This window comes from Prunus mume, linkage group LG6 (genome assembly GCF_029339155.1).
Source record: "Prunus mume cultivar Tortuosa linkage group LG6, ASM2933915v1, whole genome shotgun sequence".
NCBI classification, from domain to species: domain Eukaryota; kingdom Viridiplantae; phylum Streptophyta; class Magnoliopsida; order Rosales; family Rosaceae; genus Prunus; species Prunus mume.
This window is the reverse complement of record NC_142703.1, coordinates 20,578,392-20,722,570: the sequence shown is the minus strand read 5'-3', so window position 1 is coordinate 20,722,570 and position 144,179 is coordinate 20,578,392. Positions and strand designations below refer to the sequence as shown.

At 36.8% G+C, this 144,179-nt stretch overlaps 8 protein-coding genes, 1 long non-coding RNA gene and 1 pseudogene across 12 annotated transcripts; 7 read left to right on the top strand and 3 right to left on the bottom strand.

Moving 5' to 3' along the window:
* Window positions 1-8,416: 8,416 nt before the first annotated feature.
* Window positions 8,417-9,511, top strand: LOC148916396 (uncharacterized). Its single transcript, XR_016127777.1, has 2 exons — window positions 8,417-8,673; window positions 9,101-9,511. It is a non-coding gene; the product is annotated as an uncharacterized LOC148916396 (long non-coding RNA).
* Window positions 9,512-38,892: 29,381 nt separating this feature from the next.
* On the top strand, window positions 38,893-40,734 carry LOC103335953 (loganic acid O-methyltransferase-like). The gene is made up of 3 exons (XM_008238984.3): window positions 38,893-39,226; window positions 39,477-40,145; window positions 40,216-40,734. Exons 1-3 carry the CDS (start codon window positions 39,020-39,022, stop codon window positions 40,543-40,545), a joined length of 1,206 nt encoding a protein of 401 aa, XP_008237206.2. The 5' UTR covers window positions 38,893-39,019; the 3' UTR covers window positions 40,546-40,734.
* A 5,635-nt stretch (window positions 40,735-46,369) lies between these two features.
* On the bottom strand, window positions 46,370-47,237 carry LOC103335969 (uncharacterized). The gene is given in 2 exon segments (XM_008239005.2): window positions 46,370-46,668; window positions 46,670-47,237. Coding segments are annotated over 2 exon segments (606 nt in total). The 5' UTR covers window positions 47,137-47,237; the 3' UTR covers window positions 46,370-46,529.
* Window positions 47,238-48,081: 844 nt separating this feature from the next.
* On the top strand, window positions 48,082-49,040 carry LOC103335968 (uncharacterized). Of its 2 annotated transcripts, none has more exons than XM_089053835.1 (2): window positions 48,082-48,356; window positions 48,404-49,040. In XM_089053835.1, exons 1-2 carry the CDS (start codon window positions 48,136-48,138, stop codon window positions 48,903-48,905), a joined length of 723 nt encoding a protein of 240 aa, XP_088909961.1. In that variant the 5' UTR covers window positions 48,082-48,135; the 3' UTR covers window positions 48,906-49,040. The 2 variants fall into 2 exon arrangements, with proteins under 2 accessions (XP_088909961.1, XP_088909960.1); XM_089053834.1 differs by having other exon boundaries at window positions 48,082-48,363; window positions 48,438-49,040.
* An 864-nt stretch (window positions 49,041-49,904) lies between these two features.
* BCA5 (beta carbonic anhydrase 5) lies at window positions 49,905-53,559 on the bottom strand. Of its 2 annotated transcripts, XM_089054897.1 has the most exons (10): window positions 53,165-53,559; window positions 53,014-53,081; window positions 52,446-52,501; window positions 52,175-52,340; window positions 52,040-52,088; window positions 51,757-51,870; window positions 51,584-51,637; window positions 51,089-51,171; window positions 50,852-50,957; window positions 49,905-50,302 (listed from the first exon to the last, which is right to left on the bottom strand). In XM_089054897.1, the coding sequence occupies exons 1-10, from the start codon at window positions 53,270-53,272 to the stop codon at window positions 50,099-50,101; spliced, it is 1,008 nt and encodes a 335-aa protein (XP_088911023.1). In that variant the 5' UTR covers window positions 53,273-53,559; the 3' UTR covers window positions 49,905-50,098. The 2 variants fall into 2 exon arrangements, with proteins under 2 accessions (XP_088911023.1, XP_008237225.2); XM_008239003.2 differs by lacking the exon at window positions 52,446-52,501 and having other exon boundaries at window positions 52,175-52,336; window positions 53,165-53,556.
* A 4,152-nt stretch (window positions 53,560-57,711) lies between these two features.
* Window positions 57,712-59,855, bottom strand: EIP9 (Chaperone DnaJ-domain superfamily protein). Its single transcript, XM_016795424.2, has one exon. It carries the CDS (start codon window positions 59,679-59,681, stop codon window positions 57,921-57,923), a length of 1,761 nt encoding a protein of 586 aa, XP_016650910.2. The 5' UTR covers window positions 59,682-59,855; the 3' UTR covers window positions 57,712-57,920.
* A 25,017-nt stretch (window positions 59,856-84,872) lies between these two features.
* LOC103335887 (uncharacterized) lies at window positions 84,873-86,672 on the top strand (annotated as a pseudogene). Its single transcript, XR_016127951.1, has 2 exons — window positions 84,873-85,826; window positions 85,912-86,672. The product of XR_016127951.1 is annotated as an uncharacterized LOC103335887 (transcript).
* Window positions 86,673-89,505: 2,833 nt separating this feature from the next.
* On the top strand, window positions 89,506-100,047 carry LOC103335886 (uncharacterized). The gene is given in 18 exon segments (XM_089054145.1): window positions 89,506-89,855; window positions 89,969-90,059; window positions 90,160-90,278; window positions 90,667-90,857; window positions 90,968-91,107; window positions 91,110-91,177; window positions 92,043-92,280; window positions 92,538-92,962; window positions 93,501-93,609; window positions 93,907-94,103; window positions 94,258-94,604; window positions 94,898-94,994; window positions 95,070-95,288; window positions 95,896-96,135; window positions 97,874-98,083; window positions 98,333-98,602; window positions 98,769-98,972; window positions 99,523-100,047. Coding segments are annotated over 18 exon segments (3,600 nt in total). The 5' UTR covers window positions 89,506-89,585; the 3' UTR covers window positions 99,688-100,047.
* Window positions 100,048-115,006: 14,959 nt separating this feature from the next.
* Window positions 115,007-120,809, top strand: LOC103335885 (MADS-box protein SVP-like). Its single transcript, NM_001326510.1, is given in 9 exon segments — window positions 115,007-115,188; window positions 116,257-116,335; window positions 119,159-119,198; window positions 119,200-119,239; window positions 119,329-119,428; window positions 119,523-119,564; window positions 120,155-120,193; window positions 120,336-120,460; window positions 120,785-120,809. Coding segments are annotated over 9 exon segments (672 nt in total).
* Window positions 120,810-123,796: 2,987 nt separating this feature from the next.
* LOC103335884 (guanosine nucleotide diphosphate dissociation inhibitor At5g09550) lies at window positions 123,797-128,945 on the top strand. Its single transcript, XM_008238918.3, has 13 exons — window positions 123,797-124,011; window positions 124,852-124,914; window positions 125,061-125,144; window positions 125,354-125,461; window positions 125,568-125,740; window positions 126,017-126,128; window positions 126,599-126,679; window positions 126,758-126,820; window positions 127,168-127,269; window positions 127,460-127,584; window positions 128,065-128,275; window positions 128,356-128,430; window positions 128,667-128,945. The coding sequence occupies exons 1-13, from the start codon at window positions 123,925-123,927 to the stop codon at window positions 128,718-128,720; spliced, it is 1,338 nt and encodes a 445-aa protein (XP_008237140.2). The 5' UTR covers window positions 123,797-123,924; the 3' UTR covers window positions 128,721-128,945.
* The last annotated feature ends 15,234 nt before the right edge of the window (window positions 128,946-144,179 follow it).

The following is a 144,179-nucleotide window of genomic DNA, read 5'->3' as shown; positions in this document are numbered from 1 at the left end:
TTGTGGTGGTATAATGAGCATCTCTCTCATACCCTCCATAATAATCCTAAGCACTAATGTTGTAAATTAGATAAATCCATACATACGCAAAACGAGCATAATAAGTAATAGTTGCTAGTAGGAATTATACCCCAACAATTCAACAAGAACGAACAAAGTAGTGATATTCTCACTCATAGCAATACTACAAATAATAGGACAAAACAATATTGGTAAACACACGAGTGGTCCATATAGTTCTCCAGAAATCCCTAAAATAGATCTTGCATCTAGGTATGCAACACCATATGAAAGGCTTATGTGTATATGAACCTTTATTTAACTACATATAGATATAGTAGTACCACAAATATTACTGTCTGGCCGGGAACGGAAACCGTCAATATGCCACTGATAATATGCCGATATAATTGTCGCCAACAAAACGTACTGACATGTTATCGATACATTTTCATCAATATCGATGCACATATTATTTCAACAACATCGATGCACAACCTTTATTTAATGGAGAACTGATGGCTTGCATAGAGAACTTCTGAGATATTCATCAGAGACATACGTATACACCATTTTTGTTAAGGTGTGGTGGTTATTGAATGTGGATAGAACGGAAATGTGGGAGTTAATGGGAAATTTGGAAATGAAGTAATAATAGGGGGAGGCAACCTATATTCTGGCCATAAAGGTGTGGGGGTCAGAGGAGGAAACTTGAGGTTAGGGATCTTGGGGATCTTGGGCAGCTTATAATGAGGAAAGGTAGGGGCTAAGAGTTTTCGAGGGGCGGCGAAAGCTGAATGTGTGCTTGAAAGTAATGAAGCGATGACAAAGATAGCTATGACAAACGATTTCCAAGTTGCCATCTTAGTGTGTGGAAATAAGCTTATGAAATTTGATGTGGAAGAGAGACCAGCCTATGGTTATAATTTATAACGTTGTTTCCAGAGGGAACGACCTCATTTATTTTTGGTTTAAATGCTGTAAAAGTCTGTTGAAAAATAAAAATACGTCAGATGCCGGTATGGGTCAAAATTTAGGTTAGTACAGTACTAATTTGTAGTTTTTCATTAGGCAAAACGTCACTTTTGGTCCCTGTGATTTACCACTTTTACCATTAAGGTCCCTGTAGTTTCAATTTGATTACTTTTGCTCCTGTAGTTTTAATTTGAAGCAATTAGAGGACAATCCTTAATTTATGTCAAATTCTTTTAACTTCTGTTACTTATATAGGGGCAATTTGGTCCAAATATTATTAAACGATTTCTTCCTTTTTTAAATAAACAATATAAATATAAATTTTTAGAGAAATTAGTTTTAAAATAACAATAATGGCGGTCTCTCTCCCAAAAACAAAAAAACAAAAACTCAAAACAATGGATTCAACTAGCTTCTGCCATCAACAATTGCCGTCGTCGGATTGGTACCTCGGCTTCTTCTTGTCCTCGCCGCCCTCCTCTGCCGCTGGCGAGGAGCTAAACGAGGCCGCGTTCTTCTGTACCGCCGACTTCACAGAGCCCAGCGACGGCAGAACCCCCAGCTCAGTTTGACTCGGAATTCTACCGGAAGCCCGCGCTCTCTTTGTCATCGTCGTCGAAGCCCATCCTTCGATTCCGAGATTTTCGGTCTCAATCCATGCCGCCTTTGAGAAAGTTCCAGACCTGAGGGCAGAGCATAGTCTCCTGGGCGCAGAACAAGGCAGACACCATTTTTTTACGGAGATTCTTTGGTGGCGATTGGTTGTTTGGGAGAAATCTTTTAATAATCTTTTAAAATTGATTTTCATTGCATAGCATTGTTGTCGCTAAAGAAGGTTTGAACTTAATCCTAAACGATTTCAAAGTTCCAGCAAGCATTGTTGGTTGATTTGAGCACAATTTGGTTATTTTGGTTTGGGGTGGGCTTGGGTGGTTGTGATGGTGGTTGGGTTACAGGAGGAGAAAGGGAGAGGTTATATATTTATTTTAAAATTGCAATTTTCTTTAATTTATATTAATATTGCTTCTTTTTAAGGAATAAATTTTGGACCGAAATACCCCTTAATAAGTAACCAAAGTTAGAAGAATTTGCCAAAAATTGAGAATTGTCTTTGAATTGCTTCAAATTAAAACCACATAAAAAGTGATCAAATTTAAACCAGATTTTAGAGATCTCAGGAGATGTCAATACTAAACATCAAATTTAAATTTGATAGATGATAATTTGACATTTAGACTTTTACACTTCACCCGATATATCAAATAAATAATTATCAGAATAACAAATCATTTAAGATAAAGAAGAAAATAATTAAAAAAAAAGAAAATAATAAATGAAAGTAATTTGTCTTTTAAAAATAATAAAATATTCATTTGACATCTTGCTTTTGGGATGTCAAAATAACATCTCAACTTTCAGCCTTCATTCCACATCATCTTTGACACATCAGTTAGAAAGATGTGAGATACTATTTTAATGTTAAACGTCTATGTGGACTTTTGACACATCAGTTAGAGATGCTCTTAGTAATAAAAGTGGTAAATCACATAAACCAAAAGTTGCATTTTGCCTTTCCATTAAAACTCTCGCTGTGGTAGTTACCTACCTGTTATTGTCTTGGTTTCTATTTTGCTTTGCCATGCCATTCCTCAGAACCAGATATTTAGAAACGAAAGAGGGGATGAGATGTAAAGTTATAGAATAATAAATGGGGTAATTTGGATGAGAAGGTGTGGCTGGAAGGGTGCCCATTTTTCTCGTTCATATACTTTGCCTGGAAAGAGATAATGAAATGATTGAAAAAGGCCATATGGCCCTTTGTTGTTTTCTTGCCGACAAGAAGAGTGCAAAGTGACCAAATTTATATATATATATATATATATATATATATATATATATATTATTGTTTGGGTGTGGTCTCTAATTTCAAATCAAGTCAAGTCAAATAGTCTTAATTCCAAATCAAGTCAAGTCGACTGGTCTCAATTCCAAGCCAAGTCAGGAGACCCAATTCCAAGCCAAGTCAAGTGGTCCTAATTTCAAACTAAGTCAAGTGAAACTTAACTTCACAAGGTCTAGCCTAAATAAAGAAATTATTATTTATAATGACAGTAAATAAATGAAAGACCAAGTGGTTTTGGTTGGGATTTCACTCAAAGGCTAACTAGTGGTCTACGGACTCTCTCTCTCTCTCTCTCTCTCTCTCTATATATATATTATATACTTTAATACGGAGGAGTAAGAAGTCACATGAACTTTGCCCAAGTTTCTTGAAAAGGCCAAATGGCCTAAAGATCTTTATACAAAAGGATATGATGAAAGTTGGAAGGCCAACTTTATGGCCTTATACTATCTATATATATATTTAAACTCAACATATGGGGTATAATATATATATATATATGTATGTATGATGCATATGGACTCATTAGAATTCTAAGTCACCTAACATCAGTGGATTATGTTTTATCAAAACTAGAAACTCTGGAAGCCATGATGTCTCACCATATGTCAAGCCAAGTCCTCGGAGGTCTAAGCCCAACCCGCAGAAATAGGACCAAAACTTCCGGATGTTTTCATGCAAGTGACGAGATCCATCCAAGGAAAGCAATCAAAGAAATTGATGTCAATCTGGAACATTCTTAAGAAGGAGAGAATCAATTGATCAGATTTGCAATATGATGACCTCATTCAAATCAATTCTACTGATTTTGGAAGCTACACAAGGAAAGATTTTTAACGAAGTTGACCTTTGGCCATTTGATGGCCAGTCCATGGGCTAACAAATGCCCCTATATATATACCTCTAGATGAAGAGCAAAGGAGACCGACATCAGACACAAAAACCTACATTTTATCTTTCTTTTTTCTTTTCTTAGACTAGGTTTTTATTTTCCAAGCAAGTAGACTAGATCAATTCTTCACTTTCATTAGTGTAAGTTTAATTTCTTTCATTTTCCATTATGTTGTTTTATGACTCAAGTTTATTGATTTACTTTTAATTGTTATCGAATTTTCTTTAAGTTTAATTTACTTTTAGACTAGTTTATTTTATCGCCTTTATCGTTCATATCGTTCTTGTTTCATTCTTACTTAAATTTATGTTTATTGTTGCTTCGATCTTATTTTTGCATTTATTTTCTTGTAATTTAGTTTAATCGTCTTTTAATTTAATTTGCATCATTATCATTAAAGCCCAAAAAATACTAAAATACCCATACGAAACCTAACTATCTTCGACCCCGAGGAAGTGAAAGAATCTAGGCTAATGGGAGGTTCCTTGCTTGGCCGATTAATCGGCTGGTTAGAAGTCATAAGCGCAAACACAACAATCTAATTTTTTCCATTCAACCCAATCAGTGGGTTAGTGGTGGCACGCTATGCAATCCAAGAGAAGAGTGACCAAAAGTTCCTTCCGTCGGTCACCTTGGCCGAAAATAGGAAAACGTAATTTGACACACCTAGTGGGACCACTAGGTTTTGTATGGTCATAAACACTAGGAGGAATCCTAAAAGAGATCAAGACTTTGAAGAGTCTAGACTTCGTTCGAAATCGAAGACAAGCATGGCTGGTTCAATTCCCATGAACACTCAACCACAAAATGTTCCAAATGGTTAACAAGGCCAAAATGGCTTTGGCAGAGCCACTACCGTCGACCTCAATGATGTGGTGGTCGAAGATGTAACGGCAATTTTTGAAGGACCAGTCTTGAGGCCGAACCCGGCCACTTTGTTGGAGATCCAACAACTCATCCGAGCAATGGAGACATCAAACCAACTCAACCACCAACAAATGCAAGAGATGGCTCAAACCATAGCTACCCAAAATGCTCTGATAAATGAGAGGTTTGATTGATTTCTAGGCCAAGAAAATGGCCAAAATGGGAATTAGGTGGCTCCGAATGGAGTGCTAGTGGCGGGGCCTCAAGTAGAGGTCCAACCAAACATCATAAGGGCGAATCTACCTCAACTGAATCCACCAGTTGGGGGCAACCAGCCCTAGCAGTCAATGTTTCGCTAATGGGTAATAATCCATATGTGGCGGCCAACCAATTCCAAAGATTCCTGCCATATAACCAATTTCGCCTACAAGATCACTAAGGGCATGAGTCAACTTCGCTGGACCTCATATCAACCAATTCACCGTAATTGGTGGATGGAATAATCTTAGTGGGAATGCGAACTTGAATAATTCACTACTAGGAAATCAAGCAATCGACTGAGGGGCGATCAAACAGCGGATCCAAGATATAGTGTCTCATGCTAGGAGGATTGGTAGACCAGTTTACCGGAGGCCCTATCCAAAACATTTTGATCAAGAGGAGTTTACATAAGGATTCAAAGGTTCTGGATTTTGCATTGTTTTCAGGAGACGAACTTCAATCGACCATGGAGCATGTTGGCATATTCACGGCTCAATGTGCGGAAATCAGACATTGTGAGGCATTGAAATTAAGGCTATTCCTGAGTACCTTCACATGGGGTTTTTCATGGTCCACAAACTTCCTCGTAACTCCGCTCCAAATTGGCAGATCATAAAGCAAACCTTCCATGAACAATTTTATCATTCCGGAGGCAGAGGTTTCGATGGCCGAACACTAAGGCAGGTTAATGGTATATGAGTAAAGGTTCAAAGCTTCCTCTGATACCTCTGAGCAAGACTCAAAGAAGAAGGGTTCAAATGCAATATGCTACCACGTGCAATGTTGAGTTTGAATGGGCAGATGAGAGGCAAACCCAACTTAACCGATTAGTCGAGCTTCGGCTGGAAGAGTTGGAGTTGGCCAAAGCGAAATGGCTTCATTGGAGGTAGCAGCAGCGGAAGAAATGAAAATGAACCTGCAATGAGTGAATGGCCGAGTCGTGGTAACGGCCTTAGATGAGCCAATCTTGGAGTTGGAGGCTCATTTGAGCGGAGCTTTTGAAGCAAACAATTACAAGGCCGAATCCCGTAGGCCAATGAAGGGGTTGGATGATGGGCAATCAAAAGTTGAGAAATCTAGAAAACTTCAGTTGAAGGCCAAGCCTTTGGTTCTTAAGAGTTGAGTAACGACTAAAGTGGTATTACCACCTAAGGTCGATGAGAAAAAAGAGAATGACCATGAAATGGTCGAGGATGTCAGGGATAAACCCCAAACGAGAGAAGACAAGCCAAAGGTGGAAGATGTGGAAGAGGACCAAGTTATGGTTGATGCTCAAATACTCGAGGTGAAAGAAAAGGCTGAGCAGTACGACCGATGTATAGGCCAAAGAAGCTTTAGAAAACCTGAAAAGTGCCTTGGCCAACGATGAAGAGCTTTATAGGGAAGATGAAGAGTGTGGTGTTGACGAGTATTTTCGAAGAACTTACAGAAGAAGTTTTAGAGCAACTAGTTAATGAACGTAAGGAAGAGAAGGCTGAGCTAGATAGTGAATTGAAGGTGGGATGAACTAAGGTGAAGTTTGGGGACTTTGATGAAGTCGAGGCCATGGTGGTCACATTTTTGCTATTTTCTGAAGCTCAGCTAGGTTAACCGAACTCCATAGATGAAGATGTTTTCGATAAAGTCGAATCCATGGTTCACATAGGAGAACCAAGGAAATCAGGGTGACTAGAGAACTCCCGAAGGCGGAGGTAGCTTAGCCTTAAATCATGATGCCAAGTTTAGATAAGAGAACGCCAGAGAAGGTGTGCCATAAAATGCCCAACAAGAGGATGGCTTCCCACCTTAAACCTCCATACATAAGCGCTCATTTTGATGGGGTACTGGTGAGCAAAGTTCTAGTTGACACAAGAGCCACGATGAACATCCTCCCAACCTCAGTGATAAAGAAATTGAAGAAAAGTTTAAATGAACTAATCCCGACCGAGACAACGGTCAATGGCTTTGTGGAAGATACCACAAGATTAAGGGGAATTATCTCGCACCAAGTTAGAGTTGGGAAAAAGATTAGTGTGACAGCCTTCTTCGTGGTGTAAACAACGACTCACTTTAGTGCATTGTTGGGTCGAGATTGGATCTACAGAAGTATGTGTGTCCCTTCCTCGCTTCATCATACTATAATTTTGGCCCTAGGATAGGAGCATGAAACTGGTTTAGGCCAACTCACAGCCTTTCATGGCTTCAGCCAACACAGTGGAGGCCAGATTTTACGAGGATGATCTTGGTCCTCTTTATTTTACGGGTCAGATAAGAACAGCAGACTTACGGGAGTCTCGGCTCAAAAATCGATATGCTTGGGGGCACATGATTTCCAAGCAGAAGGGGAGTGCCCCACAATGACTGATTTCTTTTCTCTCAATGAGTGATGCAACTATTGAGGAAGAGAAGAAAGCCACGGCGGAAGACACTTTGAGACGGCTATATGGTTTTTGGGCCGAGAAAGTGGTTGAGCATGGGTCCACCGCTCATTTGGTGGAATTCTTCCACGAAGATCCGGAAGATGATGCACTTGAAATAGCCCTAGTAACGATGATATAAGAACGTAGATAAGTAACTAGGTGACCTCTTCGAGCATCCGTAGAAAAATCGAAAGCAATCCTGAACATGGTGCTTGGGCAAAGAGAGGCTAACAATTAATTTTCCTATAAGCGAGTTACCTCGGAATGTTATGTTAGCTGGACCCAACTTTGGGAAGTAAACTTGGAGCCACAGCTAGAAAAGCCAAATCGGGCTTGAAGCATTGCATGACATAGGTTTGGGCAAAATAATCTCATGAAGGCATCTGTTAAAGTAGGCCAAAAATATGGGACCCAAGGCCATTGTTTGGAAATCTGCAAGAGCCTTAGCCAAAAGTTGAACTTATTTGGTGACTTGGCTAGACTTTGAGCAAGTCAAGAATTTGCACAGCCACATTTGAATGGTTTTTGGCCTATCAAATGATGAATCTAGGAAGCAAAAGTTTAGGTTTGGTGGGAGAGAATTTTATAAGAGCAATGGCAATGGAGTTTTGATTATGGAGAAACATTTGGAGGCAAATTGGTATTTATAATGCCTAGGTTTTCTAATAGTTATGAAGTTCAAAGGCCTCTCAAAAATTTATTAGGGTATCTCCCTAAACATCAATTTAATTCAAACACCATAAATTACTACAGTAAAGCATGAAGTGGAACCATCTAGAGAAAACTAAAAAGTCGTAAGAATTTTGATTCACTTACCTTTTCGCCAATCACAGGCCAAGGAATCAAGGGGTCAATGTTTGGGTGTGGTCTCCAATTCCAAGCCAAGTCAAGTGGTCTCAATTCCAAGCCAAGTCAAGGAGACCTAATTTCAAGCCAAGTCAAGTGGTCCTAATCTCAACTCAAGTCACCTGAGACTCAACTTCACAAGATCTGGCCAAAAAAAGAAATTGTTATTTATAATGGCAATAAATAAATGAAAGACTAAGTAGTTTTGGTTTGTAATAAATGCTTAGCCAATCAATGTAGGAAGTTTGTATTCTCTTACCACTCACTTGCGTGGTCCAAAAACAGCCGGGTCGAGTTCCATGTCAACCGGGTCAAGAAGCTCAAGCTCCTCGTCCCATATCTTCAAAGCTCAAGTTCTTCACTTGGGATGTAGCTGTTGAAGTGAGATTCGATACTTCGGGATCCTCGGTTGGGAATTGTCTTCATAGCTTAAGATGTTGCGGCTAGAAAGGATGAGAAGTTAAGCTCTCCTTTGCCAATCTGATGCTTTGACATTGCAAATGGCTATCGGATCTCAAGGAGAGAAAATGGTGGGGACAATTTTAAATAAAACGAATATTCAAAATGGACATGTTGCTGATCAGTTTGATCTTTTAAGCTTTGATTAATATTTATTATAATATATATATATATATATATATTTGTATTTTGAGAAGGAAAGGTTGGTTGGATATTTCTTGGTTTGTGTGATTTGACTAGATTTTTATTTTCCAAGCAAATAGACTAGATTGGTTCTTCGATTTCGTTAGTGTAAGTTTAATTTCTTGCATTTTCTATTACGTTGTTTTAAGATTCAAATTTATTGCTCTACTTTTAATTGTTATTGAATTTTCTTTCAGTTAAGCTTGCCTTATTTTATCGTCTTTATTGTTTATATCATTCTTGTTTCATTTTTAATTAAATTTACGTTTATTGTTGCTTTGATCTTATTTTTGCATTTATTTTCTTGTTATTTAGTGGCTTGGTGGCTTGGTGTGCCTCATACTATGTAGGAGTGCATGCACAATTCGATTTGAAGGGTGCAACAAATTCAAGTGCAAAAAGAAGACACCAACGGGCAGGGGTAGAGGTGGTTCATCTGCCGCAGCTGAGAAAAAGGGTGGCCGAGGTTCAGGAGCTGGTGGAAAGAGAGAGAGATGAAGGGAGATGAAAGAAGAGACGTTGCCTTTCCTTCTTCCTATATTTGACATGTTTTATAAGAAAATGTAAATAGATTTTTCCTCCACACATAAACACTTTTGGCAGGTCACTTGGTGAAGAATGGTAGGATCTTCGGTTGTAGTGTTGGTTTACAAGGTTACTGTTGATACAATTGAATTCAACTCCAAGATTTATCTTTTGCCTTTAGTAGCATTTTATTTTCATCAATGCATTAGATAATGGTTTTAGTAGATTAACTTGTGTTTGCGGTGGTTCATAAAATATGTTTGTCTTTTTCTAATCTCACCATGAGAAATATTAATTAATTTGCCCCAACAAAAGTAATGCAAAGTATTGGTTTGTATTAAGCTTGGTTACTTAATACTTCTTTTTAAAAAAAATTTGCTGCTAGTTAATCTCTGGTTAAGCATAATCTTTAGGGAGGGGTGTGTTTTCTCACACACAAATGCCGAAGTGCCATAGGGGTTTGAACAGGAGACTTAGTCTAGTCAAGGTCCTTTTCCACTAGTCTCCGAATCAAATCATGCTTAAAGAATTCTAATAGGGGATTTTTCTTTCATGCGTTTTATAGATGTCAAACTTTGTTCAGCTGATGAAAAGTAAAACATCAAAGCTCATCATGGTGATCGAAAACCAGAGGCATATATCCAAATTGCAAGGCATGCCTTTCTCTTTGTGGTAGTATAATGAGCATCCCTCTCATACCCTCCATAATAATCCTAAGCATTAATGTTGTAAATTAGATAAATCCATACATACATAAAACGAGCATAATAAGTAATAGTAGCTAGTAGGAATTATATCCCTACAATTCAACAAGAACGAACAAAGTAGTAATATTCTCACTCTCATAGCAATACTACAAATAATAGGACAAAACAATATTGGTAAACACACGAGTGGTCCATATAGTTCTCCAGAAATCCCTAAAATAGATCTTGCATCTAGGTGTGCAACACCATATGAAAGGCTTATGTGAATATGAACCTTTATTTAACTGCATATAGATATAGTAGTACCCCAAATATTACTGTCCGGCCGCGAAATGGAAACTGTCATTATGCCACTGATAATATGCAGATATAATTGTCGCCAACGAAACGTACTGACATATCGATACATTTTCAATAATATCGATGCACATATATTATTTCAACAATATCGATGCACAACCTTTATTTAATAAAGAAAAGATGGCTTGCATAGAGAACTTCTGAGATATTCATCAGAGACATATATGTATACACCATTTTTATTAAGGTGTGGTGGTTATTGAAGGTGGAGAGAACGGAAATGTGGGAGTTGATGGGAAATTTGGAAGTGAAGTAATAATAGGGGGAGGCAACCTATATTCTGGCCATGAAGGTGTGGGGGTCAGAGGAGGAAACTTGAGGTTAGGGATCTTGGGGATCTTGGGCAGCTTATAACGAGGAAACGTAGGGGCTAAGAGTTTTCGAGGGGCGGCGAAAGCTGAATGTGTGCTTGAAAGTAATGAAGCGATGACAAAGATAGCTATGACAAACGATTTCCAAGTTGCCATCTTAGTGTGTGGAAATAAAGCTTATGAAATTTGATGTGGAAGAGAGACCAGCCTATGGTTATAATTTATAACGTTGATTCCAGAGAGAACAACCTCATTTATTTTTGGTTTAAATGCTGTAAAAGTCTGTTGAAAAATAAAAATATGTCAGATGCCGGTATGGGTCAATTTGTAGTTTTCCATTAAAACTATCGCTGTGGTAGTTACCTACCTATTATTGTCTTGGTTTCTATTTTGCTTTGCCATGCCATTCTTTACAAACAGACATTTAAAAACCAAAGAGGGGATGAGATGTAAAGTTATAAGAGTTTGTAAATTTTTTGGTTAAAGTAGTGCTCGCCCCTTGCACCTGAGTTCGATCCCCTTTCTTCTACATTAGAATAGTTTAGAATATTGCTGTGTAAAAGAAAAAAAAAAAAGTGACAAGTCATATAGGTTCGAAGGCACATGATCAACAAGCACACGTGAACTTGATCGCCTTACATACACAGGCTTATGTAGTATGTATAACAATGCACCAAATATAACTTCATTGGAAAAATTAATTAAGCCACATGACTGATTGAAACCACACAATACATCTCACACAATGCATATGCGAAATAAAACTTCAATCGATGCATAAATTTCAAACCATATATACTGTTTAATGGGGTGGTAGAGGGGCTGCATGCCATGAGCATATTGTTTAAGGGGTAGTGGTTGCAGGTGGTGGAGAGAGAAACGGGATAGAGGGAATTGTAGTAGGGATATTGATTGGAAGTCCTGACGGAAAGTTTGGCAATGGAGGCAGTGCAATCTTAGGGATAGCTGGCACAGTAGGGAAACTGGGAAGTGGAGGCAGCTGCGTTGCGGGTTTAGGTAGAGATGGTTGGCTTGGCTGTTTGGCAAGTTTGGCAATGTGGGTTGTGGCAATGTTGGGAGAGGAGGCAAAGGTGGCTGTGCTGTTGCAGGTTTAGGGAAAGTTGGTGCAGTGTTCGTCTGCAAAAGATTGCGCCCCGCTACGGCCACACATGGATGCTTGAGAAGCTAGCACAAGAGAATGAAGACAGCTAAGAAGCAACACTTGCAAGAGGCCATTGATTCAAATTGTCTCAAAAAATTTGAAGTAGTATTTGAAAGGAGTATGAGTTTGATTTGGATAATCAGTTTGTTTTGTGTGGGTTTATATAGTAAGGGAAATATGTATGGTTGTGTTGTTATTGATTTACTAAGATGTAGTTAGGAAAAACTTAACGACCCATTTGAGGTCTAGGTGTTGTACTAGTTGTTAGTTCACCTTTTTGTCCATCCGCCAATGAAAAAGAGTCTTAAAGTTGTTGACTTCGGTGCGGTTGGTTAGCTATATTTATAAGTTAATGTGTTACGCGCTGCGGGGGAGGGTGTAACTAATGGCACACGTTGAATTTAGAAATATCTCTAAATGGTTGTAATGAATACAGGAATTAATTTAGAAACTTATTTGAAATTAAATATTAAATTCAACATTAACGTTTTGGTTCTATAGGTGATTAACTTTTTGGTTTATTTAATATAAAAAATTATGTTGTTTTCCTTTTATGAATTATACGACTACTAATCTATTTTATTATAGTTTTATGAATAACAGTGTACATTCTAATTATGTTAAAAATAATTTGATAATTTATTTATTGTTTGTTTTTTGAAAAACGTTTTTTGAAATGAACTATTTTTTCTCTAAATAATGTACCTATTTTTTTAAATCTAAATAATGTATCTTTTTTTCTCTAAATAAAGCTCTTATTACTTGTTTTATGAAAAATAATTTGATCATCTTCTTACTGTTTGTTTTTTTAAATGAACCTATTTTTTATCTCCAAATTATGTACCTATTTTTTTCTCTAATAATGTACCTAGTAAAACAATTTACCTAGTATAATGAACCTATTTTTCCGCTAAATTTTGTATCTATTTTTTTCCTAAATAATGTACCTATTACTTGTTTTATGAAAAATAATTTTTTAACCTATTTATTTTTTGTTTTATGAATATTTTAAAAAATGAACCTATTTTTTTCTTTAAATAATGTACCTATTTTTTTCTCTAATAATTTATACCTAGTAAAATAATTTACCTAGCATAATGAACTAAATTTTTTTTCTTATAAATAATGTACCTATTTTTTAATTTATAAAAAATGTGCACAAATTCAATTATACAATGTACCTATTTTCTATAAATTATTGTGTACCTATTTTTAATTTATAAAAAATGTACGGAAATTTCAATTACAAAGTAACTGACCTAGTTTTTTTAAATTCTTTTGGTAAATAATATACCTATATTTTTATACGTATATATTTATATTTATATTTTTCATATGTACATTATTGGATATGAAATTTACAAGAAAAAATTTGGTTTGCAATTTTAGGGGGCGATATGCTAGAGGGAATGGCAACCAAATGAAATGGGGTGATTGATATGCTATTAATAGGGAGTTTTAATTACAATTATGGTAGTTAATGAAATATTTGGAATAAATTATAAATAAAATATGAAGTCTGATGGCAATAATGTAAAAACATAGGAATACTATGAGCTCTTATATCCTAATGGTCATTTAAGTTTGAAAATGAGTTTTACACATAGATTTATAGAATGATGGGTATATGTCTAGGAAATAGAAATTGTATGGAGCTATATTGGACAAGCCCTTTTAAAATAGGTTTCTTATCACAAATATGGTTTCTGAGGTTCGCAAAACTATCACTTTTCATACTTAAGCTTTTTTGTGACATAATTGGTCCTTAAGGTTACATGTACATGGCTTTTTATCACAAAACGTCATTGAGGTTTGCGAAACTATCGGGTTGCGTCCTTTATATTTTTTTGTGTCATTTGTGGTCCTTAAGGTTAATACGTGTTCTCACAAATAGTCATTGATGTTATGTTCCGTCCAAAAATCTATTCAATTGATGATGTGACATACATGTGGGTCTCACATATCCAATGATATGACAGCAACCAACCCTAAACTCCACTCTCCCCCTCCCCTCCTCTCTTTATAAACCATGAAGGCCTTGACTCTACCAACAACTTCGAAGAAGGCAGCAACAAAATAGAATCGAGTACCAAAATTTTATCCCTAAAAATTCACAAACAAGCAAGAATTCATGTAATTTCACCCATTTTTGTATTATATAAATAATTACAACATACAATTTTGGTCTTTGGTGGTGGAGATTAGATGGGTAGTGGGTGAGGGGGAGTTCATAGCATATCAAGGTTTGGGTTGGCTGTTGTGGGTGTTGATTTGGAATAGTGGGTTGGAAGGAGGCTGGATGTAGGGGTTTGGAGCAATGGAGGAGGTGGTGAATTTTTTTTTAATGGTTTATAATTTGAAATTATTTTTTAAAATATAATTATTTTTATTTAATCCATGTGGCATCATATCATTGGATATGTGAGACCCACATGTGTGCTACATCATCGATTTAACAGATTTTTGGACGGAACGTAATGGCAAAGATTATTTGTGAGCACACGTATTAACCTTAAGGATCATAAATGACACCCAAAAAAAAACATAAATGATGCAATATGATAGTTTCACAAACCTTAGGGAAGTTTTGTGATAAAAAGCCTATGTACATCAATTTGGTCCATGTCGTCAACCTCTGTTAAATTGATGATGTGGCACATATGTGGAGCCCACGGATTATAAGTTGCCTTTGTATTATAAGTTGTCATTGGATTATAAGTTGCGATCATATTATAAGTTGCCCTTGGATTATAAGTTGCCTTAGAATAATAAGTAGTCTTCGAATTATAACTTGCCTACAGATTATAACTTGCCTTCAGATTATAAGTTGCCTTCGGATATAAGTTGCCTTCATATATAAATTGCCTTTGAATTATAAGTTGCCTTTGGATTAGAAGTTGCATTCAGATAATAAGGCCATCTCCAACCGAGTAGGCCAAACCCAAAAGATCCTAAATTTTAGCCCAATTCCTTTTTCAACCCAAGAAAAGTCAGGGGCTAAAATTTGGGAAAACTGAAAATTGGGGCGGAATACCAATCCAGCTATTGCCTAGATTGGAATTTTTGTGTGTGGAGCACACTGAGCCATGATGTTGCCCATGTGTGAGGAGGAAACAATGGGCCCTATCACTGTTGTGCTGCTGAAGCTATCACGCCCCGTGTCGAAAGCTGGTGATGTTGTAGTTGGAATCCAAAGGCACAATTTAAACATCTCCTTTTTTTAAAAAACAGTAACCTAAATCAACGCTCTAGATTAAATCCAAGCTATTTTAACGGTAAAAAACAAAAAGATTCAACGGCTGAAATTTAAATCAAATGATCAAAAATATTTTAAATTAATCTAAATTAGATCCAACTCGAAAACTTACTCCAAACTCCATAAATACCCATCCATTTCTCAAATAATCTACCAAAAATATTTTTCTATTTCTCAATTTATTTTTCCTTTGTCAATTTCATCAATCTCCTTTCATTCTTGTTGAAGAAAAGTTATCCATTTAAACAAAAATTAAACTTAAACGATTCTTAAACAACTTAATAAAGTCGCGGACTTAAAATTTGGATTTGAAAAGTTATAGAGGAAAAAACGGTTTGAGTCCAGGCAAAACTGAAATAGTTACATTTTGGAGGAGGGAAATTTGGGCTTAGGACCAAATAGGTTGGAGGAGGCCGAAGTTGCCTTCGGATTATAAGTTGCCTTTGGATAATAAGTTGCCTTCCGATAATAACTTGCATTCGGATTATAAGTTTCATGCTGATAATAAGTTGCCTTCGGATTATAAGTTTCATGCTGATAATAAGTTGCCTTCGATAATAATTTGCCATTGGATTAAAAGTTGCCTTTGGATATAAGTTGCCTCCAAATTATAAGTTGCCTTCGTATATAAATTGCCTTCGAATTATAAGTTGCTTTTGGATTATAAATTGCCTTCAGATATAAGTTGCCTTTGGATTATAAGTTGCATTTGAATATGGTGATATTACCATTTTGTTAAAGTGTACTAATTATTGTTGTTTTTATTTTTATTTATTTATTTTTTTCAACTTCATTGATATCTATGTTCTTTTTAATGAAACTTGGGCTGGGCTTCAGTTTGGGTTTTTGTTTTGAAAATGTGGTGTTAAAGTTGTAATTTAGTTTGGATATTTTAAGGGTTTAGGACTTCATTTGGTGGCAATGTTGTAATTTATAGGCTTGTTTAGTGCTGTTTTGTTTTTGAACATGGACTTTGGGTTTTTTAATTGACTTTCTATATGGGTGGGTTTTGTGCTATTTCGGGCCCCACTATTGGGCCTCAAAGTCCAGCTCCCAAATTTAAATTCACTTTACCAACCCAAGTTTAAGAGACATGAAAACTTTACCAACCCAGGCAGCGGTGCAAGCTAGGGGTGGGCACGGTATGGTGCACAGTATTGAATCTGGAAATTTGAATCAGTATAGTGCAGTGCGGTATTGTGGTTTGCCAAATTGGTACCGTCAAATCGGTATTGTACGGTATCGGTACCATTTCGGTACCAAAATGATACAACTAAAAAATGAACTAATTCAATATTCAACACCAAAATAAGTGATGCCTAAGTTACAAATTCAAAGATTCAACATATTCAATATCCATCAACATTTTCAATATTCAATATCCATTAACATATTTAATATTCAAATCCTAATCAACATATTCAATATCCAAATCAATATTTATCCATCAACATATTCATCAAATCAAAATGGTTAAAACTCATGCATTATGGCTTACAAACCAAAAGAGTTAAACTTATGCCTTATGGCTTACAAAAATACAAACACAATCCAAACATAAATGACAAAAGTGTTTGAGAAATTGAAAGGCAAGCGAGAGATAGAGAGCGAGAGAATGAAAAATATATATATATATTTCAGTAGAGTACTATTCGATGCATGCGGTATTGACCGTATCAAAATCTTGATCTGCTACCATACCATACTCGATTGGTGATGCAGTACGAATATCTATCGATACCAAATAAAAGCGGTATGAAATCGGTGCGGTGCAGTGCGGTTAGAGTACGGTTTCGGTATTTCGGTTTAAGATGCCCACCCCTAGTGCAAGCCAAACATATAGCACTTCACTTTATATAAGATAGGTTTAAGAGACATGAAAACTTGAAAAAAAAGAACAAACTCGGCTTATAGTATATTTGTAACAACACTTTTGAAATAAAACTTCATATATGGAATGAGTTTAATTAAGCAAATGACCTATGATCAAACCATAAAATACAAAATATTAAGACATACGTATACAATACCATACAAATAACAAACCATACTAATTAAGAAAAAAAGATCGAACAACTTGACAGCACGCGACCGGTACGTACTGCATGCGAACATATTTAAGGGCTAGTGGCTGAAGGTGGTGGGGAGAAAAATGGGATGGAGGGAATTGTAGTAGGGATCCCTGAGGGGAAGTTTGGCAATGGAGGCAATGTAACCTTAGGGAAAGTTGGCACAGTAGGGAAACTTGGCAGTGGAGGCAGCTGTGTTGTGGGTTTAGGTAGCGGTGGCTGGTTGATTGGCAAGTTTGGTAAAGTGGGTTGTGGCAGTGTTGGGAGAGGAGGTAAAGGTGGCAGTGTTGAAGCAGGTTTAGGCAACGTCGGTGCACCCGTCTGCAAAAGATTACGCCCTGCTACGGTGACATGGATGCTGGATGAGCACAAGATAACGAAGATAGCTAGGAAGCAGTACTTGCAAGAGGCCATTGGTTCAAGCTCTCTCAGAAAGATTTGGAAGTAATTGTAATGAGTATGGTTTGAATTTGGATAATTAGATTGTGTTGTTTGGCCTGTTTATATAGCCAGCCAAGTAAAAATGTTTATGGTTGCGTTGTAGTTGATTTTCTCAGATATCGATACGAAAAATTTGACGATCTATTTTAGATGTAGTTGTTGGTCTTGTTGTGGTTCACCTTCTGGTTGACTAGGGTTGGGGTTGGCTAGCTTGAGCTAAATGACTCACTACTTGTATCTTTAAAATATTGGCTTGCGTGATCAAACAACTCTTTCGGTTAGCAAACCTAGCTATTAGGTTATCTAATTTAGCTCATTGTGATATTGTGAACGCCACGGCATCTGTATGTGACAATCCAGACTTGGGCTTATATGCTGAATTAGTATTAGGCCACGTGATGTGGCTTTAATCTCATCCTTCAACAAAACTCGACATCTACTCCATCCCATATCCAATAGATTTTTTTTATTATCTCTGTTTTTTTTTCTCTCAAAGATTTCTCCTCCCTATATATTCTAGAATTATATACATATGGAGCAAAGTTTTTATATAGTAATTTTCCAATTGGTCATACTATAGTGGAAAAGTATATGTTTGGCCCAAGACCAGCAATGGTCTTAGGTTCGAAACTCCTAGGCATCAGAGAGAGAGAGAGAGAGAGAGAGAGAGAGAGAGAGAGAGAGGGTGGTGTTTGTTGGGTGGTTGAGCTAGGTTGTGGCAAGGGGTGGGGTGGGGTTGGGATCGGTGGGTGGAGGAGGAAGGGTGAGGCTAGATTTTGTTTAAAAAAATTTGTATAAAGTTATTTTATTTTTAATTACTTTTATTTTTCCATTTTATGTATTTAATTTTCATTTTACTCAAAATTACAAATTTACCATTATTATTAACGGAAAATTAGATACAGTGACTATTTTGATAAGTTCAAGTGATGAATTATCTGCACATGGGGTGGCACCACAGTACAAAAATGGACCAAACTCTCTCCCTCCCCCAAGTGCACCCAGGTTCGATTCACGTAGGAGACAATCTTGAGATAATCTAATAAAATACTCCCTCTTCCTCTCCGAATAACAAAACAAAAAAATGATAAATTGTCACTATGCAAAAAATCACCTTAGGCAAAGGAGGAGGAGTATTATAGTAGGCAATAAGCAATAAGCATCGTTTCTAAATTATCAATGTTAGGGGTGGTTGCGGTTCGGTAACCGCGAATTTTTACTCAAACCGCAAACCGACCGACTATTTGCGGTTTGATGATTTTTGAAACCGCAAACCGACAGCGTTTTGCGGTTTACGCATTGTAAACCGCAAAATGCGGTCGGTTATGAATTAGCGGTTTAAAACCGCGAGTTCTCAAGCATTCACAAAAATATAAATTCACAACCTAAATAAATAAATACACAACCTCAATTTCTTAAACATATATAAATTCACAATCTCTTCAACTTCTCAAGCATTCACAACCTAAGAAAATTAAAGTTACAATTCCAAGCATTCCAATTAAAGTTAAACTTCTCAAGCATTCCAATTCCAAATCCTTTAAAGTTATAAACAAAAAGGAAAATGCAAAGTAAAATGAATTAAAGTTACAACAAAAAAGAAAAATACAATTCAAAGTTAATTAAAGTTACAAAGTAAAAGAAAAATGCAATGTACCAATGTTACAAACTAAAGTTACAAACTCAAGTGTTTGTGGTGAGTGGATTGAAGAACCTCGTTGTGTTGTTTGAGCACCAATGTTATTTACAAATAAAACAATATAGTTTAGTACATTTTATTATAAGAAGAAGCATAAATAACATTAGCATAAATAAACTAATTACTTACAAGTTGTCATATGTTCCATTTCCTTGTAAAATTCAACTTCATCATCCGTGTGGCTATACTTTGCGGTTTGCGGTTACCGCAAGTTTTGAAAATCAAATACCGCAACCGCAACTGCAAATGCGGTTCGGTTCTTAATACCGCAAATGCGGTTCGGTTTACCACGATTGCGGTTTCATTGCGGTAAATTGTCGGTTGGTTTTTGCGGTTTTTCGGTTTTTCGGTTTAAAATGCCACCCCTAATCAATGTTGTCATTTCATGTATTGGAAAATACTTCCAAAAGCCCAAAAAGAACACTACCAAAAATCCAATATGAAGACTTCCAAAAAACTTCACTGATTTTTTAGTTCAAGAGGGTAAGTTCGACTAGGGTCATAGTTATGGGGAAAATAACACTTTACTTTTATTTTTCCTTGGGTCCTCCAATGTGGGACACTCTCAACACCCCCTTACATGTAGGCTATTTTGCATATAACATGTGGATAATTCTTATTGGGTGATGTGGAAGCATGTGAGATAAGACGCCCAAGATCATTTAATAAATTATTAGGCAAAGCTCTAACAATTTTTCAATGTGGGATTCACACTCTCATCACATGCACATACATATGAAATGACAGGACCCGCCCGAATTTCCCGAACCCGAGGCGGACCTGCGGAGACCCGGCATCACCCCACGCCGGGTTCACTCCTTAAATCTATGTCCTCGTTTACAAGAGAGGATTAAGGGCACGAGACTTCTGCGAAATTTGTGAGTCTCCCCTGTAAATTGAACATTTCCCAAAATTTCCACCTGCATAAAACACATTTTATAACCCAACCAGCATCACGCACAATATAATCTCATGCAATTTACATAAATGGCCTCCGACTTTCAAAAGATTCTCGCAGAACTGCCCACCATGTTTTTAAAATAACTTAATGCATCAAACATGCATATAACAAATTCAAAACGTATTTATGTCCACCTTCACTCACTCAGTCCATAGGACAAGCCTCAATTCAACCAAGATTCAGGACTAACAACAAGGTCCGAACCAATCTCAATAAGACCACCTAAGTGGGGTCCAATCTGTGGCTGCACCTAGTAACTTCAGGCTGCCTACGTACCCTATTAAGGGATTAAGCCACACGTAGCTCTTTCGTATCTATCCTGGCTCCTAATATCAAATAAACCATTACCGCCACACAAATACATACATTCTAGGATCTATCCATCACAACTCACCAAACACAATTACAATATCACCCCTCATACGACGGGACTCACCCGGCCTCGTATGGGACCTATCCGCACGCCGGATAAACCTACGACACGTGAGAACCCATCAACATATCACATAATCCCCTCATACGACGGGACGTACCCGGCCTCGTATGGGTGCAACACGCCGGCTAATCCAAAGACGCGTGCGACCTCAACACTTGTGCTGGCTACATTCTCACAGCCCTCACACGGTCATATCTCCCTCATACGTCGAGACACACCCGGCCACGTGGGAGTGCATCAACACGCCGGCTAATCCAAAGGCGCGTGCGACCTCAACTGGGCCCTGACTACATTCTCACCAGCCCTCACACAATCATATCTCCCCTCATACGTCGGGACGCACCCGCCACGTATGGGAGTGCATCACGCCGGCTAATCCAAAGGCGCGTGCGACCTCTGCACCGGGCCGCTGCATTCTCACCAGCCTCACACAATCATATCTCCTCATACGTCGGGACGCACCCGGCCACGTATGGGGTGTCAACTGCGCCGGCTAATCCAAAGCGCGTGCGACCTCCTGCCAGGCTGGCTACATTCTCACCAGCCCTCACACAATCATATCTCCCCTCATCGTCGGGACGCACCCGGCCACGTATGGGAGTGCATCAACACGCCGGCTAATCCAAAGACGCGCGTGCGACCACACTAGGCTCGCTACATTCTCACCAGCCATCATCATTCACTTGGGCACGGCTACATTCTCACCGACCTTCATATTCACTTGGCTGCACAGCTACATTCTCACCGATCCTTGCGGGTTTAAAGGCCTCAACATAATCGCAATATGGGGGGGTACGTGGGGTAGTGCGTATAGCATTGTAAACTAACATTCGATCCCTTTATTTACTTTTTATACAACCACACAAATAAATATATAATATAATTTCTAATCCTATATTAACCTCAATCAATAAAGCATTCCATAAACTCCCTCATTTAAATTCACCAATTTATATCCTAAACCCACAATATTCCTTTAAGTCAACAATGCTCAAGACTTGTCATAAGGTCATTCTAACCCTCCTGGGATGGTAGAACTACAAGGAAAGTCTCGCGGTCAACCCAGGGTCAAACTACCCAAACTTGGTCAAACAGGCCCGCGGGGCCCACGACCTCCAAATTATGATCCGAAAGTTCCTATAGGTTCTACAAGGTCTAGGACACACGTCCTACAAGTTTGGTCCAGATCGGACGGTCGGATCGCTCACGATCGCACGATCGGATGGTCACTAAAACCCTAACCCTAGGGTTGGCATTTCCGGAGTATCCGGGACTCCGTTTTATGATGTGGCGAATCCTACACGATTCTGGTAATACCTAGGTCAACATATTATAACTTCAGGACCATCCAACGGTCCAAACCTAGCAAACCCGGAAAATACGCGATATGCGAAATCCGTTCGGGAATCTAACGGTATCCAAATCGAAATCCGAGTATACCTACGCGCTCGTGACAATGAGAGGATCGCAGTGGGACAAAAATGACCCTCGAACACCGCCCACGCGCCACCACACGCGCGCCACACGCGCAAACGGTAGCGTGAGTGTCCAAAGCGATATCACATCACCGGAAAACTTCCAAATCGAGAGCCAAGACTCCTACCCTAGGTAATAAACCTAATTTGGAGTCACTTTTGTTCTTGGGCATACCCCAAAAACTGACCGGAAGTGGCCGGAAATTCAATTTGAAAATCGACCGAAACCTAATTCCAAAATCGAACTACAAACTCTCACAATTTCTGGAATCCTATCCAACAGGCAGCTAGATCATGAAAAATAGTCGAGAATCCATACCTCATTCGTCCGATTTGGTGGAGAAATGAGAGAGAACGAAGACTTGGAAAATCTGTCAAAATCTGTCCGGAAACAGCTCGGATTTCTTCAATTTCCGGCCAGTACCGGCGGTTCCAGCGGCTGAAATTGGTCGGGATGGGAAGAGGAAGGAAGCCCGGTCATTTTGGTACTGGCCCCGTCGAGTTTGGTGGCCGGACGAACGAACGGCCGGCCAAAACGTGGCTGGCTGCGCTGCTGTCGCGCGAAGAGAGAGAGACAGCATGCAAGAGAGAGAGAGAGAGAGACGGGGGCAGTTCCGTCTTTTAACCAAAAACCCATTTCAAAATATTTACGATTATGCCACTGAGCTTCATTTGATCATATCTCTCTCGTTACAACTCCGATTCGAGCCCACTACGTGTCCACGGACTCATCTCGCCGTGTTCTACGCAACGGTACAACCAGAATTCCCAAACTCCTTCCGGACTAGAAATGACCAAATTACCCCTATCCTAAGGGTAAATTCGTAATTCCACTTAAATAAATTAAAATATGCAATAAATTTGGAGTCGGGGTGTTACATGAAATAGTAGAATCACTATAAAAATAAGAATAAAATTATTTTACAACTTTTTTTTTATAGAAATTGTCTTATGTTAATAACAATAACAACAATATCACACTATGGACATCTGAAACAAGAAATTAAGGACTTTATCTTATACAGTTGAAATAGCTAAGCAACTTAAATGGATGGAGAAGCATCCACAGATTGTTGAAAATCCTTTAATAATTAAACTTTCACGACATACGAGAAAGATACTGTTTGGATTTAAATTCCACATGCCAGCCTAATTAACTATTAGCCCATGTCAAAAACAGTGAATTGGGCTTTGTGTTAACAAAATCAAAAGTCAGCCCATATAGGTTTAGAGGCCCATACCTTAATGTGCCAATTGCAAGGAATAAATTTACAAATTAAAGATTAATTGCCATTAATGGTCATTTAATCTGGACAAATTAATTTCTAATTAGTTAAAAATTAAGCCCAGCTTCTAATCTCTCCAAAGGCTCAAAATTTGATCATCACCTTAGATCACAATTTCAAAGATCAAGTTCGCAGATTCGTGGGGAAGATCTTTCTCTCTGAAAGCCCACGTGACTCTAAAGTCAAAATTTCAATAGGGCAAAGAACATGATGGGGAGTTGGTAAAAGGTTTAATCGGCAAAGCACTCCCCATAACTATTTAATGCCAGAAAATAAGGGCCAAGTTTCCTTCCTATGCTCGTGAGGGCTATGCATCATAGCAAGTTGGGTTTACAAGAGATAAACAAAGATAGGAGAGTTGGTTTGTTAGAAAGTCAAAACTGATCATCATGGAAGCTGACTATTGATAGGGTTTCTTGTCAAACTAATTACTCCCCTATTTTGCTTTGGAACATAAAATCCTCTCAACAAATCTGTCCTCTAGATATTAAGGAACAAACCCTCATTCAGATTCTCTATAAATATAAGAGGAGGTAAACAGGATTGGGGACAACCAAAAATTCAATCAAAACGAAAATTCTCAATCATACTGACAAACTCAAACAAGATTATACGATCTCAAAAGCCTTCAGACTTTGAAGCAATCAAGCTATTTGATTTACAAAAGACATCCAGTCTCGACAAAACAGCAGAACTTCGGGTTTACGGCTTTAGTTCAACTTAAAGAAGTAGCTCACTAAGAGGACGAGATTTCTCTCGTTACAAATTCGGTCTAGCATAGGTGAATCAAGCAGAACTCAAGTTTTTCATAATATTAAAACCTCAACAAATTTACAAAAATGCCTTGATCTCTCAAAATTGCCAAAATAGCTCTTGGATGATTCATAATCAAGCAAAACAAGTATTGAAGAATAGCTCCAGTTCAACAATCATCAGTCTAGCCACTTCCAGCCCTGTCCAGACTAAAGATATCTCAATTTTGCCCATCTAATAAGCCTCTTCATGACTAAAATAGATTAAAGTTCTGCCAATCTCAACATTGGTATCGATTTCCAACTGAACCTCATCAGTTGAAGGTGTTGACATTTGAATCGAACACAGATATATCCAGCCCAAAGAATCACAGGCAACAATCCAAGCGAAATCGAAGCCCAATGTTCTGATGTCCTTTCAGACGTGGGAGTTCCCTTTTATTTTAAATTGTGTAATAATCAGTTCTCTTTAAAACAATTTGATTTATTTTCAATATTCATTTTGGCCAGAACCACTAGTTTTTACTGTGAGAAATTATGAAGTCATCACCAGTCTGAGGCAAGAAAAGAACTTACTTGAGAGATATTCCTCACCTAAATTCACAATTACTTGTATTAAAGTCAGTAACTTGGGGCGCAAGTTATCTATTTTTCATAAGTCATTAGGGTCTTGACTGCTAACAGTGACATTCTCGCCACCAAAGAAAGTTGACTTGTTGACCACAAATGGTTTTCAAGCCAACAGAGAATTTTACCCTACCATCAAAGGAACTAAATCAAAATGGGTGAACAGACACAAAGGCCTTCCATTACCATAACCCTATTTGATTGAACTAAACAAAGCAAAGATTCAAATTGTGCAAAGTGAAGAACACCAAATGTGTATATATATACATATAAACAGAGAGCTTCTATTACGAATCTGTTTTCAACGATCCGAACCATCTATTTTTAAGTCTACATCCATAGATATCCTAGTAAAAAAAATTGGACAAATCGGAAACCGTTTAGACATCTAATTGTGTCCTACAAAATCAATGAATACGGTGCTTTAAGAAAGTACTAAAATTTCAATAACTCAATTGAGTGGGAAAATGATATCAGATTCAAGTGATTTTTTGTAGAGATGATCTTTGAATGATTATCTAAAAAATAGATGGTTTGGATTAGTGAAATACAATGTGGAGTGATCCCTACATGGGTGTCCTTCAAATAAGCTTATTTGAGGGATCCCTCAATGGAAGCTCTATTTGTATGTATATATAGATATATATTCTTAAGGGTGAGATGTTGAAGATGGTGTATTGGAGTGGGCTCTTTTCCAACCAGGTATAGTCGGCATTATGTGGCGGAAGGGAAGATTTGATAGCAATGCAGTTGGCAGAGGAGGTGGTGCAGAATTCACCTCTCGAACGACAACGTTTGGAGTGTTTATGGTAGTTAAAGATGGAAGTGAAGCTAAGTTGGTGTTGGAGGAGGTGGTAGACTGCAATGCTTGCTGAGGAGGAAATTTGATCCTGGCCGTGACATTGCCTATTAAAGTTGCAATAGGCTGGACAATTGATCCTAAAGCTGGCATACTTTGAATAAATGGCATATCTGATGGCTGAGTTTGTAGAAAAGGACGAGCTGTCAGGCTAACATTCAAATCGATGAGTAAAAACATACAAGCAAACATGTAGCATAAGAGGGAGCAATTGTAGAAGGCAATGTCGAAATGATATTTAGAGAACTACAGAGAAGTAGAAATGGACAATGAAGCACTTTCCTCTTTCAGGTTTGACTGTGGTAAATTATGGGTTCTCTTCAATATTTTTTTTTATATTGATGAAGATGCAAGGGTACATCATATACAATTGGTTGTTGATCCCCATCTAAGGTTGTGGGAAATTTTAAAATTCTGATTTTTTATTTGTTTAAATGTTCACTAATTCTATTTCTTACCCCTTATTATTTAATAGTTTATTAACTAGTTGAAACGACTGATGATGTTTCTTTTTGGTTGAAAAACAAAATCTTTAACCATAAGGTGTGGTGCGGTTGGCAAACTGCCACCTCCAGCTGACGAGCTACCTAGTGCCTCAATGGCAGAGGTTTGAAACCCATTGAAAACACTTTGTGGCCTACGGTAAACCGAACCCCAAGCAGGGATTAATCCCACTCTTCGGATGTGAGGACACCTCGTGGTATTTACCAAAAAAGAAAACAATATCTTTTTCCATAATGCTATACAACCTAATATCTTTTAACCGTTTGATCATTTTCTTCAACCTCAATTTTACTATACCAAGAGTTTTCTTGAAAGTTAATTACCGGTGGATAAAATGAGGTTCATATTTTGGTTTTAAGATACAACTTGGTTAGCTACCCTACATATAGATCTTGCAGTACTGTGTACATGGGTTGTAAGGATCTTAGAGAGTGATCTTGCAGTTGCTGTTGAACTTGTCAACTCCATCCTTTAACCCTATGTTGCATCCGGCCTTGGCAAGTTATCCTATCTTGATCCTTCATGTAAATTATTTGTCTTTCAACGTATGCTATTCTTTTGCCTCGAAAATTGTGAACTTTAAGATGTTTTTTGGAAACCTGTTAGGGTTGTGATTTAAAGTTTATTGAATTAACTATCAAACTGAATTGTAACCTTGTTCGTTGGTTTTAAATGAAAATGTTTTGACTTAATGTTTTGTTTTGAATTTTTCCATGGGATCCTCGAGACGTGCTGATGTCACAAGATCGGGCTTTTGAGGTCTCACCATGCGGAGGGGGATAAAACTTGAGTGCAAGAGGGCGCACACACTATTTTGGCTAATTAACTAGCCTAACCCACATTTACATGCGAGCCATTTTAGGTCTTGCAAAGTGATGCGTAAGGTCCTGTTTGGTTGACGAAAAAGATTTGATGGAAAATTATGTATATTCAAAAGATGCCTGAAATAATAGAGTTAAGATAAAATAAAAATAAAAACAAAATTATTTTACATTAATAAAAAGAACAAGAAGATACAACATAACACCATAAACACCTGAAACAGGAAATTAAAGACTTTATCTTAAACAGATAAATAGCTAACTTAAATGAATAGAAAATAATCCAGAAACTTTTTTAGTTCAAGAGGATAAGTTCGACTAGGGTCATAGTTATGGGGAAAATAACACTTTACTTTTATTTTTCCTTGGGTCCTCCAATGTGGGACACTCTCAACACCCCCTAACATGCAGGCTGTTTTGCATCTAACATGTGGATAATTCTTATTGGGTGATGTGGAAGCATTTGAGATAAACTTTGCCCATCCAATATGCCTCTCCATGACTAAAATAGATTAAAGCTCTGCCAATCTCAACATTGGTATCGATTTCCAACTGAACCTCATCAGTTGAAGGTGTTGACGGTTGAATCCAACACAGATATATCCAGCCCAGCAAGAATTACAAGCAACAATCCAAGCAGAAATCGAAGCCCAATGTTCTGATGTACTTTCAGACGTGACAGTTCCCTTTTGTTTTAAATTGTGTAATAAAAAGTTCTCTTTAAAACAATTTGATTTATTTTCAATATTCATTTTTGCTAGAACTACTAGTTTTTACTGCGAGAAATTATGAAGTCCTCACCAATCTGAGGCAAGAAAAAAACTTATTTGAAAGATATTCCTCACCTAAATTCACAATTACTTGTATTAAAGTCAGTAACTTGGGGGCGCAAGTTATCCATTTTTCATAAGTCTGTTAGGGTCTTGACTGCTAACAGTGACACTTTCGCATACCAAAGAAAGTTGACTTGTTGACCACAAATAGTTTTCAAGCCAACAGGGAATTTTACCCTACCATCACAGGAACTAAATCAAAATGGGTGAATAGATACAAAGGCCTTCCATTACCATAACCCTATTTGATTGAACTAAACAACGCAAAGATTCAAACTGTGCAAAGTGAACACCAAATGTGTATATATACATATAAACAGAGAGCTTCCATTACGAATTTGTTTTCAACGATCCAAACCATCTACTTTTAAGTCTACATTCATAGATTATCCTAGTAAAAAAAATTAGACAAATCGGAAACCGTTTCGACATCCAATTGTGTCCTACAAAATCAATGAATACGGTGCTTCAAGAAAGTACTAAAATTTCAATAACTCAATTGAGTGGGAAAATGATATCGGATTCAAGTGATTTTTTGTAGATATGATCTTTGAATGATTATCTAAAAATAGACAGTTTGGATTAGCGAAATACAATGTGGAGTAAGCCTTACAAGGGTGTCCTTCAAATAAGCTTATTTGAGGGATCCCTCAATGAAAGCTCTATTTGTATGTATATATAGATATATATTCTTATGGGTGAGATGTTGAAGATGGTGTATTGGAGTGGGCTCTTTTCCATCCAGGTATAGTCGGCATTATGTGGCGGAAGGGAAGATTTGATAGCAATGCAGTTGGCAGAGGAGGTGGTGCCGAATTCACCTCTCGAACGACAACGTTTGGAGTGTTTATGGTAGTTAAAGTTGGAAGTGAAGCTAAGTTGGTGTTGGATGAGGTGGTAGACTGCAATGCTTGCTGAGGAGGAAATTTGATCCTGGCCGTGACATTGCCTATTAAAGTTGCAATAGGCTGGACAATTGATCCTAAAGCTGGCATACTTGGAATAATGGCATATTTGATGGCTGAGTTTGTAGAAAAGGACGAGCTGTCAGGCTAACATTCAAATCGATGAGTAAAAATATACAAGCAAACATGTAGCCTAAGAGGAAGCAGTTGCAGAAGGCCATGTCGAAATGATATTTAGAGAACTACAGAGAAGTAGAAATGGACAATGAAGCACTTTCCTCTTTCAGGTTTGACTGTGGTAAATTATTGGTTCTCTTCAATTTTTTTTTTTTATATTGATGAAGATGCAAGGGTACATCATATACAACTGGTTGTTGATCCCCATCTAAGGTTGTGGGAAATTTTAAAATTCTGATTTTTTATTTGTTTAAATGTTAACTAATTCTATTTCTTACCCCTTATTATTTAATAGTTTATTAACTAGTTGAAATGAGTGATGATGTTTCTTTTTGGTTGAAAAACAATATCTTTAACCATAAGGTGTGGTGCGGTTGGCAAACTGCCACCTCCAGCTGGCGAGCTACCTAGTGCCTCAATGGCAGGGGTTCGAAACTCATTGAAAATACTTTGTGGCCAGGGGTAAACTGAACCCCAAGTAGGGATTAATCCCACTCTTCGGATGTGAGGACACCTCGTGGTATTTACCAAAAAAGAAAAACAATATCTTTTTCCATAATGCTATACAACCCAATATCTTTTAACCGTTTGATCATTTTCTTCAACCTCAATTTTACTATACCAAGAGTTTTCTTGAAAGTTAATTACCAGTGGATAAAATGAGGTTTATATTTTGGTTTTAAGATACAACTTGGTTAGCTACCCTACATATAGATCTTGCAGGTACTGTGTACATGGGTAGTGAGGATCTTAGAGAGTGATCTTGCAGTTGCCGTTGAACTTGTCAACTCCATCCTTTAACCCTATGTTGCATCCGGCCTTGGCAAGTTATCCTATTTTGATCCTTCATGTAAATTATTTGTCTTTCAACTTATGCTATTCTTTTGCCTCGAAAATTGTGAACTTTAAGATGTTTTTTGGAAACCTGTTAGGGTTGTGATTTAAATTTTATTGGATTAACTATCAAACTGAATTGTAACCTTGTTCGTTGGTTTTAAATGAAAATGTTTTGACTTAATGTTTTGTTTTGAATTTTCCATGGGATCCTCGAGACGTGCTGATGTCACAAGATCGGGCTTTTGAGGTCTCACCATGCGGAGGGGGATAAAACTCGAGTGCAAGAGGGCGCACACACTATCTTGGCTAATTAACTAGCCTAACCCACATTTACATGCGAGTCATTTTAGGTCTTGCAAAGTGATGCGTAAGGTCCTGTTTGGTTGACGAAAAAGATTTGATGGAAAATTATGTATATTCAAAAGATGCCTGAAATAATAGAGTTAAGATAAAATAAAAATAAAAACAAAATTATTTTACATTAATAAAAAGAACAAGAAGATACAACATAACACCATAAACACCTGAAACAGGAAATTAAAGACTTTATCCCCCCCTCCCCCTTACTTAAAGTAAATTTAGGTTTTAGCCTTAAAAAAAAATTCACTTTTGGAAAAAGCCAAAGCTTTTTCAAAAAAGACAGAAAAATCTCTCAACTTTCAAATCAAAGACATGCAAATATAAAGGATTCCTTAAGAAATTTAATAATAAATAAGGGCAATTTTATCCATTTTGACTTCTTTTACAAAATTTCTCTCTCCTTTGTGTTTTTCCAAAATCTCCCTTATCTTAAACAGATAAATAGCTAACTTAAATGGATAGAAAATAATCCAGAGACTGTTGAAAGCCTTTTGATGATTAAACTTTCACAACATATGAAAAAGATACAAAGGCTTTCATTATTATACATAGCCATATCTATTCGATTGCACCAAACAAAGCAAAGATTCAAACTGCAAAGTGAAGAACGCCATATGTGTGCATATGTGCACACAAGTATATATATCTATATGGTGAGATGTTGAAGATGGTGTATTGGGGTGGGCTCTTTTCCCTCTAGGTATAGTTGGTATTATGCAGTGGAAGGAAAATTTCATAACTATGCAGTTGGCAAAGAAGGCGGTGCCGAAGTCGCCTCTGGAACGACAACGTTTGGAGTGTTCATGGTAGTTAAGGTTGGAAGTGAAGCCAAGTTGGTGTTGGATGAGGTGGTAGAGTGCAGTGCTTGCTGAGGTGGATACTTGATCCTGGCCGTGGCATTACCTATTATTAGAGATCCAATAGGCTGAACAAGTGATCCTAAGGTGGCAAACCAGGAACATCTGGCAAAGTATCTAAGGCCGAGTTTGTAGGAGATGACAAGCTGCCAGGCTAACATCCAGATTGATGAGTAAAAATGTAAAAGAAAAAATGAAGCCTAAGAGGAAGCAGTTGTAGAGGGCCATGTCGAATGTGGTAAATTGTGGATTCTCTTCTGTTTTATTTACATTGAAGAAGATGCAAAGGGTACATCATGTACAATTGGCTGGTGATAACCATCTAAGGTTGAGGAAAACTTGGAAAATCTGCCTTCGTATTTATTTAACTGTTAACTAATTATTTTTCTTACCCCTTTTTTATTTAATATAGTCTATTAAATTGATTGACATGCCTGATGCTATTTATTTTTGGTTGAAAAACCAATATGGTTTTCAATAAATAACCCAATATTTTTCACTCATTTTCTTCAACCTCAATTTTACTAGAGATAGTTATCTCGAAATTAGTTACCCCTTGATGTGACCAAATATCACCAAGTAATGGTGACTATTGCCCTTTTTTTTTGTAGTACACATCTTTCTGTTTGCCCATTGTGATTATGCATTATTCCCAACAACTCTTTTCAAATGCTACAACCCACCATAGGCTGTGGTGGATAGGATTATTAAAGATTGTACAGCTCTCAGCTGGGAATTCAATCAACTAGTGATCAAGATGATGGATCTTATTTTTCATGTTCATCGTGAATTGGAATCATATGAATCAAGTGATAACTAATTTTGATTTAAATGGAATCGGATTGGATTGGATTTAAACCTCTAATCTTATGTATGATTGAATTGAAAAAATCACAATCCAATCCACATTAGATCAGATGCAGATTAGCTAAATTATATTAGTTTTGAACTGATATGCACATCCCTAGAGCTAACCTCCGTCAATGTTCATATATCATATCGAAACTTATTTTGTACACATCAGACATGGAGATTAATAATTCAGTGGTACTAACATTAGTATATATGTTCCCTGTATGTAAGGATTAAGTGACTATCATCACCATGATCAGTATTTCCATTAATGGAAATGAAAACTTAAAATAGTTTATCTAATCACACACACCAAGACTAATTCTGCACGTCTTTTGACCGGTGTTAAACGTAATGCATTTGTATCAGTTATTAAAGTAGAGTTGTGTCTCTTGAGAAGAGTTATGTTTAGGAAGAGTTGTATCTCTTTAGAAGTCATCAAGAGTTGTGTCTGTAACTCTTGGATCTAATCCAAGAGTTATGTGGCTAAGATGGCATAGTGTTGTAATCAATTTTTAGGAAATCAATAAAGCTTCAGTTTTTCTGTTTAAAACTCTCTTCCATATTCTCTCATATCCATCTTTCTCCAACAAATTTGGTATCAGAGCTAATCGATCCCTCCGCTGTGTTAATCATGGCATCAAGTTCAAATTCCTCAACCATTGGGAATATTCAAAATTTAATGCCTATTTTCGATGGAGAGAATTATGAGTATTGGAGCCTACAAATGAAGACCTTGTTCATCTCTCAAGATTTTTGGGATATTGTAGAAGATGGTTACGAGGAACCAAAAAAAAATTCGATGGGAAAAGCGACACCGGAATCGCAGCAAGCACTTAAAGAAAATAGAAAAAGAGATGCCAAGGCTTTATTCCTAATTCAACAGGGAGTAAGCAAAAATCTCCTTCCAAGATTACTTTCTGCAACTACATCAAAAAATGCTTGGGAAATACTCAAAATTGAGTTCCAAGGCTCACAGAAAGTGATCTCCATCAAACTCCAATCCTTGTGGCGAGAGTTTGATAATTTATTAATGAAGGAGAATGGGTCCATTCAGGTTTTATTCACAAAAGTTTCTGGAATTGTTAACCAAATTAGAAGTTATGGGGATACAATTCCTGACAAGAAAAGTGTACAGAAAACTCTATGCAGTCTAACGCCAAAGTTCGATCATGTTGTTGCAGCAATAGAGGAGTCAAAAGATCTCGCTGCACTTTCGCTCCATGAACTAATTGGTTCTTTGGAAGCACATGAAAAAAGGATTAATAGGTCTACAGACCAATCCTTGGAGTTTTCAATCCAAATTGGATTCGAAGGAGAAAGAAGACAAATAAAAAGGAGAATCTCAAAAGTCCCAAAATAGAAAAAGTAAAGGAGAATCTCATTGGCGGAAGAATTACAACAAAGGCAACTATAACAACAACAATCAGCAAGGATGTAGCCATCAAAACAACTAGAATGGTAACCTTGTCCCTGAATGTCGTGTTTGTAAGAAGACTGGGCACAAAAGTGCAGATTGCCGGTATAGGTGTACCCGATGCAAAATACCCAACCATTCTCAAGAGATTGCAGAAATCAGAAAAATAATGAAGCCACATAAAATAATGACTCTCAAGAGCAACTATTTTATACATGTCTCAGTGCTTGTCAAGAACCACAAGATATATGGTACGTGGATAGCGGATGCAGTAACCATATGACGGGAAACAGACAATGTTTTGTCAAATTTGAAGAAAATGTGAATTCACAAGTCAAGCTCGGAGATGGAAAGCTTCACAATGTGGAAGGCAAGGGTATTATCTTGTTCAAACTCGAGAAGGTACACCAAAACTAATCTATGATGTGCTATATGTTCCTAACTTGGCACAAAATTTAATAGTGGAGGACAACTCCTACAAAAAGGCTTCTCTGTTAAATTTGATGATGATCACTGTGTTATTTATGATAAAAAGAATAACACTGTAGTGGCTAAGATAAAAATGATGGCAAACAAAGTCTTTCCGTTGATCATGACATCAAAAGAAAACTATGTTTTGAAAGCTGAAAATGTAGAAGAATCACTGTTGCGGCATATGAGATATGGACATCTAAATCAAAGAAGTCTACAGCTCTTACATCATAAAGATATGGTGGTTGGCCTTCCTTCTGTTTAGTCTGAGAAAGAAATATGAGAAGGTTGTATTTTTGGAAAATTCCTCGCTTACCATTTTCACAATCAACATGGAAATCAAGAGCCCCTCTTGAGTTGGTACATGCAGATATATGTGGGCCGACTAGAACACCATCTTTTAATGGCAAGAAATACTTTCTTCTCTTTGTTGATGACTATAGCAGGATGATGTGGTTTATTTTCTAGAACAAAAGTCAGAGGCATTCTCTTTTTTCAAGCAATTTAAAGCCTATGGAGAGGAACAAAGTGGATACAATCTCAAGACATTGAGAATTGATTGTGGTGGAGAGTTCACATCAAATGAATTTTCAGAATTTTGCAAAAGCAATGGAATAAAAAGAGAATTGACAGCAAGCTACACTCCACAACAAAACGGTGTTGCGGAACGAAGAAATCGAACCATTGTGGAACGAAGAAATCGAACCATGTTAAAAGCGAAAGGTCTACCAAATGTGTTTTGGGCTGAAGCAATTCATACCTCAGTGTTTATTCTCAACAGGTCACCTACCAAGTCTATCAAGGATATGACTCCTTTTGAAGCATGGCATGGGTTTAAGCCAAAGGTTGATTTCTTTAATATCTTTGGTTGCATAGCCTATGCACATGTTCCTTCTCAAAAGAGAGAAAAGTTTGATGAAAAAGGTGAAAAATATATTTTTGTGGGTTATAGTGACAAGTCCAAGGCATACAGATTGATTGATCCAAGAACTAATAAGTTGGTAATTTCTAGAGATGTTATTTTTGATGAATTCAAGGTATGGAGATGGGAAAACAAACAAGGTGAAATACAGAGTTTTTTGCTGGAACCAGAAACATCAAATTTAGAAGAATCCCTACTGCCCCAAATTCCAATTTCAAGGGCAAGAACTCCAATTCCAAGTGCAAGAACATCTGATCCTAGTTCACCAGATTCAACTCCTAGACTAAATGCAAGAATGCGTTCATTGGCAGACATATATGAATCGTGTGATCTTGCTTTGAGTGCTTTGGAGCCTCAAAAATTTGAGGAAGCAGTGAAAGAAAAAATTTGGCAAGACGCAATGAAAGAAGAAATTAGAGTTATCAAGAAAAATTCTACGTGGGAGCTTGTTGATTGGCTTAAATCAAAGGACACCATTGGACTTAAGTGGATCTACAAGACAAAATACAATAAAGATGGCTCAATCCAAAAGCATAAGGCTCGGCTGGTTGCCAAAGGCTACTCCCAACAACCTGGAGTAGATTTCAATGAAACATTTGCCCCGGTTGTACGAATGGAAACTATACGAACTGTGTTGGCTTTGGCAGCACAATTGAAAACTCAAGTTTTTCAATTGGATGTCAAGTCCGCTTTTTTGAATGGAGAACTTGAAGAAGAAGTTTACGTGGAGCAGCCGCAAGGATATATTGAAAAGGGAAATGAAGACAAAGTTTGTCGACTTCGGAAAGCACTATACGGCTTAAAGCAAGCGCCAAGAGCTTGGAATAGCAAAATTGATCAACATTTCCGTCAAAGTGGATTTGTAAGAAGTCCAAGTGAGCCATCACTCTATCTCAAGAAAGAAGGTACACATGATTTTCTTATTGTGTGTCTTTATGTTGATGACTTGATTTATACAAGTACCAAACTAAGGATGGTAGAAGCATTCAAGAAGGACATGATGAAAGAATATGAGATGACTAATTTGGGTTCTATGAAGTATTTTCTAGGAATTCAAGTCCAACAATCGGAAAAAGGGATTTTTATGTATCAAGAAAAGTATGCAGAAAATCTCTTGAAAAGGTTCAATATGTTGAACTGCAAGCCAATGGAAACTCCAATGGCAATTAATTTAAAGCTTTCAAGTAATGATGGAGCACCAAGAGCTGATGCTTCTATGTATAGAAGTATTGTTGGCTCACTTATTTATTTATCTAATACAAGGCCAGACATAGTTCATGCAGTTAATGTTGTATCTCGATTCATGAATGATCCAAGTAATCATCATTTTGCTGCTGTTAAAAGAATACTAAGATATGTGCAAGGAACCAAAGGATATGGTGTCAAATAAACACAAGAGAAAGAAAGCATTTTAGTTGGGTTCACAGACAGTGATTGGGCTGGTGCAATTGATGATAGAAGAAGCACATTTGGGCATGTGTTTTTCTTGGGAAGAAAAGTTATATCATGGTCGTCGAAGAAGCAAAGTACAGTGGCATTATCAACAACCGAAGCAGAATATATTTCAGCCACAAGTGCAGCATGTGAAGCAGTTTGGATTAGAAGAATATTAGCAGATCTTTATCAAGAACAAAACACTCCAACAAATTTGTACTGTGATAACATGTCCACAATTGCCATGACAAAGAACCTAATCTTTCATAGCAGGTCAAAGCACATAGAACTTCGTCATCATTTTATCAGAAAATTGGTTGAAGATGGAGAGATTGAATTGAAATTTTGTGGTACTGATGAGCAGATTGCAGGTGTTTTTTCAAAAGCACTTCCAAGAGAGAAGTTCTACTATTTCAGAGAAAATCTAAATGTCGCAGGACAAATGCATTAAGAGGGAGTGTTAAACGTAATGCATTTGTATCAGTTATTAAAGTAGAGTTGTGTCTCTTGAGAAGAGTTATGTTTAGGAAGTGTTGTATCTCTTTAGAAGTCAAGAGTTGTGTCTGTAACTCTTGGATCTAATCCAAGAGTTATGTCTGTTATGAAAAGATCTAAATGTTATTATAAATAGCCAATAAGATGGCATAGTGTTGTAATCAATTTTTAGGAAATCAATAAAGCTTCAGTTTTTCTGTTTAAAACTCTCTTCCATATTCTCTCATATCCATCTTTCTCCAACACAGAGCTGGGTCTGGATCACCTACTACTACTCAAAGTGTATTGATTCTATAGGTTTACGAAATCGAATCATTCTTTGGTGGCCACGTTCCCTGGAGTGAGCTTTAGCTGATATGACGGGCATTTTTCATTCGTATGGTTGTAAAGATCAGTCTATTTTGTTATCATTTAAATAAATTCTGTGCTTTTAGAGTGATCAGAGTGTAAAGTAGTGGGCAACAAAATGTGTTTTTTATAGAGTGACTCCAATATAAGCCCATACAACTGATATCCCCTAGACACAAACCCATCTATCTATATAACTACGTTGAAAACCCAAATTCAAATTTAAATGACCAGTAGGATATAAGAGGTCGTAGTATTTATATGTTTTTACATCGTTGCCACTAAACTTCATATTTTATTTATAATTTATTTCAAGCATTTCATTAACTGCCATAATTGTAATTAATATACTCCTATTAATAGCATATCAATCACCCCATTTCTTTTAGTTGTCATTCACTCTCACATCTCGCCCCCTAAAATTGCCAAAAAAAAAAAATCTGTAAATTACATATCCAATAATGTACCTATGAAAAATATAATATAAATATATACCTATAAAATATAGGTATATTATTTACCCAAAAAAAAGTCAGTTACTTTGTAATTGCGTATATTTTTCATAATTAAAAATAGGTACACAATAATTTATATAAAATATAGGTACATTATTTGAAGAGGAAAGATAGGTACATTATTAGAGGAAAAAAATTGGTAAGTTATTTGGAGAGAGAAAATAGGTTCATTTAAAAAAATTACGTTTGATAAAACAAATAATAGGTACTTTATTCAGAGAAAAAAGGCTATATTATTTATAGTTCAAAATAGGTACATTATTTAGATAAATAATAGGTACTTTATTCGTAGTAGGTATATTATTCAAATGGTAGGTACATTGGATGACATATAATACCTAAATCCTAATTGTAAGTACATTAAAATTAATGTAGGTATATTGGAATAGATAATTATGTACACTTTTCATACTAGGTAAATTATATTTTTCATAAAACAAATAGGTACATTATTTTTTCAACATAATTAGTATGTACAGTTTTATTCATAAACAATTATAAAGTGGATTATTAGTCATGTATAATTCATAAAAAGAAAATAACATAAACATTTTATTAAACAAACCAATTACCCAAATTTGAATTTATTGTTAAATTTTTTTAAAATGTTCCAAAATTAATTCCTACATCTATTACAACCATTTGGAGATATTTCCAAATTCAACATCTGTCATTATATACAATCCAATTAAAAACTGTTTCCATATTGATTCCTACATTAATATACAAAATGCAATAATGGCTTAGTTGGGGGTATTTTTGGAATTTGAAAAGTACAATAAATCAGATTTTATGCTTAATTAGGTAACTTGCTGAGTTGGATCCTAGTCATGGGTTTTTACTTATACAAATTGGGTATTATTTATAGGAACAAAAAGTGAATGGTTTTAAGTATGGCAAATTGAATTTAAAGGGTGTAAGCCAAATTTACTATTTTTTATAGCATACTAATTGCTGCCCGCATCGTATCAGGAATGATTGTTGATTATTTGGGGTGGGCACCGCTCGGTTCTGTTCGGTTTCTGTAAAGTTGGACCATGAGGAGAACCATTTCCTTGGCACTTGTTGCTGGATCCACGCATCCCCACTCTTTCTTGCGGTTTTTGTTTTTGTTTTTGTTTTTTTTTTTTTTTGTCGTAATCAATTCAATTTCATTCAAAATTCAAAAATAGAAAGGAAACAAATGGAGAATACAAGAGCCGAAAATGCCAAATATAGGAGCAAAGCACCACAAACACCGGGAAAGTTAGACTTAAAACCAGCACAATTTAGTATAATAATCTTCTCCATCACAAAATCAAAACAAAATACAACATAGAGCTACCGTCACCACATAAGGGACGGAGACAGCACAATCATGGTTACAAAGGAGGGGATACACACCCACCGCATAAGTCAGCACCGCTGCGCACAGAGATCCACCGATCTTCCTCTAAAAAGAGAATTTCCCCAAAAAAACAGAAACACATCAACACCAGATTCCAAAGGGGGCTAGGGTTGGGAGTAAAAATCGCTCCTCTTAGGATTGCGTGGTTATGCGACTTTCTTGCTGCTTAAGTTATGCCTCCAAGCTTTGACCAAAAAAAAAAGGTTATGCCCCAAGTTCCCAATAGGCAATCAATAACCATTACCGCACAGATAATAGTTGACTTGAGTGGCTTTTTAGAGAGAGAGAGAGAGAGAGAGAGAGAGAGAGAAATGGCAGAAGAATTTCCTATGACGGGTGGAGATGGCCCAAACAGCTATGCCAAAAATTCTAATGCAGCGGTATCTTAATAGTTCATCTATAGCCTTTGAATTTTGAGAGCTGGAAATTTCTTCTTCTCAACAGCTACCTATATATTTCCAACTTTTATTAATCACTGCATTTTTTTAATTGCTGCTGAAATTTTCTTAATTTACAAATTAAATAAGGTTTTGGCAGATTATATCATGTAAATTATTTACGGTTATTACATATGCAAAACAATTTTCCATATGCATAATAAAATTAATGTTAATCATCAATTTCCTGTAGGCCAAGGCAGCAGATGGTGCAAAGGCAATGTTGGCTGCAGCAATATTCGAAAACCTTGACATTGAAACTCTGCAGTCTCGGCCTACAACATTCCGGATTGCTGATTTAGGTTGCTCTGTTGGACCTAACACATTCATTCAAGTGGACAACATAATTGATGCCGTATCTCAAAAATACCACAAGAAGAGCAAAGTCCAGTCTGCTGGTGAACTCCCAGAGTTTCAAGTATACTTTAGTGATCTTGTGTCAAATGATTTCAACTATCTCTTTGCCACTCTCCCTCGAGATAGGCAATATTTCACGGCAGGAGTTCCGGGCTCTTTCCATGGAAGACTCTTCCCTGAGGCCTCTCTTAATTTTGTTTACACGGCATATGCTCTGCACTGGCTCTCTAAGATACCAGACGAGCTACGTGACATCAACTCACCTGCATTTAACAAGGGCAGGATTTTGTATGGCAGTGCACCGTATGAAGTTGGCCAGGCATATTCAGCTCAGTATGCCAAAGACATTAAGTCTTTTTTTCATGCTAGAGGACAAGAGCTTGCTCCTGGAGGCCTCATGTTGCTTTTGATTCCAGGGCGTCCCCATGGCACGCTTCCAGCACAGAATTCTCTTGCTCCTTATTTTCAACCCTTGGAGTCTACTCTTGCTGATATGGTGAACGAGGCAAGTCGCACCTAAAGTCAAAGATGTAAAATTTTACTTGGTGAAAATATTAATGAATTGATATGTGCAGGGCTTACTAAGCGAAGATAAATTTGACTCTTTCAACTTGCCCGTCTACTGCCCATCTGTGGAGGAGTTGAGGGACCTAATAGAAGAAAATGGGTGCTTTGATACATTGACATTGGAGAGCATAGGTCAGATGCCTTTTAGCTTGCCTAGTGCACAAGGATGCAGAGCTGGGACAGAGAGCATTCTCAGAAAACACCTAGGGGATGAAATTATAGAACCGCTTTTCGATCGATACTCGAAGAATAAAAATATTGCAGGAAGTGCTTCCCTTGTTCATGACGACAGCATGGCTGTTGGATTCTTTGTTCTTGTCAAGCGCAAATTGCTCTGATTAACATTCGAACGAATAAAACCTACTTTACAAGTAATTGAGTAGGATGAAAAAACCTGTAAGTGATTCTTTAGCCTACGGATCATTTGTTACTGGCGCAGGTTGTTTCTTTATTTTTCTGTCTTTTACTTTTTGCATGACTAAGAAATAGAAAAATAAAAAAATGTCTTCCATGTTATGGAGATCAGATTATCAAAAATTGTTGTGGAGTACTGCGGAATCTCCAATTCTCCACTGTTAATGACCTTCTTCAACTAATAATAGTCTTCAAACTGGTTTTTCCACGTCCAACTGCAATGGTGGTGGGTGTATGATGTTGACCTTGTTTGGACCATTTTTGGGGCCCAATTAAGTTAATGACGTGGAAAAGATTCTTGGGCCTTTACAAGTTTTAGAAACCCAGAATTTGTTCCATCATGGGCAATTTTGCTAAAAAGTGGAATTTGGACCAAGTAGATACTGAAAAGCCAACTCGGCATACATTGCAAAACTTGGGCCAAGGGCAAACGTTTTGTCCAAAATCAATCCCATGAGAAACCCTATGGCCATGTTTGGTATGCCTCACTGAATTGGATTGTGTTAAATAACACTTGAAATCCTTGTTTGGCAAAAAGGGGATTAACTTAAATGAGACTCTATAGTCCAACAGTTAAACAAAATCCGGACTTGCATGTTTAATATAGAGAGCCCGAAATTAGGTTCACAAAATAGCGAGTGTGTTATTTTAAACAGGCGAGTCCGGCTAGATTTCCTTATAGCTTGAATCAAAACCCCACCACCACGGACCCATTCGACGGATTGTGGCAAAACCCAATGCCCAACACTCCCTCCAGATTTCTTCTCCCCCATGACCACTACCCTCAAGCCACGCACAAACCCACCACCGAGAATCCCAATTATCCATTGTTAGGAACATTTCTGTTTCCAACTTCATTTTAGATGGGAAGGAAGTTGCTTCTCGACTATGGATGGATTTTAGTAGAGTTGGCTTTTTTCTCTTTTATGCTTTTTCTTTTTGCTGAGTTGTTTTTTGTTTTTCTCTTGTAAGTGGATGGATCTCTTATCCACTCTTTGTGTGGTTACTTTCTCTAAAAAAAATTTTATCTTTTCAAAAAATAAATAAATAAAAAAGCTAGACCAAAAAAAAAAAATCAGAATTTTATATATTTTATTTATTTATTTTTACGTTTAAATTTCTAAATAAATTTAAATTTTAAAATAATTATTTTTTAGTCCGACACAACACCAAACATAGGCCTTCACTATTTTTACAATTCAGCTTCTTAGTCCAACGCAGCACTAAACATAGGTCGATCTTAATCCAACTTAGGTCAATCCGAACTAATCCAAAAATGCCATACCAAACGAGTGACAGAGGTGCCCATTACTGAGCAAGGTCTAAAATGTTGATGGTTTTGGAAATACTGGTTGTCCAAAATCACGGAAATTTTGATGGAAATATCAAGATATTATTGATATCGATACAAATTGAATAAAAACCACAGAACTTGTAAGAAAAACTTGGAATTTTTTCTTGAAACTCTAGAGGATGTTCATTTAGTCAATTATCTATTACTTTATCACCCAAAAAAAAGGGGGGAGAAGGAAATGCATTGCATGATAGGTTTAACTTATTTAAGTTGATTATATAACAAGCTGACAAACACTGCAAGTGTAGAAAATATGTAATAATTAATTAAAGAAGATTTAACACACCATAATCATTTATTTATAATGATTTACTATAATATTTTACACTTTATACATCGCATGGTAAGATACATGAGTGACTTAATACTCCATAGAGTTCCTATAAGGTTCAAATTTGAGTTATTTACACTAACACCTCTTGAGGTTTTGGCTTTTTCACAAAACTCTTTGAGGTTTTAGAAATTCCAAGAACACCCCCTAAGGTTTTAAATTGTTTTCACAAAACTCATTTTCATTGATTTTTCATCCAAAGATTGATGATTTTATAAAATAAAATAAAAATTCTCCAAATGACAAAGTTGGCCTTTGAGATTAGATTGCATATACTTTATCAATTTTTGGATACATAATCAACGAAATAGAGTTTTATAAAAACAAACTGAAACCAAAAGGGGTGTTCGTGTAATTTTTTAGACATGAGGAGATTTTGTGAAAGTACAAGAAACCTCAAGGGGTGTTAGTGTAAATAACTCTTCAAATTTTTCGTTGTCTTTATCATCTCAATATTATCGATATTATAGCGATATTAGGCGATATTTTGGTCGAATATTGCTGAAGTGTGAGAGAAATTATTAACGTTAAATTTTTTTGATATTATCATCGATACTATCAATATTTATACGATATGTGTATGAATACATTCCAAAATATCCTTGACACGAAAAAACGATAATATCCCCGATATTTCGTCAAGATTATCAATGTTTTAGACTATGGTACTATATATATCAATGACGTTAGAGCTAATCACCATCAAACTACTTTTTGGCCACTCCAAGAAAAGCTTAAATGACTTGAAACCCGTCGAATCAGAGAAGTGAACTCGTAATAGAAGGAAGATACCTAGGCTTTCGTGATCGAGGTCGAAAAATATGGTTGAGGATTGTTGACATGTAATATCGATGAGCCGATAATATGAGTGGGCTATATAAAGGATACTCCAATACACCGACCAGATCCCGCGCTACGTAAATCACCGTGACTCAATAGGCTAACTAGTCGACCCAATCAACATATGGACGGACCTAATGATGCAGCTCCTATCTACCAAAGCGACTTTGCTCAGGAATACCAGTCCACGCTTGCAACCATCCAAGTTGCACACTACTTAGAGATAGTTTTTCGCAGACTCCCTAAATTGAATCAAGGATTAGCAAATTAAGGGTGACTGACAACTCGCTACAAATCGCCTCTCTAAACAAGCACTAGACTACACAGGTGTCTGTGTGTGACTAGAGAAGGCTCTTAATACACTTCTAATCTATTCTAGGTGTCGTCCAATGATTGGTCCCCTTTTAATCAGCATAATAACAAATGCCTATAGCCACCCTCTCACACTAGTAAGGAGGGTGGCTAAAGATCTTCCTAAGCTAGATTTGAGGAGATGTGCTTCTCCTTCATCTCCTCTAAATACCCTTCACATACATTGAGATGAAGATAATAACTCTTCCATGCCCAAAAACTCTACTCATTTACTCCCTCAAATACCATTTATATTATCTCTCGTACTTAAGTATCGGAGAGGATTTGGTTGGTACCACATTAATACCTTGTTTAGCGACTTATTGTTCACCCGTTTCGATTTAGTCATGCGATGGTAGGGTAAAGTTCCTCATTGGCTTGAGAACCATTTGTGGTCAACAAGTCAACTTTCTTTGGTGTGTGAGTGTGCTACTGTTAGCAGTTAAAAACCCTTAATAGACTTATGAAAAATAGATAACTTGCGCCCCAAGTTATTGACTTTAAACAATTGATTGTGAATTTGGATAAGGAATTTCTCCCAAGTAAGTATTATTTCATGCCTCAGATTGGTGAGGACTTCACAATTTCTCATAGTAAACTAGTAGTTCTTGTAAAAAATGAATGAATCAAGTTATTTTAAGGAAAACTATCTATTACACAACTTTAATACAAAAGAGAACTACCATGTCTGAAAGGACAATAGAACATTGGGCATCGAATTCTGCATGGATTGTTGCCTATGACTCATTTGGATGGATGTATTTATCTTTGGATTCAAACGTCAGCCCCTTCAACTGATGAGTTTCAACTGGAAATCGATACCAATGTAGAGATTGGCAAAGCTTTAATCTATTCTAGCCATGGGGAGGACTCGCTGGATGGGTAGAATTGAGATTTCTTGATCTGAACGAGGCTAGAAGTGGCTGGATTGATGATTGCTGACCTGGAGCTGCACTATAGTACTGTTTTGCGTGATTATGAATTATCCAAAAGATATTCTGGCAATTCTGAGAGACCAAGGCATCTCTGTAAATTTGTTGAGGTTTTCATATTATGAAAAACCCGAATTCTGCTTGATTTAGCTTATGTTGAACCAAATTTGTAACCAAAGAAATCTCGTTTCCTTTGTAAATTGCTTCTTTAAATTGAATTGAAGTAAAAAACTTGAGTTCTAGTTGATCTATCTTTTATAAATCAAAGAATTTGTTGCTTCAGAGTCTGAAGAGTTTTGAGATCGACTGATCTTGTTTTGAAATTGTTAGTATGACTTTGAGAGTTTTTGTTTTGATTGAATTTTTGGCTATCTTTAACCTTGTTCACCTCCTCTCATATTTATAGAGAATCTAATTGAGGGTTTAATTTTTAATATCTGGACTGTAGATCTTTTGAAAGGATTTTTCTTTTTCCAACGAAGAAACATGAGGAGTTATTTTCTGGCACAAAGAACCATCAGTAGTCAGTTTCTATGAGGGTCTATTTTCTTTTTTTGGCAAACAACTCTCATGTCTCCTATTTATTTCTTGAAAACACATCTGCTCTGATGCAGAGCCCTCATGAGCATAGAAAGGAAACTTGGCCGCCCTTCTTTTTTGGCTTTTTTAAATGTTTATGGAGAGTGTTCTCCTGATTAACCTGTTTTCATTAACTCCCCATCACTTCCTTTGCTCAGATGAAAACTTTGACTTTCAGAGTCACATGGGTTTTTCGAGAGAAAAAGATCTTTCCAAAAAAAATTGCTGATTTGGACTCTGGAATTGAAATCAACTGTGATGACCAATTTGTGTTTTTTTGGAGAGGTTAGAAGCTGGGCCTAATCCTGAAATCAATTTAGAAAACTAGTTTGTCTTTAATCTGTGAATTTAATCCTTGCTAATTGTTTTACAAAGGTCTGGGCTTCTATAACCATCTAGGTTCATTTCTGACTTTAAACAAAGCCCAAACTCCTGCTTTTTTATATGAGCCAATAATCGATTGGGATGGCGCATGGAATTTAGGCCCAAACACTTATCTTTTAAGTTGTTCAAGGTCGCGTGTACAAATCCAAGAGACTCATCTGCACAGATTTTAATATAACCACATAGATGCATTTATGTTTCTTGACTAAAACCATCGAGAGTTCTAAACCAAAAATTGACACCGAACAAAAGAAAGTTACATAACTAAAACCTAATCGCCTCAAGTAACTTATCAGTGGAGGTATGACCACTTTTGTTCTTGTTTTTATTATTATTCTTATTATTATTATTATTTATAATGTTTAACTAAAAGACAAGACATATTTATACATATTTTGTTCAAATTTCAGAATCTTAGTTAATAGAAAATATTTCATACTACATCTCATGCCAAAAAAAAGTAAATGTAAATTAATACAAAAGAAATTAAATTTCAAACTAATTTTACAATCTAAATTAATACAAATTTAAAATTAAAGGGTGATGGAGGAAAATCATTTGAGAGTTCTTGCAGTGTTAATATTGGGATGGATGATTGTTATTGAAGTTGTAGCGGGAAAACAATTTTAAATAGATTTCAGTTTTTAGTTTTTGTTTTCATTTTTGTTACTTCTCCCTCTCATCCTTCCCTACAAATATTCCCTCTCGATCCTATCTCCACTCTCATTCTCACTTTCATTCTCCCTCCTTTTCCTTTCTTAGCACAAAAAATGAAAACTAAAAAGTAAAATTGAAATGGTTATCAAACAGGCCCTAAATTAATCAACTTTGAATCTTCATTGATTTGAGAGCTATTATTAGGGCTGACTTGAAGCTTAAAAACACAAAAAATGGAAATACTAAGATAATTTTAGTTCATTCCTTCTTATACGGATACACAAGTGTAAGAATGAATATTAAGAGTAATAACCCAACAGTAGTAAGAATAAGAACCCTTATGCATTAATACTCACATGTAGCAAATACATGATCAGAAATAAACACAGGACATGACATACAAAGATATGTGTATGCCATAAACCCTGACATAGATATAAATAGTGAAACAAATTAATTAAAACAAATATTTAAGAATATTCAAGGATGGGTGGTTTTGTGGGGTGGAATGAGAGAAGGGAGGGGGGTGTCCTTGGGGAGGGTTGGGATGGAGGGCAATGTGGGCTTAGGTAGGTCAGCTGGGAGATGGGGAAGAGGTAGAATTTCAGGCAACTTTGGTCAACTCAGGCTTTGGTAAAGTTGGGAAATTAGGAAGTGGTGGCAATTGCCTTGGAAGCTCAGGGACATGGGGCTCTTCTGCCAACTTGAGACCTTCAGGCTTTGGCAAAGTTGGCAAATTCGGGTTCGGAACATGGGATGTTACTGGTGGCACGTTGGCAGCTCGGGCTTCGGGTTCGGACTTCGGCAATGTTGGCAGCTCGGGCTTCGGCAATGTTGGCAGCTCTGGCTTTGGCAACGTTGGCAGCTCGGGCTTCGGCAACTGTTGGCAGCTCAAGGCTTTCGGCAACTGTGGAAGCTCAGGTTTATGGAGTGGTGGCAGCTCAGGCTTTGGAAGCTCGGGCACTTGAGGCAAGGAAGTCTCAAGAAGAAAGCGAGCCCCGGCAACCATTGTTTTGGAGCTCATATGTGAGAAGGTAAAGAGCAGAAATAGTGGTATGACAGAAGCCGGGAGGCGAAGATAGGCCATATTTTGGACGAGGTATGAAATTCTGAAAGCTTTAGTTCTTGATAAGGTTATGAGTTGTGATTTTGCTTGAGCATCTAAACCAGTATTTATAGAAAGAGAAACGTAAAGAGCTAGACTTGAAAAACATGGAGTGAAGGGTATTGGTGTTGTTAGTTCAACTTCTGAACTGCATTAATAAATATCTACTTCCTTTCTCTACTTGGACAAGTAATCAATATTCCTTTTGTTTTTCTACCATATTTTCAATTTTTCTTCTATTACTTTTTAGAGTGATTATAGGTCACGTTTTATAATATAAGTGAATATTTATTGATATTATTCTCTAAAACGGGAGAAAATAATAAACTGTGTCATCCACTCATATTATAACACGTGTATACGATGTACCATGCGGAATTAAACTTTTTAACTAGCGCCGTGGTGAGAACTATTGTCAACGATCCCAAATAAACACAACCAAAACATAATTATCAACATATAATTCAAACTTGAGAGAGATCTAAATTCAAGAAAGTATATCTTCAAAATCACCCAAAATTTCATGAATGACTGAAAAGCAAAAGGGAGCCAGCATCAGTTGATCTGTTGGGGTTCCTGCCAACCACCAACCTAAGTGAGTCCGTTTATCTACATTAAGCCCTTAATTTAATTACTTAGATCTAATTAGCCACAGAATAAAGCTATCAATATTATTCTTTTGTAGGTCCTACATTGCCAAGATCAATATTACAACAGATATACAAAAGCTTATATGGGAAACAATTATCATATATATGGTTGTCAACTTGTCAAGATATACTTGTGGAAATTAAGTAAAGAAACAAAGAAGATCAACATATATGCAGAAGTTGAGCTAACAATACCAAAACCCTTTGACCTTGATGTTTTTCAAGTCTAGCTCTTTACATTTCTCTATCTATAAATACTGGTTTAGATGCAGAAGCAAAATCACAACTCATAACCTGTTTCATCATCCTTTGTCATTAGCTAGCTCCAAAAATGGCCTATCTTCGCCTCCCGGCTTTTGTCCTGCCACTACTACTGCTCTTTGCCTTCTCACTTATGAGCTCCAAAACAATGGTTGCAGGGGCTCGCTTTCTTCTCGAGACTTCCTTGCCTCAAGTGCCCCAGCTTCCAAAGCCTGAGCTGCCACAATTGCCTAAGCCTGAGCTTCCACAGTTGCCAAAGCCTGAGCTTCCACAGTTGCCAAAGCCTGAGCTGCCACAAGTGCCTAAAGCCTGAGCTGCCACAACTTCCTAAGCCTGAGCTGCCACAAACTTCCTAAGCCTGAGCTTCCACAGTTGCCAAAGCCTGAGCTGCCACAAGTGCCTAAGCCTGAGCTGCCACAACTTCCTAAGCCTGAGCTTCCACAGTTGCCAAAGCCAGAGCTGCCACCGCTTCCAAAGCCTGAGCTGCCACCATTGGCTAAACCCGAAATACCATCAGCACCTCATGTCCCAACCTTGCCAAAGGAAGGCCATAAGTTGGCTGAAATACCACATGCCCCAACCTTGCATGAGTTACCTCAACTTCCAAAGCCTGAATTGCCACCACTTCCCGCTTTCCCAACTTTGCCGAAGCCCGAGCTGCCAGCGGTGCCAAATGTCCCTACTTTACCAAAGCCTGAAGTGCCAAAGTTGCCTGAAATTCCACCTCTGCCACATCTCCCAGCTGAGCTACCTAAGCCCACATTGCCCTCCATCCCAACCCTCCCCAAGGCCACACCCCTCCCTTCACTCATCCCACCTCACAAAACCACCCTTCCTTGATTCTCTTAAAATATTTCGAATTAATTTGTTTCCCTATTTATATATATCTTTGTAATCATCATGTCTTTTCCAGTGTTTCTTTCTTATCATGTACTGCTACATTTGAGTATTAATGTATAAGAGTGCTTATAGTTACCTCTGTTGGATTATTATTCTTAATTTATTCTTATACTTTAAATTTCGTCTTATATTATCTTTACTCGCTCATTTGGAAAATTGATATGGAAAAAACTGAACTCTATATTTCATTTAACATAAATATTAAACTTGAAAGTGAAAACAATTTCGAATAGATTTCAGTTTATAGTTTTTGTTTTCACTTTTGTTACTCCTTCTTCCCTCCTCCCCTCTCATCTTCTCTCCACTCTCATTCTCACTTCGATTCTCCCTTATTTCCTTCTATACTCTAGCACAAAAAATGAAAACTAAAAACTAAAATTGAAATTGTTATCAAACGGACCCTAAATTGTTACAACTCACACTATTAATTTTAATTGTTGGCAAAAACAGAGTACTTAAGACAACTAATCAGTAAGTGTTTGAGCCCCTGCAAGGTCCCCCTGTTCATATTGATTAGATACATATCGTTATGCAGATAGGAGTTTGAATTGAACATATACTCACTGAAATAGATGGATCATCACATCAGGCAGTGGTGAACTTAGTAAACAGTAATTTCTTTGAATTTCGTATTGGTAACCCTAAGGACTCGTTTGCTTATCGTTACCAAAGGACTCGTTTGCTTATCTAAAAACAACATGGATTGGATTATGCTTAATCTTATTAGACCAAAAGGTTTGACACTATGTTGGATTGGATTATGTCTCATCATACCAACCTATGTAAAAGCATGTTTCAATTAATCCAGTCCTTTAATCATGTACACATCATTGGATTAGTGTTATCCTCTCCAATCCAATGTAATCCAATGCGATCTAATTCCCAAATCACTAAACATTAGGTGATAGCATAGCAATGAAATGAAGAACAGTGAAGATCAAATCCTGAATTGGTGCCCGCATCGCCATTTCCACGAATTGTGAACTTTAACATTAAATACAACTATGTCAAGTGCAAAACACACCACACTTTACACTATTTTTTCAGTTCTCTTAAATTAATGCCCCTATAATACAAACAACTTTTTAAATAACTTATCTGAGGAATAAGATACAACAAGGCCACACATGAAATCAAGACCAAAACAAATGATTTTTTACAGAAATTCTGCCGTGTTTCTCCTTCAAGTTGTCTTCTTTATAATCCAGTGTCCATTTTTCAAATGTACAGTCAACAAAGTCATAATAACCACCATGCACAGAAAGAATACCATTCTTCACTTTCTCTTCTATCCAAGGGTACGTGAGCAGGTTCAACAACGAACGGTTGATTGACTCCTGCAAAAGGATACAATTCAATACGAGAAATATTTTATGAACCAGGTGATTCATTTTATGATATAAAACAGCCTCTATTAGTTGCAACACAAATTTATGCCACAACAGGAGAACTTTATCGTGGACTTCGAAAGAATTGGGTTTAATTCCCAGATAGGTACGAGGTCAATGATGACTAAAATAAATGACCTTTCAAACAATATCTAAGGGATGTCATCAGATGCAATTCTGATTTGTTTTGTTTCAACCTTTAAAAACTACCCCCCTCACCCCAAACATAATTTTTCCAAACCGTCAATCAGGAGATTTACTATACAAATAAAACAGAATGCTGATACGAGTTTCTAAATATACGGACTCAAAGGATTCATCACTTGAAGCAGTGTTGAACTTAGTAATAAGAGTAATTACTTCAAAGTTCATTTGGCTTATGCCAATGAAATGAAGAAAAATACAAATGGTGAACAATTATGTTACGGCAAGCAATTCCAAACACAGAAGTTAAAAGGACAAAAGAAATATTAAATAATTAGAAAAGATTAATGTTACCTTCTCACAGTGTTTGCACTGCTGGTCAAAACTGAGCTTGGAGGCAGCAGCCTTTGTCCACAACCTTGCATCCCTCCCAACAACAACCCAATTTTGGATAAAGCTACTGCATAAAAGAGTTTTTAGCAAAGTGAGAAACATTGCTTGACTGTTTCTTGGACAAACAAATTTAAAGTCAAACATAGGCAATGACCACACGCACTACTTGAAAAGTACAGAACAAGAAATTTACTCAACCTTTTCTCTACTTCATCATCCATACTCATAAGAGCACGAATGCCTCCACAGCAGCTGTGACCAACGACCAATATGTTCTCAACCTACAAAATAATTATTGCTTAGAATCGATTTCCAACCGGCTTATCTTCTTCCCACTCTTCTATTAAGAAGCACGCTAAACCTCAGAGATTCACCTTTTCCTGATACAGCAAAGACTGGCCACCTTTTTATGCCCAAGGTTGATTGAAAATGAATGGCTATGCCATATGAAGATTTGTTAATGCTGTTCTTTCCCCACAACCCCATTCATAATTTCATTTCTTACACTTTAAGAACCTATGCTAAAATACTTGGAAGACCATTCCTTATCAGCAATGTGGGTCTCTAGTTCCTACACATTTCCTACCTCCCTATTGTCACTCAATAAGCAGGGATGTGTAACCAAAAGGTTCAAGGGAGCTAGCAAGGAAATAATTGGCATTTTATTTTAGATTTTATTCACAGAATACTTACTTCCAGGGCATTCACAGAAAATTCTAATGCAGCATTTGTTTCTGAGGGTCCTCTCTGCAAAAACGGAAAAAAATAAATTGAATAATATTATCTCATTTGATTGGCGAGTGTTCGCTTGTTGTGGCATTAATGTCTAGCCTTCCGTGAAGCATTCAAATGTATTTATAATATACCTCGAAGGAGGGCACCAAATTCGCAATGTTGCGCACTATAAATGCTTCTCCCGGTTGGAATCCCAAAATGGTTGAAGGGCATACCCTAGAATCTGCACAGGAAATCACCATGAACTGTTCTAGAAACATCAGTACACATACATATTCTCCCTGACACTCGATACCAGATTGAGGCAAACATCAAATGTTCATAGATCGTTCAATACATATGGACATACACAGTTGATGACTAAATTTGGGAAGTTGGGGCGAAGAAAGGAAAAGTACACATTTATAATACAACCTTTGGCGCTTGACCCTTTGCAAGATTTTGATAATGTTCCAAGTTTTCCCTATTCAAAATGAAAGTCAAATTAGGGAACAGGAGTACTTTACTTTAAGCTGAAGAACCTCAAGACCTGAGTCCTTGGACACTTACATATATTTATGCTTTTTGAAGCTTAGAAACCGACGTTTCATATCTTCAAATAAACAGCTCCCATCATCAGTTTCTACTACGCTCTCTAGTTTGTTGTTTTTAAGTTCTTCAGTGAGCCCTAACGGCTTTCTTGAAGCCTTTGCAGTTAAATCTGAACAATTGCTGCAAATATCAAAAGGAAAACATTTCAGCACCAACCAGTACCTATGAAATTTCGAGTTCTACAGGTTACTTAGATGATGATTTAAACAAAAATAGAGACATTCTTATCTCTTAGGACCAATCCGAAGGTTGCATGTAGTCGTAATCTTATATTGTAAACATCTCCTATATACAAACCATCAAACAAAGATAATTAGTGTCTTTGTGATGCCACCCAACAGATCTAAGTAAACCCATCATATTGATCTCACCAATAAAGGAGCAGCCTTGAATTTCAGCGAGGTGTGAAAACCAAAACGAAAATCCCTCATTGTACCAGTAAATTTAGCCTTGATTCTGGATTTCTTTTTCTCACAGCAATTTCAAATTTCAAAATTCTCATGGGTAAACGACAGAAATTTAACGTTGTTTGTGCCTTAACAGCACTATGATCACAAAAATAGAACATTCAAACTAAATCCTACGTCGTCTCACTAACATTTCCTTTCTCAAATCAATTAAGTTTAGTAAATTTGGAGCTCAAATGGCCACAATTGGAAAGAACATAAAAGGCAAGGCAGAAGATTGGAAATTACAAAGTAAATCAAGAAACCTGAAACATATATATAGATATCAATGCAAATTAAGCGAACTTAACAATATGTTCAGCAGCATAGGTGAGAAATGCAGCAACTTACTTGGAAGCAGTCAATAGTCTCAATTGGGTCTGCTCAATCTTCCCTGATTTCAGCTTAGAACCAAAGATCTGCAGCAAAAGATTCAAGAAATCAACATAACCAACGAAATGAAATGCTTGAGAGAGAAAGAGGAAAACAAAAGAGAATTTACTCTTGGTGGGTTCAATGAGATTCTCTGGAGATCCAAGGAGGAGGAATTGGAGGAGGTGCGGAGGGACAAGGGGTCTTTTGAAACAGAGGTTGGCGCAAGAATAGCCATGGAAAGAGAGAGAGAGAGAGAGAGAGAGAGAGAGAGAGAGAAGAGAGAGAGAGCTCAAAAGGGAAATGGGGTTTCAGAGACAAAGCATAGAGAGTGCAGAAGAAGAAGGTGTTTAATAGACGTTGGGTTTGGTTGAGTTGGTCGGTCAGATCAAGAAACATTTCAGTCTCCCAGAAAGACGGAGAAAACGAAGATAAAATAGAAGACAATGCCAATGGACACCAACATCTATCTCTATGCAACAGGAGAAGCTATTAAAGTTTGATGCTGAACTGTCTTCCGAAAATGTAATGTTGGAGGACAGAAAGACAGTTGGGAGTTAAACAAGACCACCATCTGCCACTTCACTGTATTTTGTATTTATTTTATTTTATTTAATTTAATTCTCTAACCCTCTTTTTCCTTTTTTTTAAATTTGGAAATAATTTAACAATACTACCTCAACTTTTACTCGGATTTAAAAAGGGAAACGGAGTATTCTCACACATACGGTGTCATGAAAGATTGAATCGCAGACCACTAGCACGTTGGATACCAACAACTCTACCACTTTCACCCAAATTTCACCAGCTCAACTTTTTTTCATGACCCGCACATGGTTACTATTTTGTTTCCTTTTCCACTAAATAAACTGTATTTGGGAAAATTAAATAAAAATTCCTTCGTTTAGTTTTTATCAAAATAATCTTGAAATTTTGAAAGAGCATCCTTCCAAGTTCCAAAAACTTATTTTAGTTTCAATTCTCAAGGTCATTTCATTTAATCGAGTGATCAGGCATCAAATAATTAGGGCTTTGAATTTTGAAAACTTGAAGAAGTCTTGGACAATACTTGGACTTGATTTTCTGTCCTAGCCCAATATCAAATTGGATCTATGTCTTTGTGGTTCAACTATATTAAATTGAATATAAATATGGAAAATCGATTAAATTTGATGAAGTTTCTGTTTGATTTGGAATTTGATGGATCATGGCAAAGATTTTTTAAAAAAAAATTTCTGTGAAAAGATACTTCATGAACAGCCAAAAGGCAAGGAAAGGCGCAAAAAGCCAAAACAACAAACACGGTCAGAAGGCACCAGCTACCCAAAAGACATAGAGGGCAGCCAAACAAACAAAAAAAGATTAAAGATACAAGTTAAATGTTTGTTTTTACTTTTTGCTACACTTTTGAAGGCACTAGAGACTATCAAAGGTCAAAAACGGTCTGCTTTGATTGCTGAGGCACTAGTGACTGTGAATGGCTGTGTGGAAAACAGGGCATGAACCTTATTTCTTCTGATCAATGAGATTAGAAGATTGGCGGCAGGTTTTCAGCAAGTTGAGTGCTGCTGGAGTCCAAGACATGTTGAGTGCTGCTGGATTCCAAGACATGAATCGTACTGCCCATGAGGCAGCAAGGGCGGCAAGGATTGGGCTGAGAGCGGTGAACTGCAAATTTACGCCACTTCCGTCTCTGGTTCAAGTGTTGATTTCTGATTGTCTCCCAAACCCACCAGGGTAATTTGTTGTTAGAATGAGGAAGATCTTCTTTGCTAGGCTTTGGTTGTAGATTTGTTGTTAGATTGAGGAAGATCTTCTTTGCTACGCTTTGGTTGTAGTTCGGCTAGTTCTTTCTCTCGTTTTGTTTTTGTGCCCTTTTGGGTTTGCCTGTGTTGTTTCTTTGTTCCCACAAGTTATGAAGGTTTCAAGGAAAATTTGATTCCGACCGAATGAGCCGGAGACGAACATAATCAACATCACTCAAACTTAACGGAAACTCATTTTTCAAATCAATACAAGTTCCCACTTTCCCTTTATTTCATCTTAAGATCATCATTCTCATTTTGGTTAACAAGAACCACAGAATGCCTATTCCCTACTTCATGAGCTTCACAAGACGGGTTTTTGCTCTAAAGAGTACGTCTCCACAACAAATCCACCGGCCTTGTAGTATCTAAGAACATGAAGAATTGCAATCATACAAAAATATTACATCAAATCCAACACCCTACAAGGCTACAAATCGAATCGAAAACAAAACAATTCAGTTCAAACTTTTCCTCCATGAGTCTTGTTGGGACCTTTCTTTCAGTCAATAACTTCACAACTTACAATTAACTACTTAACCCAACTGAATCATTGCATGTCACCCCATGTGAAAGACAGGCAATGATACCGTAGTTAGGTCTAAGGGAAATGCAGCTACTACAAACATCGATAATGCTGCAGCCATATCCATCCACAAAGCATGAATAGTCCTTAAGTCAACAATATGAGGAACAATTTCACTGAAATCAATACCTATTTACCTATTTTTCTGCATAACATTGTACCACTAGGTGCTTTGTATCTCTGAATATTGCCACAAAAATCTGTATCCAGTTCTAATTTTACCACTGTGCATCCATTATGAAAAGACAAAATGACAAGGATGAATATATCACACACAACATAACAGAAATATGCTAGCACCACGACTCAGTTTATAAAATCACCACACTACTTTTTTTATTTGACAAGGAAATCTTACCAAAATAAATAAATAAAACAAGAAAACAAACTAACAACTAACCAACTTATTAAAGTACAAATTCTACAATATGCACCAAATCAAGCTGGAAATTTAATGAGAAATTCTGATAAAAGTTTAATTGCTGCTGAAGTATGGATTAATGGAAATTTCTAAACACTAATGATCTAGAAAACTTTATACCTCATTGCTAACACCAAAATTCAATTCGAATCCTCAATCTAGTATCAACAATTTGACTATTATGTCGACTTCCATTAACTGACACCAGAATGATCACGAGGACAATGAAAATGATGAAATGCTCACAAACATCATTTAATTTTTTGTTCGTTTAATAAAACGTTCAGATGCCCTTCAAATAAGCTAAATGTTGCCAGAGTTCATTCCTCGCTTGCTATGTATTATACACCTATTGTACATGACAACTGGAGAGGAAAGCGGGAAAAAAATCAAAACTCAACTTCAAATGTCACAATGATGAAAAAAGAAGAAACAATAGTGAAGACAACATTATATATAAGACATAAGGTACAACAGTAGCCATCAAACTCACAATACTAGGCTCAAGCAAAGAGAAGACCATGCTGCAAGTGCAACACAGTAAATAAGTTTTCCATGTTTCCTAGAACAACAGACACACAAATTCTGAATCAAATTGCTGCTAAGCATCCAAGATTATCCTTGTAGAAAAAGATAACAAGTAGCCAGTATTTTATTTTAGCAAAGATAGTTACATATCTTTCCACAGAGAAGCACTAAACACAATTGAATGGTTAATCAATTATAGGTGAAAATTCAGAATAACGTAAAAGGGAGATCATGTTTTTTCCCCATTCAAATTAGAGCTTGGGAAACTACAGTTAATCCTACTTACTCTTTGACGACTAGAGAGGGTGTATAATAAGAATCTTGGAAACTATAATAAATAATGATTTAAAAATAAAAAATAAAATAAATATTAAAAAGAGGTCAGCGAAGCAACTTCTCTCTCCCCCCCCCCCAAAAAAAATAAAAATTACAAAGCACTGTAGCAGGAAGAGAGGACATCAAGTTCAGCCCTCTGCCGCACATATATGTATATATGTACGTAGAAGAAATGTGTTTTATTAAAAAAAGCTTCCTAAAAGTATATTAATATACATATATATATATATATATATATATATATATAAAAACCTATCCATAAGATAAAAGCAAAAACAAAAACTTCAGCAAACAAATTAAGAAACTAACCTGCAGCTGTTTTCCAAACTAGGATAATAGTGGAAAGACAAAGACCCCTAAATAGAAAGCAATGCCATAGGAATCTCATCGTCTCTCAAAGATTCTCCACCCCTCAAACCCTCCTCTTTATAATTGTGAAAATTCCTCTAATTCATATCCGTCTGAATCACCAGTTTATTGCTGAACTCAAGAGCAGCGTCACCGAAGACTTTTCTGTGTCCGAAGTTGCTTTCCCAATACACACAGATATCCTTGAGCTTGCTCCTTGTGTTGCTTTCTTCCATTAGCTATTGCTACCTTTTATGCTACAATATTATAGTTGATCCTGAGCCATTTGTGAAATATAGGATATGGGTTTTTAAAATACAACTGGGTTGAGCCTAAATTGGTATATAAAGCAATCCAAATCGAGAACTTGATGGATTTCATCTATCAAGTGAGTGAAACAATCAAAGCCCACATGTTACATTCCCATTCTAATCCCAGAGAATATAAAATAATTATAACATACTAACATCAAGAAATGTAATGGTCTCCAAACAAACCCTAAAACCAAGCTTCAACCATGATTCACGAAGAAACCTCTACATTATAGTATACCAAAATTTCTTAACTTCAACAGAGGGGAAAAATGAGATTATCACCAGAACTGATTCCCCATGTTAGTCCAAATTTTAGCCATTAATGCTAACACCGTAAGATAATCTACAGAAATCAGACTAACATTTTTAAAAGCTACAAGCTGAATTAAGTTTACATTGCTGCAGATTATGTAACAGATCCAAAGCGTGAGAGCCATGAAACAAAATGCCTAGAAGCTCTACATCATTCAATACAACATGCATCCATAGAGCAAGTACAACAGCTGAAGCAGCAAAAACCAAAAGGAAAGAGTCTTACCCTTACTTCACTAATTAGCCTTAACCTTGTCATCACCCACAACATTAAGTATGGGCAGACTACTCAAAAACTCATCAAGACCCTCAAAAAACCCAATCCCTTCAATGTTATCCTCCTCCCCGTTTGCAGTCCCATTCCCTTCACTCATTGTCTGAGCTGCAGGCTCTTCCACTTCATTATTACTGAACTCCACATTCAAATCCAACTTCCCCAAAGCAGCTGCACCTCTCTTTCTTGCACTAGAACTCGACTTCTTACTCGACTCCGGCTTCGACAGAGACCCACCACCCAAACTCCCACCACTTCCTACCTTCCCCTGCCCACCCACATTTTGATTACCCTTCCTTATTCTATCCGAAGCCCTCACTGGAGTTTTAGCCACTGAAGCTTTACCTTTTGCTTTCACTGCCCTCTTTTTCCTCCTATCCGTCTGCCACTCATCGTCAGATTCCTCACTAGAATCCGAAATATCAAGCAACGCCTCATCATCGTCAATATAGACCCTCGGCCCTGAATTAGCTTTCTTAGTTCGTCCAGCATTCTTCTTCTTCCCTTGTATTGGACAAGCAAACATGGTCGAAAACGGCGTCCACTCAGCTGACCCGCCTGTATCTTTACCATTCTCGGCAAACCCCAACGGGAAATACCCCCAACAGCAGAAGTTGACCTCACCGTCACTCCCCGTCACAGGCGGTGCCTCTATCACCACCGCATTGAACGCCCTCTTGCAATTTTGACACCGAAGCATGCAATCCTCGTAAACGCTCGGATACTCAAAGAGATTATAACAGTAGGGACATGCAGTCCAGAAACTCTCCGTTCGGGGCTCCGATTCCGGTCGAGTCGACTCAGAAGGGGGAGATGCCTCAACAGGGCGAGTTGACTCTGAGGGAGGAGCAGTCGACTCGGTCACATTGTTAAGACTCGGCCTTTCCTCCTCCATCGCCACTCTTCCATCCTTACTCCTAGGGCTTTTCCTCATCGGTTGCTGCTGCTGCGGCTCCGGCTGCTGTGGTGGCTGTTGCTGGTGCTGCTGCTGGTGCTGCTGCTGTGGTGGTTGTTGAAGCTGTTGTTGCTGTTGTTGCTGCTGCTGCTGCTGCTGCTGCTGCTGCTGCTGCTGCTGCTGCTGCTGCTCTTGTCTTAATTGATGTAGATGAAATTGATGTTGTGCTCTCTGTACTTCTTGTGATGGTGGTGGTGGAGGCTGGAAATGTAGTGTTTGTGGTTGCGGTGGTGGCGGTGGTGGCGGTTGCGGCGGCTGCGGTGGCTGCTGTTGCACATTATGCATTTGCAAGAATTGCCTCTCGAACAACTGAGTCGACCCGGAGGGGGCCGAGTCGAACCGGTTGAACATGCTCAACTCGTGGTCATAGAGGGCCTTCTTGGAAGGGTTAGAGAGGACGTTCCAGGCCTCGGAGACGAGCCGGAAGGCGTGATCGGCATACGGGAAGCGGTTCCGGTGCGGGTTGAGCAGGAGAGCGAGTCGGCGGTACTGAGTCGCAACGAGTTCGAGGTTCTGAGTGTAGTGGGTGAGTTGCAGGATCGCGTACCAGTCGGGCTGCTGGCTGTGGCCGCTGATCCGGGAGTCGCCGGCGAGAAGCGTGTCGGCAACGGCGATTATTTGCTCGGTGGCCTCCAATCTCGGGTCGGACTCTCGGGCTCGGATCGCGAAGCTCTTGGTCCCGTGCAGGTCACGTGTCGTCAGTAGCTTGACCGCCGTGCTCAGCCACCGCTCCGCTTCCGCTCTGCTTGTGTTGAAATGGAACTCCATTTCACTCTCTATCTCTCTCTCTCCACTCTATCTCTCTCTCTCTCTCTCTCTTCTCTTTCCTTTTCAGCTCTCTTTGGTTTGGGTGGAGTTAGGACAGAGTTGAAGGGTGGGTTTTTTTCGGGTTGACGAAATAGGACCTGAGGTTTGACTGAAATGACGGGGACTGTTCGGTGGATAGGGTGGGAGTATGGGAACTGCAGTGTGGGTATTTTGGAGAGTTTGAAAAACTCTGATCTGATAAATCTGCGATGGACTTTATCTTATTGGGATTTTTGCGCAGTGAGAGTGACACGTTGTTAATGGTTCTGGGCACTTGTAAAAGGGAAATTTACTATCCAACTGCTACGGTCTTGACTTTCATAAATGTGAAATGGGTCGGGTCATTCACCGCCAGCAGGACCCGTTTCGCAGCTTTAGGGACAAAATTTCACTGTTCATGAAACAGGCTGGCATCTCTTAGCAATGGATATTGAAATTATTTCAATTCATAGTTTTACTATGCTTACAAACAATAGGTATTGAAAATATTTCAATTCCTAAGTGTTCTTGTGTATACTAACATATAAGAAATAAAAAAATTTGTGGATTTTACTTTAAAATCTGTAATTAATTACTCTCAAAGTCAGGAATGTGATCAACAATTCTAACTCCTTCATTCCCCTATTATTAAGTTTTTTTATTCATGGTTTCCCTTATTTCTGGTAAGGTCATATCTAACCCAATGACCTAAACCCAAAATATCCCCCAAAACTTCTCTCAACCCAAGAAAATGAAGGACCCAAAATGTGGAGAAACCCAAATTTGGACTCAAATACTAGTTCACTTATTGCCTATATCCAAAACTATTTAGTGGATCCCACGCTGAGGTGGCAGAGCCCATGTGCATGAGAAAAACATTGGGATCCGCAATAGGACCAGCTCTGATGGGTTTGTCTATTGCCCATGCCACATGTCAGCACTAGGTGAGAGAGCCGTTGCAATTTGGTTGTCTCCTTATATATATATATATATATATATATTTCTCAATTTATTTTTCCTTTGTCAATCTCATCAATCTCTTTTCATTCTTGTTGAAGATGTCCACAAAATCTCAAAGAGGTGTGAATTGGAGGCCCGAAGAAGATGAGGCATTGTGCAAAGGGTGGGTTTCTGTCAGTGAAGATGGGGCTATTGGCACCAATCAAGCAAGCGACACAACGTTCTTCTGGAGCTAGTGCAAGTATGGTGAATTTGGATAACGATGCAGACGAAATCACCATGCCTAGTCCAAGGCCTGAGGGGCGAGATAAACAAAAGGTTGCAAAAAAAAAAGGGAAGATGGTCTCTCAACAAAAAAGGGATAAGTACTTGGAAACATTGGTGGAGCAAGGTATTGCTTTCGAGGATGATAGGAGACGAAAGCTCAACATATTAGATAAGTTTGTCCAAGATCAAGTTGATGCTTATGCGTATTAGAAGCAACAAGATAAGGAAGCCCAAGAACAAAAAATAATGTCCATGGACTTGTCCAAATTTACTCCAAGAAATAAGAAGTATTTGGGGGATAAACAATATGAAATTATGCAAGAACATGCAGGTGGTCAACAGTCTACCATTAATCCTGAAGATAACTCATGGGACTATTATCCAAGCCCCCATGATGGTGGTTATTAGTTTATTCCTATTGGCATTCATGTATGGTGAATTTGAAGTATTGTGTGTTTTCTTTTAGAATTATGATGTGTGTTTTCTTTTGAAATAAAATTATATTTGTGGAATTTTAATTTTTTTAGGTCAAATTGTTCAAAAAATTAATTATGAAGTTATTTAAAAAGATTGAATGAAGAAAAGTTATCCATAAAAAAAAAAATTAGATTTAAACCATTCTTAAACAATTTAATAAAGTTGCGGACTTAAAATTTGAGTTCGGAGGGTTGGGAGAAAAAACAATTTGAGTCCGGGCAAAACCCAAATAGTCACTTTTTGGAGGGGGAGATTTGGGTTTAGCCTTTCATGGGTTGGAGAAGGCCTAAGTAAGTAAACACGCTTTGGAATGAGAAAAATATTAATTGGGATGTTTGGGATATTGGAAAAAATGAATTAGAATTGGATTAAGCATGCTCTAATATGATCAGATTTATAAGTAAGCATCTCTTGTAAAATATGAGCAACACCAAATCCCTATAGAGCCCAAACTTCCATTTCTCCTACCCGTTGTCCCCCTTTATTGGCCCTTCCTCTAAGGGGTTGTTGTGTAACAAGTGCATAATGCCCACTGAACGTCCTTGTATTTTATCATCAACTTGATGAATTAATTTCAAGATATAAGACTTTCCTATTATAACAAGTTGTTCAAAAGGATATCCCGTTCTTCCATCAAATATTCTGCTTTTTCCGGATACTCGTGTTCAAATACCCATGGATTAGCTGTTTGCTTATCGGCTTCATATAATTCAGAAAACACTAGTTTTCTCAAGCCTCTTGTTCATATCTCTCATCAAAAGGTGCTATTCGATAATGTCTATCTAGCAGACCCCCGCTAACCCGAGGGAGCATTCAAATATATGTCTTACATTCATTCATGAGAGCACTCCTAATGGGTTGAAGACCATATCAACAGGTCTTCGATCTTGCAAATAAGGCATATCTTGTCTAGGTAAATTTTTTGAAACAATACCTTTATTTCCATGTCTTCCAGCTACTTTATCACCTACTTTGATTTCATGTTTTTGTGAAATATATACACGAATAGTTTCTGGATTATAACTAGAACCTCCTTTTTTCTGGATCCATCTCACATCAATAACTCAACCTCTACCACCTATAGGTAATTTTAGACAAGTTTCTTTTGAAGTGGATACCGAATGCCAAGTATGGCTCGTAATAATCTATCTTCCAGAGCATACAAAGATTCTTTCGCCATCATCCGAGGTGTTAATTTACCTACTAAAATATCGCTCACTTTACCAAGCCCCCACCTCACAATTCCATTTTTGTCTAATTATGGAGTAAATGGGCTCTAGATGCGGTCTTTCGTTAGTGATACTTTCAGGACGTTGCTTATCACATGAGTTTGAATTTCATATTTCCGTATATGAAAAGAAGTATAAATATCTCCATATACCAGACACTCACTAATGAGTACCGCATCTTCTAATTGTTACCCTCCCAAAGCGAGTTCACCAACCGTAGCAGCACCATCCGCTAAGATTTGTCCTTTTTAATACATTTACCTCGCCAAACACAGGGTTTTGGTGCATACAAGTATTTTTGTTAGAACGTTGATATATAACTAATGGAATGTTTAGAGTATCTCCATTTCCCGATAAAACGATCTTGTCAAGATAGGTATAAATGACCTTTCCCTCATGTTCGGCTATAGAAGGAACCGGAATCTAAAGCCACTTGGCGTTCCAACCTTGATTCCAACAATGCACTTTTCGATCGAGGAAGCGGAATCGCTTGACGTTGCATATTAGAACTCATTAAAGCCCGATTCGCATCATTATGCTCGATAAAAGGAATTAGGAAGCTCAATAGAAAAATATTGGAAGGAAAAATACTTGAAGATGAACTTGCTCCTATTCAACGATCAGAATTCTTGACGGTATTGAGTGGAACAACTGTTCTTCCCGAATACCTCGATTCAATGCCAAAGAATTTCCTTGGTACCATATCGAAACGACCGACCCAAATTCCACTTTGAAATTCGGGCGAATCGCTTTAAATTGACACTGTAATCGTGGATCGTAAAGACGAAAATACCTCAAAACAATAACATAAACCCCGAGCCCTAACTCGTGGCTGCGCCTAATAATCGAGGTCGCCTCGTACCCTTCTTGAGGATCAAGCCACACGTAATTCTTTTCTCGTTCTCGACTGTGAATCGAATCAGTAAATCGCTTCTAGGGCTGACCATTCGAGTATCCGGACTCCGCTTTACGATCCACAAATACTATACGATCCTGGGAAAGTCTAGATTAACATACTTGGAATTAACTACGATCCAACGGTTCAAACGTATTGAACCTAGAAATCGCATAGTAGGCGAGATATGTTCGGGATTCAAACGATATCCGAATTAAGATCCGCAAAATCCTACGCGCTCGTGAGGACTAGGAGATCATTCTAAGACTAACTGTGGTCCCCATCTTACGCTTCACGCTGGCGTGGTGCCTGGCGATAACGCATCGCCGGAAAAGCTCAACATCTAGGCTCAAGACTCCTATCCTAGGTATAACACCCCATTTGGAGCCACTTTTGTTCTTGGACCTACCCCAAAAAGTGGCCGTAAATGGCCGAAATAGTAGCCCAAAAATCTATCAAAACCTAGGTTTCAAAATCGTTCTCCTACACGTGAAATCAACCAATTCCTATCCAACAGGCAGCTAGAGCTTAAGAAATAGGTGAGAAACCATACCTCACTCATCGCCGAAATGGTGGCGGATGACGGAGAACGAGCGCTGAAAGTTTCTCCCAAACCAATCGGTTTCGCAAAATTCGGCGGATTCCGTGGTTTCACGGCTAGGCTTGGCCGAAGGGAAGAGGAACGCTTCTCGGTTCGTTTGATCCGGTCCCAAGGCCGAGGTGGTGTGGCGGCGGTGGCTTGGAGAAGCCACCGGCTGCAGAAAAATATCTGGGGTCGAGAGAGAGAGAGAGAGAGAGAGAGAGAGAAACTAAGGGTTTTAAAAATCTAATTTTCCGAAATTACCTTTTTGCCCTTGAGTGTATTTTGACCGTACTTTCTTCAAGAATTCCGATTCGAGTCCACTATGTGTCTACGGACTCGTTTCGTCGCGCTCTACGCAACGGTATAATTGAAATCTCCAATTTCCTTCTTGGTCAAAAAGTCAACCTTTGACCTAATAAAAATTCTAAGGGCATTTTAGTTTTTTCTTCTAATAAATTAATAATTAAATATTAATTTTAGGTTTGGGTTATTACACATATAGTATTCATCTTTACTTGGTGATAAATAAAGCATGCTTACCTTTTTTTATCTCTCAGAAATTTCATAAAACGGACTTTCTAGAGATCCCCAATAACCAATCTTCGCATGAATTGCTAAGGATCCAATAAGTCCAACGTTGATTCCTTCAGACGTGTCAATGAGGCAAATGCACCCGTAGTGACTAGGGTGGATATCTCGTATCCGAAAACTAGCAGCCGCTCTGTCAATCCTCCGAGGCCCGTAGATAACTCGATTTTCTCCCATGAACTATTTGTGTCAATGGATTTGTTCAATCCAAAACTTGAGATAATGGGTGTAATCCGAAAAAGATTCATAAGTGGTTGTTAATGGAGTTGAAGTTACCAAATTCGAGGAGTCGGTATCAATATGCTTAATTGCTCGCATATAGTCCCTCTAACCATATTTTCTAAACGAACCAGAGCCAATCCTAATTGATCTTGTAAGAGATCCACTACAGAATGAATACGTTTATTTTTTAAATGATTCATATCATCAAGTGTACCCATTCCAAATTTCATTCCAATCAAATGATCCGCACTGCCAATATATAACAAAAATGTATTGTTCTGAGGTATATCAAGATTTAGTCTTCGGTTCATATTTCGTCGACCAACGCTTCCTAATTCACATATTTGTTGAAAGAATTTCTTCTGTGATTCCTTACATAAGGATTCAGAAACTACCAGATCCCCACCTACACAAGCAAATTGTTGATAAAACTCCAAAATGGCATTTTCTTTTGACCCAATTTTTTTTTCCCCATAATCAATCTAATTCCTCTTTTTTTAGGTGTTATATTACGAACTATGATGTGTAACCCACATAATGTTTTATTCATGCGTGTTAGTAAATGAAGGTAAAGTCCATAATTAGAATAATTTCAATACACAAGGCTAATTTGGTGTTCATAGGGTTGATTTGGCATGACTTCTCCATCAAAAACTTTCTAAAAAATGTAGGAATGTAGAAATGAGAGCAACTTGACGCTTGTCTTTGAGATAAAGGAGTAGGAGCAGATTACAATGATTTGGTAAAAACATCAACAATCTCACTTTGAAAAAATACATATTTGAACTACAGCGCTTGGTTAGAGGCTAGCTCCCAAAAAAGTAATATTCCAATGTAATTTTCTTAGTCCTTCCATAGAAAATTGGATTAGAAGCTAAAGACAAAGCATTAATATTGTCACATCATCGAGTAGGAGATTAAAGCATAAAAAAATGCAAATCGTCAAGCAATTGACATATTCAACCAATTTCACTAGTGTTAGGTTTACAATTTCATATATTTTCATGTTAATGAACTTAACTTATAATTTAATACGCAAAGGACCCACTAGTGTAGTGACTTGGATTATTTACTCCCTCAGACAAGGTCCTGGGTTCGAGTCCTAGCATCCGTATAGTGTGTGTGAAATTAGTATAATATCGTCCCTCTCAATAGAAAAGGTCCTATAAAAAATAAACTTATAGTTTAATTATATGCTATGTGTTTTCTTCCGTTGATTGATCATCTTAGATTGTATGCATCTAGTTATAGTTGAGAAGTTGTGTAAGATAACTAAGAACATAATTTCTAATTGATAACAAGCAGTATGAAATCATAGTTATCATAATTTCTAAGTAATATGGATTCATGAGGTAGACACAATGTTTTATATATTTATCTGTTCTCACAAAGCTTAATGGAATCTATGCTTGCTAACTTCGAGGATAACCAAGATTAAGTTGCAAGCGTAGGTAGTTGGCTAGTAGCCCTAACAAGGTATAATTCTCATTGACTGAGGTTAAGATAAACTTCATTAACTATTTCAGTGGCTACATGCTTATATCCATGATTGATTAGCTGGTACATTAGTGGTGGATTCTAGGCCATAGTTCTCATCATCATTGTATTCATAATAATTCAATTCTTTGTTAGTCGTTACCAGTACTTGTTTACTTTCCTCGCTGAAGTTTTGTTTCTGGTTCAATATCTAATCAAAATTCATTTTCGCGTATGTGTGTTGGTGTATTTTCTAGCCAGTTCTTGCATATTAGGGCAATACATTACATTAGTTACAACTGTCTCTGTGGAATTGTTGTGAAATTATTGCAAGCACACAATCCACACAAGTAATATAGATTTTCGATTATGATTTATGCAAAAGTTTATTTGAACAATTGATTAAGAAGATTGATTGATTTAACTAAACTAAAATAGTTATGAAAAATAGCAATTTAATTAGGGTGGTGATTTTCCCACTTCCCTTTTGTCTACTTACACTCCCTTTTATTTTTTAATAGTTTTTACTATAGCAAAAAAGGGAGTGTAAGTGGATAAAAGATGAGTGGGAAAATCAGTTCTCTTTAATTAATGATGGAAAATTAAGTTGGTGAGACACTAGAGCATCCAATTTCACCATAACCAATTCCACTTAATTCTTATAGCCAATTACCCTTAATTACTACTCATGTTGACAGTTGGTTTCTACTAATTCATTCAATATCCCCTCTTGAGTTTAACCAAAAGTATTCTTAATTAACAATCTATTCTCTCTTGAGTAACGTATTTAGAAAATCAAGAACCCATTAAATTCTATGAGAACCTGCAAGAAAACTGCATGAATCATGTTAGTCCTTCTCGGGCACTCATTCAAGGCATGGTATTTGTTACAAGAAGCAAACACCAAACAGATCTCGGTGTTCGTTTGGATCATCAATTAAATATTAGCTAGATATTTAAGGCATTAAGAACAGTAACAAATACTCAACATGGAATAGTAATAAAAAATTAATATAACTATAAAAATTAAGTATTCATGGCTAGGCTACATCGTAGCCCTAGCAAGAGAAATTAGTTCATGATAAAGGTAAAGATAAACAAAAGAATTGTTGTCATAAAGCTGATTTGGCAGATGGATTTGATCTCTAGATTCTCCACATCAACACTTCCGTAAGCATCGCGATAGCAACTCTTGGCTCTCTCTCTCTGATATATTTGTGAGTATGTTAAAGTTGTATATGGGAAGATGATGGCTCTAGCTCTTAGGTTAAAGCTTTATATTTATAGGCCAATGAAATTCTCTAAAAATAAGGAATATATATTTTAGAGAGTATTTAGGAAATATAGGAATAATAGGAATAATGGGAAAGTCCCAATTGCAAAAGGAGAAAAGGAGTGGCTGAGGCTCTTTTAATTCTTTTACAAGTCTAAGGCTGCACTTCTCCTATTAGTTGAGAGAAAAAGTGATATGGCAAAGAAAGCTCATGTAACAACCCGGTCCTTAATTAATATTTAATTATTAATTTATTCTGGTAAAAGACCACTATACCCTTAGAATATTTTAATAATATAAAAGTTGACTTTTTGACCAGGAAGGAATTTGGAGATTTCAGTTGTACCTTTGCGTAGAGTGCGACGAAACGAGTTCGTAGACACGTAGTAAACTCGAATCAGAGTTGTAACAAAGGAGTTACGATCAAAAGAAGTTCAGTGGCATAACCGTAAATATCTCGAACTTTAGTTTTTATAAACCCAGATTTTTTCTGTAGTTAAACAAGTCGACCAAAGCCGACTTGAGGAGAGGATTTCTCTCAGCCCGAGCACCAATTCGGGAATACCGGTCCAAACGAACAACCTTACTCCCTCTTTCGCCTCACCCATTCCAGCCTGATCCCGCTATAGTCGCTGAAATACGAAACAGCGGTCTTTGGTTAGTTTTTGACAGAACTTCCAAGCGTTCATTCTCCATCGTCCGGCCACCAAATCGGACAAGTGAGGTATGAATTTCTAGCTATTTTTTATGCTCTAGTTGCTGGTTGGGTAGGATTTCAGAGATTTCAAGCGTAGATCATTCGATTTTTTAAGTTAGGTTTCAGCAGACTTTCGAGTCACTGTTTCGGCCACTTCCGGTCAGTTTTTGGGGTAGGTCCAAGAACAAAAGTGATCCCAAATAGGGTGTTTTACCTAGGTTAGGGGTCTTGAGCTGAGATGTTGAGTTTTTCCGGCGGGGCATTATCGCTTTAGGCACCACGCGGCCACGTGTGGAGGCGCGTGTGCAGCAAGGTGGGGACCACAGTCAGTCCTAGAATGATCTCCTAGTCCTCACGAGCGTGTAGGATTTTGCGGATCTTAATTTGGATATCGTTTGAACCCCGAACAGATCTTGACTATGTGCAATTTTCGGGTTCAATATGTTTGAACCGTTAGATCGTAGTTAATTCCAAGTATGTTAATCTAGACTTTCCCAGGATTGTATAATATTTGACGGATCGTGAAACGGAGTCCCGGATATTCCGAATGGTAAGCCCCGGAGCAGTTTTATTGTAAATTCATGTGTCGTGACAGAGGAAAGAACTACGTGTGTCTTGATCCTCAAGAAGAGTATGTAGGCAGCCTACGAGCTTATCGGCGCAGCCACGAGTTAGGGATCATGGTTTATGTTACTGTTTTGGTATTTTGGTCATTTACGACTCACGGTTGTGTGTCAGCTTAAACAGACTCAGCCCGGATTTCAAAGTGGAATTTGGGTCGGGTCGTTTCAGCTCAGCCATGTAATATTGAATCTCATGATTAATAAAGCCCAACCATGTAATATTGAATCTCATGATTAATAAAGCCTAGTCGTTGCTTGCCAACACTTCATTCTATGACAACTCCTCCTCTGGTTCCTCAACTTGCATCACAAACACTTCAACATAGATATGCCTAGCCACATTTGGCTTGGAACCTCCACCTAGTCTTTCACATGCTCACAATAACACCTTAGCCCTTTATCAAATGGGATGGCAAAAGCTGAAGTCTTGCTAAAGCATCCGCCAACACACTTACACAATTAAACACAGCCCAACCAACACGCCTTCTTCAGCTCCACCAATTAAATACACATGGGTTTTCTCCAATTTCAATAGTTGCAAACGATTTTAGTTTCAAAATTGATGGTAAACTTCTAAACTTCTTTAACTCTATCTTTCTGGCGCTAGTCACCAATTGTGGGTATTGCACAGATGCATTCCAGGTGTTTGATGAAATGATCGAGTGAGTTTTTGAGAGTTCGTTAAGTTGATAATTCCACCCATTTTGCTCCCTTAAGCTTCCAAAATTATTGTTTTTGCTCCATAGCCTTGCTAGGACCGATTGCCTACAAAATCCTCACAACTAACCAATTTCACACAAAAATAATGCAATTAGAGATAGATTATATATGCAAAATATGAATATATCAAACTACCTCAAACCTATCTTTGCTAGTCCTTGAGCAAAATTAGAAACAAAAACAAAAACAAAACAAAAAGCTAACTAAACCACTTTTGAAGGGAATCTCGATGGCACTTAGCATGTGTCAAGCCGTTAAACCTTTAAGTGTCCCTAGTAGGAGGAGTTGTGTCTCCTATTACCAGTTATGATACCCACAAATATTTTACTACATAATAAAGTCGTTAAAGACACCACTTTAAACAAGCTAATAAAAACCAATGCATGCAAATAACATTTGCATCACTAAAGTTATGCCACTTTGAGTAAATTGCATCATGGTGTAACATGTAATACCAAACCCATAACATCAAAGCTTAAAAACAACTACACTCGAACTCCATGGAATTATTTCGCCTTGACTCTAATCCTCACTGGATATCCCTCTATGATTTTCTCTCGGAATCCTAAGCTTACACTCAAATGTCACATATGTGTATAAAGTGATGTAATGTGCATCAAATATTAACACATATGCTTAGCTTGAAGAATGGAAATTTCTGAAAATAATGTCTCATAAAAAGAATTGAATACTAAGAACTAGAATACATACATCACCACCAAGCAAGATTTCTCAAAAGATTAGTTAGGTCTTTTACTTCGGTTGTAATGAAAGGCTAGGCTCAGGATAAGAAAGAAAGGAACGCTGCGAACATACCAAAGCATTATTCACAATCACATACATGGCCAACACTTTTTGAACTTTTTGTAATACTCAACGTCCAGGAATTGTGCAACTTTCCTACTCCATTTGGAGTGATTTAACTTTTATTCTTTTGAATTGCAAATTTATTTATTTATTTTATTAATTTGTTTTTATTTGCAATTTTGCACAAACACCTTTGTACACGCCAATTCTTTGGTATAGAGCTCAACCTTCTTACTTTCATCACTTTCGCACATCCTAAGCTATAAGGTATGGCTTAGAAATAGGTTGTATAGGTTATAGATAATAAGGGTGGTGAAAAAAAGGCTAAGTGTTTGGTCACAAAGGGGTTAATGACACTCACAAAAGGGTAGGATGAAAGGTCTTTTAGTGGGTGAAACATGCGTAGCCTAACATCATCTCTCATGGTCCATCCAACTTGGAAGTGACGTACCTACAAAAATAAGAAAATTATTTAGTATCCAATACAAACCTAAAGAGAGAAATCTAATTAAGAACAAAATCAAAAAGTGTTTAAGAGTAGAAACAATAAAACCCCTCCCAAAGAATGGATTTTGGCTCAATATCTCACAAGGGGAGTCTCCACTAATATTCCAAAGTCATTCGAATTCGAGCATAGCAACTTTGTCCACCAAAATATTACGAGTACGGTATTGTGAAGTGCAAAAATTATAATGCTATAACCCTTCATGGAAACATGCTAGTAAAGCATTCATGATCAAAACATGGCATGTACATCTCTATTAGCAAGAAAAAGTGATAGTTTTAATTAGAATTCACATTTCGGTAAAACTGCTTCCTTTCAATAATGACCTAAGATCAGTTTTCAGTGACTATCTCACAAAATACTGCATGAAATTTGGCAAGCCTTATATGCTCAAAAAATAGACAAAAATGTGCAGAACTTTTATTTAGAAAATATTCTGGAAAACAGAATGGAACTGCATGAAAATTAACATTGAAAACAGATAACAATGCAAATCACATAAAAACTTCAATTCTAGACCCCTGTTTAGAAGAAGAAGAAAAAAGCTGTAACTTCCAAATGAAAATTCAACAGTTTCAATAAAACATAAACACCAATGTTTTGCATGACTCAAAAAAGACTACAAATGAAATTTTTTTAAAAATAAAATGAATGTTACCCACCTCAAACCTAAACCAAACGTTGTCCTCAATGTTTAAAAAGAAAATTAAAGCAAGGACAAGGAATAGTAAAAGGAATGAACACGAGAAATACACAAACGAAAATTAAAAAGATAAGGAATGAAAGTATACAAGCGCTTAGTTTAGAGTCAATAGCCCGACTTTTGGATGCATTTACTTGATCATCGAGAAAGACGGTGGTCTCCTCCTCAAGAAATGAAGCTGCCTCATATGGTTTTAGTAGATGACCATTAACTTTGAAAGTTGTACTGTCACGATCATTCTTGATTTCAATTGTCCCATAAGGATACACTATTAACACTGTGAATGGCCCGGACCAACGAGAGTGAAGTTTCCCAATAAAGAGTTTCAGCCGTGAGTTGTAAAGGAGAATGTTCTGACCCACATAAAATTCTTTCTTCAAGATGTGCTTGTTATGCCAGTTCTTTGTACGATCATTGTATGTAACACCCCGACCCCAAATTTATCCCATTTTTTAATTTATTTAAGTGGAATTGAGAAATTACCCGTGGGATAGGGGTATTTTAGTCATTTTCTTATCCGGAAGGACTTTGGGAATTCTAGTTGTACCGTTGCGTAGAGCACGGTGAGATGAGTCCGTAGACACGTAGTGGGCTCGAATCGGAGTTGTAACGAGAGAGATATGATCAAATGAAGCTCAGTGGCATAATCGTAAATATTTGGAAAATGGATTTTTGGTTAAAAGACGGAATTGCCCCCTCTCTCTCTCTCTCTCTCTCTCTCTCTCTCTCTCTCTCTCTCTCTCTCTCTCTCTCTCTCTCTCTCTCGCTGACGCCACCGCATGCCACATTTTGCCGCTTGTTTATCCGCCACCACTCGGCCGGGACCGGTCCCAAATGACCGCCTGACTCGCCCTACCCCACCGTTCTCCGACGCCACCGGCAGCGATACTGAAATTGCGAAAACGGCCGGTTTTACCTAGATTTTCCGGAGCTCGCTCCGGCGATTCCGGCCACCAAATCTTGCGATCAAGGTATGATTTCTCATCTATTTTCCGAGCTCTAACTATGTTGGGTAGGAATTGATCAATTTGTAGCGTAGGCAACCCGATTTACGAATTGGGTTTCGCCGATTTCGAGGGGAGATTCCGGCCACTTCCGGTCAATTTTTGGGGTATGTCCAAGAACAAAAGTGACTCCAAATTAGGTGTATTACTAGGGTAGGAGTCTTGGCTCACGATTTGGCAGTTTTCCGCGATGCGATATCGCTTTAGACACCACGAGCTGCCGGCAGGCACCTGAAATGAGGGGCATTTTTGTCTCATTACGATCCTCTCGATGTCACGAGCGCGTAGGTGTGCTCGGATCTCATTTTGGATACCGTTAGAGTTCGAACGGATATCGCATATTGTGTATTTTTCGGGTTCGCTAGGTTTGGACCGTTGGATGGTCCTAAAGTTATAATATGTTGATCTGGGTATTACCAGGATCATGTAGGATTTGACGGATCGTAAAATGGAGTCCCGGATACTCCGAAATGCCAACCCTAGGGTTAGGGTTTTAGTAACCGTCCGATCGTGCGATCGTGAGCGATCCGACCGTCCGATCTGGACCAAACTTGCAGGACGTGTGTCCTAGACCTTGTAGAACCTATAGGAACTGTCAGATCAGAATTTGGAGGTTGTGGGCCCCGCAGGCCCGTTTGACCTTAGGTTGACCGTGAGACTTCCGAGATAGTCTTACATTTCTTTGAGGGTTAGAATGACCTTAGTGATAGGCCTTGAGCGTTGTCGAGCTAAATGGATATTGTGGGTTTAGGATATAATTGATGAATTTAAATGGGGGAGTTTATGGAATGCTTTATTGGTTGAGGTTTATACAAGATTAGAAATTAGAATTATATATTTAAATTGTGTGGATGTATAAAAGTAAATAAAACGATTGAATGTTAGCTTACAGTGCTATACGCACTACCCCACGTACCCCCTCCTTATTGTGATCATGTTGAGGCCTTTAAACCTGTGAGGGCTGGTGAGAATGTAGCCGTGTCCAGCAGGTGAGGTCGACGCGTCTTTGGATTAACTGGCAGAAGGATGCACTCTACACGTGGCGGGTGCGCCCCGACGATGAGGGGAGATATGATTGTGTGTGGGTGGTGAGAATGTAGCTGTGCCTGGGCAGAGGTCGCACGCGCCTTTGGATTAGCCGGCGTGTTGATGACCCATACGTGGCGGGTGCGCCCGGACGATGAGGAGATATGATTGTGTGTGGGCCGGTGAGAATGTAGCCTGTGCCCAGCAGAGGTCGCACGCGCCTTTGGATTAGCCGGCAGTTGACTCTACACGTGGCGGGGCCCCGACGATGAGGGGAGATATGATTGTGTGTGGGCCTGGTGAGAATGTAGCTGTGCCTGCAGAGGTCGCACGCCGCCTTTGGATTAGCCGCGCAGTTGATGCACCCACACGTGGCCGGGCAAGGCCCCGACGATGAGGGAGATATGATTGTGTGTGGGCTGGTGAGAATGTAGTCAGCCCAGGTGAGGTCGCACTCGCCTTTGGATTAGCCGCTGTTGATGCACTACACGTGGGCAAGGCCCCGACGTATGAGGAGATATTGTGATTGTGTTTGGTGTGTTGTGATGGATAAATCCTAGAATGTATGAATTTGTATGGCTGTAATGGTTTATTTGATATTAGGAGCCAGGATAGATAGATACGAAAAAGCTACGTGTGGCTTGATCCCTTAGTAGGGTACGTAGGCAGCCTGGTTACTAGGTGTAGCCACAGATTAGACCCCACTTAGGTGGTCTTATTGAGATTGGTTCGGACGTTGTTGTTGGTCCCGAAACTTGGTTGAATTGAGATTGGTCCTGAGGACTAAGTGGGTGAAGGTGTGCGTAAATAGATTTTGAATTTGTTATATGCATGTTTGATGCATTAAGTTATTTTAAAAACATTGTGGGTAGTTCTGCAAGAATCTTTTGAAGGCCGGAGGCCATTTATGTAAATTGCATGAAATTATATTGTGTGTGCTGCCGATTGGGTTATAAAATGTGTTTTATGCAGGTGGAAATTTTGGGGAAATGTTCAATTTATGGGAGACTCACGAAATTTGCAGAAAGTCTCGTGCCCTTAATCCTCTCGTAAACGAGGACGATTTAAGGAGTGAACCCGCATGGGTGTGATGCCGGTCTCCGCAGGTTCGCCTCGGGTTCCGGAAATTCGGGACGGGTCCTGTCATTGTAAATTTTCACATTTTCATACAATTCATTTTGAAGTCCCTCTAACTCATTCAATTGCAACTTCCTCTTCTAACCCACCGAACTCATGTCAAAATTGAGCATTTTAATAGCCCAAAATGTTTTTTGCTCCAATTTCACAAGAAGGAGGCATGCTTTCCTAAAAACAAGTCTATATGGTAACATCCCAATTGGCATCTTGAACGCCGTCCTATAAGCCCATAGTGCATCATCCAATTTCAATGACCAATCTTTCCTAGATGCATTCACCGTCTTTTCCAAGATTTTCTTCAATTCCCTATTTGAAACTTCAACTTGCCCACTAGTTTGCAGATGGTAGGGAGTGGAAACTTTGTGGGTAATGCCATATTTTGCAAGAACATACTTGAAATTGACGATTGCAAAAGTGAGTACCATTGCACGCGGGACATCAAACCTTGTGAAAATATTTTTTTAGTACAAATTTAACCACAACCTTGGTGTCATTAGTGGGTAAGGCAGTCGTTTCAACCCATTTGGATACATAATCCATTGCAACAAAAATATACAAATTCCCACAAAATGCTGGAAAAGGACCTATGAAGTAAATATACCCAAATATCAACAATTCTACCTCCAGAATATTATTCAAGGGCATTTGGTTTCTACCAAAGATATTTTTCCCTTAAGTTGGCAAGGATCACACCTCGCAACAAAGTCTTGAGCATATTTAAACAAAGTAGGTCAGAAAAACCCAAATTGTAGAACCTTGGCCACAGTGTTGGAAGCACCATAATGGCCTCCACAAGCCAAAGTGTGACAATGCAATAATATGTCAACCATCTCTGTCTGAGGTACAAATCTTCGTATAACTTGGTAAGGACCGTCCTTCCACAAATATGGGTGCTCCCAATAGTAATGTTTAACCAAAGATAGGAATTTCTTTTCTGATAAAAGGACATATTAGGGGGAAGAATATCACAAGCTAGATAATTGATGAAGTCTGCATATCATCAGTGACGATTTAATTCTTTCTCAGAATTGATGGAAAATAGTTGCTCGTCAGGGAATGTCTCTAGGATGGGTGCAACATCTTTTATAGCTTCATCCTCATGGAGTAGCCAAGATAGGTGATCAACCACAGCTAGAGGTGGGCACGGTCCAGTTCAGACCTCAAAGGTGAGAGTGGGAGGGGTTCTCCCTACCCCGCATTTTATGTTGAAAAACATCTCGGTGGTAGTGGAGTAGGGGTTGCCGGAAATAGAGTCTAATAAGACTAAGTTTAGATAGCTCTATTCGGGCAATTTGATAAAGATCTCTCCTCTCTCTCTCTCTCTCACTGGTGTGAGCGTTGGGCATCTCAAGTTACACATATGCTATTTATGAAGTAGCTAGTATAATAATATATATATATATATATTATTTATGAGCTTAGTTTCCCAAAAAGCTTTGCACATGTGTGAGTAAAAAAGAAAAAGAAAACTGGTTTGTATAGAAAATTGGTATGTCCTTCAATTGTATTTAGCAAATGAATGTTGCGTTATTGTCGCGCCATCAATCCAGCCATAACTAAAGGATAACTATTAGTGATTAATCACATAAGTACAATTGAAGAAATGTTACGTTATTACCGCACCAATTTGTTTCCGTCACCACCAATTTTATTATGAAAAATATTTATTCGGTGGTAATGAAGTTGTATACACTACATTTGTTAGGTGCACACATTTCACATCATCTTGTCCATTTAGGCATTTTGAAACCCACAAACCCAACGCCAATAGTCTTTTAAGTGTTGCCTCCATACCACGAACTAGAAAGATAAATCATGAGTGCAACATCTTATAGAAGGAGATAAGAGAGGGATGTGATTTAGGACGTCAATGTCGAGTATTGTTAATTTGCCAGTGTCACCCATGAAATCACCCATGCAAGAAAAAAAAGCTTTCCAAACAAGCAAAATAAAAGAACTAACTATGTCGACCACGTCGAATAGGAAATTGTTAAAATTAATGCACACTTCATTTGCGATTAACTATTTCTTTTCACCACTGCGCCCACTGTGCTTTCCACCACTCTCACTAGGGGCACCACGAGATGTACTTACTCTGCTAGATAAAATAAAATAAAAGTGAAAATTAAAATAAATACATCTTATAAATAAATAAATAAAGGGTGCATGGTAGTTGGCGAACCTATTATTGTTTATTTTTTCCCCCAAAAAGAAACATTCATTCAACCAGCAAAAGTCCAAAAGCACAAAACACACAAGATAACCGTAACCAACTACACTGTCAATGGAACCACATAAAGAAAGAAAAAACAAGTCAAACACCAAATAAAATAGCAAAACCAACACAAGCACAGAAATAAGCAGACCCAACACCTCCCCCCAACAAGTTTTTATAAATAATAGTCAAAATTTAACCAATTACTCAAATCAGAAAAGAAAAGAACTTAGACTGCAATTTACAAGAGAGAGAAGAGAGTTGCTAATCAAGAAAAATGCAGCCAAATCAAAACTAAATTGATAAAAACTCCCTCCCAACCCAGAACTTAGAGATACAGAGGGAAACTCAGAGACACGAACCTATTGTTGTCAAACCTTTCGATTGCGTCCGCCTTACACCCCTTCTATCATATCCACCACCACTACGTCCATCACCAGTTATGCTATGTCTTGCACTGTAATAAAATAAGATAAAGGAATATTTAAAAAACTACATAATAAAAATAGTAAAATAAATTATAAAAAATTGCATACATGCCCTGTTGGCCCTTTTTGTTGGCTCACTTGTATTCATCGATAGGATCAAATCATGTTTTTTCTGCCTCCTCTATAATCTTGAACCTTTTGGGACTGTTTGAATTAAATGTCATGTTCTTGCCGTTCCACTTAGTTTGAGCCTTGACTTGTTTGGTAGTATTTATTGTCGTTTTATCTATCCAAGAGAGGGGCTCTTTGCCCTTGAAATCTTTTTCAATGGCTTTGATGTCACATCGAAGCTTCGAAACTTGCTTGGGGTTGTTTCCAAACTTCCCCTACTCATGCACCTTTTTTCTGATTTGAAGAGCCTTAGCAGCTAACTCAACCACTGATTTAAGTACCTTTCTCAATGGGGCCATTGTGGAATTCAACTGGCAGAGAGAGGGAGAAAAATGCAATGAGCAGAAGTTTATCTCTCTCAAAGGTGGGAGTGGGATTGGGAGGGGTTCTCCCCACCCCTTTTTTTATGTTGGAAAACATCTCGATGGTAGTGAAGTGATTGGTTGTCGAAAATAGGGTCTAATAAGAGTAAGTTTAGATAGCTCTATTCGGACAATTTGATAGAGATCTATTCTCTCTCTCTTTGTGGCACGAGCGTTAGGCTTGTCAGGTTACACGTATGCTATTTATGAAGTAGCTAATCTAATAATATATATATTATTTATGAGCTTGGGTTCCCAAAAAGCTTTGCACATGTGTGAGTGAAAAAGAAAAAAGAAAATGGCGTGTACAGGAAATTGATGTGTCCTTCAATTGTATTTAGCAAATGAATGTCACGTTATTGTCGCACCATCAATCTAACCAGAACTAAAATATAACCATTATTGGTTAATCACATAAGTACAATTGCATAAATGTTACGTTATTGCCACGCCAATTCGTTTATGCCACTCTCATTTTATTTTGAAAAATATTTACTCGGTGATAATGGAGTTGTATACACTACTCTTGTCAAGTTCACATATTTCGTACCATCTTACCCATTTGGGGCTTTTGAAACTCATAAATCAAGGACCAATGTCTTTTAAGTGTTGCCTCCACAGATTATGTTGTGTCTATACCACAAACTGGAAAGATAAATTGATGGTGCAACATCTTATAGGGGAGATAAGAGAGGTGTGAGCCAGGACGTCAATGTCGAGTGTTGTTAGTGTGTCAGTGTCATCCATGATCGTGAATCACACATGCAAGAAAAAGTGACTTCTCAAACAATCAAAACGAAAGAGCTAACCATGCCGACCAGTCATCACCGTCATGAGCAACATGTGGAGGGTGAATAATCACTTGGATGCTCACAAATTAGGGAATGAACACCATCATAAAACTTCGACGACTATATTCATATTTGAAGTACGAATAAAGATATTGTTCATATTTAGTTGTTTTTTGTCTTACCCTTACATCCTCATCCACTATCACCACCATCACCAATAATTTCATCTTACATCAATTGTCTATATTTCTTCGATTATCTGCTCAAATTCTTCGAGTTTCCTTTACAAATTTCGGGTGAAATTTCAGCACAATATCGCTCAAATGGAGAAACTTAACCATTTCCAGTTATTTCTTTAAGGTTATGTAGTTGAAATTATTATGATTTTTTTTTTTTTTTTGTATTTTCAAAATTTTTATTTTAATTCTTAATGGGTGAAATGAGTTATGGTGTTATTTGTTATTTTAACAGGTTGTGTTCGTATTTGGTAATTTTCACCCATTAAGTTAATAGGTCGTGTCGTGTCAGTTAAGAAAAACGAGTGGACGCGAACATGACAAAGTGTCAAGATATGGGGATGGGTTATTTTAAAAATATATGGAAAGTTTTGTGGTCGTTTTGAAACTATAGAACATTTGAGGGTCAAGTGTAAGTTTTAAAACCTTAATTTGTAAACGACCCAGCCTCTTCTTCTTCACTCCACAAAGGGTACGTTTCTTCACTTGAAACTATAGAACATTTGAGGGTCAAGTGTAAGTTTTAAAACCTTAATTTGTAAACGACCCAGCCTCTTCTTCTTCACTCCACAAAGGGTACGTTTCTTCACACTAATTGGTTTCGTGGCGAAAGAAGAAGAAGAACCCAACCTCTTTTCATCAAGGCCTAAGATTTCACAGACCATGTCTAGCTGCTTCTTCTTCGCTGCATCCGCTCTCCACGAGGTATTCTTCTTCTTCCTCTTCATAGCTGCGTGGTTGGTCTGTTAATTAGATACATTGTGAAATTAGTGTGTGGTTTTAGGTGTATAAGGGAGTATTATTTGTAACATTAGTATGTTGATTTTTTTTTTTTTTGCTTCCTTTTTTTAGAGTTATTAGGGGTTTCTTTTTTAATTGCTATTAACCGCCACAACATAGTAAGCCATTAACGGTTTCAGATTCAAAAACCGAGTAGGCAAAACTTACATACTACACTCGACGGTATGAGTGAATTTCATTAATAAACATAAAAAGATACACCTAGTTGAGGGAACATGATGAGCCTTACTCTCAAATGCATCTTTATTCATAAATAAAAGTTCAACAAATACAAAATCTAAAACTAAAACCAAAATAAATGCAGTGCAATTCAAAACAACACAATTCAAATCTAAAATTTCACCCTGCGTGGCTTGAAACTCTTAAATTCCTCAATTATCGATGCATTATCGATATTATTAGCAAACTCTTTTTCAATGTGGAGGATTATACAGTCAACAAGAAATTCATCAGCTAAGGTGCTTCGAAGTTGATTCTTAATAAATCTCATACATGAGAAAGCTCGTTCAGGAAAAGTCACTTTACCAAGAGCTCTCCTCCTCCTCCTTCTCCTCCTCCTCCTCATCTATTTTAAGAGTCCCTGGCTTCTCCCCACCCTAAATGGGTGTTTTTCCCTTAGCTTTGTCTTAGATTTGGGGCTCCTTGCCTCCACTTCTGTTTTATTTAGCTTTTTTTCGTTTTTCCCTAATCTAAACCCACCCTGTAAGACCCTATATCTTCCATCTCTCACTCTCCTTTCTTCCCCCAACAACCTTCACTTTTCACTTTCCACTTCTTACATCTACACTCTCCTTATCTCTCATTTGTTGTGATGCCGCCCACCCATGGCCAGTGATTCCGTTAGGTCACCGTTCCTAACCACCACCCTTTGTTCCTCGATTCCACTTCCATCGCTCCCGTTGTTTTTCCTAAGTGGTCTATGGTGGTTCGAGGATGCGATTACAGTGCATACTACACTTGAATCTTGGATTATAGGAGTGCTTCTGCACAGGTGGGTTGCTCACCCTTGTCTTCCGTTAGCATTTTTGATACCCCTTGTATCGCTTGCTCCTCTTTGGTGGTGGTGGATCTGTTCTGGTGGTGTTGTTGGCTTGCTATGTAGTGCGGCTACTCTTATGTTCTAGATCTAGGGTTTTTTATTATTATTATAATGTTTTATGGGCTTTTGTTGTTTATTTGGTTTTGTATCGTTGAGCCTGCTTTATTTGTTGGTGTTAGGCTACATTAAGATTGAGCTTTCCTCATTTTGTTAATGAATAGAGTTACTTTGACAAAAAAAAAAAGCCTGCTCATGTTGTAGAAAAAGGAAGACTCAACACAAGCCGAATCAACTAGTCAAGAAAAATGTAATTTTTTTTTTTCAAAGTTGTTTCCACCAATTATTGAGTTTTAGTATAAAATTGCTTTGATTGCTTATCTACCACTTTTTCAATATAAAGAGATGAGTTTTTTTTAGGCCAATCCACTTTTGTATAGCAAGATGATTTAATGAATTTAGCTTGCCTACATGATGTTGAAATGCACATTGATTCCCACCACTCTTCCATTTTTTATACCCATCAACAATAAAGGTTGGGTTTGATAGATTCATGTCAACAATGAAGCAAGGAAACAAAATACCTTATTCTTAGCAACTGAATATTCAAGCCAAGTGAATTGGCCATTTTTTTATTAAATCGACGAAAGTCCCACCCTTCTAAGTGACTTAGATAATCTTCTAACTCAGGTTGACATGATCCAAAAAGAATATATGCTCTTCACACATTATCTTGTTCGTTCACAGGATATTTGCATATTAAACAATGTAATCCTGGATCATGCTCAAGATAATTGATATTAAAATTATGATCATTATCGACTCTTTGATATTCAACTCTTTCAATTGGAGGCTCAACAATGGGAGACTCAGGAAGATTTTGCTCATCACATATTGGAGTAGATAAAAAAGTGTTAGAAGCCAATGTACTAGATGATGACCCATAATTCTTTTTCTTAAAAAAAGACAACAAATTTTTTGTTCTCTTGGGATTTCGATTGTGATTCAACATAATAAAAGATATCCTAAGAATAATATATATAAAAAATTTAATCAAACACACCAACAAAAAATAAAACAAATTCCCATAATAGCATCTCAACAATATCAAACAAAAAATTATAATTCATCCATAATTAAACCCTAAAATACTCAATTTTAATAAAATCTCAAATTAAAGCCTTATAATAATTCATCCCTAATCAAAGCTCTAAATAATTTAAGGGTAAACTGCCAAATACCCCCTGAACTATATCGACTGTCGAAATGTCTACCATGAATTATTTTTTCAGCCAATTTAGCCATCGAATTATTTTAAATGGTCAATTTAGCCCCTACCGTTAGTTTTCATCTAATTTTCTATCTAAATGTCACATGTTAGGCACGTGACTCACTGTTGAATTTAAATTTAATTTTTTTTAAGTTTAAAATAATTAAATTGTTAAAACTACAAAATTGGAAAGAAAAAAAAAGGAAAAGGAAGGAGCAGAGCTTGACGACATTGGGGCTTTTATCGCTAAGAATTTGACGATTACGAATGGATGGGGCTAGAAGGAGCTTGGTGGATAAGACTTTTCCCAAGATTTGTATATGGGAATCTGATGGGGAAGCTGAGGATATTTACTTGTGACATTATCGATGATGTGGAGGCTTCGATGTTCTACAGTGGCACAGGTTTCTGGCGAGCCTAAGATGCTTGGCCATACCATATTAAAAGGGCATTAGAACTGCTATTTGATGCTCAATCTTCAATTGGGTATTAGGTACTTTTTCTGATTTTTCAATTTTACAAGTCGTGGAGTGATTTTTTGCTTACGGGTTTTCTTTATCAATGGAGGTTGGTGTTTGATGTTGTGGTGTTTTTGGTTTTTAGATACTGTATTGGGAAGCATACTTCGATAGTGAGAGATCTTAAACCCAGTAATTTCAATCCCAAAAAGAAGTTATGGACCAGGTTTCCATAGGAAGGATAGAAGAAAGAAGAGAGAGAGAGAGAGAGAGAGAGGAAGAAGAAGGAAAAGGAAAAAGAATTTTTATTTTTATTTTTAAAGAAAGAGTGTTTTTTGGTATTGTTCTTGTAAAATGACAAACTTACCCTTATAATTAACAGAAAATTGGATGGAAGTCTAAAAAGTTGACGACAAGGGCTAAATTGACCATTTAAAATAATTCGATGGCTAAATTGGCTGAAAAAATAATTCGGGTGACATTTCGATAAATGATATAGTTCAGGGTATTCGGCAGTTTACCATTAATTTAAACAAAATCTCAAAATTATAATTCATCACTAATTAAACACTAGAATACTCAATTTTAAATAAAAACTATAATTAAAGATATATAGCAAATGAGATAATGAGAATAATACCTTGTTGGTGACAAAATAAGAGGAGAAGATGTTGTTGCTAAGTTGCCCACCCATGATAATAGAAGATGTAGCCAATAAAGGGAGAATTTGACCCAAAAAAAAAAATGAGAAACTTGCTACTGTCTGGTAGCAAAGAGAGAGAAAGAGAGAGAGAGATAAGAAGTTTGAGACCATCTCCAACTCACCCTGGCAAAACCCAAAATTTGGGTTTTTTAGCCGAAAGCCTCTCCAACCCTTGTATAGGAGTAGGCTAAAATTTCCACAAACTGATTTTTGGGGCCAAATAGCAGCCTGTGTTTCTGTCGGATTGATAATTTAGTGGAGTTGACACCAATATATGATGCAGCCCATGTGAAGCACCTACAACAAGGGGCTCGCATTGTCAGGACACATGGCGTGCTGAGATGAAGGGTTGTAGGAATCCAATGGGTTCCTTCAAACTACTGTTTCTTTTTCCTTTCCAATTTAATTTCAGAGGTTATATAATATCTAACGGCTAAGATTTAATATGAGCAAATCCAACTATAAAAAACAATCTTCAGAAAATTATATTATGTTTTGGATTTTTTAGATTAAAATATTCAGAAAATTAATTTATCAAAGTTGAAACAAAAATAATGCTGAGAAAAATTGACTAGAAAAAAAAATTAAGGATTAACCTTTTTAAACAATTTAATAAAGTTGCGAACTCAAATTATGAGTCTGCATGGTTGGAGAAAAAAACTTTTTGAGTCCGGTCAATACATGAATAATTGTATTTTGAAGGGGAGAAATTTGAATTGCCCCATTTGGGTTAGAGATGGCCTAATAGCCAAAGAGAAGGAGAGAAAAGAATCATAGGACCTATGTTGCACGGACACTTCAATCTGCTGGAGTGTCGGACACGCCGACACGCCGACACGCCTCCGACACGGTCAACGGCTGGGACACGGTCAAGACACGGTTGGGACACGGTTAAGACACGGCTCCGACACTGCTAAGACACAGCAGGGACTAGTTTGAAATTTGAAAAATAAAATCAGGGGTCTAAACATGATTTGTAAAACTTTGGTGGATTGATTGAAAAGATTTTTAAAAAATGGGGTTAAAAGTGAGAAACAAAATTTTGTAAACCTAAATGCTAAATCACACCTTTCAGCACAGCACAGCGTGCACTCTCATTTTGTTTCCTACTCTCAGCAAATGACATCTCCTCTCCCAAATCTGAACCTTGACCTCTTTGCCATTGATATCCATGCTCTGTGTCTGAAACTCCACCCCAATTGTGGCCTTGGAGTGTGCATTGAACTCTGCAGCATAGTGAGACAGAAGTTCGATTTCCTTCTTTGGTTTTGCATAGCACAAGGTATACCGTATTCTCTTTGTAAGTTTTTTTCTTTCTTTTGTCTATTTTCAAATGCATTTATTTATGTTAACCATTTTATTTTCTTATCTCCCTCCACAACAATAGAAGGACGATTCTTTCTTCTGTTTTTTAAAGAGACACACGACAGAAATTGTGGAAGGAAGATTATTTCTTGCAATTGCAAACTCAGGTTAGACTTTACAATTTTTTTATTAATTGGGTATTAGATATAATGAATGTGAACCATGTTTTATTTTGTTTCTATGTTTCTCTGTTTTTTTTATGGGTATCTTTGTATGATTGTATTGTATATGTGTTTGTGTTTTTATTTTTGAATTTGTATGATTGTATTGTATCTATGTTTGTTTTTTTATTTTTGAATTTGTATGATCGTATTGTATCTTTGTACGATTGTATAGTTGAGTATGTTTGAATTTGGTCCTCAAAATGTGGTTCAAGTAATTACCGACAATGCAAGTGCTTGCAAAGCGGCGGGGCAAATTATTGAGGCCAAATATAGTCACATTTTTTGGACTCCATGTGTTGTGCACACACTAAACCTTGTGCACACACTAAACCTTACTTTGAAGAACATTTGCATACTAAAGACAAGTCCTAATAATGATGTGTGGAGTCAATGCATTTGGATTAGTGATGTTGCGGATGAGTGTTGTGCTGTGAAAAACTATATCATGAACCACCAAATGAGATTGGCTATGTTTAATCATCATTCAAAGTTGAAGTTTCTTTCAATTGCCGATACTCGCTTTGCTTCCATAATTGTGATGATAAGGAGATATAGGGAAATAAAGCTTGAGTTACAAAGAATGATGGTTAGTGAGGAATGAGATGCATATCAAGAAGATAATGTTGAAAAAGCAAAATCTATCAAAGAGAAAATATTAGATGATGACTTTGGTCTAAAATTGATTACATACTTAGTTTTACATCTCCAATTTATGACATGCTTAGAAAGTGTGACACGGATATGCCTTGTCTTCACTTGGTTTGTGAATGATGGGATTCTATGATAAGAGATGTGAAGGTGGCTATTTATAAAAAAGAAGGCAAGCAACTTTATGAAGATTCGGAATTTTTTAATGCGGTGCATAAGGTTTTATTGCAAAGATGGACCAAAAGCAACACTCCACTCCATTGCCTTGCACATTCTTTAAATCCAAGGTAACTTTTTTTAAAGTTTTTAGTAAATTCATTTTGTTAGTTTAGTCATATAATGTTTTAATTTATATTATTTCATCACTTTTAGGTATTATACTACCGAATGGTTTGTTTCAAATCGTGTTGCTCCGCATCAAGATCAAGACATTACATTACAAAGGCAAAAATGCTTTGAGCGACTCTTTCCTAATGATTTGGATAGAATGCATGCTAGAGAAGAGTATGCCGCTTTTTCAGGTGGAATTGACCATTTTTCAAATGCGGATTCTTTAATTGACAGAGGTCGTATGCAACCGGTGAAATGGTGGATTGTTTATGGAGCTTTTTCTCAAATCATTCAAAGTTTGGCTTTGCGGTTACTTGGTCAACATTGTTCCTCCTCTTGTTATGAAAGAAATTGGAGTACATATAATTTTGTACATTCTTTTAGGAGGAACAAGATAGCACCACAAAGAGCCGAAGATTTGGTGTTCGTGCATAATAATCTCCGTCTTCTATCAAGGAAGATGTCTAATTACACCGAAGGTGAGAGTAAGATGTGGGATGTTGGTGGGGATGGATTTGATACTATGAACTTGGAAAATGCGGGTGTACTTGAAATTGCAAACCTTTCACTTGATGAACCGGAATTAGAGGGCGTGTTGTTTTCAAATAACAACAATGAATACATAGATGCTTGAAGAAGATTGAGAATTAGATCATTTATGTTTTATTTTGTGATGTATTAATTATTATGTATGGATGATGAACATGAGTTATTTATTTTGTGATGTATTAATTATTATATATGGATGATGAAGAACATGAGTTATTTATTTTGTTTTATGGAATTATGTGACATTTTTAGTATTGAGAATTAATTATTATTTTAATTGCTGTGTCTTAGCCGTGTCCGTGTTCTAATTTTTTGAGATTTTCTGTAACACCCCGACCCCATTTATTTTTCTAATTTAATTTAATTAAGGGAAAATATTAATTTACTCTTGGGTTAAGGGTGATTTTGGTCACTTTCATATCCGGGAAGATTTTGGGACCGTGAGTGGTGTGGCTGTGTAGGTGGTCCTAAGACGAAACCAGACAAAGTGTAGGCCTGATCGAGATTTAACGGTTTTCGATCAAAACTTGTTCGTGGCGTAACTGAATTATTTCAAGTAAGTTTGGGGTAAAATCAGATTTTTCACAATTTCACCTCACTTTCTCTCTCTCTCTGCCTTCCCCTTCTCGCGATCTCCTCCCGAGTCATCTGCTCATTAGAACAGAAACCACCACACACCGCCACCTCCACCACCCCGTCCGACGAGATCTGGGTCCTGCTCAACTGGGCAGCCTCTCCTCTCTCTTCCCTGCCAAAGACTTAAACCTTCTGGACTGAAATTGCGTAAACGTACGAATTGATCGAACTTCCACCGCCGATCTCTCTCCTCAAACCACCATTTCGACTGTAAGGCAGGTTTCTCATCCATTTTCGTGTTCTAGCCTGTGGGATAGGTTTTGATAGATTTGCGGGTTAAATTCGTGAATTTGAAACTTAGGTTTTGGCGGTTTTCAATTTGAAATTCCGCCATTTGCCGTCCGAATTGGACGTTGCCGTAGTTGAAAAAGTTGCTCTATTCTTCGAGTAGTATCTAGGATTGAAGGGTGAACGTTGGTTTGGAGATTTTCCGTCAAATCTCTACACACCGAAGCGCTTCCGGCGCTGTGGCGGCGCGTGGGGAAGGTGGGTGAAGTTGTTTTTCGTCCTGTTGAGATCTTTAGGTTGTCACGAGTGCGTAGGATTTCGCGGATCTCAATTTGATATCGCTTGACTATCGAACGGATTTTATATTGTGCTTTATCCGGTTCGATAAGTTCGACCGCTGGATCGCTTCCAAACCAAGTATGTTAATCTAGGTACTCTTAGAAACCTGTAGGAGTTCGCGGATCATGAATTGGAGCCCCGGATGTTCCGATTCAATAATTTGAAGTTTGGGGAAACGCGATCACCGTGCGATCGGAAGCGAATTCCAAATCAGAATCGACCTTAGGATGTTCCTTTGGACGACACGCACCGGAACTTGGGGATTTAAGTATTTTTTCGTGAATTTTCGTTTTGGAAGTACGTGATGTTAATCAAGGAATTGTATCTTGAAATAGGTACTTTTGATCACTGCAAGAAAGTGACTTCACTGGCCGCACTTGGGATTATCTGTGAGTGGACTTTGTTTTCAGCATATGCATGGTTTTTATTGATGAAAGTTTTGTGCATATAATTTAAATGGTGATTTTGTTTAATAAGCATTTGATTGATGAATTTGAATATGCTTATATATCTTGGCTATATATTTTGAGGATAGACATATATATTTGAGTATGATGAATACGTTGATATGGATTTTGGGATGGCTATCTATATTGTCTATGTATAGAGTATGAGAGGTTGTTGTGGTGAGATTGTGGAAAGATGTGAAATTGAGGGATGGTTGTGAGATGTATGAGTATGGTAGGAGAGTACCATTCCCTAGTTACTAGGCTTCCGACACACGCCTGCTGGCAGGCTGGGGTGGGAAGGCTATGAGATTGCGGGTCTCACATGTCGCTGGCGGTGCGGTGTGTGAGACACTTTCCATAATGTCGCTGGGCGTGCTTGCAGATGAGAAGAGTATGTATGTTGCTTGAGTATCATCACACACGCTGCTGGCGGCGTGGGGTGATGATACTGCCATGCACGAGGACTTGATATGAGATTTGTGAGCTACACGTGTCGCTGGCGCGGCGCGTGAACTATGGAGTTCCATCCCCTGCTGACTACTCATCCGGACGCCGGTTAGTGTTCGGAATCCCGCGCATCAGCTAACAATCCCTCGGTTGGATTGTCTCCTCGGTACATTAGTATGGAGAGAAGTATATATTATATTAAAGTCTTAGCTATATATATATATATATATATTTATATATGGGTATTTACGGGTTGGTGAGAGTTGCATATCATTGGGAAATGAGTGGTGGATTTGAGTTGTGGAGTTGTTTTGGATTTTGGGGATCTTTGTGTTTTGAGTTTTTGGTTTCTGAATTGTGAAACTGCATGCTAGAGCATTATTTTTACATGGTGGGGTTACTATGTTGATTTAAAGTGAAACTTTATTTCCACTCACATATTTCGCTTTGCGCCTGCATGAGTTGCTTTGCGCTCGAGCAAGTCACGAGCCCAACTTGTCACGCTTGTTAGGTCAGATAAATTCTTTCTACTCTATTGTAAACAAATTCGTAGACGCTCTATCGCCATGTTAGGCTACTACTTGAGGGAGGCCATTTTATGTTGGATTGTTGTATGTTAAAAGCATGCTGGCAGTTGGAATGTATTATGATGTAAATTATGCAGTTGAATATTGGTTTGAACATTTAAAGGGAGACTCGCCAAAATTTTGGTAGGATGTCTTGATTTTTAGTAAGTGGGCCCGGCATCATTGTGATGTCGGCACCAAGACGGATCCGCCTCGAAATTCTGCGGCCCCGCCATTTTCCGTGTCGCCGTGTCGCCGTGTCTCCGCACCCGTGTCCGTGCAACATAGCATAGGACCACATGGATGGGCAATATATGGGTAGGTTTGTTTTTAATTTTTTTTAATTTTTGGGCTGGGCTTATAACCCATGTAGGTTTTTTTTTTTTTTTTTTGTTGAAATTTTTTGGGCTGGGCAAGCACCCAGCCTGCCCTGTGCACAGCCCTGACATTCGCAGCTCAAAGCATACAAGCAGTGCTGCTAGGGTTTCTCAGTTAGGCTACCATGGCGATAGATAGCGGAACCAAGGAGCAGTCGCACAAGGAACATCGGTCCAGGCAGTCGGGGGCCAAGGCTGACAAGAAGAAGCGTGACACTTCCCAAAATGGGAAGAAGCAAAACCCTAAAGCATTTGCTTTTAGCTCAACTGTGAAAGCCAAGCGTCTTCAATCTCGCTCGGTCGAGAAAGAGCAGCGCAGGCTTCATGTCCCAACCATTGATCGTTCCTATGGCGAACAACCTCCATATGTTGTTCTGGTGCATGGGCCTCCCAAGGTATATATAGTATATCTAATCAGTGCAATTGCTTACCTGCTACTCACTCAAACTGTTGTTAATTTGTTCACACTAATATTTTTTTTGTTCAATTCCTTATTGTTGATTTCTAGGTTGGCAAGTCTTTGTTAATTAAGTCGCTTGTAAAGCATTATACCAAACATAATTTACCAGAGGTTCGAGGCCCGATTACCATTGTTTCAGGTGCCATGCTTCATGTTTTTCTGATATTGCAATAATTTGATTTAATTTAATATTAGGTTGAGCACTGTTCGTTAAATGCTTGATTGATTGCTTGTGTTAGGGAAGCAAAGGCGGGTACAGTTTGTGGAGTGCCCAAATGATATCAATGGTATGATTGATGCTGCAAAGTTTGCTGATTTAGCATTGCTTCTCATAGATGGAAGCTACGGTTTTGAAATGGTGAGACTTGAGACAATTAAATTTGTTATTTTTTCTTCTACTGTTTCCACGTGGATGGCTTAAACTTCAATGGAAATCCTGACGCTAACAAAATGTTGTACCCGTTTGTTTGTTAAAAATGTCTATGAATTTAACTCCTGTCATACATATCAAACAAACACACATGCTCGTGTGCAGGCACAACACCCACGCTCATAGATTTCATTATTATGTATCAGGAGATGACTCTGCTCGAATATTTATTTGGTGGATGTTCCAGATTTCTTGATACATTCTTTATTGGTCTGATTTCTTTTTCAAGGATTTATTGGTCTGATCCCATTTTTCATCAATATGATGTCAAGAAATTTATATTATAATATTGTATTGCCTTAATTTCCTTTTACAGGAGACATTTGAATTCCTGAATATATTGCAAGTTCATGGGTTCCCAAAGGTTATGGGAGTTCTTACTCACCTTGATAAGTTTAAAGATGTAAAGAAATTGAAGAAAACAAAGCAACACCTCAAACATCGTTTCTGGACTGAAATATATGATGGAGCTAAATTGTTTTATTTATCTGGTCTCATTCATGGAAAGTAAGTAGCCACTTTCTGCACTGGATGATGCAGTCCCTTGTGAAAGTTGACAACTATTATGAGTTGAAATTTTATTTTATTAACTATATTCCCCCTGGTTTGATGAACAGGTATGTCAAACGTGAAATTCACAATCTGGCACGTTTCATATCTGTTATGAAGTTTCATCCTTTATCTTGGCGAACTGCTCATCCATATGTTTTAGTAGATCGTTTTGAAGATGTGACTCCTCCTGAAAAAGTGCGTTTGAATAAAAATGTGATAGAAATGTCACACTGTATGGTTATTTGCGGGGCTGTAACATGAAAAAAGGAACAAAGGTACTTGTTTGACTTATAAAGTTCTTGTCTTATTGCCTTTAGAAATCTATGTATTACAAATGAGTTTAATTGGAAGAAAATACCATAACTCAGGTCTATGTACGGAGAGTTCCTTCAATGCTCCCCATGAATTCCAAATGCAGGGATGAAGCCAGAAAATTCTTTTAGTGGGCAACTCCAAACAATAAAATTAGATTAAAAAAATGTACGACAAAAGAGTTAAAAACTTAAGGGTAATTGATTCATAGTAATTTTCATGCAGTACACGTACAGTTGTCCCCAATATATATGTCTTCTTGTTATCAAAGCATCCTAAGAAAATTTTCAGTTGAATATATTTCGGAGAACATATAAATAAATAAACAAGTTTGAATAAAAAAATGTGAAATTGTGACATCAATAATGGGTTAATTATATATAATTGTAATAGCAAATTAAAGATGTAAAGAACAATCCATGAAGGATGAAAAAAGGAAACCATTTTAGAATGGGACCATCCAACCTAGAACCAATTGGCAATGGGTCTAGAGGCCCAAAATAATTTAAACTATTAAGTCAATGCTTACATTTCCTGTGGGATAATACTCTCAGCATGTGGAAAGAGAGGAAAGCTTTGACATCCTTCTAACAAATTAGGCTTTGTCGTGACTTTTAGAAGCCAATCTTTAAGTGAAAAGCTCCTTCAAATTTAGCAGTTAAGATGACTCACATTTTCGGGTTGGTAACTTGGTGCTGCTTCTGTAATAGTCCCCTCTCTGCTAAAATAAAGAAGAAATAATACATTGGATTATATGATTCATAGATGCATTATCTTGATGTTTATTATTAAATGATATATTGTTGCCTGATTTACGTTGTGTATCAGATTCATATTGCAGGTGTTGGGGATTACAGTTTAGCTGGTATGACAGGCTTAGCTGATCCTTGCCCTTTACCCTCAGCTGCCAAAAAGAAGGGACTGCGTGATAAGGAAAAACTGTTTTACGCACCCATGTCTGGACTTGGGGATCTCCTGTATGATAAAGATGCTGTCTACATAAACATAAATGACCACTTTGTCCAGTTTTCCAACGTTGATGAAAAGGGCGAAGCAACAAATGAAGGTCCAATTTATTATTATTTATTTTTAATTTTATAATTTTAAAAATTTGTTTTCTTATTCATACTTGTATGTGTGGGTGAGCATTTGAAAGTATACATTCATTTAGTTTAATTCCATGTTGTTTATCTGTTACAAATAATTTTTTTTTGAAGCAGATCAATCTCTTAGACATCTTTGAGTTTTCCTTATGTAGGAAAAGTTTCTATTTTGCAACTGCCACCAATTTCAAAACTTGATACTCATGTTCCCATGTAACAGGAAAGCACCAAGATGTGGGTGTGGCTTTGGTAAAATCTCTTCAGAACACAAAATATTCAGTTGATGAAAAGTTAGAGGAGAGCTTCATTAATCTATTTAGTCGGAAGCCTAATTTATTGTCAAATGCTCAAAGTGATGGAAAAGATACCTATGAATCTAGAGAAGAGATCCGTATGATAGAGCCTTTAGAGGAATATCAGTCTGGGGAAGCAATCAAAGGTGATGGTTCTGCTAAAGAAAGCAATGCGGAGGATTCTGACGGTTCAGAATCAGAATCTTCAGATAAGAATGAAGCAGCTCATAAAGATGTGTCTGATCAAGATGCTAATCTTAAAGATCACTTGAAGGAACATGTGGAGTTTCATGGTGGAAGGTCAAGGAGAAAAGTTATCTTTGGAAATGACCTTGATCATAACGATATGGAGGTGAACAAAGCTAAACTCATTATCTCTGTTGAATAGAACCATGATTTGGAGAAGAAAAAATATTTTGTTTGTGTTTGTGTGTGTGTGATGTTACAGGCAGATACTGAAGTTCACTTGTGGAGGCTCATGCACATTAAACAGCTTTGATGTGTTCGTTATTTTGGTGTTTGCATGTTCATGTTATTACTCACATGGCTTAATAGAGATATAAGATAACTTCAGTGACTATTAAATATAAATAATCTAATGTGCTTTTATATTTCTTGTTTTTTCATGTCTGATCCTCGTGGGTTACTTGCTCATGATTCACTGATGCTAAACACTAAATTTTTGTTTTTGTGGACTGTACCATCATGTGGATTCTTCGTTAAATGCATAATAGATGTTATGACTTTTACTACTTCTACTAGTTGTCATATCCTCTTCACCTTTCAGGTTATGAACAGTGTAAGTAGTGGAAACCAGAAATGTGTATACATTGAGCGTCCATGATCTTCTTTAATATTACTCAGGTTCTATGCATATTCTTCCATTATAGGATTCAGATTTAGAGGCTGAAGATGATGGTGATGACAACAATGATGATGATATGCAGGCATCTTCTGGTTCAGATTCAGAGGAAGATGAAGATGTTCATGAAACAGATGGTAAATTTACTCCCAATTTGCAAATTTTTTGTAGGTTGTAATATTCTTATTTTCTGAGCAAGAATTACTCTGCTTATCTTTTGTATTAGATGCAACCTTCTCTGGTGAACGGTCTGTAATGCCAAAACCCAATATTATGTATGTTGATAAAAATTAAGTATGCATAAGAAAATGGTATATAACTGTAAATGTTATCCATCAATTGCTTACATATTTTAAATGTCTCAATTTATAGATTTTCCAGTGACTTCCCATTATCTAATTTTATCTCCCCCTTTTCTTGTGGCCTCATACTAGATGAGATAGGGAACATTGCAAAGTGGAAAGAATCTTTGGTAGAAAGGACTTCCTCAAGACAAACTATTAACCTTATGCAACTTGTATATGGGAAATCTACATCAAGGCCAACAACATCTATCAATGAACATGATAGTAGTGCAGATGATGAAAGCGATGGAGATGATTTTTTTAAGCCAAAAGGAGAAGTAAACAAGGTTTGTTTGGACACTACTTGTTCATATCTCGCCGTAAGAGGCACATTTTTTTTAACGTTAGAGGGATTTCTGTTTCTTTCCAATCTGAAATAAATTATTGGGGTAACGTCAGAATGAGCGCTGTCATTTTATCATTTTTGTTTGTTTATTGCAGAAACATGGAGGAATAGAAGGTGGAAATTGGAATATCGAGGACTGTTCCAAATTCACAAATTATTCAAATCTCAAAGACTGGAAAGAGGAAAAGCTTAGGGAGAGTATTCGTGATCGTTTTGTTACTGGTGATTGGTCGAAAGCTTCTCAAAGAAATCAAGCCGCAGAGGCTAAAGTTGAAGATGATGATGCTGTCTATGGCGACTTTGAAGATTTAGAAACTGGTGAAAAGCATGATGCGGATCATACAGATGACGCAAGCAATGATGCAAACCACAAGGAAGATGATTTGGCTAAAGAGGAGCGGAGGCTGAAAAAGCTTGCTCTTCGTGCAAAGTTTGATGCTCAATATCCTTTTCACTTGAATATTTTATTTATGTACTTTTTCAAAGAATTACATATTGCTCTTCTACCATAACCAAGGAAGAATTTGTTAATTGTTTTTTCTTGAGTTTGGAATTGGATGAAGCCGGGACATGATCTTCATTTAAGGTTCTGGGTTGTATATTGCATCTGTCCATATATGACATTCTAATAGTAGTTCTGTGTGTGAACATCTTTATTTTTGGTTTGGTCATATCTACTCTTTTGTATTTGTAGAGAAATTCTGAAATTACTTTTGTGCCCTTAATTTGATCTACGTTTGATGGAGCTGAGTCATCTGAAGAGGAGCTTGAGAGTAAACATGAAGGCAAGTCTGGTCGAGATCAATCCAAAGAAAGTGGCTATTTTGACAAGGTAAACTTTCTCGCATATATTTAAGATTGTTTTGCACCATACAAGGTTGTGAGAGCTCATGCCTAGTTCTTCCAGCTGAAGGATGAGATTGAACTTCGGAAGCAAATGAATATAACTGAACTCAATGACCTGGATGACGCCACCCGATTAGAGATAGAGGGTTTCCGGACAGGGACTTACCTACGGTTGGAGGTTCATGATGTCCCTTATGAGATGGTTGAATATTTTGACCCCTGTCATCCTATTTTGGTTGGAGGAATTGGTCTTGGTGAAGAAAATGTCGGACACATGCAGGTTAGTGTACATTATAAATATTCAATATTTAATTTTTTTGTTTTATACTAGCCTGCCTGTTGCACGTGTAAGATAGCTACCATATTTTATGATATTGATTAGTCAGTGGGTGGTTGTATTTTAGTCAGGCCATTATGTTATTCATAAGGTGGTTTTAGTAACTTAGACACCAAATAAAGTTATTGGGTGAAATTGAGTGACACCCTATCAGGCGTTCACTTATATAATAGATAGATGGATAGCAATGATGTGCTATTATGTTATTAACCACTGGTGTTGCTAGCATTTATGTCATGAATGTAAAATTGCATTAAATAGACTAGGGTTTAGAATATATTTACAAATTTAATAGACTTCTTTGCCATTAGAAATATACTTCAAGTTAGCACTAATGATCTTATCAGCTGGCTGGCTCCATAAATGTGGCAATTTTGTTTTGTTACATTAATTTTCCACGGGTCCCAATTAATATATTTACAATATGATAAAGCTTGAAGTGCATGAAGGCTGCTTCTCTGATAGATGCTCGTGGTCCCTTATGGGCTCAATGTTCTCATATATTTGAAGAATTTTCATCTCATCTGATGTTGTGTTCCGTCTATTTCAGGCCAGGTTAAAGCGGCATAGGTGGCACAAGAAAGTACTTAAGACTAGTGATCCTATTATTGTTTCTATTGGGTGGAGGCGGTACCAAACAATACCTGTTTATGCTATTGAAGATCGCAATGGAAGACATCGCATGCTTAAGTACACTCCCGAACACATGCATTGCCTTGCAATGTTTTGGGGCCCTCTTGCCCCTCCTAATACTGGTGTGGTTGCTTTCCAGAATTTATCAAACAATCAGGTTTGACAAGTTTCCTTTCCTTTTATTTTTTTCTTCTCTCTTTATGTTTCTTACATCTCTTCGAAATTTTTAGGATTAGCAAAGGGAAAGTTTTGAATTTTTTCCATTCAAGATTTATCTAATGAGGACTAAGTTGAGGATTAAACTTTAGGATCACATATGAGGCCCACCTTTCAATGTGGTGCCATGATTTGAACCATGCATTTTATGGGTTCTCTTCCAAAAATATTCCCTACAAAAAATATCTAAATCAAAAGATTGTTTAGTTATTTAATTGTGTGATCTAATATACAGAAAAACACAATGTGTCTGATCATGCAATGATAAATGATATTCAAATAGATTAATCATTTATGATATGGCTGATTTTTTTTTTCCAGATATGAGATTGAAAATGAACGGTTTGAAACATGGAATATTTCTGTAAATATTCAGAATTCTAAAATCTTTATTGTCTAACTTGTGTTAGATCTGACTAACTCAGATCAATAGATTCTTACTGTATATTGGGACATAATGGCATGAAAATGACATGCCCTCTATTTTTTAAATTTTTTCATGAATAGGGCTGCATCAGGCATTAGCTTCTGAAGGATGAGAAATGAGAGCTTTGAACAGCTCACTAGGAGCTTAAATTCATTTTTGTCAGTGGCGTTGAGCTCCTGATGCTTATTTAAGAATTAAACATTAGCACCTTTCTCCTGTGTGCATAAATTGCTAATGTGTAAAGAATTATTTTTAAATATTGGACCTTTGTACATCTGATGGCCATTAAATAGCATAAGCATCCTATGCGCATTACCTTTATTCATGTGCTGAGGAGAACGATGCAAGGTCAGTCTTTAGGAAATATGGAGCCCTGTGCAAAAATACAAAATGCGGCTCTTTTAAACCTCCACACAAAAATTACCACAATTTTTGTTGACATGTTTTGGTATCATACTTTAACAAAACAATGAACAAGATAATTTAATGTAAAGGCAAAGGGTTAAATTAAGGAATCAAAGTTCAACTTAAAATTCACGCGCACACACACAAAATGACCCAAAAAATGGCTAGCACGCCACAATCGCTGAGCACCTTGGCTTTCTTCTGTTTTGTATGTCTCTTTATAAGGAATTTAATCCAGTTTTCTGCTCTTCATTGAGCTACAGTACATTTAGGTACATGATTTATTTATTTTTGTTTTGAAAGCGATAATCAGTAGAAAAAAAGATACGAAAAGAAGTCAGGAAGAGACGTGCATAATTTATCCTCGGTGTTTAGCTGAAGTGCTGGTTATGCTAGTGACTTTCTTGTAAAATACAATTTTTAGTTAACCAGCCTAGACTTTGAAGTTGGAATGCATTGGTGTGTACAAACTGCTTACCAACATCAGGTGGCTTTGAATGTTTAGTTTGGATTTGATCCTTGTGATAACAATGTATTTCATGTAAGTGGATTTTGTGGAGACCACTTTGTAGATCGATAATGTGTTTCCTTTTATTGCTTAAATTATATATTGTGTGTGTGTTTTATTTATTTATTTATATTTTGCTTAGTGGGTCTACTAAGCCTTTGGTAAATTAGTCTATTTTAAGTGTTCATGCCCCTCTCATTCTGCCATCTCAAAGAAAAAAGACTAGTCATTTAAAAAAAGACCATGTGCTCGTTTATATGGCCCTTTTTGTTTAACTTTGTCAAATTTTATGCTTATACCGTGTTCTTTGTTCTTAAGCTAGTTTCTTTGGTCTGGCAGGCACAATTTAGGATCACAGCAACAGCAGTTGTGCTTGAGTTCAACCATGCATCACGAATAGTGAAGAAACTCAAACTAGTTGGTCACCCCTGCAAGATATTCAAGAACACTGCACTTGTAAAAGATATGTTCACCTCAGATCTTGAAATAGCTCGGTTTGAAGGAGCTGCTGTTCGAACTGTCAGTGGCATTCGGGGGCAGGTGAAAAAGGTATGTGCGTGTGATTTTTTATTTGTCCATGTGGATTTTGGCAGTCGAATATTCTGGAATGATTTTCATTTCATCTTTACTCATGAGCTGGTGTTGTTACTGAGTTGTGCATACTATAGGTAACAGAAACATTTCTGATGCCTTCACTGTAATTAATGTTCTGAGCATATGGATAGGCATATTTGAATATTTCCTTATATGACCCACGATGCTAATTTAATTGAATTTTAATAATTGTAATATTGACAGGCTGCAAAAGAAGAAATTGGTAACCAGCCGAAAAAGATGGGTGGACAACCAAAAGAAGGGATTGCTAGGTGCACCTTTGAGGATAAAATTAAGATGAGTGACATTGTGTTTTTGCGTGCTTGGACCCAAGTTGAAGTTCCTCAATTTTACAACCCATTGACAACATCATTGCAACCTCGTGATAAGACCTGGCAAGGGATGAAAACTACTGCTGAATTGAGGAGAGAACATAATATTCCTATTCCTGTTAACAAAGATTCACTTTACAAGGTAATCTATGATGTGTGGGCCTCAAAATGAGGCTGCTTACTGCAGCAGTACATGGTTTTTCTCTCAGTTCTGCCCATGGAGTACTGCGTTTTTTCTTTCTTTAGTTTTTCTTGTTTTTCAATGGTATTTAATTTTTTAATTTTTTTTCATTTGTTTGTGTCAACAGCCAATTGAAAGGAAGCTGAAGAAGTTCAACCCATTGGTGATTCCTAAGTCGTTGCAGGCTGCTTTGCCATTTGCATCAAAGCCTAAGGATATACCCATTAGAGGAAGGCCACTTCTTGAAAATAGAAGAGCTGTTGTCATGGAGCCTCATGAACGAAAAGTTCATGCTCTTGTTCAACATCTTCGATTAATTAGAAATGAGAAGGTATGCACCTTAAGACAAATATTCTGTTTGAACACTCGTCACAACTTATGGGTGTTTGTTTGAATAACCGCACTATTACTTTGGAAGAGGATTACTTTTTAGTTTTGGCAATGGAGCTTGCATAAACACCTTTGAGGCAAACCTCAGACTATCCCTGAAGAGTGGCACCAATTTAATGTTACCCTTTCCTGGACTTGCTTTGATACTAGTGTTAGTGTATATGAATTTTAATATTCAATTTTGCTGATTTTTTTTTCTCTTTCCGTTTGTTGGCTTCTATATTACTGATTTTTAAGATGGCTCATACTATATCATACTCTTCACTTCACCAGGCTTTTAATTTATTTCTATTTTTACTTTTTGTAGAGAACTTGTAGGCCTAGTGTAGAGCGCAAACATTATGTTGGCTTTATACTAGAGCGCATATATAGCTGAAAGTATATTTCTTTATTTTTGTTTTGAAGACTCATTTGTGCAGTTTTGTAACATTTTCCGATGGAAATTTTCCTATTATTTTGAAAGTATTTTATCTTCACTTTGGCTTTTGCAGATAAAGAAGCGCAAGCTTAAGGATGATAAAAAAAGGAAAGAAATTGAAGTGCAGAAAGCCAAAGAAGAGCAGGTGTCGAAAAAGCGTCAGAGGGAAGAACGGCGGGTGAGATATCGGGAGCAAGACAAACTGAAGAAGAAAATCAGGCGAAATGCAGAGGACTGATGGATGCACAAATTTTTGCAAACTGTTTATGTGGCTTGGGGAAACTGGGTCATTGTGCTCTCCGAAAAGAAAGATAAGTGGTAGAGATACTCTAGGATTTGATACTATCTCAGAAACATGACCCTGATTACGGTTCCAACAGCCCCATTTGAGATGAATCGACGTGTGGGAATTGTCAATGTGCAATTTTGTAGTCATACCATTCAACATGTATCATATGTTTGCTCTTGGCTTTTGAGTAGGTGTTTTTCTGGGTACATTGGAGGGATGGGACCATGAACTTAAAATGTCATTTTATATCAGTGTCCTAATTGCTACATTTGTAGAAAGTTTTAATGCAATTAAATACAAAATTTAACACATGCTAAGATTATTTAGTGCTTAAATGAAATTAATTAGGGGTGTATTCAATTAAAATTTTAATAAATTTTGAAGTATTTTATTTGACTTTCATAAACTTCACATATACTTTGATTGAATTTCATAAAATTTTTGATGAAGTTTGTTGGAATCTTGTCGTAAAGTTTGTTTGATTTTTAAATTTCTATAAATTTGAAATGATTATTAGTTAAAATGCCTCCTAAAACTTGGGTCAAATCTCATTTTGCATCCTGAAACTGGAAGTGACCCATATATCCCCTTTTATTGTGTTTCGTGTTTCACTTTGCCCCATAATGTCAACTATGTTGCTAACTTAATCAAAATTGCTGACGTGGTAGGGACAATTTCGTCTTTTTGTGCCATATGACCTAAAAAAGTTATGAAAAATAAAATTCTCATAAATAATTTATTTTATTTTAAAGAGAAAAAGAACCAGGAACCTCGTCATCTACCCATACCAACCATCTCTACTTAGCCCTCACTTCAATGTCAACACCAGCTCTCCACCTTCCTACACCCCCATTGCGACCTTAGCCCACTTACCAGATCAACCCACTCCAACAATCCCCATCTCCCATCTCTCTCATCCCACGAAATCCACCCCATCCCTACAGCTGCTCCCCTCAGACAAACCCCACCACCGCACAACCACCTACCTCCACCTAATCACCTCCAGACATTCATCCAAACCCCCCAACCTACTGTGATCATACCACTCCAACAATATCCATCTTCCATCTCTCATCCCACGAAATCTACCCATCCCCATAAGTCTGCTCCTCAAACAAACCCCACCATCACACAACCACATACCTCCACCTAATCACCTCCAGACATTCATCCACTAACCCTAAAACACCCCAAACCGCTTCTAAGCAGTCGGGAAATCACAACAAACCAACTAATACCCCACCTCATATTACACAAACCCAACTATCCCCAACCCCTCTTCCCCAAACCTGACTTTCAAATTAAGAAGAAGAAGAAGAAAAGAATGAGAGAAGAAGGAAAAAAGAAAGGAAAAAAAAAAAAGTTCACTGCTAGAGAGGGAAGAGTATAACATTTTTTAAATTCTTCTAAGCATATAATAAATATCATTGTTATACAAAGATTATCGAAGAATACAACTTGCTCCAGTTGTAAGGAACATTTATTGGGTATTGGAGGTCAAGGGTCCGAAGCCCCTTGAACCATAATACTCTTTAATATTTGCATTTTTATTTATTCTATAAATAAAGGTGGGCTCCACAACTTTCTAAGTTGACGAAATTACCCCTACCACATCAACAATTTTGGCTGGGTTAGCATAGAGTTGACGACATGATGCAAAGTGAAATGCGAAACCACTATCAACAGAGATATATAGGTCACTTTTAGTTTCAAGGTGCAAAGTGAAATTTGACCAAGTTTCAGGGGGCATTTTAACTAATAAGCCAATTTGAAATAATGATGGGTCATCATATTTGATGTTGGTGATGGGGTGGTGAGGATAGGCATTAATGGTGGTGGGGAGAATGGTGGCAATGACCATGTAAAGTGGTGGCGACGGTGGCAACGGAGTTGGTGGGGTGGGGATGGCAGTGGCGGTGGCAGTGGTGGTTGTTAAATGCCTTGAGACAAAGTTCTATTGTTATTGTTATTATTTTTATTACTTTCCCTTTATCTCATATCTTCCTATGAAGGTAATAATATGGTGGTAGATGCTTTTGCTTCTCATCCGTCGCATCTCATTGCCATCTCCATAATATGATTCAATCGAGTCATACTAGCTGCCCTGCTAAGCCCATTTCTTTAAAGAAATTTTACGTAATAATATAATGGGCAAAACAACACTTGTAAGTCCCTGTGGTTTCTAACTTTTATTACTAAGGTCCCTGTAGTTTCAATTTCGTTACTTTTGCCACTGTGGTTTAAGATTCCAAGCAATTCGAGGACACTTCTCAATTTCCGTCAAATCCTTTTAGTTCTGTTAGGGTTTAGGATGTTGGCTTTAGTTATTGAATAAGTGGAAGGGGACATAAGGTAAAATCCCCTCTAATTCATAGCACTTGTGCCACAATGGAATAACCATCATTCTTATTCTTCTTACTCCAGAGAAAGAGAACACGACGACTGGAATCCTCAAACATAAATTAGGGATTTCTTTCGGAACTTTTAGAGTTTAATTGAAAAATTCTCATATGTGCCTAAAGTTAATCGATTGAAGGAGCCAGTTACACAACCAAAATGACGAAGAGCATAGGAGAAGGCAGTGGAAGCTTCAACAAACCAGGTTAGGAAGAGATTGATTATTTAACTTAGTTTCAATTTGATATGGGGCCTTTCAATGGTTAAATTGTTGCTTTCAATACTTTGTTTTTTCAATTGTCTGCATATGTTATTTCTTATCCCTGATTTGTAGCCTTAACTTAGTTTCAATTTGATATAGGAGCTTTCAATGGTTAAAGTGTTTGTTGCTTTCAATGCTTTGTTTTTTCAATTGTCTGCATGTGTTATTTCTTATCCCTGATTTGTAGACAAAGAGATGCTTTTCATTAAAGTTTAGAATGAGATACTTTTCATTAGCATTCTGTTATATCAATTGAGTAAGTAGGAAATTTATTGTAGCATGAAATTGTCAAGTTTTGTTGTTCAAAAAAAATGTCAATTGAATAAGGCAATTTGAATCAAAATAAAGCTTCCATTCCACATTCCTTGTAAATTTGGAAACCAAAAGAACTACAACATTCAATTTACACACAACAACATCCAAAATACATACACAACAATATTCAGAATACATAATAGATGGGAATGGTGCCAACGTTCAATTTTTACCAACTTCATAACCACAATCATGATCAACATCAACAAATCCCTAATTCCATTTAGGGAATTTACAGCAGAGTCTTCCAACTTTTTGGGCTTCTGCAATTCATCTTCCAAGCAGCCATTAATGCCTTCACCTCCTATCATTGCTTCATTCTCTCTACTTGCTTGATTGAATCTAATTGGTTCATCATCCAAAATAAATCCAGCACAATAAAGTGTTCCCTGCATAGCACAATTTCAAAATTAATAACACAAAAACCAGATTCACCATTTATACCCAAAAATTGACAAAAATAAATTTGAACTTACATAAGATCTAGTGCATTTCCAGAATCATCTCCCACGAGTCCTATCTGTCTTGGAGATTCCCAATCTCATTTCGCCATTACAAAATTGACACCTTGGAGCTTGGGCAAAGTTTGACATGTCCCAAACTTCCCCCATATATTGCCAAATTTGAATGGGTAAAGCTGAGCCATTGTTTTAGGGTTTATAACATGGCTCGATTTGACCGTAATGCCCCTCCGTGAGAGGGGCACGTGCTCAGGCCCTAATAGAACTAAAAGGAATCTAACAGAAATTGAGAAGTGTCCTCGAATTGCTTGGAATCTTAAACCACAGTGGCAAAAGTGACAAAATTGAAACCACAGGGATCTTAGTGGTAAAGTTTGAAACCACAAGGACTACAAGTGTAGTTTTGGCTAATATAATGTAAGGGGTGATTGCAAAGTAGACCTAACTCATATTCATAGGACATGACACTTTAATGATACGCACAAATTCATTAGAATTTTTCCTTTCCTTCTTTCCAACAATTTTATTTTATTTTATTTTATAAATATAAGTGATAGTCTAAACTACACGGGAAGGGGGTTTTCTCACACACACACACTACCAATCCTATGTCTTGGAGGCCCTAGGAGAACAACCTAAATAGGCCTTTCTACTTTATATGAATATTTATGTGATTTCTCTTGATAAGTTAAACAAATATTTTTTTTCTAATTTATTTATGCCATAAATGGCCTTTTGTTGAGTTTCTGTTATAAATCCATACGTTATGGGTTTATAGATTATGGATGCCCACCATCATATCCTCTATTAACCTATCTTAATACCCATCATTATATATATTTGTAACCTACCAATTGTGGGTGGTAAATTATTTAGGCCTCTCTATCACTATAAATAGTGCACCAAATATGAATGGAATACAAGTGAATTTGAGCAAATTATATTGTTTTTCTCTTCCTCTTATTTCTCCCTACAAATTTCCTAGTTTCACAACACGTTATCAGCACGAAAACTCTTGGCATGGAAAACAATCATGGATGCTCTCGTTTTGGGAGAAATGACAAAGATATTTGTCTTGCAAATAGTGCAACTACGCACACAATTCTTCGAGATAAAAAAATATTTTGACAATTTCATTTATCAAAAGTAAAGGTAACTACCATACTAGGTTTTGCAAACCTAATTGACGGCTCTGGAAGAGCTCAAATTTTTTTACCCATTGGGACTCAATTCTCCATTGATAATGCTTTGTACTCCTTGAGATCGAGAAGAAATTTACTTCGTTTTAAGACATTTTAATGAACGGATACCTTATTAAAACTAGAAAGGATCACAATGTGGAATATCTTTGCATTACCACCATTATCAACAGCCAAAGGCATATATTGGAAACACTTCCTGCTTCTCTTCTAGGTTGTATTATACAACCATCAAAGTAGTTGAAGTCCATGTTGTCATGAACCATAAGTTCATTGACTCAACGACTTTCATGCTTTGACATGATCATCTTAGGTATCCTGGATCCACAATGATGCGTAGGATTATTTCAAATTCAAATGGACATCCTTTAAAGCCTTACCATAATATTTTGTCCATTGACCAATCTTTGCGAAGCTTGCTCCCACGGGAAATTGATCATGAGACAATCTCAATCAAAACTTGGTTTTGAATGTCCATCTTTCTTACAGAGAATTCAAGGGGATACTTGTGGGCCAATTCACCCATCTTGTGGACCATTTCATTATTTTATGGTTTTAATTGATGCATCTACTAGATGGTCACACGTTTGCCTATTGTCAACTTGTAATGTTGCTTTCTCTAAGCTCCTTGCTCAGATAATTAAATTACGAGCACAATTCCTTGATAACGCTGGTGAGTTTACCTCCCAAACTTTTGATGCCTATGGTATGTCACTTAGGATTGATGTTGAGCACCCAGTTCCCCGCGTCCATACTCAAAATGGTTTAGTAGAAGCTTTTATTAAGCATCTCCAGCTTATTGCTCATACTTTGCTATTGAAGACACAGTTTCCAAATTCTGCTTAGGGACATGCAATTTTTCATGCAGCATTTTATGTCCACTTGATGCCCGTTGCCCACCAACAATTCTCCCTTTTACAACTCGCCTACGGGAAGACAACCCAATATATCACATTTAAGGGTTTTTGGTTGTGTAGTATATGTGCCAATTGCACCCCACAACACACTAAAATAGGTCCTTAACGTCGATTGAGAATTTACATTGTTTTGATTCACCAACTATCATTCGATATCTCGAACCTATGACATGAGATACTTTTACTGCATGTTTTGCGGATTGTCACTATGATGAAACATTCTTCCTGCTGTTATGGGGAGAAAAGACCGTTCCTAAAGAATGGCATGAATTGGGATGGAACATATCCATTATGTCTCATCTTGACCCTTGTATAACTTAAAGTGAAAATGAAGTACAAAGGATTGTCCACATTCAGCAAATTGCTAATCAAATGCCAGATGCATTCAATGATATAGGAAAAGGGACAAAATCACATATACCTACAGCAAATACACAAGCAAGGATTGATATCCCAATTGGATTAACCAATGTTGCAGCAAATGAATCATCTACTACAAGCCTGAAGCGAGGTAGACCTATTGGTTTGAAAGACTCAGCTCCCAGAAAGCAAAAATCGAAAGCATATTCCAATCTTAATGAAAAAGCTCATGAAGATATTATTAGGAAAGAGATTCACCTTGAACCTACAATTCATCCAGAGAATGAAAGTGTCATTGAAAATACATAAGCCACTGAAGAGGAAAAGATACCTAATACAAATTTTTGTAACTTTCGCATGCAATGATGAATTGTGTAACTGTAGTGAAATGGTTATCAATGATTTTTTTTTTTCTTTCGCAGTAGTTGGTGAAATTATAAAAGGTCATGAAGATATTGAACCACGATCTGTTAATGAATGCAAAGAGAGGTCTGATTCGCCAAAATAGAAAGACGCAATCCAAGTTGAGTTAAATTCCTTGGGAAAACAAGGTGTATTAGGACTGTGGTTCAAACACCTCAAGGTGTAAAACCTGTGGGATATAAATGGGTGTTCATAAGAAATCATAATGAGAAAGATGAGAATGCAATGTATAAGGCATGACTCGTTGCACAAGACTTTTCTATAAGGCCTTGGATTGATTATGAAGAAACATATTCTCCTGTTATGGATGCAATTATGTTCCGCTATTTAATAAGTCTTGCAGTTTCAAAAAAACTTGACATGCGTCTTATGGACGTCATTACTGCATACTCGTATGGGGAGTTAGATGCTAATATTTATATGAAAGTGCTAAAATGACTCAAGTTGGCAGAATCAAACACTAAATCACATAACATGTACTCCATTAAGTTGAGACGCTCACTATATGGGTTGAAACAATCCGGACAAATGTGGTATAACCGTCTTAGTGAATATTTGATTGAGGAAGGCTACAATGATCCCATATGCCCTTGTGTTTTTTTATTTATAAAGAAATCAAATTCTAGATTGGCAATCGTAGCAGTGTATGTGGACGATATGAACTTAATTGGAACTCCTAAATAGATCATTAAAACTGTTGAATATTTAAAAGTATGAATTTGAGATGAAGGACCTTGGAAAAACTAAATATTGTCTCAACTTGCAGATCGAGCATCATCCCAATAGTATTCTTGTCCTTCAATCAACTTACGCTAAATTTTTTTTGAAGCGATTTTATATGGATAATGCCTACTCATTGAGCACTCCAATGGTAGTTCATCCATTAGACACAAATAAAGATCCATTTCGTTGTAAAGAGGATGATGAAATGATACTTGTTCCAGAAGTATCATATCTTAGTGCGCTTGGTGCTTTATTATATTTTGCCCAATGTACTATGCCAGATATTGCATTTCCAGTAAATTTATTAGCCATTTATAGCTCGGCTCCAACACGTAGACACTGGAATGGTATAAAGCATATCTTGCGCTACCTTCGTAGAACAACTGATATGGGCCTGTTTTATTCAAATGAACCTTCCAACGGTCCAAATCTTGTTAGATACGTGGATTATGGGTATCTCTCCGATCTACATAAGGGTCGCTCCAAAACTGGTTATGTTTACTTGTGGAAATACAACGATCTCATGGCGATCTACCAAACAAACTTTGGTTGCTACCTCTTCTAATCATGCAGAAATTCTTGCGCTCCATGTGGCCAATAAAGAATGTGTTTGGTTAAGATCCCTAGTTCATCATATTCGAAAAACATGTGATCTTTCTTCAACAACAAAAGCTCCGACAATCATCTATGAAGATAATGCTACTTGTATAGCTCAAATTAAAGAAAGGTTTATCAAGGATGACAGAACCAAACATATACTACCAAAGTTCTTCTACCCACATGAACTTCAGAAGAATCAAGAGATTGAAGTCAAACAAATTCGTTCCCAAGATAACCTAGCAAACCTCTTCACCAAAGCTCTTCCGAAGTCTATATTTAAGAAGTTTTTATATGGTATCGGGATGTGACAACTTTACAAGCAATCAGACTGTTGAAGATCAGGGGGAGATATCAATCGAGGATACTCCTCAGTTTTACTACATTGGATGTATGTGCAATGTACTCTTTTTTCCTTCGATCAGGTTTTTTATCAAATGTGGTTTTTCTTGACAAGTTTTTGAACGAGGCAACATTTAGCACGCCCAATATGATGTCATTGTATGGTGGACATCCAAGGGGGAGTGTTATAAATCCATATGTTATGGGTTTATAGGTTATGGATGCCCACCATAATAGTCACTATTAACCTCTCATAATACCTATCATTATATATTTGTAACCTACCAATTATGGGTGGTAAATGATTTAGGCCTCTTTACCCCTATAAATAGTGGCACCAAATATGAATGGAATACAAGGTGATTTGAGCAAATTATACTATCTTTCTCTTCCTCTGATTTCTCCCTACAAATTCCCTAGTTTCACAACAGTTTCCTCTTTTAGTTTTGAATTGAGTAATTGGGCAAGCTTTTTATTTATTTATTTATTTTTATTTTTTTTATGAGTGGGCCTTTATTGAGTTTCATCTTTCTAATTTTGAATTGAATTATTGGGTAAATATATATTTTTATTTTTACAATAATTAGTTTGGCCTAACATAATATTTATATAATATATATTTTTTAAAATAAATAGGTATGTATATATAGGGGTTTATACAAATTTGGGCCCTCCCAATTTGGGGGCCATAGGCTGCCTTGCTTGCTTGTGCTCAAGGCCTCCACCAAGGTGCCATGTGGGTTCGAACCTAAAGCTATCGGTCTGCAAGTCAATACCCTTTTCTATTAAGCAAACCGCATTGGCTTCTTCCCAACAATCTTAATGATCATGTATGCATTGAGCTATTATTGATTGGAAAATTATATGCTTTGAATGCTTAATGATTATTTAGTGACATATTGTTCAATGTTCAATGGACTCCAATGGATTTCTAGGACGCCAATTCTCTTTCACTTTAGTGGACATGATGCTTTAAGGAAAACTTTCTTTCAATGTATGATAACTATCTCTATATGGGGCTATGTGTGAGTGGTTGGGTTTCAAATTGTGTTTCTCTCTTCTTCTATGAGGCTTGGGGTTCATATAAGTCAAGTCCTCTCATTCAGGTTAAGATTTCAATTTACCCGATTGTAACTTAAGCACTTTGTTCTCAATCTTCCAGATCTATCTCACGACTTGTAATGAATACCACAATATAAGCCAGCCTTTAGGTGTCTGCAAAATAGAATTTCATATTAAGTAATTATGTAAACTCATAGACTTGGGAAAAGAGAGGTGTCGAAGGGTGATTCTGGGTAGTTAGCATAGGACCTTGGCTGGCCCACGACCAGAGCTTCTTCCGAGTCGGTATGGAGTTCAATGGTCCCATCTTCACAAGAATGGTCACCCAAGAGGTATTGGTGTGGCACCAGCCAAATCCTCATAGGGAATGTTTAAGAGAGAAAGAAAATGAGAAGAGCTTTGAATGATAAGAGTTATTATAATAGTCTGAGTCTAGGCGTCTTAGTATAGGTGAAGGGTATTCTTAGAAAGGTTGAGGGAGTAAGTTCCCTTGATTTAAGGGAGGAGGGGTGTCTGGCCATGTTGTCATAATGAAGAGGAATGGTCCTTAAGGATCGCTAGATCATCTAATTATAGGGAAGAACAGCCAAACAACGGGACATAGCTGAGATTAGGAATGCATTTAATTCCAACTAGGGTGTGACAATTGTCCATGCACATGGGTTTAAAGGAATTAATGACATATAACCAAGTTCTAATTGGGCCCCGTTTGAGATTACATTTTTTTTGCCAAAAATCAGTATCACTTTAAAGTTAAGCATTTTAAGGTGTTTGGTAAAAATAAAATATGCTGATTATATTAAAAAGCAACGGCCTCCTGATAGCAGCTTTTAAAAGTAGTCTCTTGGTTGCTTTTGAAAGCTAATAATTTCACAAGAAGCAAAGAATAGCCTGCCTCTATTGAATTTTTTTCAATTCCCATAATACAATCATTAATTTTTTTAAAATAATATCGTCTACCACCACCACCTCCTCCTCCTCCTCCACCACCACCACCCACCTGGCCACCACTCCATCACCACCATCACCTTCACCTCCACCTCCACCTCCACCTCCATCACCATCATCACCACCACCTCCACCTCCACCACTATCACTACCACCACCGCCATCACCACCCACCAACCTCCACCTGCACCACATCCTCCACCATCACCACCACCACCTTCATTACCACTACCACTACTACCACCTCCACTACCATCAGTACCACCACCTTCTCTACCACCTGCAGAAGATTAGGATATTTTAGATTCATTAAGCCACAAAGACGAGATTACACTTAATCTCTAGGCAATGGAAGCAAAGATTAAAACTTTGATCTTAAAAACAAAATCTAACCCAAGTATCTTTAGGCCTAAAGGGAATAAAGCACTTAGACACCTCTATAATATTTATTTCATCTAATCCTAGTCTTAGATGAGAGTGCTAATACCGGGACCACCAAAAACACCTCCTTATGAGGAGACTACTAAACCCATGTGGAAAGGAGGATTAACTAGTCTCATGCTCACCAATGTATAAAATGCATATATTATATTGTAATACTTGTAATACTAATAACATATATTACTATTACTATTATTATTATTATTATTATTATTATTATTATTATTATTATTATAATATTACATTATACTATAATTACATACACATGTACTATAATGTATATATATACACGTATATACACATATATATAATATATGTATATAATATACATATACATATATACACATATTATTATTATAATATACCCACATACACATATACATATTAATATTATAATAATAGCATACGTGTATATATGTAATATATATATATATATATATTATAATATACATATATACACCTATACACACACATATATATACATATATAATATTATTATAATATACATATATACATGTACATACACATATATGTCATATATATATATTATATGTATGTATATATACATATATATTATAAATTATAAAATACATATATACACATACATAATATATGTATTTATACATATATATATATATATATAGATAGTTTTGAAAAAAAAAAAAAAAAATATAGTCCACAGTCAAGTGTAACAAACGAGCCCTTGTAGTACTACCTTGAGCAAAGCTCAAAGTTGATCACCCATGGAGGGTCTTCACCAAATGATTCTCCAAAAGAGAGCCATCCAAATGTTTGGCATTTAACTTCATACACACCAAAGGAAGAGGATGGAAGAGGAGATGAAGAACCACAAGGGGTGGAGGTGCTAATAATACCCCTATTTGTATGGCCGACCATGGTAAAGGGTAGGAAGAGCATGGTGTAGCCTCCTTAAACTCCTATCATCCAAAACCCTTAGATGACTCAATCCCATAGCTATGTATTTATAGGCAATAACATTTTAAGTTGGGTCACCCATGAACCATATTCAACTTAAAATGACCCATGTGTATCATCTAAATGGGTCAAACCCATTAGCTTCACCATATGGACTAAATTTCCTTCTTATTAGGCCTTTTGGGCCTTTGTGGTTATGTTGTCACATTTAACTTATGCCACATGCCCAATGGGTCCAAGCCCAATGGGCTTTGAACCTCTAAAACTAATTTTAGGCTCAATATAATTTCTGAGCCTTGATGAATTAATTAATCTCTATTAACTAATTAATCCTTGTTCATCATCTCTTAATTAATTTTTCATCTCTTATCTTTATGGGTGTGTGATCCGTTAGGTTCTAATCGGTGAGGCAGTGGGCGATTCAGGCTTTTCCTTAATTGATTGTGAATTAAAACCCTTTTTAATTCTCCTGATTATGAGGACCCAGTTATGACATGTCCTTAGGGCTTCCACAAACCGTAAGTGATGTCTAGCAACGTGTCACGGTTACTCAAGCCAATATAGAATAAGATAGAGAACCTATTCAATTGGAATTACAATGTAATACGGTCCTTCTCTAACTCAATGCTTTTGGTCACATCATTAGGGTACGGAAAACACGTCAAGCCCATAATGTGAACTCCAAGCTTATATGACTCATACAAGTATGATTGAAATCACAATTCTCAATCATACCTAGTGCTTTTGCCGAAGACTCCTGAATCATATTATCATAGCATTCTCTATCTTTACTAAAGATAGAGATCCCTTGTTGTACACTCACCTGCCTTCATGGATTTATCATGAACCTCAACTATACCCTAAAGTCATGTCCTTGATATAACCCAACTATTTAGTATGATCTACGATCCACAATGCTTTCACAAGACAACTGTGGTGTCTCAGGTCGAGGACAAATTTTACATTATTGCAACTATGAAGATCTTGTTTGACATATAAGTAAAACTTCCATACAAGATTTCTTGATCGTGTTCAGTGAATTCACTCTTTAATAAACACCTATACACTTATCTTAGTATCTACACAAATGACTTGAGACTAGTCATCCTCCCAATTAAGTAGATAGAATGTATGCTGATCTTTACAAATTGTCAGTGCCTAGTTAAACTATCCTATGCTTAAGAACTGTTTAGGGTGTGAGTTATAGGGAAATGTCTCATGGACCTAACTTCTTTAGATCGCTTTCTGCATCTCAACTCCTATGGGCTTGTCGTATAGGTAAATAACTATTAATGAGACTATAACCTAAATCGACATAATTGCCCTTATAGTTTACCATAAAAGGTAATGAAATATCCTTAAAGTTACATCACATGTTTGGCTTTATGGTATATTTCCAACACCCACAACCACCGCCACCAACACAACCACCAAATCCACCTCCACCTATATTACCACTACTACCACCACCACTATCACTGCCTCCACTACCATCATTACGACCACCACCACCACACCACCACTACCACATAGTTAGCACATAACACTTTCAATATCATGTCCATTTTAATCATTATCAACAGTTACAATAGTTTTATATTAAAATTTACCAACAACATCATGTCCATTTTAGTTATTATCTTTAGTTACAACAGTTTTATATTAAAATTTACCAAATGGTTTCAACATTGCTTTTTATACTAACAACATTTTAAAAATATTGTTTACCAAACATGAAATTGCTTTACTTTACAGCTCATTATTTTCAAAGCATAGTAGAAGCAACTTTTTTGAAAAGTGACAACAATCGCTTACTAGCCCTAGGGGATGTTGGGCCTTACTAAAGAAGGTTCATGTTGGTTTTTCAAAGTGTTTTGGTCGGTTGTTTATGCTGACTTGATCATAAAGGGTGCGGCTGGTGAGTTAAAACATCGAGTCGATCATCAACTTGGTCAGGTATGATGGGACTAGGTGGCGAGGTCTTTGCTGAAGTGTTGTCTATGTGGCATCATGTTAATGGTCAATTGGCTCGGATCAAATTATGTCTCAACAATAGGGGTGAAATTTACAAGTTAATCCAAACTAGGGCCTCTTGTCGGACAATGTGACATAGTTTGAATCACATGTTTAATTAAGAACTTATTTCATTGATTATGTGTGTAGCTTTTTCATGAATTTGTGTATGAGTTTGTAGAGTCTTATAAGTTCGCGTACCAGTTTGAAATGACCTGTAAAATTTAGGAAGGTTTTGATGTAGTAAACTCGTAATAAAAATTACATAATGACCCAAAACATATTGTAAGAAGTTTGACAAAAATAAGAAAAGAATATGTGTAAGAAAAGAAAACCATCCTAATCACCTCCATTGATGTGACGTATGTTCCCTTTTCCACCCTACCAAATAAAAACTTACGTATATATATATATATATATATATATATATATATATATTGAATATTACTGTAGTGATATTTCAAGTCAATAACACATTGTTCTTCATTTTAATTAATTTTTTCATATGATTGTGTTATTGACTTGAGATATTGTTATACTTCTCCGTTGCATCACCTCTATTGAGTGATTGAGTGACTGAGATAATGCCCATTATTTAAGCATTAGCTAATATCCCAATTAAAAACACTAATTTTGAAGGTGAAGATGTGAACAGTGAATCCTTCACATCCCGAGAATTTGAACGGTAGGAAGCATGGCATGGTACGAGGGTACAACCATGCCATCATTCTTGCTCTGTCATACGACATGACTCTCTGTACGGGAAAGCAAACCTCACCCACATCAACTATAAAAATAAAATAATAATTTCACTGTATTAGTTAGGCGAAAGACCAACCACACAGAGAGTCCACTACTGTCCATTTTCCATTAAATTCCCTTTACCTCTTTTAAATAAGAAAAAGTAAATAAATATCATCTGAGGGAGATATACAGAAATTGCAGAGATGAGAGAACCTTTTGTTTGGCTTTAAAAGGAATCTTAACTTTTCTTGAACTAGGTCACTCTCTCTCTCTCTCTCTCTCTCTCTCTCTCTCTAGATCATTGGTGACTTTCTTTCTACCTGGCTCTTGTGGGAAGTGTCAACGACACTAAATACGACGTATGTAAAGAAAAGAGGTAAAGAATATTTGAAATGAAATCAGAAGCAAAAATATATAAACGTTTTGTGAGAATCTCACTGGAATTTGCAGACACAATGAGTTAATTGGATTGCTAGGGTTGTTTCTCTCCTTCTGTTTCCCTCTTGGGTTTTCTAAGATTTTCTTCTTTGAATCTAGCTAGGGTTAGTTTTGAAAGGTGCAGCTGGCTCTAACACCAATTGATTCTTTTTTATGTTCTCCTTTTGCTCTTACCCAAAACCTATGATCTTTTTTCTTCTCTCTCCAGATACCATTTCTTCCCACTCTCTAATATTTCCATTTACAGAAGTACCACGCTGTCTCCACTTCGATTGATTTGATTTGCTCTAAATAATTTTTTTATATTATTTGTATATTTGTTTGTTTTTTCTTTGTATTTCTGGGTTTAGAGGCAAGTTCTCTTTGATTTTTTTTATTTATGGTTCTTTTGTTTCTTCTATCTCTCTCTTATTTTTCCCATATGTCCAGAAACTCACTTCCTCTTTCTAGTTTTGTTCAAATGGTTTGATTTATATGATGGGGTATCTTTAATTTCCCTTTTTTCATTCCACATTTACTCAGAGTAGTTGGATCTGAAACTTCATTAATTTTATTATGCAGTCTCTCTCTCTCTCTCTCTCTCTCTCTCGCTCTCTATGTATATATATATATATATAGTTTGTGTATGATCGTTTGATAATGACGAAGTGATTTTATGTGAAGGGGTTTCTGCATTTTCCTTGTAATTAAATGACGAGGAGGAAAATCCAGATCAAGAAGATCGACAACACAACGGCGAGGCAGGTGACGTTTTCGAAAAGGAGGAGAGGGCTTTTCAAGAAAGCCCAGGAGCTCTCTACTCTCTGTGATGCTGAGATTGCTCTTGTAGTCTTCTCCGCTACTGGGAAGCTCTTTGAATTCACCAGCTCCAGGTATTTTTCTTTACCATAATTAGTATAAATATACTCAAAGTACCAAAAGAATTAACATAATTATTTTTCTCTTTTTAATCTGTAGACAGCACATCCTAAGTTCATATATATATATATATGGAAGAGATGCTGATGGGGAGAATGATAAAATAAAAATTAAATACGTACGAGGTACTATAAGCTGGTTATTTTTGTTTCTACTGACAATGATTAAAAATTATATATCTTCATTAATCTTTCAACCAATCATCACCATGAATAGAAAAAGGTTTAATTAGAGGAGTAATTACTATAGAAGCAGTTTAATTAATGAAGACAAGGAGTACTAAATGCTTAATTAAAACTTTTATTCTTTCTAATATTATTAATGTAAGATCATATAGATGATCTTTGTATTCACTGCTCTCCAACTAGTGTTGTAATCTTGTATCTCTAATAGGACCACACATTCTATGCTCAGATTTATTCATTTAATGAAGAAGATTCGTAGACCACAAATTCTATGCTCAGATTTATTCATTTAATGAAGAAGATTCATAGACCACACATTCTATGCTCATATTTATTCATATAATGAAGAAAATTCATATACTTATTAGTATTTTCATTGTCATTGGTCTTAACTCTTAAGATCATGTTTGGGAATGATTCTGGATAGACCGTAATCACTTCTAGGGAGAAACACTTCTCATGTGCTTCTCCATATAATCATTTTTACTGATTTTAAGTGATTCTCGGGTGCTTCTCCATATAATCATTTTAAAGTGATTCTCCATATAAGTGCTTTTTGGTCTATCTAGAATAACTCTCAAAGGAGCCTAAGTTATGTTCTTATAATGATTATATAAACCTAGCTAGACCAATCCTATATATATAATCACAATAGTTCTTGAAATTATATTACTTGCTAAGATTGTGACAGCTTGAATAATGTGCCATCGATCAAACTACTATATGCATGCAATCATAGTATAAAATTACAGAATTTATTACACAATACGAACATAAAATAAGCAAGTTTTCATTGAAATGCAAACTAATTGAATTTGATTTTCTTTATGTGTAAAGCGTGCAACAAGTAATTGAAAGGCATCACCTGCTTTCTTCCGATTTTGACAAGTTGAATCATCCATCTCTTGAGCTGCAGGTATATATGTATGATGTTGTCGATTACTACTTCTTTTTAGCAATGTCTTTCTTTGTCTTAGATGACCAAATGATATGTTTTCTATATAATTTAATATTTTAAATAAATAAAAAAGAAAAAACGAAACTTAAACATTTGTCGATTTAAAATCATTCCTTCATTTCGGAAAATGGCAGGATTTCTAGGGCCTTCGACTCTCATGCACATTCACTCAATTTTTTTTTCTTTTGAAATCATTACAATAAAAGAGAAAATGTGGTCATTTTGTAGTAAATCAAAGATTCTGACAAGACACCTTATAACCTTGAAAACCAAGTAGTAGTACCATCCATAGAATAAACATCCTCCTTTGAACTTGACACCACCAGCTCTAAAAGATAGTGACATGTCAGTAGTACCTAGCAGATACCTCAAAACCCACTTCACTGCCACAAATCAGCTTTCTCACCGCTTTCAGCAACTGCTACATTACTTTTGGTGTTCAAGGTCATGTAAGAGTCCCTAACTTCTTCCCATGAGCCAGAACCAAAGCTCGTTTCGAAGCTTTTCAACAATTATTGGAGAAAGTCATTGCACATCCTTTACTATCCAACTGACCCATAAATAAAATGTCTTCTTCAAACCTAAAATGTCTAACATCATGCAATGTCCATATAGAACTGGTAGGTAGCTTGATATGCACATTACCCCTTCCCACAATGTCCAAGGGTTCATCATCAGCAAGATATACCTTCCCAAAGTTTCATTTCATATGTTTTTCCATGATTTCATGATGTGGTGAAGAATGAAATGAAGCTCCCCAATAAAAAAAAATGCACGACTCCAATGGGCTATCAACACTCAAAATTTTAGTGTCCTCAATGAATCCAAAGGAGTTGGCTCCTTGTGATTCACTCTTGAACGCCCTATAGTGCTTCATATGACCGATCACAGTGACAACAACCATAGAACCACTTACCAGATATTGATTTACTTCTTCCCCTACATGGACCTCTGGATTTTGATCTAACCAATTGATCTAGCTCTTGATCATGTATTGAGTGCAGCTTTAGGTTATTCTTTTTTTTTTTCTTTAAGTCTTATTTCTTCGCTTAGAATAATATGAAGATCCTCAGTGAATACCCTAAACCCTAAACCCTAATACATCTCAGAGAAAGCTTCCATCAATTCAGCAGAATTGTCTTCACGCACAAAACGTGAAGCCTCACCTCATTTGTGAGAGTTAACAGAATAGTCCCAAAAGCCTTAGCGTCAACCTCTTCCCAGTCTTATATTGTCATACTCTCATGCTTCTTCCTAGAAAAAGGAGATGAAATTTCCTATGCTTTAGGTAATCATCAAGCAGCTATCTCCATAGCACAAATTATCTGCCCTCGAACTTGTTTACTTTCCTCTTAAGAGCCTTTAAGTTCATCTTTCCCACTCAAGCCTGAAATTTTGATATCAGTTGTTAGGAAACTGGATCATTGATCTCCCATATATAACAAGTGCAAAACAATATAAATGAGATTTAAAAATACAAAAGTAAACTACAAAAGAGTTTACAAGGTTTACTCAATATCAACTACGTGGTTGGATTGCTACGAGATTATCACTATAGAAGAAGAAAGTGAAACAATTACAAACAATCAAGTGTTTTCCTCACTCACTAATTAAAGTATGAAATCGATGCTTCCGCCGATCAACTCTCACCTTTATCTCATCGGCGGGTCACAAGATCAACGATATGGCTACCTAAAAGTCTTATTTATCAAGTAACTTTAATTAGCATTATATGGGTAGGAATGGGAAGCAAATGAGGAATCAAATCACAAGTAGGGGAAAGTAAAACATGTAATTCGTGGAGCATTTGCTCACCAAGATTAGGTGACCGGACTCAAAACAGAACCTTGAACATGTCCGAAGTTCGAATCGTTCTCTCCCCTAACAAAAAATAAAAGAAAGAATGATTAATCACATAAAAATTTCTATATAACTTCAATAAAATATAGTACTTCTAGCCTAACCAGGTGGAAATAATTACTGATGATAACAACGAATGAAAATTCATCTTTGTTGGCAGTAATTTCAAAGATTAATGCGTAGTATATGAAGAGTTATCATTTGGAGAGTTTAACTATTATTAATCTAGTTTATTTAATAAGTGCATGAGTTAGCGGGATCAATGAAGAGTTTCTTTTATGAGTTAGTATTAAACTAAAGTTCTGTTTGGGAGTACTTTTGAAATGGTTAAAAGCGCTTTTTGACAACTAAAATCACTTCTGACAGTGTTTGGCATAAGAGTTTAGAAGTGCATCTTGGAGAAGCACCTGTTATGTGCTTCTTCAGTGAGCGCTCCCAAGTGCTTCTTCAATGGGATTTCTTTTGAAAATTTCAACATCTTTATGAGCAAAAGTACTTATTAGAGAAGCAGTCCCAAACGAGCCCTAAGTTAGTGGGTTTAAGTGGTTTAGTTAAAAGAAGACCTTTAAAGAAGGCTTGCTTTTGTTTTTTGTGAGAGTGAGAAGTGAATAGAGTGAAGAAGTGTATGAATTGAAAAATTATAGATTTGTATCGAAATTTTAAGTAGAAATGAGTTTTCTTGAGGATAGGAGCTCTATATATGTAGGGTTTTACTACTGTTTCTTTAATTTGTTGTTATGCTTCTACACATTAAACACATTTTATACTTCCGCTGTGCGTATTTTCCAAATCCACCAAAAATCTTTGAGTTTGGTGATCCATTAACAAGAGGGAAACATGGTATTTTTACTTTCCTAACTGCTTCTACATCTTGCATATGAAATTATTTTTCTGAAAGAAAAAAAATTCATTGAACTGCAGTCCTTTTGTATGTCTCAGCTTGAGAGCAGTACTTCCGCCGGCATTGAGCAAGGAAATTGCGGAGAAAACACATGAGCTGAGGTATATAACGGCATCCATTATTACTGTTTATAAGTTGGGATTTAAATGTACATCACTCTGGCAACAATAAGGGGTGCCTCCTACAACAGGAAGCTAATGGGAGAAGAACTCCAAGAACTAAACATGAAAGAGTTGCAGGAACTAGAGAAACTGCTCGGATCAGGATTGAGGCGTGTTAGAGATGCAAAGGTTTGTTTTTCTCTCAGTTTGGTTGATTTATTAATTTTTGTGGCTTTTAGAAATTCTTCAACGTACCCTTGCATATAAACATTTTGTGTTTCAGTGTGAAATTGTTCTGAAGGAGATCACCTCTCTTAAGTGGAAGGTCAGATATGAAACCTTTTTTTTTTTTTTTTTCTTCTTTCAAGGAATTTTGCGCCAAAGTTTGAATGATTAACACTGATTTGCCAATACATTTGCTGTAAATGATGAGATGACAATAATAAAAAAGTACAAACTATTTCAATGATACTGAGACAAGTTGCTGAGATCTATAAATACATGGCATATAGCAATTACACAAGTGATAAAAGGTGAGAAAATAACTAGGATTTCATTTGGATATACTGATTTGGGAGAGATTTAGAGGTGTAATTGAAAACTACTAGTGGAATTTTGATAATGTATTTATTAAAATTGTTTCAATAATAGAGGCGTAATTAAAACTTTAACAAAATAAATTGACAAATAGGGCTGTCTTTATATTTGCGGGATTCCTCAAATAGACGTTTTGTTGGATGTACTCTACATTGTAATTCGATAATTCAAACCGTCTATCTTATACATCTCTATTAAAAAATAATTCTTACAAAATAACTCAGACAAATTGGAAAATGGTGCAACATTTGTTGGCATTAAGAGTAAACTTTCCTAATAATTTCTTTTTCCTCCTCCACCGTACTCTTGTATTCGCAGGGATCCCAACTTATGCAAGAAAACAAGCGATTGAAGCAGGTAATGGTAACTTTCTGACCCTCCTGGAGAGCTTCTAGGGATCTTAGATGATGATATGAACGGCTTTGATTCAATTTCTTTAAGTTTACTTCTTGTGTTTTTTCTTTTCCAATTAGTGATGATGAATGTCTTCTTGGCACAGATGGCAAACCGACAGGTCCAAACACTTGAACTTGAACAAGGCCAATCCTCCGAGCCAATAGGCAATTTCATCCATTCAAACCCTTCGCAAGACCACGACAGCTCTGACACTTTTCTCAAGTTGGGGTTAGCTTATTCCACTCGCTTTTCGTAGAAGATTAATGAAGTTAATTTAGAATCCAAGACAAGATTTGGGTTCTAATACTTATTTATGTAATAATGTACTAAACAGTTCTAACTGCATTAATCTAATGGCTACGATAGTTCAACTCATCGAAGAATATTTGTTTACTTTGTCAATCTCACCGCTTGTGCTTTGAAGCTCCGAAGCGGTTTTGATTATCGGAAAGTGCTTTTAGCCCTTCTGATTTAAAACTAGTGCCAAACAGATTCTAGATGAAAAGATATATGCTTCTATTTGCCTATAAAAGCTTCTCTTACGCCATGCAGGTTAGCTTTTCCTAGCGGGATATGAAAGATGGAAAGCTCATGAGGAGAAGATCAGTTGAATTATCTCTTGTTGAAGAAGACAAGTCGCAGTACATATATATTTATTCAAGACCAAAGCTTACAGCCTTGAATATATAATAAGCTCTGATATATAAGTCATATTTGTTTTTACAATTTGATATTTAGCCTAAAGATGAGTATTTGAATATTATTTTTAGTTTCCAGGGCTATGTATATGGTCAAGTTTTGCCCTACTTCCGTAATAACTGAAAGTATGTAAACAGTGGAAGGTGTTGACCCTATTTTCGCTTGGAAAAATTTGTTCAAGCAACAGTATAACATAAATGTAAGAGAGAGAGATGTGCTTAGTTTCTGTACTGAAAGAAGGTTGTCATGTTTTATAGAATTAATAAAATAAATGTGTGTGTGTGTGTGTGTGAGAGAGAGAGAGAGAGAGAGAGAGAGAGAGAGAGAGAGAGAGAATGGATGGCAATATTCCCTACGGGTTAGGGTTTGTGGGACTTAGACCCTAATGGGTCAGGTATAAAGAATAGAAATTGGGTATGGGATGGGTTTGGGGAAATTTTTGGATATGATGATCTTTAGGGCAGGGTAGGGATGGTATTGATCCCAAACCTGAACCCAAATCCGCCCTATTTAGAATATATTATTTATTTTTCATATGAATATCTTGTTAAGTGACATTTAACTTTGTCCACGACTCTCACCAAATTTTATGTTACAGATTATTACATTATATATTTAATTCAATAACATAAAAATTGCAAGTATAAAACAGAACTTTTGTTATTTTTTTCTTATTAAACTTACGTTTTTTATTGATATATTTGTAATGGGGCGGGGCGGGGGATTCGTTCCTTAACGAAGGTGAGGATGAGAAATCCCCGATTTCAAAATTACGGGTATGGAGGCAGGGATATTAGGGAAGAAAACTTAATGGGGATGGGGATGGGAATGGCATACCCATTCCCAATTTGCCCCATTACCATCAGAGAGAGAGAGGGAGAGAGCCCACTCCCGTCGAGGCCTATTTGCATGTTCGTATACCTCATAGAGGCCCATCAACATTAACTTTGTGGCTCTTAAAATGGAATGATGTCCATAACCATAGTGATCGGAAACAGATGAGCTATCCAAACTTGGGTAATTTTTGGAACTTTTGATATCCTATTTAAGTAGGGAATTCAAAAACTTTGGTTTTAGGATTCTCAAATTCATTTCTTAAAATTCAAAAAATTGTTTGGTATGTAATTTGAAAACTACTTCTAGAAAAAAAAAATTTCTACAAAAAATGGTTTGTTCTATTTTCAAGTGTTTGGGCATTTTTAAGTTTGGACTTTCAAAATTGGGCCTATCAAACGAAATTTTTGGATTTTAAACTCAAATTATGTTTTTAAATTTAAAAATTTGAATTCAAATAGAATACTAAACAATGTAAATCTCATCTTTCAATTAAGATTTTACTTCATTAAAGGTTTAGTGTGAATAATAGTTAACAACATAAAAATTTGGATTTTCCAAAGTTCTTAGAGCAAAATGTTGCGCTCTTCAAAAGATAGTCTCTCTTTTCCCGTTACTTCATTGGCTTGCTGCTCTGGTCATATAGAATCATACCATTGGGAGAGATATTCAACACTTTGCTCGCTCATTTAAAGATATAAAGTTTAGACTATCTTCCTAGCGGATGCCTTAGATTCTCTTGGGCATTCCATGCATTCATCTCTGGTTTGGCATTATGAACTTCCTGTTTATAATTATGTTATTTATGTGTTTAATAAATGTGGTTTTGGTTATCAGGTAGTCTGTTTCTTCACATACATGTCTATTTCACCGAGCATGTTTCTGAAACAAAAAAGAATAATTAAACATTAAAAAAAAAAAAAAAAAACCAAAGTTCAGTCTTTAATCACATGCACATGCAATCCCAACGATTTAATTGAGTCACCAATTTTTGGACACTACAATTTCTTATATATATATATAAAGCAAAAAACAGAGAATGGTGAAACATTCAAAATACCAGAAAATGCCCTTGTTCAAATATTAAGAATTAAAATTATTAATTAAATTGGTAAATTCACACTTTTTTATATTAAAAAAAATTCAAATTAAAAACAAATCATATAATAGGTCCTACTTTTATGGAACATAACTAGGAGTGGCATTTTAAACCGAAAAATTAGAACCGAACCGCATGTATTTGATTTTTAAAAGTATAGCCGCACAGATGATGAAGTTGAATTCTACAAGGAAATGGAACATATGACAACTTGTAAGTAATTAGTTTATTTATGTTAATGTTATTTATGCTTCTTCTTATAATAACATGTACTAAACTATGTTGTTTTATTTGTAGATTATATTGGTGCTCAAACAACACAACGAGGTTCTTCAAATCCACTCACCACCAACACTTGAGTTTGTAACTTTAATTTGTAACATTTGTGCATTGCAATTTCCTTTTAGTTTGTAACTTTAATTAACTTTGAATTTGATTTTTCTTTTTTGTTGTAACTTTAATTCATTTTGCTTTGCATTTTCCTTTTGGTTTATAACTTTAAAGGATTTGAAATTGGAATGCTTGAGAAGTTTAACTTTAATTGGAATGCTTGGAATTGTAACTTTAATTTTCTTAGGTTGTGAATGCTTGAGAAGTTGAGAAAATTGTGAATTTATATATGTTTGAGAAATTGAGGTTGTGATAATTCAAAATACCAAACCGCAAATATACGATTTGAGTAAAATTCGCGGTTATCGAACCACAACCATCCTAAACATAACTATCTATATTATCTTTCTTAATTCTAAAAATTAAAAAAAACCAATTGGCACATACGGTTATTCATTATAAAAATAAATAAAAATCATAAATGAACCCAAATATTCAATGTTAAAACAATGCCACGTCACTTGATGTCTCGGGTATAAGCCACGCGCGTAGGCAACGGTATCCAGCGCTATTTATATGCGCTAGTCTTGTTACTTTCCGCTAAAGACCCGTTCCAAATCACACATTCTCTCTCTCCTTTTCTCCATCTCTATTATTTTGATATCTCTCTCTCTCTCTCTCTCTCTCTCTGAGTTAATTCTGAAAGTCTGTAGTCGCTTGGTTTGTTGCCATGGATGAAGAGTACGACGTGATAGTTCTTGGGACGGGTCTCAAGGAATGCATTCTCAGTGGTCTTCTCTCCGTCGATGGGCTCAAAGTAACTCAATGCTTTTCCTTTCATTCTTTCATTTTTTTAAATTTGTCTTATTTTCAAGAAGTATATATTATTGGGTGATTCTCTTCCTATTTTTGAATTGATAGTTAATTAGATGGTTACGTACGTACGCATATGGGTTAGGTCAGTTGCCCAACGCAGTTGCCCCATTTCGATCCTCCTCTTAGTCTTAAAGTAGTTTAAAATATCGTCTTGTAAAAAAAATGTAGACGGTTATGTGCTAAGCTCTCACTCATTTGAAGTTGTTCCAAATTGACAATTCCTCACATTTGTGCATTTGCCCTTGTTTTGGTTTTATGTTTGAACTTCTAATCGTCATAGGTAGAATTAGTAGAAAATATATGATAATGTAGTACTTAAATTAGTATATGATCCAAGATGATAAACAATGGAGCAATTGATTCATCTTGTAAACTCCAAATAGTTAGAACAAGGTTATTTTTATTAGGAGTATTAATGTTACATGCACGTAAATCCCAGAGAAAAGAAATATTACCTACTAACTCTTAGTCTAGTTGTATTTTTCTCCATGTTCGTGGATGAGGTCTCAAATTTGAGTAGCCCCTCACCTGATGAAGAAAAAAAGTCCCAATAAAAAAAATTGTTGCAATTGATTAATCTTTCTGAGGTAGGAGTCAGGACCCTCTCACATAGTGTCCTACTTCTCATTAGTATTCATAGATACATTCTGGATCATCTTGTTTATAGGCCACCTTGATGTTTGATTCTTTTTTGTTTTCTTTAATATTTTGATTCCTATTTGTATTTGTGAATTGAATGCTGCCCACTTTTTCAGTACAGCTGATGTTAATCTTGAAACAGGTTTTGCATATGGACAGAAATGACTACTATGGAGGAGCATCTACCTCTCTAAATCTTAATCAGGTACGTACTTACCTCTTCTTACATAATTTTTCCATTCGATCCAGAAACACATCGGTAAGTTTGTGTTCATCTGATACGAAGAACTTGCAAGAAATTGTTGAAAAGAGTTTATGGTTATCTTTCAAACTTTATATTCTGCTCTCTAGCTTTGGAAGCGGTTTAGAGGAGATGACAAGCCTCCGGAAAGTTTGGGCACAAACAGAGAGTACAATGTTGACATGATACCAAAGGTACTTGGAGTTTACCTTAATTAGTAACTTTTAATTAAGAGATCAAATTAAGAATGCCTGATTTTTAGTTTTCACATTGGACCTCACTTTTCATCAGATAGGCCGTGGCCGTGTCTTAATTTCGTTATGTTTTTCTGCCTATTAACTTAACACCTTGTTCTTAAGGTTGTAATTAAGTTTGCTGCCTTCTTTCCCATTTCCCCTTACAGTTCATGATGGCCAATGGTGGTTTGGTCCGTGTCCTGATCCACACAGATGTCACCAAGTATCTAAACTTTAAGGCTGTTGATGGTAGCTTTGTGTACAACAAAAAGAAGGTACATCTATATGATATATGTTGCTAATATCAAATCAAATCTGTTACATTCAAGGAAATAGATCTTACATCTCCAAGAGTAAACTTATTAGAATTAATGGTTTTAGATCTATAAAGTTCCAGCAACTGATGTAGAAGCACTAAAATCGCCATTGATGGGACTATTTGAGAAGCGACGTGCTCGAAAGTTCTTCATTTATGTTCAAGACTTTGAAGAGAATGATCCCAAATCTCATGAAGGGCTGGACTTGAACAAAGTTACTGCAAGGGAGGTTATCACGTATACTTACTGTTCCATCTTCTTTTCTTTCTTTCTTCCCCAACCATGCATTCATTATACTTGAGAACTTATGAATCACTCGAATTAGTAATAATTTGTACACTAAAGTCTTTTGTGTAGTTTCACTATTTGTACTGCCTTGTTTTATCTCTTGCACATTTATATATAGCAGTTAGCAAAATGGTATATATGATGTCTTATTGTGAATTTCACAGTTGATTGCTCACTCCATTGAATGGCATTTATTTAGATGACTAATGTGATATTAAATTGTAGGAAATATGGGCTAGAAGATGATACAATCGACTTTATTGGTCATGCCTTGGCACTTCATATTGATGATTCTTACTTGGATGAGCCAGCAATGGAGTTTGTGAAGAAAATGAAGGTTCAACTATGTTCTGCTATATGTTTTGAAGTGACCTGTTTTAAGAAAAATCTCTCAACTGTATTCTTTTCTTTGTCATAAAATACATGTGTAGTTATCAGTTCTCTGCTTTCGCTTGAGCAGTACACTTAGAAGATGTACCGTTGATTGGTATCCTGATTGTTTTGTTATAGCAATTTTAAGCCTCTGCACAGCTACTATCTGGCCGGTTCATCAAGCGATAATATTAATTTATAGAATGTTGCTTGCTTCTAGTCCCGGTAGTATATAATCTAATAGGAGTTAAGCCAACCTTGTTATACTTGATGATTTGCTCTTTCTTGGAGATTCACGATGGAGCGTTAAATGATGGTTAAACAATTTATTTAAAAAGTGAGCGTGGAAAGGAAAATGTTGATTTGAGATTAAGCTTACTCTTGATAAGCACTTGATAATTCTTATATAATTATACAAGCATTTGTTTTGTAAAGCTCTATGCAGAGTCTTTGGCACGTTTTGAAGGAGGATCACCTTATATCTATCCACTATATGGACTTGGAGAGTTGCCTCAGGTCTGTTTGCAGCTCTAATTACATAAAGATGTACTGTGCAAATATTAGTTTCCTTGCTGAGCGGGTTAGATATTTCAGGCATTTGCACGTTTAAGTGCTGTTTATGGTGGAACTTACATGCTCAACAAGCCTGAGTGTCAGGTAAGGTTGTCAAATTTTTTTTATATCCAGAAAATTTTATCTATGTGGTCTGGTTTGTATGGTTTGCAACATTGTGATGCTTGCACAAAGACCCTTGTGCCTTTGTATGTGTCTCGGTGTGTGTTTAAGAAAAGTGTTTGGTTCTCATTCTTTAGAAACCTTCAAGTAAAAGGTGCTCACTGGGCACTAAATTTGCCTGTTAAAGCTCTAGGAAAGTTCTCTATATCTCGTGCAAATGGTTTGCACCTTTTTTACGGCTTGTCATGCTGAAGAAGTAAATTTGTCACTGCATTTTAAATTTCTTGTGTGTTGCATTTGTTTTGATAGTATTATGCTTCGGATTATAGGTGAAATTTGATGATAATGGGAATGCTATTGGTGTGACCTCAGAAGGAGAAACAGCTAAATGCAAGAAGGTTGTTTGTGATCCATCGTATTTGCCCGATAAGGTATCCTTTGTTTAAACATTAACAGTATGAGTTCCATCTATCTCATATCGCATGATCAATGTACTAAAAGCTTGTCAAAAAGATCAATGCTATGCAAAATCTGTCAAGTCTGGAACATTCTACCTAAAGCAGAATTTTACATCTTGGGCTTTGTTCATGTGGTTTTTAACTGCTGCTGATGTAAAAACAGGTACGGAAAGTTGGAAAAGTTGCTCGTGCTATATGTATAATGAGCCATCCTATTCCAGACACCAATGATTCTCATTCAGTCCAGGTTATTCTGCCACAGAAGCAACTTGGTCGTAAATCAGATATGTGCGTGGCTAGTACACACATTTCCTGTATTTTGTTCAATCATGGAGTTGAAATTAATAAGCTTGCCTCTGGAATTAAGATATTTATTATGGGCTCTAGAGCAACACTGGCCACTTTGGTCTTGGTAGCTCTCACCTATTTTCTCCTTTACGATTCGTCCTCAGAGACATTATACTCAATTAGTTGGTTGGAGTTAATGAAAAATGTTGTTCGAAGTCGATACTGAAAACTAAACTAATAATAAGACCTTATGCTCTTGACCATGTTGGAATCCTTTTTACTGCTCTCCTCTTATTATTATGATGAATAAAATGACAATACCTCTGGAAATAGGAAAAGAGTATTGAAAAATCCTGTGTAAGCTGAAATCTTTCTTAATCCCTATCTATATGTACCTGTGTTATTTATTAGATCATAAGCTGGATCAGAAAATAAATATGAAAAATGAACATACTATGATACTTACAGATTCTGTTGCAGGTACCTATTCTGCTGCTCCTATGCTCACAATGTAGCTCCAAAAGGAAAATTCATCGCTTTTGTTTCGACAGAAGCAGAAACTGATGATCCTCAAGTTGAATTGAAGCCTGGAATTGATCTACTTGGTCCATTAGATGAGATCTTCTACGATACTTATGACAGATATGTACCCAGTAACGACCATCAAGCTGACAGTTGCTACATATCTTCTGTAAGTAGATATAACTATGTCTCATTTTCAATGGAAATTTTTAATTTTCATTGTGGTTTTGAGTGTTGAATTCCTTGCAGAGTTATGATGCAACTACGCAATTTGAGTCCACAGTAAAAGATGTCCTGGCGATGTACACAAAGATTACTGGGAAGGTAACCTTTAGTATTCATTGAAGTATATTATTTACATCATCCAAGATTAGGCAACTGTGTCACAGTTTCAACCATTATGTCAAACTTCTCTTGTGAATTTAAGTTAATGCTTGTATTATCTTTAGAGACTGACAGAACATGGGGCAAAGAGCAATTTAGATGTGGAGCATGACTTTGTTAATTAAGTTTAAATTTCTTCTCATGACAAATATCGTTCTCTGTTTTGAATGATTCAGGCTCTTGATCTTTCGGTCGATCTAAGTGCTGCAAGTGCTACTGCTGAAGAATAAGATCTTTCAAACTTCTTCACAAGCTGCATTCTTTTAGCAGGAATACTACTTGTTTTTTAGATTATAAATTCTAACATTCTTCATGTGAGAAAGCTCGGTATTTCCCTTCTTTGTTTTGGGGGGGTTTGGAATTTTTAATTGGATTTTTCAATTTCAAAAATGTGGATTTAATTTATTAGCCTGAATCTCTAATAAGATTTTCAATAACTTTCTGATACATCAATCTTAATACTTGTTAATAAAACCAAATGACTCTTACATAATAATTCTTGTTTCATAATTTGAATAAACCAAAGCATACAAACACCAGATAATTGCAATTTTTTGTGCTTCACTGTATTGTGTTCTATTTATCTGATAAATCAATTTTGCTACTTGACTTGTGTTGCACTGCTTCTTATATTAAGGTGCTTGTAATCTGTCTTTTATTTTTAATTAAGAGAGTTGTCTAGAGCTGTTTTTCTCTTTTTTCCCCGATTTAGACAGATCTTTGTATGAGATATTGTCTTACAAAATTTAGTTCAAGTTTTTAGTATGGTATCAGAGCAAGTTCAATCATGGAAAACATGAATAAGTTCGTGTAGTTCCAAGATTTGATGGCAAGAGCAACTTTCAGCATTGGCAATTGCAGATGGAACTCTTTTTCAAAGTCATGGAGTATGCAGATGTTGTTAAGAGTGGATTCAACTTATCCAAGAGATGTTGTTAAGAGCTATGATTTTCAAGTCCCCCTCCCCGAAATTAGATTAAAGTAGTTTAGACTATTGCATATGGACAATTGGAGGTGGTTTCTACAAAGTACATCGGATGTCTTGCTGGGCTTTTGAGTCTTTTTATTTATATGAAATAGTATTAACAATGTTTTTTTTTTGTATGAAATGGTGTTAACAATATTCTATTTGTATGAAATGGTATTAACAATGTTTTTTTTGTTGGTATGAAATGGTATTAATAATGTTTTTTTTGTATGAAATGGTATTAACAATGTTTTTTTTTTTTGTATGAAATGGTATTAACAATGTTTTTTTTTTTGTATGAAATGGTATTCACAATGTATTTTTATGACATGGTATTAACAATGTACTTCTATGACATGGTTTGTAGAGGTTCGATGGAGAAGGAAGGGTTGTGAGGATATGGCCTTGGTTTTTGTGGTTTTTCTAGTACTTAAGTTTGGTTTTTTTTATTTAAATATGGGCTGGGCTTGTTTTGGGGTTTTTGTGTTTTTTGTATTGAGCTTCTTTTAAGTAGCAGTCATGTAATTTATAGGAAATTCAACACTCATTTTGTATGTAGTAAATGGTTCTTGGGTATGTTTCTAAAATGCATTTCATGTAGTTTTTTTTTTTAAATTTCAGCCCTATTTTGGGTATATTACTAAAGCTTCCTTATCTTTTCTCTTTAGTGGGTGGATTGTAATTTGACAAAAATGCCTTTTTAAAGTTGGTCATGTGAAGGCATGTGACAAATTTGAAGGAATGTTTTGATGTTAGATGACAAATTCATATGTGGACAAAAAAAAACGAAGGACTAATTGATTGATTTGAGTGTTTGTGAACTAAAATGAGGTTTACAAAAAGTTCAAGGATCATTTGTGATAAAAATTAGCGTTGGGCATAGTTCAGTTCGAGATTCTCAAAAAATTGGAACTTGAACCGAAAATGAAAACCGATTTAGTCCCGTCTAGACATGTCTAGTTCTGGTTCGATTCTTGTGGTTTCCGGTTTGGGCCTAAGCCCAAAAATTTATTATATAATTTTTATTAAGACCTGCCCAAAAATTTATTATATTACAGACCTGCCCAATTTGTTCATTATCAGATATGCCCAAGCCCAAATTTGAACTTCCACCAAGCTTTTAACACATCAAAATCAATCCAACTTCGGTAAAATATAAATTACAATCCAAATTCAATCCAACTTCAATCCAACTTCAGAAAATAAGCTCCAAAATAAATTATAATCCCACTGCAGCAAAATATAAACAAAATACAAGCATGCAATAACTCCACAAAAGAATGTAGTCTCAAGTGTTGCAACTCACACAAAGCTTCATTAAATTCCTCCTAACATTGAAAAGTAACTGGAGCAAACTTGGTAGGTGTAGATGAACTCATAATATCTATATAAAAAAACATAAACTCATTAAAACATTAGTCAAATATACAAAATATATAATACATTAATAAAGCACAGAAAATTACAAAGAAATACTTAATTCAATCGATTCATAGAACTCTATCTCTTGAATTGTTGGCTCATATTGTAAAGAGGTATGTCATCCGAACTTAACCAATTTTGAGAGTAAATTAAGGCCTCCATAATCTTAGGAGTCAAAGAAGCACGAATTGAATTAACTACCCGACCACCCGTGCTAAAGCATGATTTTGAAGCCACCGTTGATACCAGGATGGTGCGAGCACATCCTTTGCAATAAGTGTCAAACCCAAATACATAACCCCTATTCAATTTCCACCACTTCAAAACATCCAATTCGTCAACCACATCTTTAATAAGGTCGGTGATGTACCTATCAATCTCATGCTCCAAAATCACAACATCATTTGCTTGAGTCTCTTTTCTCCAATTTTCATTCATTTCCTTCGTTTCTTTCCCCTTCGGCTTAGGCTACTACTTGTTGTATTCATGGTAGTAGGATCACTAGAACAATAACTACTACTTTGAGTGGATGGTGGTGGTATGGCATACACCCGATGAAGCTTCTTTAAAATCTCTTTGATCTCATTCTTCTTCTTAACCGCATCTTCTGGATTTTCAAACCAGATCTTCAAGATAAACTCCAAGTTCCCCAATTTGTATTGAGGATCAAGAACAAGCGCAACCATCAAAATTTGGTTCAATTTATGAAGGTCACCCCAATACTTTTTAAATTTCATCTTCATGTTAAGTGTCATGTCCTTCAAAACATTGGAGGTTTGGGTTTCACTTAATATTTTCTCATCTTCCATTAACAAATCCTCAATTTCTTCTTCCATTGCATTCAAGTCGTGAAATGTGGTGTGGGAAGCGGGATGCAAAGTGACACTCATTTTCAATGTAGTATCATAAAATACCTTTAGAAAAATTCACAAAAGTATGAGCATTGTTCCAATCTTCATTAGTTAGTGGCCCTTCCCTCTTTTTTTAGAGTAATGAGATATAATCACCCCATCTTCGAGAACCAGTTCAATCTTCACCAAACCAAGAAATATATGGGCCTTCATCATCTTCTCCCTATTCTCCAAAAGGCTTTTTCAAACTATAAAGCGGCTTCCAACATCATATATATGGAATTCCATCTAGTTGGCACATCCAACACCACAAGCCCTTTGCATTTAATTTGCTCATTCTTAATACAACTCTTAAAGTCCTCTAATCTTTCGGGAGAATATCTTACATACTTTATCGTATTTCTTATACACAATATGCTTTTCTCCAATTTTTTCAACTCATCACGAACTATCAAATTCACAATATGAGCACAATACAAAACTACTATTTCCCTAATGATCCATTTTCGACTTCAAGTAATCTATTGCCTTTGTGTTTAAAAAAGCATTATCGGCCGTGATGGTTAGTGTCTTCTTCATACCCCAATCAAGTAAACATGACTTGAAGAGTTTACCAATTGAGTTCCCATTGTGATTGGAAATGACACAAAAGTTCAAGACTCTTTTGTGCAAGTTCCAATCTCCATCTATGAAGTATGCCGTGATTACCATGTAATTTATGTTTTAAACACTTATCCAAATGTCTGTTGTGAGGCATACTCTATGTGGTGCTAATTATTCTTTCAATTTTTGTTTCATGGCATCATACATTGTCATGAAATGCCTCACAAGTGTCTTACGAGATGGCACTTGAAAATGGGGGTTCAAAGAATTACAAAACCGCCTAAACCTTTTTTCTTCAACCACACTAAAAGGCATATAATCCATTACTACCATTTCTACACATGTCTTTAACCACTCTTCTTTACCGATGCACCATTGATGTAAAACTCCCATGTCCTTGGTCAAAAGATAAGAACTTTTGCCTTTTATCTTTCAGGAACCCTCCCGAGATATTTCTTACATAGGTTTCTCAATATGCTTCCTCAAATTTGAGGTTCCATTTCTACTAGAGTCCGCCGCATAGCTAATAGAGCAATACTTGCACCTAGCTCTCTTCTTAGTAGTTAAATATTTGCTCCCATCCTTATTCACACTCTCAAACACATCATCATATCTCTCAAAGTGATCTCATACTTCCAATTTTTCTTTTCTTAGGCCGGAATGAGGTAATGGTGGAAGACCACTCGGTGGAGGTGGTGTTTGGGCATGAAGTGCACTTTGAGTTGGTGTTTGGGGTTAGGGTTGAGGGATGGAGTAAAGTGGGTAAAGGTGTTGATGCATATGAGGATGCGGACACGGATGTGGATACGGATGCGAATGCAGATGCAGATGCAAATGTGGATACGAATGCGGATGACAAATCAACTTCACTATTAAGTAGTGTCATGCACCTCTCCAAATGGGTTTCGACTCATTCATGAATTCTTTAAGAAACAAAAAATAGCAACTTAAACATAATATTAACCCAAAACAACACCTTAATTATTAAAAAAATAAATAAACATTATACAATCCAACTAAACAAAACAAAACAAAATCTTAAATATTAATGCTAATTTCATGCTAATTTAAACATGATATTAACCAAAAACAACACCTCAATTAAAAAAACATAAAGTTAAACATTATACAATTGAACAAAACAAAACAAAACACTTTAAGTATATAAAAAAATAATAATAAAAAAAAACTGAAAAAATGTTTATTTTTAATTTTTAAACATGATATGTCAATTTTTTTAAATGTTAACATGATATGTTAATTTTTAATTATGTACAATTTACCTATAGAAATTAATGTCCACTTCATTTGAATTTAAATTCTAACAACCAATGAAAACACTACAGACATGATGACACAAAGACAATTAAAAAGTATAGAAATTTATTCACAAAGACATGATTAAAAAATTCTGGAGAATTTCAGCGGAACAAAACCTCTCTTACTAAGAAATTCTTTTTTTTTTTTTCCTTTTTTTCAATTGGGTTCCAAATTTCAGTTGCAAAACATCAAATTCCAAATATGCTCATTGCTCACAATCAGAGAGAGAGAGAGAGAGAACTGCTAGAAGTTGTGAATTGCTGTTGGATCTATGAGAAATTTCCTACTAAATCTAAGCGAATTGTTGCTAGAGTACAGAGAGATTGGTTAGAGAATCGAAAGTGGAAAAGAGACAGATCGACTGCGTGCATGACTGTGGAGCGACGAGAGAGAGCTTTGGCAGACAATGACTGTATGAGAATGAGGATGGCTGAGACAGAGGTTTCACGTAGAGAAAGGTTTCAGCGGTTGGGAGAGAGAGGAAATGAAATGGGAGAAAGGAAGAGAGAAAACGTAAGTCACGTTAGAATTTTGTGATGATCCTGTGTATGCACGCCTACGATAACATTTTACACAACCAACAAAAAATGCCCACGTGTTAAACTATATATAAAATATAAAATATATATATAAATTAATTGTATTTGACCGGTTCCTTGTGGTGGAAAATCGAGACCGAAACTAGTTTGAACCAATCCATTTCTAATTTGTCTCGATTTTTGACTTTTTTGGTCAACAAAGTTTTTTTGGATTTTTTCAGTTTGGTTTGGTTTTATTTTGTGGTTTTGCTGTTCCAATGCCCACCCCAAATAAAAATCCCTCAAATAATGTGTTAATGAAAGAAAGGTGAAGAATCTCATATGTGTCATAATCAAGGCCTATAATATCAATGGTGTCTGTGAGGTAAAATACCTCTAGGCTGAGTTGGGCCAAAGCACGGTGTTAGTGGTGGAGCTGGGCTCAAGCCTGGTCATCATATATTTTTCCACCCCCAACTTGTGTGGTCTTGTGGCCCCATTGGTCCATGAGCTCGGGCCCGATGTGCATGAAGTTGATTCACGTGTGTTCACTCAAAGGACTTCTAGTCCTAAAGAAGTCGGTATGTTTCGAGATTTCACAAAGACAACTATCTAAATGGAGTCCTATTCACTCGTTTTATGTTTGTTCCTGTGATGGTAGGGTAAAGTTCCCTATTGCCTTAAAAATCATTGAGTGATCAGCAAGTCAACTTTTTTTAGTGTGCGAGCGTGCCACTGCTAGCAATGAAAAAATCCTAGCAGACTTCTTAAGAATAGATAACTTGCACCCCAAGTTACTAATTTCTAAACAAGCGATTGTGAATTTGGGTGAGGAATATCTCTCAAGTAAGTTCTTTTCTTACCTCAGACTGGTGAGGACTTTACAATTTTTCACATGACAAAAACTGGTAGTTGGCCAGAATAAATAATAAGATAGTGAACTGTTTTAGGTAGAAGTGCCTTTTACAAAACTCAAAAGGGAAAAGCCAACTCTAGAAAGACAAAAAAGAGGCTGGACTTTCATTTCTTTCGAGATATAAGCTTCGATCCGGGCTGGACTGGGTGTGCTTGTGCTGGATTGGATCAATAGCTTCAACTGTTAAGTTTTTGTAAATCGATGCCAATGTTGAGTTTGGCATAGCTTTAATCTATTTCAAGCCCTGGAAGGCTTTTCGAGCAGGCGAAGTGCGGCCTTTTCAGTCTAAGAGGCGTAGTGGTGGGCTTTGAGGATTACTGAGCCGCATTGTGGTACTGTTCTACTTAATCAAGGCTCTCCATAAATTTGTTGAGGTTTTCATATATGTAAAAACCGAGCTCTGCTTGATTTGACTTTCTTTGAACCAAATTTGTAACGAGAGAAATCTCGTTTTGAATGACTTATTTTTCTAAGTCAGTGAGCTGGAGCTAGAAGTTTTGATTTATAGCTGGCTTCTTTCTTGTGGCTCAATGAGCTTTTGGTTGCTTCAGTTTGTCTGAAGGTTTTTGAGATCAAGTGATCATTTTGAGTTTTGTCTTTGATTGATTTTTTGGTTGTCCTTTATTCTGTTCACCTTCTCTTATATTTATAAGAAATGTTTTGGAATGGGGTTTTCTAATTCTTTTAATAATGGGCGGCAAAAAATTCTCAAAAGATCTTTCATTTTTAAATGCAAAGAAAAATGGGGTTTTATCAACTCTGGCATATAAGCCCCCAATAGTCAGTTCATAAGGCAATCACTTCCCTGTTTTTCTTGAAAGAAAACCTAACCCTTCTTCCAATTTAACTGCTCTTTGTAAGAGTTCAAACTGTGATGGTTAGTTTTGATCTTCCAGATGAACAACTCCCTGCTTCATGCTTATCTTTAAAACGTAGTCATCTCTTGAAAATGGTGCTTGCTTTGGAGCTGAAATCTTTTTCTGAATATATAAAAGGGACTTTGATCTTTTGATGGTAGAAAAAGTAGGAGACTTTTGCCTGTTCTAAGGCCTGCTTTCATCAATTCCCAATTACTCAGTTGAGACTTTTCAAAGCTTTATGTAGTCAAGTGGGTTTGCATCTTTTTGGGCTTTTTCTTTCTCATTGAATCATCCCAAGCCCAGGTCGAGTTTTTGGAGCTATAGGTTAATTCCTTTCTTCTTCTCTTTCGAAGCCAAGTTATCGTTGTGTTTTGACAAATCCTGGGTTAGGCTTTCTTGGATTTTGGGCCCTCGATTCCTGTTTAATTGTAAAGTCCAGACTGTTTGGGTCATGTGGTTTGTTTATTCATTCTGGGCTTTCAGTGTTAGGCTGGGTGCACAGAGTTTTGTCCCAAACAAGTCCTAGTTCGAGGAGGACTAGGTTATTCTAGAGTCCTAATTCGAGGAGAGCTGGTTTGCTCTGGAGTTCCACTCCGAGAAGGATTAGGTCGCCTGGGATGATATGAAAGGCTGAGGCCATCCTCTGTGAAAGGTATGCAATTCTAAGCACTAGAATCTATTGTGCAATTTTGCTCTTAAACACTCGATTGACTTAGGCATCGGAGGGTTCTTAGCCGGCACCACATCAGTGTCACCCACTGCAGCTATCTTGTTTTGCAGGTTCTAGAGGACTACTTGGTTGCTCACGTTAACCTAGTCCGGAAGAGTTTCCTGACCTCAATCTCGAAGAGGTCATCTTTTGTTGAACCAATTTTAGGCATCAACAGTTTTGTGGCGTTTGTGGGAATCGAATTTTTATGGATTTTCATATGAGTTTTAGACAACAACCATTTGCTTGACACCATGAGTGAAGAGTCCAACCCCGATGAACCTGTCATCCCCGCTGCGTCAAGGAAAAGATGAAAGAAATCCAATCGCTTAACTAACATTAAGACCTACCTGAAGGAGATGAGGAAAGACATTAGCGAACTCCGTGATCAGAACAAGGAGGTCATGGAGAAGCAGAGAAGACTTATACAAGAAGATAACGAAAGCTAGAAGAGTGACGTTAGGAACATGGAGATCGTCACGCGGCAGACCCTAATGCAGCGGAGAACTTCAACGTGAGAGACATGACGATGAAGAGGTGAGAGCCATCCCCGATCTTCTAATGGAATGAACCGCAGAAGCTGCAAACTTTTGAGCCCATCCTTCATGGCTCATTCTCAGTTTCTCTAGCATGCCGCCCGAAAGCGAGGAAGGAATATCCTGATCGAGAAGTCGATTAGTCGATGTCCGCCTAATGTAGATGAGCATGATCTGGAGAAAGTAAATTTTGAAGCCGTGAACCGGATGCAAGATGAAATCAATCGAAAGCTGGAAGTTCGCCTACCAGCCCTCGAGCGTGAGTGAGGTCCAGGACCTCTCAATCCAGCCATGGCAACTAACACCCTTCCATTCACTAAAGATATCCATGAATTCAAGCTCCCAAAGGATTTCAAACAACCCAAGATACGATTCTATGATGAGACCACCACCCTAATGGACTTCTTGAATGACTTCGGTTACTAGATGAATATGAAGGATGCTAGAGATGCCATGAAATGTCAAGCTTTTCCTATGTTCTTAGAAGGATCCACTAAGGATTGGTTCAAGTCCTTATAGCCTAACTCCATCAGCTCATTTGACCTGCTCAAACAGAGCTTTATGAACCAATTTCTATTTGCCTCAAAGAAGAGATACCCACCCAACTGCCTCATTAGCATTAGGCAGGGCCCTAAGGAGAATTTGCGAGACTACATCAAACGTTTCAATCGAGAAGTAATTAGCATCCCTAGTTGCTCCAAAGATACGGCATATACTGCTCTTCTAGCTAGGTTTTGAAGAGGACCTTTTCTGTTCCATGTCAACAACTTTCCTATTTAAGAGTTATAAGGACCTGATGTCCAAGGCATATTGTCATGCCATAGTTGAGGAGATCACATATGACACACTAGAAGGGAAAGATTCATCACAGCCTAGTGTAGGAGATAAACATAGAGAAGGTTGGAATGATGTATGCGATAAGCCGACCTTCGAGGTTTTCCAAAATCTATATTGCAGATATGACCATGAGAACAGCCATACAACATATCAATGTTACGAACTCCAAGATGAGATTGAAACACTAATTAGACAAGGTCGTCTAAACCGATTCGTGGGTAAAAAGAAGCAAGCAGAGCAGCATGACAACACAACAGACAAGAAACCACGTGCTACCAAAGACATAAATATTATCTCAGGGGGAGCAACCCTAGCTAGGGACTCCAACAAAGCACGAAAAGAGTATGCACAACGTACCCAAGTTGGACTTTGATTAGTCCATAAATACATATCATTTTGTACCATCCTAACCTATCATTTGTTCATGGTGTTAAATAAAACGTGTGCTTTTAACCATCTTTTGTCTTAGTTTCAGTTTATTAAACTATAGGGCTCATGATGTGCATTTTGGAGTCAATATAAAAAGAATTTTAAAAAAAAATTGTCTCTGCATATTAGTCAAATTCACGGATTTAACTGTACTTGTTCAGGCAGAATCGCTGGTGAGCCATACACCGTTCAAAATATATGGAAGTCTAGTTTCCATAAAAATTTATTGTTCATGATTTCGAGTTTTCTTGAAGGAGTTCTTACAGTTTTGGTGACAAATGTTCATTTCAGAAATTTTGCTTGAAAATTGCTATGGCACCATGCTAGGTCATCATGTCATTTCCTTATCAAAGTCCAAGATAGCTGATCCCATCATCATCAATGTCACATAAGCTTCAGATTTTATATTTAAAGATGGATTATGCAAGTGTTCAAAGTGAATTTGAATTTGAAGACTTTGGATTATTTGAAGAGGAAGAACTTAATTTGGATTTGATGACTTTGCTTTTACAGCTCATGCTGTACAGTCCATTTGCAGGCCTGAAAAAAGAATACTTCCATGCTCAAATGAATAATTCTCCTTCATGATACTTATTCATTAAGATGTCAACTATAACATATCCAAAAATGGGAGCAATTGGATAAATACTCAATCCACAGGCTGTCACACACCAAGACAGGTTCATAGGAGGACAGATTGCATATGCAGGTGGAATGAAAGGGACTTCATGCTTCAATAAATAGGCAGCAACTCAATGAGAAACTTACTTATGTGTTCATCCATCCTAAGAAGATCAAAATCTGAAGAACACCAAGTTCCATCTATTTCACACATTCCCACTATACATAAAACCTCTCCAAATCATTAACCTAATCTTCATACAGCTCTATTGGTGTGGGACTCCTTGGAGGCTTACAAGATCTTCAATAAGGGTTTTTCTTACTTTTATTTTGTAATATTTCATGTCTTTTAATTCCCTTGTCGTTGTCATGGATGTGATGAGTAGCTAAATCCCTTCCTAGGGTTTCGATGCAACCTAACATGATGATTCTAAGTTTTTAAGTTTGATTGGTTTTCAAGTTCAATTCTGGTTCTAGTTCTTATTTATTATGCTTTTAAGTTTATGTGATTGTTGGAACTAGGAATAATAAGAGTAAGTATGGACAGTAGATAACAATGCTTAAGTACTTACTGGGTTGTTTTATATTCTCTTGTTCTTAATGGATTCTTTGTGCTTAATCTATGTTAGATACCATGACTAGGTTAGGTTCGTGAATCGAGAATACAAGGTTAAAACCAAACACGATGGCTTAATCATACTTTAGAGAGAATCAACTTTTGAGCTTGAATTGGACTTTGTTAACTTGAATGCTTAAGACTTAGAATTAGATTATTATGGTGAAATAGTTTCCCTGGTTGTAAAAAATTTATAAATTTTGTTTTTAAAAAAACCTATTTTAACCACAAAATCATTGTTTAAGCCTTGCCATTCCTTGTTTACTTATTTAGTTTTATGTTATTTTCAATTCATGTACTCAAATCAAAACTCTCAAAACATTTTTAAACCTTGTCTTTAAATTCTGTTTATTTTAAGCTATAACTCTTTATTTTTGAATTGGGTAATTAAAGTACGTAACTAATCTGAACTTCTCAATCCTTGTGGGTACGACCTCGTACTTATTTTGCAATACTATTAAAATGGCCTGTACACTTGCAAGTTATCAAATTTTGGTGCCGTTGCCAGGGATTGAATGAAAGTTCTTCCTCGGATGGATGAATTATGTAAGTAAGTTTCTCATTGAGTTGCTGCCTATTTATAGAAGTGTGAAGTCCCTTTCATTCCAGCTGCATATGCAATCTGTCCTCCTATGAACCTGTCTTGGTGTGTGACCACCCGTGGATTTAGTATTTATCCAATTGCTCTTATTTTTGGATATGTTGTAGTCGACATCTTAATGAACAAGTGTCATGAAGGAGAATTGTTCATTTGAGCAAGGGAGGATTTTGTTTTCATGTCTGCAAATGGACTGTACAGCATGAGCTGTAAAAGGCAAAGTCATCATATCCAAATTGAGTTATTCCTCTTCAAATTCAAATTCACTTTGAACATATGCATCATCAATCTAGTTAAATATAAATCTGAGCTTATGTGACATTGATGATGACGGGAGCAGCTATCTTGGACTTTTATAAGGAAATGACATGATGACCTAGCATGGTGACATAGCAATTTTCGGGCAAAATTACTGAAATGAACATTTGTCACCAAAACTGTTCATAACTCCTTCAGGAAAACTTAGAATCATGAACCGTAAATTTCTTATGGAAACTAAACTTTCATATCTTTCCAAGGTGTATGGCTCACTAGCTAATTCCTCCTCAAAAAGTATAGTTAAATCGGTGAATTTGACTGATCTGCAGAGACAGTTAAATCTGAGAAGTTGAGTGATACAAAATGATATGTATTTATGGACTGATCATGGTCAGGTTGGCAAAGAACCCACATCGCCATGCCAAGCTCATTGTCAGGTTGGCAAAGAACTGACGTCAACTCACCAAGCTCATGATCAAGTCGGTGAGGAGCCCACCTCGCCATGCCAAGCTTATTGTCAGGTTGGCAATGAGCCAATCTTAACTCGCCAAGCTCATGGTCAGGTTGGCGAAGAGCCTACCTCACCATACCAAGCTCATGGTCAAGTTAGCAAAAAACTCACCTCGCCATGCCAAGCTCATTGTCAGGTTGGCAAAGAACTGACCTCAACTCACCAAGCTCATGATCAAGTCGGTGAGGATCCCACCTCGCCATGCCAAGCTCATTGTCAGGTTGGCAAGGAGCCGATCTTAACTCGCCAAGCTCATGGTCAGGTTGGCGAAAAATACCTCAGCATGCCAAGCTTATGGTCAGGTTGGCAAAGAATCCACCTCGCCATGCTAAGCTCATGGTCAGCTTGGCAAAGAGCTTACTTCGCCATGCCAAGCTCATGGTCAGGTTGGTAAAGAGCCCACCTCAACTCACCAAGCTCATGGTCAGGTTGGCGAGGAACCGACCTCAACTCGCCAAGCTCATGGTCAAGTTGGCGAAGAACTCACCTCACCATGCCAAGCTCATTATCAGGTTGGCGAAGAACCGACCTGAACTCTCCAAGCTCATTGTCAGGTTGGTAAAGAACCGACCTCAACTCGCCAAGCTCATGGTCAGGTTGGCAAAGAACTCACATCGCTATGCCACGTTCATGGTCAAGTTGGCGAAGAAATAACCTCAACTTGCTAAGCTCATGGTCAGGTTGGCGAAGAGACCACCTCAACATACCAAGCTCATGGTCAGGTTGGCGAAGAACCCACCTCACCATGCCAAGCATGTTAGGTTGGTGAAGAATCGACCTCAACTCGCTAAGCTCATGGTCAAGTTGTCGAATGACCTCCCTCGACATGCCAAGATCATGGTCATGTTAGCGAAGCATGCCAAGCTAATGGTCAGTTTGGCGAGGAACCGACCTCAACTAGCCAAGCTAATGATCAGGTCAGTGAAGGGACCCACCTCGAATTTCCAAGCTCATGCTCATATTGGTAAGGAACCAACCTCAACACGCCGAGCTCGTGCTCAGGTAGGCAAAGGTCTAACCTCAATTTGTTGAGCTCTGGTGAGCAAAATATTATCCAAAAATCTGCCAAGTTTCAACAAGAACCACCAGTTTTTTACCTACAACAACATAAATGGAGCTGAAGGACATACATAGATAAATCATTGAAGATCAAAGTTCAAAAAAAATTACCTAACAACCACTTTGATCATAGAGTGATAGAAAGATAAACAACACAAATGTTTCAAAACAGATATAGTTATGGTCTAACAAAAGAAGTACTAACTCCAAAACTCCATGGATGATCATCACGCTAGCATTCCACTTGAGGTATTCAAGAAGACCAATCTAGCCCGATCAGGTTAGAAAGGTGTCATCCCTATGAGCACTTCCATCACGGTCTCATCTTGCATGCCGACCTCAGAGGTGCTTATCTCCACCTCACCCACTATTAGACCCCTCATGTTTGGGGAAGGAGCACCATCATCCCCATCGTCATTGAGATCAAGCTCCCCTCAAGCAAGAGCACCCTCCAAGATAGTCCAAGCCAGGGTAGGATATCACATCTTCATGTGTGAAGTCCGGTTTAAAATATATATATATATATATATATTTGGAAATCAAATGTTTTGCTTATAAGTTAAAATTTCGTTTAGATTGATTATATATGTATATGGGTTATAGTGTTATATATATATATATATAATAATCTGACCACATAGTTATTACTTTCATGACAAATTATCAAGAATAGTACTATTGTAAAAGAATACTTACTTGGTTGATTTATGTGATGCCACGTACCAAGATATTTACATAAGAAAAACTTACCACTCTAGTTTCTTCACAGGTGTAAACTCAGATGACTAAGCTCTTACCTAGATGACTCAGCTTTTGGTTAAAGCATGAGCTTGGCCTTAGGAGAAGTGGGATAATCTAGGAATCAAGTATATCACCAAACCTACACTCCACCAATTACAAACCATAAAGTTACCGTCTTTTACTACTATAAATAGGAAACCAATTCTCTTAACTTGTTGTAAACAGCATGCATGGTAATGCATGATAGGAAGCCATAGAGTGAGGAAAGAAAAGGAGAAATATTAGAAAGTGTAAGAACAAGAAGTTCGTTGAAGGAACTCGAGGTGTTTGAACTTACAACTGGGAATTATATAATAGCTTTGGATTTGAGGTAGGGGTTTTTCTTGGGAAGGTTTTGCATACATTGATTTAATTAAATATTGTAAATGCTATATTATGCTTGGTAATATTATTTGATTATTATTGTAAATACTATATTATGATTGGTTATTTCATTTGATTGTTATCCTTGAGATTGGGTGTATACGTATTGTCAATTATCATTATAATTTGATGAATACTGACATTTTCATATGTTGTCGGAGGTGGTTGGAATTTTTGGGTTGATAAAGAAATTATGGAAAAGAGGATAATGGGAAGAATCTTTTGTGTAGTTGAGTCTAACCATTGTAGGGACCAAGTTCATGCGAGCCCGTGTGCACAGTAGATTACGAAATCGGCGGTATAATTGTTGATTGGGTGATTTGGGCTTGGAGATCAATGGTGTAGATAAGATGACTAGCAAAAGGGGAATTATGGGATGATTGAAATGGATGTTAGTTTATATAATGGGGCATTCAGAATCACAATGGTAAAATGCATGGTATGGGACATGCAGATTTGCTTGCCCTATTATATAGATTAACGGGTTAGGTAGAATTGAAGTTCATTCATGCATTGCATAAATTGTACATTATAAATCTCACTAATCACATAAGACATAGGACCCCTACTGAGCATGTAATGCTCACCCCTTATTGAATTAGTTTTTGCTGAGGCAAACAAGAAGAACGGGTTATGGATAGTTTTGAGTGTTTTTTTGAAAGTTTGTTACTTTCTTGTTATTTTGCTTGTAATAGTACAATGTAAATTACTTTGACTTAAATGGAAGTTTATGTTCAATCTTCATGTTTCTTGATATTTAAATTTTTAATTTTAGTTTTTCTTTTACCTCACATTCCCAAATAAAAATAAATAAATAAATAAAATTGGGGTGTGACATCATGGCTTCCATATAAGACTGAAAGCCCTCATCTAAGAAAGTTGATATGAGCCCTT

Excerpts from the sequence above, each read along its gene's own strand:
- BCA5 (XM_089054897.1), bottom strand. The coding sequence starts at position 53,272 with ATGGCTATTCTTGCGCCAACCTCTGTTTCAAAAGACCCCTTGTCCCTC. Across the intron at positions 52,341-52,445 it reads CCTTCGGATTGGTCCTAAGA|GCAGCAATTGTTCAGATTTA; the intron begins GATAAGAATGTC and ends CTTTTGATATTT. Across the intron at positions 51,638-51,756 it reads ATTTGGTGCCCTCCTTCGAG|AGAGGACCCTCAGAAACAAA; the intron begins GTATATTATAAA and ends CCGTTTTTGCAG.
- LOC103335968 (XM_089053835.1), top strand. The coding sequence starts at position 48,136 with ATGGCCTATCTTCGCCTCCCGGCTTTTGTCCTGCCACTACTACTGCTC. Across the intron at positions 48,357-48,403 it reads CAGTTGCCAAAGCCTGAGCT|CTGCCACAAACTTCCTAAGC; the intron begins GCCACAAGTGCC and ends CCTAAGCCTGAG.
- LOC103335953 (XM_008238984.3), top strand. The coding sequence starts at position 39,020 with ATGCCTCCAAGCTTTGACCAAAAAAAAAAGGTTATGCCCCAAGTTCCC. Across the intron at positions 39,227-39,476 it reads CCAAAAATTCTAATGCAGCG|GCCAAGGCAGCAGATGGTGC; the intron begins GTATCTTAATAG and ends AATTTCCTGTAG. Across the intron at positions 40,146-40,215 it reads TTGCTGATATGGTGAACGAG|GGCTTACTAAGCGAAGATAA; the intron begins GCAAGTCGCACC and ends TGATATGTGCAG.
- EIP9 (XM_016795424.2), bottom strand. The coding sequence starts at position 59,681 with ATGGAGTTCCATTTCAACACAAGCAGAGCGGAAGCGGAGCGGTGGCTG.
- LOC103335884 (XM_008238918.3), top strand. The coding sequence starts at position 123,925 with ATGGATGAAGAGTACGACGTGATAGTTCTTGGGACGGGTCTCAAGGAA. Across the intron at positions 125,145-125,353 it reads ATGTTGACATGATACCAAAG|TTCATGATGGCCAATGGTGG; the intron begins GTACTTGGAGTT and ends TTCCCCTTACAG. Across the intron at positions 127,585-128,064 it reads CTTGGTCGTAAATCAGATAT|GTACCTATTCTGCTGCTCCT; the intron begins GTGCGTGGCTAG and ends ATTCTGTTGCAG.